Source organism: Pan troglodytes, chromosome 1, assembly GCF_028858775.2.
Source record: "Pan troglodytes isolate AG18354 chromosome 1, NHGRI_mPanTro3-v2.0_pri, whole genome shotgun sequence".
Classification (NCBI taxonomy): domain Eukaryota; kingdom Metazoa; phylum Chordata; class Mammalia; order Primates; family Hominidae; genus Pan; species Pan troglodytes.
Window position 1 is genome coordinate 194,656,864 of NC_072398.2, and position 140,056 is coordinate 194,796,919.

A 140,056-nucleotide genomic window follows, 5' to 3' on the forward strand; every position below is an offset into this window, starting at 1 on the left:
GGAGGAGTAAGCAGGCAAAGGATAAGAGTGAAGGTGAAGAAATTGGTCTCACCTGGGCTAAACTCACATAGGGCTCTTTAGAAGGTGAGATCAGTTACCCAGTTAAGGAGTGCTGTGAAGGTGGGTTGTTCTGGGTAAGAAAGAGAGTGAAGTGGCAAGACAGGGCAAAGGCAGGACATTTAGGAGGGGCAGTCACTTATTAGTGGCCTTTATTCTGCTATGAGGAGGATTATGAAGCTAGAGTTCCACCCTGGGGGTGTTACAGTATCTCTTCCTACGGCAAAGAGCAGAGTAAGTAAGGCAACTCCTATAAGGGCAGCGCAGAAAATGATTCCCATTAATGAGGGTTTCGATATTTAACAGTAAGGGGTGGTAACTTATCTGTTATGTTTCTTGGCGGAGGGGGTGGGTTGGCGTCTTCTGGGATGGGTGTAAGGCTGAGTCAGGTTGGTCCAAGGAGGGTGCTGGAGTATTTACAGGGAACAGCTGGTTACAGTATTTACAGGGAACAGTCGGTGGCAGGTCAGTTGCCGGAGCCCTTTTTAACCTGGAAAGATGGTACCAAGAGTTACGTCCTGACAGCTTGGCTGCAGTGGGGGTAGTGAGAAGAACTTGGAAAGGGCCTTCCCACTTTGGTTTAAAGTTTGTTGGAGTGACGGTTTTTAGGAAGTATACTCTCCTGGGAGGAGAGTTTGGTCGGTGGGACCTTGGTGGGGTTTTGGGAGGGCCTGGTCAGCTTGCTCGCGGAAGAGATGACGGATGAGTGAGAGTATTGGGAGGTGAGAGTTAGTGGGGGTATGTTTTGTAAGAGGAAAGGGTGTCCATACATTACTTCAAAGGGACTGAGGAAGGAGGGGGCTTTTGGACTGGCTCTGATGCGGGCCAGTGCTATGGGTAAAAGGGAGGTCCGTGGTTTTTTGACTTCAAGAGTGAGTTATTTTGGTTAACTGAGTCTTGAGAATTCCATTTGCCCTTTCGACTTTTCTGGATGACTGGGTTCGGTATGGGATATGGAGGCACCACTGGATCCCAAGGGACTGAGAGACTTGTTGGGTGATTTGGGAGATAAAGCTAGGGCCATTGTCTGATTGTATGGACCGAGAGAGACCAAGTCTAGGGATGATTTCTGTTATAAGAATTTGAGAGACTTCTGCAGCTTTTTTCGACGGGGTAGGAAATGCTTCTACCCAATCTGAGAAGGTGTCCATGAGGCTAAGAAGATATTTGGGTTTTTTTTGACGGGAGGCATGTGGGTGAAGTCCACTTGCCAGTCTTCCCCTGGAAGTGTTCCTCTGAGCTGATGTGTAGGGATGGAGGGAGAGCGGAAGGCCCCTTGGGAGGAAGTAACAGAGCATATAGGACAGTTTGAGGTTATGTCTCTTAGTGAGGTGAATATATGGGGGGAGGAGGAATAAGGGCGAAGGAGCAGGTACAGGGGGTGCGCACCAATACGGAAGGATTGGTGAAGAGATGTCAGAATTAGGCCGGGTGTGGTGGCTCACGCGTGTAATCCCAGCACTTTGGGAGGCTGAGGCGGGCGGATCACGAGGTCAGGAGATCGAGACCATCCTGGTTAACACGGTGAAACCCGGTCTCTACTAAAAATACAAAAAATTAGCCGTGTGGTGGCGGGTGCTTGTAGTCTCAGCTACTTGGCAGGCTGAGGCGGGAGAATGGCGTGAACCTGGGAGGCGGAGATTGCAGTGAGCCAAGATTGCACCACTGCACTCCAGCCTGGGCGACAGAGCGAGACTCCATCTAAAAAAAAAAAAAAAAAAGTCAGAATTTCCTTGGTCTCCTCTTGGGGGAGGACGAACTCTTGATTTTTGATCAATCCTCTTGAAGGGAGGCTCCTTGCTGTAGTAGTGAAGCCTTTTCGGTGGGAGAGTACTGGGGTTGGATTGCTGGGGTAACGAGGAGGAGGGGGGCAGGGACAGAAGAAAGGGAGTCTTCTTTTCCTGCCTTGTCGGCCTTTCTGTTATTTCTTGAGATTTCATCTGATCCTGTTTGATGTCCTCAAAAGTGCATAACTCCTGCTTTAGTTGGGAGGTGTGCGGCCTGAAGAAGTTGGTAAATAAGGGGGCCGTTAGTGATGGGGGTTCCTTGGGCAGTAAGGAATCCTCTGTCTTGCCAGATGGCGGCATGAGAATGGAGGATGTGATAGGCATATTTGGAGTCTGTGTAAATGTTGACTCATTTGCCTTTGGAGAGGGTAAGGGGTCTGGTGAGAGCTATGAGATCTGCTTTTTGGGAGGAGGTTCCTAGGGGTAGGGGCTTAGCCTCAATTACTTGGTTTAAGGTAACTACTGCATACCTAGCAATTTTGGGAGAGCCGGTGGCTCCGGAAGAGGAGCCATCTGGGAATAGTTGGTCATCTGGATTAGTGAGAGGCTCAGAGGAGATGTTAGGGAAGTGTGGTTGCAGGTGGTCTAGAATTTCAGTACAGGAGTGGGAAGGAGGCGAGGAAGATACTGGAATTAGAGATGCGGGGTTAAAGGGGGGAACTTTTGGCAGGACAGAACTCGGGGTTGTCGAGAAATAGGGCATGAAAAAGCTGGATGTGGGACGGGGGAGAATGCTTAATGCTTGGGAGGAAAGGAGGTCTTATAGATTATGTGGACTGTGGATGGTGGTATCTTGACCGAATGTTAGCTTTTTACTTTCTATGGCCAGGGTGGCAGCTGCCGCTAGAGCTCTGAGGCAGGTTGGCCATCCTCAAATGGTATTGTCTAGCTGTTTGGAAAGGTAGGCTATGGGGGCAAAAGATGGAGGACTTCGTTCTGGTTGGCCAAGTATGCCAAGGGCTATTCCTTGGCTTTCAGTTGTGTAGAGGGTGAAGGGCTGGGAAATATCAGGCAAACATAGGGCTGGAGCGATTATAAGGGCAGTTTTAAGTTTGTGGAAGCTAGGGGCTATGTTGTTGGAGGGATTTAGGTGCTCCTTTAGGGGGCCTTTGGCTGCTTCATAGAGGGGGTGAGCTAAGAGGGCAAAGTTGAGGATCCATATTCTGAAAAAGCCTGCTAGCCCTCGGAAGGAAAGAATTTCACTTTTTGAGGAACATGGAGATAGGTTGCCCATTAAGGCTGCTCATGCTGGGGTCATGGCTTGGGACCCGGTAGAGAGTTGAACTTCTAGGTAGGTCACACTAGGGGTGGAAAGCTGTGCTTTGGACGGGGAGACTCTATAGCCTTTAACAGCAAGAAAATTGAGAAAGGTGGCGGTGTGGGCATGGGAGTCTTTTAGGGAGCAGCTGCAGAGAAGGTCATCTACATACTGGAGAAGGTGGCTGGGGGATAGGTTTAAGGAGGCAAGGTCTTGGGGTAGGGCTTGCCCAAAGAAATGGGGGCTATCCTTGAAGCCTTGCTTGAAGATCATTAGCATGTGCCTGAGATGTGAGCCACACTTTTTCCTTCTCTTCTGGGAAGATAGTGGAAAAGAGGACAATATAGAGATCATGCCAAGTGAGTTCTTAAGATTGGGTAAGGTATTTGAAGTCTTTAATATAAGTGTCGGGATCGGAGGAAAATGACCCGAGACGTTTTTCAATTTGGGACAGGTCAGAGAGGGAGAAGGGAACGTGGACACGAATGATTCCTTCAACTCTGGCAACCTCTCGGAGGGGAAGTATGGAGACTGGTTGTTGGACATGCCCAGTTCGAGAGCGGGTATGAGGTGGAGAGATGGGGAGGAATCAGATTCAGAAGCTGGGTGGTTAGAGAGGGGAGGGGAAAGAGATAAGGCAGGAGCGGGAGTGTATGGTGGAGGATCGTGATGATCTGATGGAGGATTATGATGTTGCCAGGAAGGTGGAAAGCCGGCGGGGTCAAAGGAGGAGTTGTCGCTTGCTGTGAAGGGGGGGTCTGCTGAGAGTAAATTGGGCTTAGAGCGGGTGAGGAGGATTTGGAAAGCGGAGAAAGATTGGCAAAGTGAAGAGCGGTTACAGAGGGTGACGAAAGCCTGAACATAAGGAATTTCAGACCATTTTCCATCGCAATGGCAAAAACTGTCTAAGTCCCTGAGTATATTGAAATAGAAAGTACCATTTTCAAGCCACTGGGAGCCAATGTCTAATTTATATTGTGGCCAAGCCGTATTACAATAGAAAATAAGCCTCTTGGGACGAACTTTTGCACAAAAACTGAGAGTCTCAAGGTTGCACAAGTGACCCCAGGGGGGTTGCTTTAGACAGAGTAGATTGATAGGCTCCCATGGTGAATGGAGGAGATGGTTGAGGAAGGAGAGAGACTGCCGGTGGCAAGGACCGCGGGAGAGGACGTCCCCAGTCCTGTGGGCCTTGTTTAGTATACAGAAGGCAACCACCGAGTCAGGCGTCCCTGAAACAGAGGAGTCGGAGGCCTAGAGGCCGGAGGGAGCCCTTGGCCCAGCACTGGGTCTTTTGGGAAGACAGAGACGGTCAAGGGTCCCGGGTAGATGGCAAGGGTCTCTCTTACTCACCCCTTTGCAGACTATAGTGATGGATGAAGTCACCAACAATGGGAGGGTCCCAGAAGTCCTCTGGGTCTTTGGCAGGTTTGGGAAGGGGAGTTCAGCCAAGGGAAGTGGGGGTGGTGGTTAGGAAAGAGGGAGAAAGGGAGGCCGAACTCTACCACCTTCCTGGGTTTTGGCACCAAAATAAAAGGTTAGCCAAGAGAAACGACGAGTAGACCCAAAGACAGGCAAGCAATTTTTATTTGTCCTGCCAGGCTGTTCCTTGACAGGCAGAGGAGGCAGCCTCGCTTACAGACTGCAGCAGGGCTTTACAGGGCGAGGAACTGGGTCGGGGTGTGTGAACCGAGTTGGGGGTGCAGGTGTCTTGACTGCATCCTGATGATGTTTTTGCCAGCTTTGGTTAGCAGGTGTTCTGACCGCATCCTGGAACTGTTTGCCAGTTCAGCTGGAGTCTTCTGGACAAACAGTTACTGGAAGGGTCAGTGCAGGGCGGCAGTGGGGGTTGCCTTTAGCCCTGGGGGAGCTGTGCGGAGGTCACAAAGGACTGTATTGTAAGACCTATGCGAAAGGAGGGGAACTGGTCGGGGTGACCCTAACACTCTGCACTGGTTATTCTTTCTCGAAGCCTCTTCTCCCAGGTATTTCCGTGACTCCCTGCCTCATTCAGGTGTCTGCTCAGAATACCACCTCCTCAGAGAGGCCTTCCCTCACCTGTCCACCTGGACTTCTCTAACCCCTTACTCATTTTTTTTTCATTGTGTTCATCACAACCTGACATATATCCAATTATTGATCATGCCCGTCTCCCCTGTTCAAACGCTGAGCTCCATGAATAAGGGCGGGAATCTTTCCTGTTGTGGCCACTGTGGGGGAAGGGATGAGGGGACTGGTCATCACAGTGACTGGCAGTTACAAGGGTGGCGCCAGGGACTCCAGACAGCCCTGGAAGGAAGGCAGATTCTACATCCTGCACAACATAAGTGAAAGGCTTGTTTTTTCATTACCAGAGCCAAGGCTCTAACTCCATTTTGCATATAAACACAAAGAGTGTATGCATTCTACTATACATTGAATTTTCCAGGAATGCAACTACTGTGTAAAGAGAGGAAACGTGCACTTCATTGTGTTCAGAACTTTACCAAATTCATTGTTTCAGACGCTGACACCACCACACTCGAGCGTCAGTCTGTACACAGAGCTGTGACCTCCCCAGCAACTGGGCACTTCACAAACACATTATCATTACCTTTTATTTCTTATATATTAATAAGGACAAAAAAACCATTGGATGATTTTTAATTAGATGTAAAGGCTGGCATATTAGCCATAAATTTCATTTCAGGAGCATAAAGGGAGCAACAGCAAGCATTATGAAAAGGCAGCTTTGGGTCTGAGGGGTAGAGAATCATGGCCTAGAGTTGCCCCATGGAAAGCGGTGGGGAGCATGGGCTCTGCAGTCCAGTCCAGGCCACTACTTGCAGCCATTTGACTCCACAGGCACTGCTTAACCTCGCTGAGCCTCACTTCCTTCTTGGCAAATGTGAGCCACGCTACAAACTGCACAGGGTTACTGGGAAGACTGAAGGGCAGGAGTGTGCACAGCATTTGGCAGAGTGCCAGGTGCCAGAAAGGGTACTCAATGTCCCTATTACTGTTTTCTTGTTGTTGCTGTTGTTCTGTTTGTTTTGAGACAGGGTCTTCCTCTGTCATCCAGGCTGGAGTACAGTGGCACGATCACGGCTCACCATAGCCTTGATCTCCTGGGCTCAAGCGATCCTCCCACCTTAGCCTCCTGAGTAGCAGGAACTATAGGTGTGTGCCACCGTGTCCAGCTAATTTTTGTAGTTTTCTGTAGAAATGGGGTTTCGCCATGTTGCCCAGGCTGGTCTCAAACTCCTGGACTTCAGTGATCTGCACACCTTGGCCTCCCAAAGTGCTGGGATTACAGACATGAGCCACGACACTGGGCCTATTATTGTCCATTTAGCAAATTTTTGCCAGTACCCTCTTTCCAGCAGCTGTCCCAGGTGCTGGGGTCGTGGGGACACTCAAAGGACTCAGGAGGCCCCCGGTGAGTCTCCCTATTCCCTCCATCCAAGACCTATCCCCGTGGTAGGGTGAGGCCCATGTCAACGGCAGAATAGCCAGGGCAAGCCTTCAGTTTGGCCACTGGGGCCGGGAGCAGAGCTGTGCTTGGGTTTGCACTGGGTCTTGAATATGCCAGCACTCACAAGTCCCCTCCCATAGGCTCTGGATCTCTCGGCCCCCCAACCTTCCATCAAGGCCTGTCCTTCCTGTATTTCATCTTAGCAGTACTCTCCGTGCTTTCCAAGGTGACAAATCTCTAGTCTCACAGGCAGATAGGAGGGCAGAGAAGCAGTCAACAAGCAGGCAGGTGAGCAGACAGCAGATAAGTCCTGGGCAGATAGGCAGCGAGGAGGTAGGGAGGAGATGGGCAGGTGGATAGTTGGGATGAGGGCCAGAACAGCAGGTGACACACGTGCAGAGATCTGAAGCAGGTGGCTGGGCTGACCCACGGACAGGCTGGTGGGCTGGGGAGCAGCAGGCAGTCAAGCAGCTAGGCAGGGGGTGGGGAGGGCATGTGGACCATGGGGACAGCCACATTGGCCAAAGGTTTCAGGGACCTTCCCCAGGGCCTCCAGGAGCAGTGCTTCTCAAAACCCTCCAGGGCAAGGCTGCCACTTCTCCCAACTGGCCTGGCTTGGCCACGGCAAGCCCCTGGAGAAGACAGCACTCTGGTTAATGTGTGTCCCTCTCTCTGAAGCGACCAGCAACCATCATCTCAACCCTCATCCTGCTCCACTAGGGCTGAGTCATACCTGACCCACTCCAAACACATATGTCACATACCAACCAGAAACAAACATACTTTTGCCTGCAGGCAGAGATACAGAGAGCTGCGTAGCACAGAGGTGCATGGAAACAGCTTGACAGAAACAGATCCAAAATTTTAGACTGCACATAGAGGAGCACACATGTGGACTCTCACAGACACAGGTCTGTGCCACATGAACTGAGGCACTGAGGCACACAACACACGTAGTCATACAAGCACACTGTAGCACACACCGATATTCCCGTGGATGGCAGGCATTAAACATGCTCATGCACTCCCAGCAATGCTGCACATAACTAAGCTACCTGTGCAAACAGTCAGTGACATACACCCCTTGAAGAAACAGGAATACAACCCACAGAAACTCAATATTGCTGACGGTCTTCAAATCTCGGCCAAGGCAGTGGGCAAATTCTGGCCTCATCTTCACCTCTCAGCCCAATCACACATGGCTGATCATGTCCCTGTTCTGGCCTGGTTCTCCTTGCTGACTTCACCTCCAGGAGACCCCTCAATGGGCTCGAGCTTCAGACCCTTCTCTCTCTGCCCCCTTAAGCCAGATGTTCGGTCTCATCCACTTCTGGGCTGGTAAATCCATCTTATGTGGTAAGGACTCTCAAATATCATTTTCAGCCAGATTCCTGGGGGTTCTACTTGCATTGCCAACACCTGCACCTGGATATCTAATGGACATTTCAAGTCTAACCTATCTACAGTGAAACTGACTACCCCCAAACCTGCTTCCCCACATGGGCTTTCCTCAGGTGCCCCAGCCCAGTATGAAAGTGTTCTAAACTCCTCTCTCCCTCACATTCAAGTCCAGTGCAGGAACTCCCTTCAGAACACCACCTGAGTCTGAGCCCTCTCGCCTCTCCACCGGCCCTGCCCTCACTGGCTTGGACAGCTGCCAGCCTACTCACCACCCTCCCTGCTCCCCTTCTTGCCCACAGTGGCCCACCCTACACTGAGCCACCACAGGGATCTTTCCAAAAAGCAGGGACCATGACACTCCCCTGCTCAACGCTCCAGGAGCTCCCCACCACACTTACATTAAAAACCAAGCTCCTGGCCGGGCACGGTGGCTCACACCTGTAATTCCAGCACTTTGGAGGCCAAGGTGGGCAGATCACCTGAGGTCAGAAGTTCGAGACCAGCCTGACCAACATGGAGAAACCCCATCTCTACCAAAAATACAAAATTAGCAGGGTGTGGTTGTGCATGCCTGTAATCCCAGCTACTCGGGAGGCTGAGGCAGGAGAATCACTTGAATCCGGGAGACAGAGGTTGCAGTGAGCAGAGATCGTGCCTTTGTACTCCAGCCTGGGCAACAGGAGCGAAACTCTGTCTCAAAAAAAAAAAAAAAAAAAAAAAAGAAAGAAAGAAAAAGCTCATCAACAAGGCCAGCAAGTCCCTGCACGGGCAGCCCCTGCCACTCTCCCCTGCACCCACACACCATCTGCGTGGCTTTCTTCCCTTGGAGGGAGGTATCCCAAGCATGTTCTTACTCCTGCCCAGACACTCTCCCCAGATCCTGGCACAGCTGCCTCCTCCTTAGGATTCAGGTCTCACTGTGGATGTCCCTGTGAGAGCCACTCCCAGGTGTTGTCCATCGCATTACCCTAACCTGTCATGCCCCCCAGCACTTAGAAGCATCTGAGATTATCTTCTATTGTTTCTCCAATTTAGTGTCAGCTCCATGAGGGCAAGGATTTGTGTCTGTTCTGTTTATGGTTAAATCCTCATTAAAACTATTCCTCAGGGCTGGGCGCGGTGGCTCACGCCTGTAATCCCTGCACTTTGGGAGGTCAAGGCAGGTGGATCACGAGGTCAGGAGATCGAGACCATCCTGGCTAACATGGTGAAACCCCGTCTCTACTAAAAATACAAAAAATTAGCCAGGCGTGGGGGCGGGTGCCTGTAGTCCCAGCTACTTGGGAAGCTGAGGCAGGAGAATGGCATGAACCTGGGAGGCAGAGCTTGCAGTGAGCCGAGATCGCGCCACTGCACTCCAGCCTGGGTGACAGAGCGAGACTCTGTCTCAAAAACAAAAACAAACAACAACAAAAAACTGTCCCTCAGTATTCTCAGGGGATTGGCTCCATGACCTCCCTCCCATAGACACCAAAATCCAAGGATCCTCAAGTCCTTGATGTAAAATAAATTGGTTCAGTATTTGCATTTAACCTATACACATCCTCCTGTATACTTTAAATCATCTCTTGATTACTTATAATATCTAATATAATGTAACTGCTATGAAAATACACTATTGGCCGGCACGATGGCTCACACTTGTAATCCCAGCACTTTGGGAGGCTGAGGTGGGTGGATCAGTTGAGCCCAGGAGTTCAAGACCAGCCTGGGCAACATGGCAAAACCCCATCTCTACAAAAACTAGCCAGGCATGGTGGTGCACGCCTGTGGTCCCTCCCAGCTACTTGGGAGAATGAGATGGGAGGCTCACTTGAGCCCAGGAGGTAAAGGTTGTGAATGAGCTGAGATAGCACCTCTGTACTCCAGCCTAGGTGACAGAGTGAGACCCTGTCTCAAAGAAAAAAAATTAAATATATCTATTGTTTAGGAAATAATGATAAGAAAAAAAGTCTGTACATGTTCAGCACAGATGCAATTTTGGTTTTGAATATTTTTGATGCAAAGTTGGTTAAACCCACAGATGCTGTGGACTAGACTAGGAAGTGCTAGGCATACACAGTATTTGTTGACTAGTGGCTGCACAGATTTATATACAGACATACCCGCCCCCACAACAATACTCAAATATATCACATTAATAGACAAATATACAGATGTGGGCAAAAATACCTGCCCGCACATTCACAGAACACACTAAACAGTCACAAAGACACCCAGGAGTCCCTTTTCCATCCCCATAGGAGTCAGTCCTAGTCCTCCCCCATCTAGATCTGCCCTCTACTTGAACCCAGTCTCGGGACTGGGGGAGTAGGGGTCTGCAGCCCGGACAGGGAGAGGGTCGCTGGCCCACAGGCCTCAGGCAGCGCCTTCAGCTATGTCTGCAATTTCCTCTCCCCCTTTCCTCCTCCTCCTCTCTAAGGCTCCCGCCAAGGCGGCCTCCCCCTCATTCTAGCTCAAGCAAGGGAGGGGAGGCCCATGATGGGGGACCCCGTGGAGACAGGGCAGAAAGAAGCCCCCCGCCACACACACTGATCACACACCACATTGCATGCACAAGCCCAGGTGGGAAATGCGTGTGTGAGCACAGGCAGGTTTAGCCTTGGGGTGGGGGGCGGGATGGGGTGGGATCTGCCACAAGCCTCCACAAGCTGCTTGGTGCACAAGAGCGCAGGAGCTCGCAGGCACAGAGGCCCCACGCTGGGGTCTGCGAGACTGCTGGCCGGGGCCTGGCTCAAAGCTGGAGTCCAACAATCATTAACCCTGCGTGACTAGACCAGAGCTCGGCCAGGGGACACATTCAAGCCTGAGCCCTGGGAGGAGGGGTGGACAGTCCCCTCCCTTCCAGTCCGGCATGGGTCTGGGGAAGAGAAGCAGCTTTCCCTGGAAGGGGACTCCTAGGAGGGGGAGCGGTGGTTTCTAGCTCAGGCTTTAGGGTCAGAGAGCAGCAGGTTCAAATCCTGACGGTTTTGGTAAAGTCAATTCAATCTCTCCAAGACTCCGTTTATTTGATCTGCGAAGTGGGGATAATGGTATCACGTCGCAGGGTTGTCAGGCGGAGTAAGTGAAAGAACCTGTCCAAGGTTTAGCCCTTGGCCCGCAAGCAGGCAGAGCTCCAGCCTCGCTGTTGTTGTTGTTAGTGGCCTGGGGGCGGGTCCCTGCCGCGGCCTCCCCGGCGGTTTCCTGTGGGGGACGGACGGCCCGCGGGCCGGGCTCTCCCTCCTCCCGGCTGCCCGCTCCTCTCCCCTTCCTCTCCCAGCCCTTTTCCTCCCCGCCTCCCCGCCCGCCCCGCCCCGTCCCTCCTCTTTCCTCGGAGGAAACTTTCCGCCGGCTGGTCCCTCGGTCCGTGTCCCGCCCGTGCTGCCGCGGCCTGGGAGCCCAGCGGGGCCGGAGGGACGGCCGGACCCAGTGTATGCGGCCGCGGGACGCGCTGGGGCCGGGCAGCCGGGAAGCGGGGCGCTGACGGTGAGTGGGCCTGGCCCCGGGCCGGTGGGTCCCCGCGGGGCGGCCGGGCGAGGAGAGAGGCAGCTTCCCTTCCCGGAGACCGCCTGGGGCGTGGAGGCTCAGCGTCCCTATCCTCCATCCCGCCCCGGGACGGCGGAACCGGGCCTCAGCTGGGGACCTCACCAGGGGGCGGGGCGGGGCCTCCCGCGGTCCCCGGCGCTGCTCCCAGGACTGGAGGGGCGTCCGCGCCCGGGAGAGGGGTTCCCCCCGACAGGGCCCCGGGCCGCCACGAAGTTAGGGAAGCGCTCTCTCCAGGGTAGAACCTGGGCCCGCGGCTCCCGGGAGAGGAGCTGCCCGCGGAAGGGGTCGGGGTGGGCTCCAGGCTGGGAGAAGGATCTGACTTTGCTGACCTCGCAGGCTGGTGGGGGAGCTGCCCCCCAGAGCAGCATGGATGCCCCGCGAAGGGACATGGAGTTGCTCAGCAACAGCCTGGCTGCCTACGCGCACATCCGCGGTGAGGGCGGGCGCCGGAAGACTGGGGGCCTGAACCCTTCCCTGACCACCATCCCCTTCCCTCCCCAGCGCCTTGTCCGTCCCCTCCGCCCCGCTCCCCGCCCTCTTGCCCGCTGGCGGTTCCCTAATGCCCTTCGAGTAGGGGTTACAGGCCTCGCCCCCACACCTAGAACCTGGGGTCTTTCGGAAGTGGGACAACCCCCACCCGTCCGGGCCCCTCCGTGACCCCCGCCCTGTGCCCCGCAGCCAACCCCGAGAGCTTCGGCCTCTACTTCGTGCTGGGCGTCTGCTTCGGCCTGCTGCTCACCCTCTGCCTGCTCGTCATCAGCATCTCGTGGGCGCCCCGCCCGCGGCCCCGGGGCCCGGCTCAGCGCCGGGACCCCCGCAGCAGCACCCTGGAGCCCGAGGACGACGACGAGGACGAGGAGGACACGGTGACTCGGCTGGGCCCCGACGACACGCTGCCGGGCCCCGAGCTGTCCGCAGAGCCGGACGGGCCCCTCAGCGTCAACGTCTTCACGTCGGCGGAGGAGCTAGAGCGGGCGCAGCGGCTGGAGGAGCGCGAACGGATCCTGCGGGAGATCTGGCGCACCGGACAGCCGGACCTGCTGGGCACAGGCACGCTGGGGCCCAGCCCCACGGCCACGGGCGCGGGCACCCTGAGCCGCATGCACTATTACTGATGGGCCCCGGCTCCCGCTGCAAGGCGCTCGGGGTACCGGACCTGCACATGAGCTCAGAGCTGCCCCAGACCTTCGGACTGCCTCGGCCCCCACAGCTCCCAGGTGCTACTGGGCGTGGACCGCCACCCCCTGAGAGGCTCCCTTCCCCAGTCCTGCCAGAAGACCCCGGGGGCGGGGAGGGGGCAGGATGCAGGGTCCCCACTCCCTCTCTGGGGTCGATGAAGAGGTGAAGTGACCAAATGAAAGAAAGCTGCATTCTCAGTGACTCAGTCTCTCCCTCTGTTACTCCTGCCCCCAGCGACCCCCAGGCTCCTGCCACGCAGGGGCCCCAGGACTGAGGCCCAGCTTGACTCCCTTACCCTAGCTGCACCACCCCCACCCACCAACCCGACGATACAGCACACCTGCCCGCATTCACTTCACAGCCAGCAGAAAAGCAGAAGCCCACAGGCCTGCACCCAGCCTCACACACAGAGCAAGTGCGCGCGCATTCCTTATTCAAAACGCATTCCTTACCGGCAAACGCCTGGACACACGTCGCCCTGTCCCCACAGTGCCCTGGGTTCATACATTGCAATGACAAACACACCACGCCTCAGGACCCTGACCTCGAGGCTAAGGTGCTGCTAGCCCCTGTGTAAGCATGCGTGCTTGGGCTGGACAGTGGACTTCACGTCTGCGCCGAGGTGCGTTCAAGCGAGAGGGCAGGAGTCCCTCTGAGCGGACAGGGAGGCCAGCTGGGAGGGGTCCGAGCTGGCGAGAAGGCCCGCCCGGCTCCTCCCCGGCGCACAGCTGGATTCCGGAATCTAGGCCGGGCGTCAGAGCCCGACCCCGCCTGGGCCCCTCCTGCCCGCCATTTCTCCAGTGCGCGGCTGGAGTCCGAAGGAGACACCCTCCCCCGCCCCTCACCATCCGGTGGATAAAAATAGCCGCGCGCAGGCCTTGGGAACGGTAATGGGAGCCACATGTTGGCCAGATGTGCCTGGGAGGGACCGTCAGGAATGCGGAGGCCCAGGCCCTGCCCCCGCGCAGGCCCCACCCCCAGCGACCAGACCGGCGTGGCGCCGTGCTAGGCAGAGTTTACTTTCTCGCGTTTCCCAAAGTCGTGTGCAAGGACGTGGGTGGCCCCAGCCAGGTCAGGCCGCGGTCCCTTCCCAGGCCCACCCTCAGTAGGTCTGCGTCTGCGTGTGGATGATGCGCGGGGTCTGGGACTTCTGGGTCCCCTGCATCACCTGGACCTGGTCGGGAGTGAGGTGGAGACTTTGTCAGGGGGCCACCCGCTGTCAGCCCCCTCCCGCCGGGACCCGCGCCTCACCTCCAGCCGCCGGCGCTGCTCCTTCTCGCTCTTCAGCTCCTCCCAGATGTCGGTCAGCTTCCTCCTGCGGGCCGAGGCGGAGGTGAGGGGCTGGGCAGGTGAGGGCTGGAGGTGAGGGGCTGCGCAGGTGAGGGCTAGGGGGAACCCTACCTTCCACAACCCCCGCCACTGCCCACTCACTCCAGCTGCACCTCCATCAGCTCCAGCGCCCTCCTTAGAGACTCCACCTCGCCCCTCAGCGACGTTACATCAACTCCTTCATTCTTGTTTTCCGTGTAGTTTTGCGGGACCAGGGAGGGGAGCGTGAGCGTCTCTTGGAAGTCTGGAGACGGCTTGATAGGACGTGTTTTTTGGGCAAAGGCTCTTTCTATAGGGGGCACCTCCTCTTTTGGAGCCACTTCCTCTTTAGGGGGCACCTCTTTTGGGGGTAATTCCTCTTTCAGGGTCACCTCCTCTTTGGAAGCCACTCCCTCTTTGGGGAGCACCTCCTCTTTGGAAGCCACTCCCTCTTTGGGGAGCACCTCCTCTCTCAGAGGCCTCTCCTCGTTGGGGGGCGCCTCCTCTTCAGGGGTCCTCTCGTCTTTGGAAGGTGCCTCCTCTAGAAGGGTTGTAGCCTCTTCGTGGGGGTGGGGCTTCTCAAGGGCAGGCCTGGACGCTGGCCCAGACTTCAACTCAGCCTGGCGTGGGGAGCTGTCCCCTCTAACTAGGGGACATTTCATCTCTCCCAGGCACCTCTCTGAGGAAGGAGGCTGGGGTGGGGGTGCCTCTGGCGTGTGGGCCTCCTCCTGGGATGATGGATCCTTTTTGGCTACAAAGTACTTGACCTTCTGCAGGGCTTCCTCCGAAGAGAAGTGATGGAATTCAATGTCATCTCTGGTGGACACCTCTTCTTCAGAAAGCTCTGGGGTCAAGACCTTTTCTAGAGTGGGGGCCTCATCCCCCAGAGGGGCCATCTTTGGATTAGGGACTTTATCCATAGGTGGGACTTCTAGGGCAGGGGACTCTTCCACTGAAAAGACCCTCTCTGGAGTGGAGGGTTTGTCCACAGTCAGGGTCTCCTCTGGGATGATGGAGTTCTCTGGGATAGAAGCCTTGTCCTCTGGAGTCACCATCTTCTCTGGGGTGGGGACTTTGTCAGGAGCTGGGATCTTCCCCGAGGTGGAGTTCCCTGGGATAGAGGCCTTGTCCCCTAGAGTGAGGGTCTTCTCTGGGGAGGGGACTTTGTCAGGAGCCGGGATCTTCTTGGAGCTGGGGGCGTTCTCTGGAGCTGGGGGCCTCTCTGGGGTGGCAGTCTTGTCCGGCATGGGGGTTCTCTTCACAGAGGGGGCCTTTACCGGGCTGCTGTGCTCTTCCTCCTGCCGTGATGGGAGGTGAAGTCTCAGCTGAGGTTGAGTCTGGTTCCCCTTGGCCTGGGAGACTTCACCCGTGCACACCACAGCTGGGAACCAGCCTCTGCCCAGCATCCCCACTCTCCCATGTCTCCCGCCCCTCACCTGACTGGACACAGAGCGTTGCTGGGGAGTCTGGGTTTTGGATCGCTTTCGGCCAGGGTGATACGAACCCCCACTTTGGAAGCCACCATTGGGGCCTAAGAGAGCAGAACCTCAGGGACCCAAGCCTACTCTGACCCTCAGTCTCTTCCCACCTCTGTCCCTCCGCACAGCCACCCCATCCCTGTCCTCCAGTCCTCCCCGCACTGGAGGAAGGCAGCCCTTGCCTGAGTCTCGGGAGGTGAGCTTCTGACTGTCCCTGCTGGGTGTCCGAGATGTCCTGGAACATATCTTCATCAGGCCCTCAGGGTGGGGCACAGGGAGGGGCGTTGCCTCCTACCCTCCTCCTTCCCCCAACCCCATCCTGCTCCTTACTTGGCTTTGCTGGGCCCAGTGGTGGCTGTTGCTAGCTTCTTGACTGTGGGGAGGGATGTTTTGGGCATCAACTTTTTTGGTTCCTTAATAGGAGCTGGGAAGAGAGGAGTGGAGCATTCATCCATCTGACAGTCGCTAGCCCTGTCTTGTGCTGTGTGCAGGGGACTATGGGTAGGAGGTTAATCTTGTTTGACTATGCGCCACCGCACCCGGCTAATTTTTGTATTATTATTATTATTATTATTATTATTATTATTATTTGAGAGGGAGTCTTGCTTCTGTCGCCCAGTGGTGCGATCATCGGCTCACTGCAAGCTCTGCCTCCCTGGTTCATGCCATTCTCCTGCCTCAAGCCTCCCGAATAGCTGAGACTACAGGTGCCCTCCACCACACCCGGCTAATTTCTTTTTGTATTTTTAGTAGAGATGGGGTTTCACCGTGTTAGCCATGATGGTCTCGATCTCCTGATCTCGTGATCCACCTGCCTTGGCCTCCCAAAGTGCTGGGATTACAGGTGTGAGCCACTGCGCCCGGCCAATTTTTGTATTTTTAGTAGAGACGGGGTTTCACCATGTTGGCCAGGCTGGTCTCGAACTCCTGACCTCAAGTGACCCAGCCTGCCTCAGGCCTCCCAATGTGCTGGCATTACAGGCGTGAGCCATCGCGCCCAGCCCACCCTCAGAATTCTTTATATTCTCTCTCATTTACTCTCTAAAAGATCTCACCCAGTCTTATGGGTTTAATTTTCATCAATAAGTCAATGACTCCCAAATTTTCATCTCTAGCTCCTTCCTCTCTGACTCCAGACTCATATCTGACTTCCCTCTCAATATTTACACTTGGAGAGCTGATGGGCATCACACTCTTAACATATCCCAAACCAATCTCTTGCTTCCCAAACCCATGCCCCTTGAACCTACCCCTTTCCCCACAGTCCCCATCTGGCTCATTTACCCACTTGTTTGGATGACAAATGACTCCTTTTATTTCCTTATGAGACATCCAAACCATCAGCAAATCCTGTCCACACTACTGTCCCAATATTTCCTGAAGTCAATCACTTGTCACCACCTCCACCACTAAGTGCTCTAGATCAAGTCACCACCACCTTCACCTGGACATTCCAACAGCCTCCAACCTGGGATTTGGCTGTACCCATCCCACCTAGAGTGTGTTCTTCCCACAGCAGCCAGACTGAACTTGTGTTCTATTGGGGAAGCAGATATAAATACAAGGAGTAAAATACATAGTGTGTTAGAGAGTTATTAAGCGTGACTGACAAGACTAGGCAGAAGGGGCCAGGCGTGGTGGCCCACACCTGTAATCCCGGCACTTTGAGAGTCCAAGGTAGGCAGATCACTTGAGGTCAGGAGTTCAGGACCAGCCTGGTCAACATGGTGAAACCCCGTCTCTACTAAAAATACAAAAATTAGCCAGGCATGGTGGCGTGCGCCTGTAATCCCAGCTACTCCAGAGGCTGAGGCAGGAAAATTGCTTGAACCTGGGAGGGCAGAGGTTACAGTGAGCCAAGATCGCGCCACTGTACTCCAGCCTGGGCGACAAGAGTTAAACTCTGTCTCAAAAAAACAAAACAAAACAAAAAAAACACTAGGCAGAGGAAGGAACCATTTTAAATGGGGTGGCCAGAGAAGGGCACACTAAGGTGACATCAGCATCACTTACTTGAAGGCAGTTACACACAGTGACATTCAGATCTATAGAAAAACAGCCACTCTGGCATGTGCACAAGTGCTGATGTTAACTCCTACATATAATCACACGCAGATACGTATACGAATCCACAAATCTGACAGTGGTTGGGGGCATGGATCCCACAGCCAGACACCAGGCTCTGAATTTCAGCTCCACTCCTTACTAGTTGTGTGAGAACTTGCTAAGTGATCTATGCCTCAATGTCCTCATTCATAAAACATGGACAACTAACACACACCTTATAGGGTGGTTGTGAGGTCTGAGTGACTTAATACATGCGAGGTGCTCAGAAGACTGTTTGGCAGCCAGATGGTCAAAGCTCAGTAAATGTTAACTTTGACTTCTTACATTCTTACAGTATGGCTGATTAGGTGCTCTGTAGGGTGCTCCCACTAGGAAGCAATTATATCCTGCTGAGGACACAATTTTGAGGCACCATTGGACTTAAAAGAGGTAAAGGAGGTCTACAAAAGAGAGGACTGGACTGGGTGCAGTGGCTCACACCTGTAATCCCAGCACTCCCAGTGGCTCACGCCTGTAATCCCAGTGCTTTCAGTCCCAGCTACGTGGGGAGCTGAGGCAGGAGAATCACTTGAACCTGGGAGGCGGAGGTTGCAGTGAGCCAAATCACGCCATTGCACTCCAGCCTGGGTAACAAGAGCAAAACTCAGTCTCCAAAAAAAAAAAAAAAAAAAAAAAGAGAGAGAACTGAAGCCAGAAAGGCGGAGGGAGGGAGGGCAGCTCTGCTCTGTGGCTACTGAGCCTGGGCCCTGTGATGTGAAGCCAAGGGCCTTGGGCTCTGCTCCCTCACCTCACCACAGGCCCCAAGCTCAGTACCACACAGCAGTGCTACCTTTCTTCAGGAGGACCGAAGCAGCTTCTGGTGGGTGGTGTTCTCTGGCTACTGGGAGAAGTAAAAGCAAATTCTCGGCCGGGCGTGGTGGCTCACGCCTGTAATCCCAACACTTTGGGAGGCCGAGGCAAGTGGATCACCTGAGGTCAGGAGTTCGAGACCAGCCTGGCCAACATGGTGAAACCTCATCTCTACTAAAACTACAAAAATTAGCCAGGCGTGGTGGCGCGTGCCTGTAATCCCAGCTACTGGGGAGGCTGAAGCACGAGAATTGCTTGAACCTGGAAGGAGGAGGTTGCAGTGAGCTGAGATCGCATCACTGCATTCCAGCCTGGGCGACAGAGCGAGACTTCATCTCAAAACAAAACAAAACAAAAAATAAAAGCAAATTCTCACTGGAAGAAGTCTTCTTCTACTAAGGCCTGCAAGAGTCCCACAGATTAAAATCCAGCTATCAGCTCATAAATAAAGGTCATAAAACACGCTAGAGGGCAGGTCACCAAGAATGGAGTCAGCAGACACAACACACAACAGATAGTGGAACTGTCAGGTAGAGAACACTGCATAGTTACGTATAAAATATTTGAAGAAATTCAGGATGTGCATGCAACAAAGGACAATCAGGAATAACCACGCAGGTTTGGAAAGTTATCACACAGAAAATGGAATTACTAGAGATGAAAAATAGCATTCTTGAAAAAGAAATGCAACATAAATCCACTTATTTACAGGTATATTGCTTATGTTACCAGTACAGGTTACAGAGCAGAGTAAACAGAGCCAAAAGGCTAGAGAATTTGTAAACTAGAGGTGCAGTGAGACAAGGAATGAACAGCGTGACAGCAATGTTAGGAGGGAGGAATGACAGAAGCAGGATTTGGCTCTGGCTGAATGAGGTGGTGGACAAATCCTCTCTTCACAAGGCAACTATGAAGCTGGACAAAAATGATCCAACAGGCCGGGTGCGGTGGTTCACGCCTGTAATCCCAGCACTTTGGGAGGCCGAGGTGGGCGGATCACCTGAGGTCAGGAGTTCGAGACCAGCCTGGCCAACAAGGTGAAACCCCCTCTCTACAAAAATAAAAAAATTAGCCGGGCATGATGTTGGATGCCTGTAATCCCAGCTACTCAGAAGGCTAAGGCGGGAGAATCGCTTGAACCCAGGAGGCAGGGGTTGCAGTGAGCTGAGATCATGCCATTACACTCCAGCCTGGGAGGCAGGGGTTGCAGTGAACTGAGATCATGCCATTACACTCCAGCCTGGGAGACAGAGCGAGACTCCTTCCCCCCGCAAAACAAAAAGAAAAAGAAAAATCCAACAACCATTTCAATGCTCTGGAAATTATCCAAAGGCATGAGATAATTTGCAAAGGATTTTTTTTTTTTGAGACAAAGTCTCGCTCTGTCACCTAGGCTGGAGTGCAGTGGCGTGATCTTGGCTCACTACAACCTCCACCTCACAGGTTCAAGTGATTCTTGTGCCTCAGCCTCCCAGATAGTTGGGATGACAGGTGCCCGCCACCACGCCCTGCTAATTTTTGTATTTTTTGGTAGAGACAGGGTTTCGCCATGTTGGTCAGGCTGTTCTCAAACTCCTGACCTCAAGCAATCTGCCCGCCTCAGCCTCCCAAAGCGCTGGGATAATTTGCAGAGCATTTTGTATGCTTGATAATGTTCTTGAGCGCTGGGATAATTTGCAGAGCATTTTGTATGCTTGATAATGTTCTTGCCTAGGGCCGTTTTCATCCCAGGCCCCTCAGCTTGGTCCACATGGATGTTCTGCAGGGTAGGGCAAACTGTGAGGATCAGCAGCTTAACTGGCTAAGTTGAAGGCAGCTCAATTTGGAGTGTAATCTTGGGATTTGACATTGGTTCAAAAGCACAGCCAACCAAAAAAATAGATAAATGGGACTTCATCAAAATTTAAAACTTTTGTACATCAAGGGACACCATCAAGAAAGTGAAAAGACAACCTAAAGAATGAGAGAAAAACTTTGGGAGGCCGAGGTGGGTGGATCACAAGGTCAGGAGTTCAAGACCACCTGGGAAACATGGCAAAACCCCATCTCTACTAAACATACAAAAAATTAGCCGGGTGTGGTGGCGCACGCCTGTCATCCTAGCTACTTGGGAGGCTGAGGCAGGAAAATCGCTTGAACCCAGGAGGCAGAGGTTACAGTGAGCTGAGATCATGCCACTGCATTCCAGCCTGGGTGACAGAGCAAGACTAAAAAAAAAAAAAAAGAATGGGAGAAAATATTGCAAACCATATATATATATGCATATATATGATTAGGGACTTTTATCTAGAATATATAGAGAACTCTTCTAACTCAATAGTAAAAAGACAAATAATCCAATTTTTTAAATGGGCAAAGGATCCAAACAGACATTTCTCCAAAAGAAATAAGCACATGAAAATATGCTCAGCATCGGGCCGGGCGCGGTGGCTCACGCTTGTAATCCCAGCACTTTGGGAGGCCAAGGCGGGTGAATCACGAGGTCAGGAGATCGAGACCATCCTGGCTAACACAGTGAAACCCCGTCTCTACTAAAAATACAAAAAATTAGCCGGGTGTGGTGGCGGGCGCCTGTAGTCCCAGCTACTCGGAGAGGCTGAGGCAGGAGAATGGCGTGAACCCGGGAGGCGGAGCTTGCAGTGAGCCGAGATCGCACCACTGCACTCCAGCCTGGGTGACAGAGTGAGACTCCGTCTCAAAAAAAAAAAAAAAAAAAAAAAAAAAAGAAAATATGTTCAGCATCATTAGCCATCAGAGAAATGCAAATCAAAGCCACAATGAGATACCACTTCATACCCACTAGGACAGTTGTCATTAAAAAGATAACAAAAACAGCTGAGTGAAGTGCCTCACAACTGTAATCCCAGTATTTTGGGAGGCCAAGGCAGGAGGATCACTTGAGCACAGGAGTTCAATATCAGCCTGGGCAACATAGCAAGACCTTTTCTTTACAATAAACTTAAAAACTAGCCAGGTGTGGTGGTGCACACCTATAGTCCTAGCTACTCGGGAGGCTGAAGTGGGAGGATCACTTGAGGTTTGAGGCTGCTGTGAGCTCCCATTGTGCCACCACACTCCAGCCTAGGCAACACAGCAAGACCCTGTCTCTCCAAAATAAAAGAGTATACTATGAACAACTTTACGCAAATAATTAGAAAACTTACATAAAATAGATAGTTAAAAACATGTAACTCCACAATTGATTCAAGAATTTTTCCCTGACTTTAACTATTAAAGAAATTGAAGAAGTTGTTTAAAATAATCCCATAATGAAAAAAAATATGGCAAGATGAATTTACAGACAAGTTTTACCAGCTTGCAAGGAAAGATGATTCCCATCTTATTTATTTATTTATTTATTTTGAGACAGAGTCTCGCTCTGTCACCCAGGCTGGAGTGCAGTGACGCGATCTCGGCTCACTGCAACCTCTGCCTCCTGGGTGAACAAGCAATTCTCCTGTCTCAGCTTCCCGAGTAGCTGGGACTACAGGCATGTGCCACCATGCCTGGCTAATTTTTTGTATTTTTAGTAGAGACGGGGTTTCACCATGTTAGCCAAGATGGTCTCCGTCTCTTGACCCCATGATCCACCCGCCTCAGCCTCCCAAAGTGCTGGGATTACAGGCATAAGCCACCAAGCCCGGCCCATTCCCATCTTATATAAGATCCACCAGATAGGCCAGGTGTGGTGGCTCACATCTGTAATCCCAGCACTTTGGGAGGCCAAGCCGGGCAGACCACAAAGTCAGGAGTTCGAGACCAGCCTGGCCAACATAAACCCTGTCTCTACTAAAAATACAAAAAAATTTAGCTGGATGTGGTGGTGCACACCTGTAGTCCCAGCTACTTGGGAGGCTGCAGCAGGAGAATTGCTTGAACCCGGGAGATGGAGGTTGCAGTGAGCTGAGATCGCGCCACTGCACTCCAACCTAGGCGACAGAATGAGACTCTGTCTCAAAAGACAGTAAAAAGAAGAAAAGGGAAAACTAGATTCAAAATCAGGAACATGACAATGATGTTCACCATCACTACTTCTATTTAATATTGTATGAGAGATCCTAATAACTATAATAAATTCACAAAATGAAATTAAAAGGCAGGAGTGAAGAGAATGACACAAAAATTATTATTCACAAATGATATGTCTGTCTTCACAGGAAACTTGTAAGAATCTACAAATGAATTGCTGGAAATAATCAGAGTTTAGCACCATGGCTGGCTATAAAAACAATATACAAAAATCAATGCATTTCTGTATTCCTGCAATAAACAGAAGAATGTCTATTTTTTAAAAGACACAATAAAAACTCTGAGATACCTAAGAATATCTGGGAATAAATCTTATGAAAATTATAGTCTTATGGCCGTGTGCGGTGGCTCACGCCTGTAATCCCAGCACTTTGGGAGGCCAAGGCGGACAGATCATGAGGTCAGGAGATCAAGACCATCCTGGCTAACATGGTGAAACCCCGTCTCTACTAAAAATACAAAAAATTAGCTGGGCGTGGTAGTGGGCGCCTGTAGTCCCAGCAACTCGGGAGGCTGAGGCAGCAGAATGGCATGAACCCGGGAGGCGGAGCTTGCAGTGAGCCGAGATCTCACCACTGCACTCCAGCCTGGGTGACAAAGCAAGACTCTGTCTCAAAAAAATTAAAAAAAAAAAAGAAAATTATAGTTTTATGTATAAAACTAAGCCAGGCACCATGGCTGACACCTCTAATCCCAGCACTTTGGGAGGCCAAGACAGGAGAATTGCTTGAGCCCAGGAGTTTGAGACCAGCCTGGGCAACACAGTGAGACCCCATCTCTACAAAAAGATTAAAAGATTAGCTGCACATGGTGTCTTGTACCTGTAGTACCAGCTACAAGAGAGGCTGAGGTGAAAGAATCGCTTAAGCCCAGGAGGTTGAAGCCGCAATGAGCTACAATTGCCACTGTACTCCAACCAGGGCAACAAAGACCCAATGACCCTTTCTCAAAAAAAAAAGAAACCCCCCAAATTGTATAAAACTCACATGTAGAACATAATAAATGATGCTGGAACAACTCATTGTCCATAAGGAAAAAGGTATAATTGTATCACTCATTAAAATCACTACATGAATAAAAGCACTAATGTAAAAAGCAACATTTTAAAGGTTTTAGGCCGGGCGCGATGGCTCACGCCTGTAATCCCAGCACTTTGGGAGGCCAAGGCGGGCGGATCATGAGGTTAGGAGATTGAGACCATCCTGGCTAACATGGTGAAACCCCATCTCTACTAAAAATACAAAAAATTAGCTGGGCGTGATGGCAGGCGCCTGTAGTCCCAGCTACTCGGGAGGCTGAGGCAGGAGAATGGCGTGAACCCGGGAGGCAGAGCTTGCAGTGAGCCCAGATTGCGCCACTGCACTCCAGCCTGGGCGACAGTGCAGACTCTGTCTAAAAACAATCAAACAAACAAACAAACAATAACAACAAAAAACAGCAAATCTCAGCCAGGCACGGTGGCTCACGCTTGTAATCCTAGCACTTTGGGAGGCCAAGGCAGGCGGATTGCCTGAGCTCAGGAGTTCAAGACCAGCCTGGGCAACACAGTGAAACCCCGTTTCTACTAAAATACAAAATATTAGCCGGGCATGGTGGTGGGTGCCTGTAGTCCCAGCTACTTGGGAGGCGGAGGCAGGAGAATCGCTTGAACCTGGGAGGCAGAGTTTGCAGTGAGGGGAGACTGTGCCACTGCACTCCAGCCTGGGCAACAGAGAGAGACTCTGTCTCCATAAAAAAAAACAAACAAACAAACCAAAAAAAACAGCAAGTCTCAGAAGACTATAAACATGCTACCATTTTTATGAAGCTCAAAAACAAAAATGAATTTAGTGATACAGTGTTTAGACACATACTTTTGTAAGAAAACTTAAAAACTTGGGGGAACCATAAACATAAAATTGAAGATAGTGGTTACCTTTGGGGTGAGGGAAGTGGTAGAATGGGAAAGAGGAGGAGGACACAAACAACAGGCAATGTTCTAGTCCTTAGGTTTAGGTGACATACCATGGGTGTTCGTGGGTGTTAATTTTTTTTTTTTTTTTTGAGACAGAGTCTCACTCTCACCTACGCTGGCGTACAGTGGCATGATCTCAGCTCACTGCAACCTCCCCCTCCCTGGTTCAAGTGATTCTCCTGCCTCAGCCTCCCAAATAGCTGGGATTACAGGCATGCCTATCAGGCCTGGCTAATTTTTGTATTTTTATAGTAGAGACAAGGTTTTGCCATGTTGGCCAGGCTGGTCTTGAACTCCTAACCTCAGGTGATCCACTTGACTTGGCCTCCCAAAGTGCTGAGATTACAGGCATGAACCACTGTGCCTGGCCCGTGGGTGTTAAATTTTATAACATATGTGTTATATATACTTTTGACATGTACCAAATATTACATTAAAAGATAAATAAGGCTGGGCGCAATGGCTCACACTTGTAGTCCCAGCACTTTGGGAGGCTGAGGCGGGTGGATCACGAGGTCAGGAGATTGAGACCATCCTGGCTAACATGGTGAAACCCCGTCTCTATTAAAAATACAAAAAATTAGCTGAGCGTGGTGGCGGGCGCCTGTAGTCCCAGCTACTTGGGAGGCCGAGGCAGAAGAATGGTGTGAACCCAGGAGGCGGAGCTTGCAGTGAGCCGAGATTGAGCCACTGCACTCCAGTCTGGGCGACAGAGCGAGATTCCGTCTCAAAAAAATAAATAAAAAAAGATAAATAAAAAGACATCCCACAGACACACAGAGAGCTATTCACTGACACATAAGACACGTGAACATACACAGTCTTATATATGAACAGACATATTCATATGTTTCCTTACACAATGAAACAAATCTATACCCACCAATAGCCACATTCTCAAGACACACAGAGCAACACTGACATATTAACACACACACGAACTGACCCACACATTGATTCACATACATTCCTACCCAGCTTTTGACCCACAGGTGAGGGGGCTCCTATAGGGGCATACTGGACCACTGGGGTGCTGTGTGTGTTTATAAGCAACGGGACTGGTGGGTCTCCCAGAGAACACCCCCCAATCCCAGGCTCCCCGGGCGCTCACCTGATTCCCGAGATACCACTTTCCGTGGGACCAGCTTCTTGATCTATGCCGAAAAGAAGTAAAGGTTGAGCATCCTTAATCTAAAAATCAGAAATCCAAAATGCAGACCAGGCGTGGTGGCTCACACCTATAATCCCAGCACTTTGGGAGTGGATCACTTGAGGACAGAAGTTCGAGACCAGCTTGGCCAACATGGCAAAATCCCGTCTCTACTAAAAATACAAAAATTAGCTGGATATGGTAGCATGCACGTGTAATCCCAGCTACTCTGGAGGCTGAGGCAGGAGAGTCGCTTGAACCTGAGAGGGGGAGGTTGCAGTGAGTGGCGATCCTGCTGCTGCACTCCAGTCTGTGCAACAGAGCGAGACTCTGTCTTCAAGAAAAAAAAAAAAAATCTAAAATGCTCCAAAATCTGAAACTTTCTGAGTGCCAACATAACGCCTTAAGTGGAAAATTCCACACCTGATCTAACTCATGTGACAGGTCTCAGTCAAAATTTGTTTCATGCACAAAATTATTAAAAATACTGCACAAAATCACCTTCAGGCTATGGTTTAAGGTGTATATGAAACATAAATGAATTTCGTGTTTAGGTTGGGGTCTCATTCCCAAGCTATCTTTTTTTTCTTTTTTCTTTTTGAGATAGAGTCTTGCTCTTGTCGCCTAGGCTGGAGTGCAATGGCACAATTTCGGCTCACTGTAACCTCCGCCTCCCGAGTAGCTGGGATTACACATGCATGCCACCACGCCCAGCTAATTTTTGTATTTTTAGTAAAGATGGGGTTTCACCATGTTGGCCAGGCTAGTCTTGAACTCCTGACTTCGTGATCCACCCGCCTCGGCCTCCCAAAAGTGCTGGGATTACAGGCGTGAGCCACGGCACCCAGCAGCTATCTCATGTATATGCAAAAATTCCCAAATCCGAAACACTTCTGGTCCCAAGCCTTTTAGATAAGCGATACTCAACCGGTATTAGAATCCAAAAGGAGCCCCCACATGTCTAGGTCCACCCTCATTTAGTGACCCTCCAGCTAGGTCCGGAGAGTGCCCATGATCCCCACCTTTGTCCAAAATAGCCTGCCCCTGCCACCTGAGTGTCTTGGCTCTGTACTCACTGGGGGTGGTGGGAGTACAAAGTTGTCTGGAAAAACTCCTCTTCGTCCTTGACACTCTCCTTCCCACCAGCCCTTATCCTCTGTGGTCTGGAAAAGAAACACGCCAGTGGGGAGGTGAGCCAGGTCCCCCAAGGTCCTTTCCGGGGTCCCACTCCTTCTTATAGATATAATTTCAACGTTTATTTTAGATTCCGGGGGTACATGTGCAGGTCCACCCTTTCTCAACACCCGCTTCCCTGGGCCCCCCCACCCTGTTCCTCGCACACCTTGCTGAGTACTTTCACCACGTCCCCCCTCCGCAGCGCCAACTCGTCTGGGGCCTCAGGCTGGTAGTCAAACAGGACCCTGTAGACCTCAGGGTGGGAGACTGGGAAGAGGTCAGTCCACTGTCCTCTGAAACCAAGCCTCCCCCATCCATCAGCAGCCCCCACCTCCATCAGCCTAGCTGGCCCACCAAGTCACAACCTTGGGAGTGGCTGAGGGAGTGGGGGACCCTTTGGATGGGTGCTCACCTGTCTGCAGGTAGTCTGGAGGGCTGTCATAGGCCAGGCTGCTCAGCTAGTGGGGGAAGGGGCAGGGAGGAACTAGATGAGCCTCCAACCACCCCAAGAGGAACTCACCACCTCTGTGCCCACTCTGAGCCAACTTACCTTGGGAGGCCGCTGGGGACCAGGGCTGACTGAAGGCATGTCTGGGTTACCAAGGCCTAGTGGGGGACAGTGAGGTTAGGGAGGGTGCTAATTCACAGGTTAGGTCATGGGAGAGGGTCAAAGGGGTCACAGGGTCAGGATATGTGAATCACAGGCTCATGCCACTGGGAGGGTCATTGGAGATTGCGAGTCACAGGGTCACAGAGTCGAGGTCTCACTTGGGGGCCCACTGTCCAGCAATTCCACAAAGTTGGATGGGAAGGCTCCCAGCTGCCCGTTCTTCTTCCCCAGCCACCAGCCGTCCTCAATCTGGGGAGAGGGGAGGACGCAGAGGCGTCTGGTTCTGCCCCAAGAGTCCCTAGGATAATCTGCCACCCTTGGTTCTGCCCAAGCGCCCCTTCCTCCCTCCTTCCCTCCCGCGCTTCCCCATATCTGCACCGTCGCCATTCCCACCGTCCACACCCTCACTTCCCACCCCGCTCACTAGGGAGGCGTGTTCCATCATCCTCCCCCAAACGGTCCCATCACCTCACCCCTCACCTCCTTTAGCATTTCCACGATCTCCCCAGCTTGCAGCTTCAGCTCGTCCGCCTGCTCTGGGCTGTAGCTGAAGTTCACTTTGCACCATCTTTGGGGCCTCGGGTGTTTGGCAGGATGACCTAGCACCGGACAAGCGCGGCTGAACTCCAGTCGGACGCCCCAGTCAGAGGAGCTGGGGGAAGCGCAAGGCGCGCACGTAGCCCTTGGTACCTCCAGCCCCGCCCCAGGGCGGAGCATTGCACTCGAGAACCAATCACAGACCGCAGGGCGGCCCCGAGGTCCCGCCCAGAGCCGCGCCCGTCACTAAGAGCCGGAGACGCCGGGGTCGCACTGGCTCCGCGCACCCGCCCACCGGCGCCCGTCCCCGCCCTTGCGCTCACCTCGGCGGCGCGCACAGCGCGGCCTCCGCGCCTCTCCGGAGCCCTTCAGGGTCTCTGGGATCTCCTGGGAATCAGGGCACGGGGAAGGCGCTCTCAGCTCCCGGGGGACGTGCGCTGAGACCCCACAGCCCGCCCCTGGCTCGGCCTCACCTGCACCAGGCGCTCGGGGAAGAGGCCATAGCGGCCCCCAAACTCTCCGCGAAGCCAGCCCCGCGCGGGCACCCAGTGCACCTGCCGGACCACGTCCCCGGGCGCCAGACTCAGCTCGTCCTCCTTCTGCGCGCGGTATCCGGCCAGGACGAGGACTTCTGCGGGCGGAAGACGGGGCCGGCGTGCGGCTCAGAAAGGCCCAGCCGGGGCAGCCTGGCTGGGGCGGGCGTGTGCCCAAGCACCGTAGAGGGTAGCGGGGGTCGGGGGGTGGTGTGGGCTCTTGCTATGTCCACGGTTGCAGAGAGAGGCCACCTCAAAGCCTCCGCACTTACCCATGGTTTCCGGGGCGCCCTCCAGAGCCTGGCAGCTCCCTCTGACGGCCGAGTACTGGGCCCGCGCAGGGAGCGACCTGAGGCAAGACAGTAGGGTAAAGTAGGCGTAGCCGCCAGCCGATAGGTCGGGCCAGGTGCTGGGAGTGGGTGTGGAGAGGGGGCGGCCCGGCTCAGCAGGTCTGGCCCCCAACCCCGGGGTGAGGAGGACTCCAGGGTCTCTGGCCTGTGCAGCGGTCACAGCTCCGTCACAGGTTCTTCCGCCCACCTAAATTTTAGGCCAGCCGCCTCTCCCTTTCCCTCAGCTTTTGCCCGGAGGCTCCCAGCTACAATTTGCACAGAGCCTTTCCAGGCCCACCTTCCCCCAGCTCACAAGCTTTTGGCTTGAGGGGAAAAGGTGGGGAGAGGCACATACCAGGGTGGGGCTCCCCAGCAGGTAGCAACCGCTCTAAACCGGCCTTGAGTGAATGAAGTGGCTACCCTTGTACCAGCAATAGCTTTGAGTGGACACTTCCAGTCTGCTTTCCTTCAAGGCGTACTCCTCTCTGGCCCCGTACCCACTCTCTACCCCCATATAGGAAGGACACAGCAAAGACCCCTGCTTTGGGGCCAGAGGTCTAGTTTGGTTTCAGAAAACACCTCCAGGTTTTCCCTGGAAGTTAGGCCGGGAGAATGAATTTTACCAGCTTCCAAGATTTCTGCTCACAGTTGAGTCCTCAGCCGGCAGGAGTCTGAAGGTTAGGGCCCACCCTATGGCCAGTCCATGTGGGATAGGCTCTTTCAGGTAGAAGGCTGAGCCTACTAACCACATCCCTTGATCCCTGCCCCACCACCACGAAGGAAGCCAAAGTCCTTGCCTATGACACCAGTGGAAAAAATCTGTTTCTCCTGGGGTGTCCAAGGTACACAATGCTCCTCCCAGGAACGACTGTGTCTGTCTGGGACTCCAGCAGCCTGCGCAAGGTCCCACAGGCCCTTTGTCTTTCAGGTTTTCTGAAACTGCCGTGGGAAGTTATCTACCACCCTTAACACACACACATACTCAGGATGACAATGAACAGAGCCCGTTTACATCTGCCACTTCATTTATTTTATTTGCAGGAGGAGTTGAAACAAATTTTAAGGGAGATTTTCATTTTCCCCCTAAACATGAATCATTCAAGTAAAACCAACTTAACTATAGAAATGTAGCAAAGTAAGGGGAAAGCAGCACAACAACCCAAGAGGCAAAGGCTGGGGGGGAGAGGTGGGTGCAGTCCGCATATAACATATGCATAAATGCCTTATGATTCACCTGCTCAGGACCGCCTCCCCAGAAGGCAAGCACAAGGACCCATTTTAAGAGGATGTTTCCCCCCAAACATCTGAGAATGCTTCAACTTAAACAGCTTAAGGTTAAAAAGACAAAGAAAAAAAAAAAAGAAACCCAAAAAAACCCCTGAACCACCCAGCCATAACCACCTTCCTTAATCGATCATAGGAGTTTCTTTTCATTTTATAAAAAGATTAATAAAAAATATTGAAAAAATTTTCTCATCTTATATTTGTAAAGATAATAGAATTCATAAGTTTCTTAGAAAACAGACCAGACACTGCCCTCCAGTTTCCACCCCGTTGCTGAGAGGATCAGCAGGACTAGAAAGTTTGGGATACTGGAGCTGCTGGTGGAGAACGGGGAAGTCCAGCCCAGAAGAAATCAGGAAATAGGGCTCAGGGGCACGTGAGGTGTGGTAAGGAGCAACTCCACGTGATACATGGCTGCGCAGAAAAGGGGAACACAAGGTGGTCGGAAAGGCCTTAAACTCCTCCTTGACATACAAAACCGGTTTTTACAAAGATCCAAGCAGTTTGGTCCCAAACTGAGGTGAACACTTCAAAGTTTATTCACATGCTTTTGTTTTCTCTTTCAAGAATCAAAGTTTCCCAAATTAAATGTTTCTAATATTACTACATATGCCTAAAAAAAGAAAAAAAAAAAAGGAGGGGGCTTTTAAAATCAGGACAGGGGAAAAGAGATAGAAAATCATCAAATTAGTCATCTTAGCTCCAAATGAAATGAAATTAGAACAAAACTGTTGGTTTCTAATAGGAAACAAAAATCCAAGCATCGCTCTCCCGCCCTACCCCTGCCCCCACCCCACACACCAACAACAAATGAGAAAAACAGCTAAAGCCCAATGCGTTGTATTCTGCTCAAAAGCTGGGCCTGACCCCCGGGCCCCACGGCCAGCCTCCTCTGTCCAGTGGGAGACAGCGCCAGGGATGCCTTTCACGGTGGTACAATCTGCGCGGCTGGTGGGGGGTGGGGGTAGGATTTTCAGAATCTTCTTGAGGTTCCTCTGTTAAGCTCCTCACCAGCCATCTTCCCAGCGCCTCTCTCCCCTGGGCAGGAATCCCGTCAAGGGTGGCCCCTACTCGGTTGTGGGCTGTATATTGTCCTTCTCTTCTCGGTTCTCTGTCCCACTCTCGTCGTCTTCAATCTCCCCTTCCTCCCCACTGAACTTGTCATGGGCCCACTTGGGGCTGGTACTTGATTTCCGGAACATGAACCGGCCCCGACCCCGAGGAAAGGCTCCTCGGCCCCGGCCCCGGCTCACCCACTTGTCACTGCCTTCACCTTCACGGTCATCATGCTGAGGGGAAAGAAAATTGCCATCAGTGCCAGAGTGAATAAGATGTGGCCAGAGCTCTCTTCTCTGCACGCACCCAAATGTGCCTTTCCCAAAAGAACCTGTGCCCTAACCCAGCCTTTTGATCCTTTTCTGCACTTCTCCCTGTCCCCCACTCCAAAAATGCCAGTGGTTCAGATCCACGAGAATATCCGTTGGGTGATTTAGGAATTTTAAGGTAACAGCTTGGGCATTGTAACGATGATTGACAATGATGATGATTCACTGAGCAAGAACCCTTAATAGTTTAAAGAAAATAAAAACGTCACTGAGCACTGAAGTAAGACATTTATGTACTATCTCATTTAATTCTCATATCTACCCTATCATTATCACCTCCCACTCTGCAAATGTGGAAACAGCTTAGGAACTTTAAGCAACTCCATATGATTTAGTATATCCTCTCTCAAAGGATGGGTTTGAGAAAGCCAATCACACCAAAACGTGCAACTCCATGTGAACTGGGTTGTTAGGCAGCTAAGAAAGGAGGCAATGCGGCTGGGTGCAGTGGCTCATGCCTGTAATCCTAGCACTTTGGGAGGCCGAGGCAGGCAGATTGTCTGAGCTCAGAATTTCGAGACCAGCCTGGGCTATACGGTGAAAACCCCGTCTCTACTAAAATACAAAAAAAAAAAAAAAAAATTAGCCAGGCATGGGGGTGTGCGCCTGTAGTCCCAGCTACTCAGGAGGCTGACGCAGGAGAACTGCTTGAATCCAGGAGGCAGAGGCTGCAGTGAGCCAAGATCATGCCACTGCACTCCAAATGCTCAGAATCCAATGTTGGGGCTGGGGCTTTCCTGATCCTCTACCTCCACACTCTCATTTTGTATCTCCCCTGTTTTATGCAAGGAGGCAGTGTGACGGGGTATGAAAAACACTTAACCTACATTTCATTTTTTCTTTTTCACTTAGTTCAAGGAAAGGATTAACCTACATTTCAAACAATGCTTGCTCTTACCATCTCATGAGACAGAAGGAAGGATCCAATCAAACAATGAATGAGAAAGCATTTTGAAAACCAGCAGTCATTACCTTATCAGCCCCATGACTTCAGAGTCTAAACCACCCCCCACACAAGCTAGGGTCTTAGGCTGTTGGAGCTCAGCTCAGCAGGTGTCAGCTTCTTCTGACCATGGCTGCTTGTTCACACTAAATGAATCAGGCTGGCAATACTCTCTCAGGTGGCAGATAGGAGCAAGGGAGAGGGCCTTTAATCTTTTCCCTACAGCAGTCCCACTCCAGAACCTAACCCGGGCCCAGCCAACTACAATTCCCTAGAGATAAGTTCAAAGGTCCTCTAGTAGCCTCAAAGCAGCTTCCAGCAGCAGCAACCCTAGAAAAGGGATGGTGGCCACGCATAGCCATCCACACACAACCTGTTTCCTAGCTGTCCAACTGACAATACAGATCCATTCCAGCCATTTTGGCAAGTGATGGAGATTCAGCTGCTCCTTTACCTTAGTTATAACACTCACACCAGCTTGGATCTTAGTCTGCTGTTACATATCAAGGCCAAGAGAGCTCACTCAAGGCCAGGTACTTCAGCCTATTAAAAGTATTAATCTGAGGGAGGCCCAGAGTGCACAGGAATGATCAACAGCCTAGATGAGAGAAGCCCCACTGGCATTTCATTTTGGAGAGACATCCCTTTCCTCAAAGAGATCCTGAGCGGTCTTTCTTGTCATTCTTGCATGAAGGAGTGGCAGAGAGGGACAGCGGCATCAGGGAAGGGTTATGGCTGTATCCACAGAAATGAGGGAGGCTGAGGGTGGTGGTGGGTGAGCAGTAAAACAAGTTCACAGACTAAAAAGACAAGACCAATGCTTCTTGCTTATCTTGGAATCCACAAACATCTTCAGTGATAAACCCTTTGAAGACCAGGACTGCCTCTCTAGAGGACACCCATCTAGTTAGCACTATGCAAGTACACATGGCCCAGTGCAATAATCCTGCACATACATTTAATCGCAGTTTTGGACAAACTAATTAAGGCCTGGTATCAGCTACTGTGTGTGTCAAAGGCCCTCTAACCCTTCCTGGTTATCCCCAGACACATACCAAGTAATACTTCTTGCTTTTGGGTGTGTACTCTGGGTCCCACTCCTCTTCCCGGTTTCTTTTTTGAAAATCATTGTTGCTGTTGTTGTTATTGTTCCCAGAGTAGTTGCCTCTGCCCCAGCCTCTTCCTCTGGCTCGAAACTGCTATTGCAATAAATGAGGGAAAAAGAACAAAGGATCATGCCAGGAATGGGGAACAAACCCCCCTGCTTTTTGTTCAAACATTTTTCTGGTGTGGAATAGACAGCTGTCTTCCAGTCATATGCTGGTCAGCTGGTTTCCAGCCATTCCCTTTCTGCTCATCTCAAGTCTGCAGCCTACACAGAGGACAAACCTGCCCCAAGGGCCTCCCTATAAACAGCAGTAGTCAAGGTTTAGTGGGGGAAGTTCTGAGACCAGAAGCCATAAGAGGCTTTCTAGCTAAGTGATTATGAACAGAAAAGTAACAAAAAATGGAAAGGCCAGAAAATGTGGGAAGGAGAACCAAAGATTCCAGGGTCTTTGGATTGGATTACTTATGTCAAAGGCAACAAAACTGGTATTCTGATGAAACGTAATCAGAGTTGGTAGGAGCAAGGGTCTCAGAGAAAGGGGGAGAGGGGAAGGTCTTACAAAGGTTCCTCGAGCTCTGCCACCTCCTCTTTCACTTGGACCCACAAAGTCTTTGGTCCCCAGTCTTGATTTGTCAAAGCCCGTGGTGCTCTCCTCTCTTTCCTCTGTCTCTTCAGTGTACTCTTCTGCTTTGTAGGAGTGAGATGACTGGGAGGAAGAGGAGGAGGATCTGGACCTGTCTCTTGCTCTCCGATGCTTCCTGTGAAAAGAGAAGAGCCAGGGTGATCAATCATCTTTCTAGGGGACACTGCTTGGCTGGGGCCTCATGGATAAGCACAGGGCAATCAAAAGTATGCCTGTGATGGAAGAAACTGATGATGAGTAACCTTATAAAGCCAGCTCACCCCCAACCTACCCACCCAAGATACTTCCTCTCAATTCTGTCAGTCATGTTCAGTGACACATCTATGTCTGAGTCTGTGATAAACATATGACATACACAGAAGCAGGAACAAAACACAGTCCATGGCCTCCAGGAGCTCAGTCTAAGATACAGGCATGAATTAATAAGGGAGAAGGAAATTAACACTATATTGAGAGCTCCAAAGTATCTGGTACTGGGCCAGATAAATAGCTTTGTATATTATCATCTGTTAGTGCTTTCTATTACTTTTATTTCTTACAGGAATGCTACCTGTCTTACAGGGTTCTCTAAATAAACACTGTGTTTAAACACTTTACACCAACATAGCTGGCATGCAGTAAAGGACAATACAACTCAGTATTATTTCCCTCATTTTACAGGTAGGAGGCTCAGGTGAAAGAAGTGAGCAGAGCTCGGATTCTAACCTAGCTCTGACTAATTATACCACGACTCCACATATTACCTCCCACTGAGCTCAAACAGGTTGTGTGACTAAGCCTAGGATCTGGCGTAACTCTCCCAGAGTTATTTCCCTTCCCTTTCCTTCATCTAGGGGAAATTACAGACTAGGGCAAATTAGCTTAATACGATGAGTCATTATCTATGTACTAAAGTCAGTACCAGCCCTGCCATGTGATAGTGGAGGTTACTGAATACCTCTAGGGGGCAGCAAGGCCAGGATCCCAGGAGTGGAGGAGTAGCAGAGCCAGCCAAATGTCAGTAACCTATCATTGTCTTTCCCTCCCTCAGTCTTCCATTATGAAAGGCATCATGCTCCCTGCTCCTCACCCACACACACTTACTCATACAAAGGGGAAATCTAAGTTACTGTCATAGGATTCATGTAACTTCAACTCTGACCCCACTAAACATCCGTGCTATTTCAAGAGGTTTTCAAAAATAAGACTCTCTGGCCGGGCGTAGTGGCTCTCTCCTGTAATCCCAGCACTTTGGGAGGCCAAGGCAGCTGGATCACTTGAGGTCAGGAGTTCGAGACCAGCCTGGCCAACATGGCGAAACCCCATCTCTACTAAAAATACAAAAATTAGCTGGGTGTGGTGGAAAGCATCTGTAATCCCAGCTACCCAGCTACTCAGGAGGCTGAGACAGGAGAATCACTTGAACCCAGGAGGCAGAGGTTGCAGTGAGCCGAGACCATATCACTGCACTCCAGTCTGGGCGACAGAGCGAGACTCTACCTCAAAAAAAAAAAAAAAAAAAAACGACTCTCAAAAGGCCTCAAATTTGAGTCTTTGCATTGTCTTTTTTTGTTGTTGTTGAGATGGAGTCTCACTCTGTCGCCAGGCTGGAGTGCAGTCGTGCGATCTCGGCTCACTGCAACCTCCACCTCCTGGGTTTAAACGATTCTCCCGCCTCAGCCTCCTGAGCAGTGGGGATTACAGGCACCCACCACCATGCCCGGTTAATTTTTGTATTTTTAGTAGAGACAGGGTTTCACCATGTTGGCCAGGATGGTCTCAATCTTCTGACCTCATGCTCCACCCACCTCAGCCTCCCAAAGTGCTGGGATTACAGGCGTGAGCCACCGCATCTGGCCAGCATTGTCTCTTATTAGCTGTGTGACCTGGGTAAGTCATTCTTCAGTTACATAAAAAAAGTTCTGGCTGGGCACAGTGGCTCATGCCTGTAATCCCAGCACTTCAGGAGGCCAAGGCAGGCAGATTGCTTGAGCCCAGGAGTTCTAGACCATCCTGGGCAACATGGCAAAACCTCAACTCTACAAGAAATACAAAATTAGCCAGGCATGATGGTGTACACCTGTAGTCCCAGCTGACTGGGAGGCTGAGATGGGTAGATCACTTGAGCCCAGGAGGTCAAAGCCACAGTAGGCCAGTGATTGCATCACTGCGCTCCAGCCTGGGCAACACAGCAAGACCCTGTCTCAAAACGGGCCAGGTGTGGTAGCTCATGCCTGTAATCCCGTGCTTTGGGAGGCCAAGGAGGTGGGTGGGAATCACTTGAGGCCAAGAGTTCAAGACCAGCATGGGAAACATAGCAAGCCCTCGTCTCTATAAAAAATTTTTAAAAATTAGCCGGGCATCATGGTGCATACCTGTACTCCTAGCTCAGCCTAGTTGGAAGGCTGAGACAGGAGGATCACTTGAGCCCAGGAGTTCGAGGATGCCGTGAGCTATGATCGTGCCACTGCACTCCAGCCTGGGTGACAGAGCAAGATCGTGTCTCCAAAAAAATAAAAAATAAAAATAAAAATAAATAAATCACAGAATACCGGGGTTTGCAGGGGACTTGTTCAAAGTCACATCGCAAGTCAGAGGTAGGCATGTGTTCCAGGGAGAGGAAATCAGAGTTAGTTATTCAGACTCAACTCTGAAATGCTTGAGGGGTTCATGTTCCACTTCTAAGTGGCGGCCCAGGCACTACTGTACTACCACTTCCATTCCCTGCTGAGGATTCGCAGGTTCTTTATCTATGGGCGGCCCCAAAAGCTGCCAAGGCTCCTAATGCATAAGTAACACATTGGAATGGGAGACAAAGTAGAACAAAAGATCCGTGTTTGAGGTCAGCTGATACTTGTGATTTTTTTTTTTTTTTTTTTTTTTTTTGAGATGAAGTCTTACTCTGTCGCCTAGGCTGGAATGCAGTGGTGAGAACTCAGCTCACTGCAACCTCCGCCTCCCAGGTTCAAGCGATTCTCCTGCCTTAGCCTCCCGAGTAGCTGGGATTACAGGCGCACGCCACCATGCCCGGCTAATTTTTTTTTTTTTTTTTTTTAGTAGAGACAGGGTTTCACGATATTGGCCAGGCTGGTCTCGAACTCCTGACCACGTGATCTTCCTGCCTCGGCCTCCCAAACTGCTGGGATTACAGGCATGAGCCACTACACCTGGCCAATACTTGTGATCGTAAGGCACATTATTCTAAGCTTGGCTTATCTTTCAAATGGGCAAAATGGATATCACACTAACTGTTCAATTTATCTCAAGGGGTTATGAAAAATTGATATAAAAACGCGGCCAGGCATAGTGGCTCATGTCTGTAATCCTAGCACTTTGGGAGGCCGAGGTGGGTGAATCATGAGGTCAGGAGTTCAAGATCAGACTGGCCAACATGGTGAAACTCCATCTCTAAACACAAAAAATTAGCTGGGCGTGGTGGTGGGCACCTGTAATCCCAGCTACTCAGGAGGCTGAGGCAGGAGAATCACTTGAACCCGCGAGGCGGAGGTTGCAGTGAGCTGAGATTGTGCCACTGCACTCTAGCCTAGGCAACAGAGCAAAACTCCATCTCAAAAAAAAAAAAAAAAAAAAAAAGCTTGCCAGCTAAAGTTCAAAATCAGCAGAAGTGTTGCTTCTTACCAGAAGGTATGGGGCTTCAACTGTGCTACTTTTCGTGACACATGATTAAAAAGTCATGGAACATTCAAAAACGTAAACAGAAACATCAGGACATAGGCATGAATGTTGCCCCACAAAGTTCAACAATGCCACCTTTGTTTAAGGAGTACCTGGAACACCTCTCTTGGAACTGTCTGTAAAACTAGTTTAAAAGGCACTTAAGATCAACAATCATGTACTATCTAGTTCCACCCTGTTTCTTTGACTAAACAGTGTTATTACTTGACAATGACTTTGGGCCATTTCTAAAATACAACTTCCCCATGAAAATGTGTGATGAAAAAGGCACATCTAAAACTGCAAAAGGAATTCCCAAATGATCCTAATGATTCTCCACACCATCCCTGTGGTCAATGTAACAGATTAACTTCTCTTATGAAGCCTTCTTTGGACAAAGATCACACTATTTTGATGTAGAAATTGTTTTCAAACTAGGGACCCTACTTGACATTTACATGGATTAAAAGAAGAAACAGGTTGCTATAATTACTAAACCTAAACTCCTCTGATTTGAAAGCTCTGGTGTATAGCCCAAAGGGGACAGACAAGAAACTTAAGAGTCTGAAAGGGGTAACAGGGGCTTACGTACTTCTGTTTCTTTGATCCTTTATGAGTTTTCTCTGTTTTTTCAGCTGACCTTTCCCTTGAGTGGCTGGAGTCTCGGGAATCCACTGATTCTCTCGATTTACCTCGTTTAAGATCTCTCTCCTTATGTTTTTTACGACGTTCAATATCAAGGCGGAGATCAACAGGATCATCTTTGTATTTTCCCTCAGCCTATCAAAAGATAAGCCAAAATTAAGGTTTCTGGGATTCAGAGCTGTCAACTCAACCATCCCACAAACTGTGGTTTTTACTCCAATGGAGGGGTGCAGAGGAAGCACTGGGAAATGTGAGGCATCTCACCCAAGCTTGGAAGGGATGCAGGACGTCCCACAGAAGTTACTCCATAAGGATCCCTCACAGAACCCACGCCAGTTCTCCAAAACAATGATGCTGGCCTTCTGAAAATGCTATGCATTGATCTCACTTTGTTTCCTTTCTGGCCCAGTAATGACTCTGGCTAGTTTAGAAGTTGAGAAGGCTGGCCAGGTGCAGTGGCTCACGCCTGTAATCCCAGAACTTTGGGAGGCCGAGGCAGGTGGATCACTTGAGCTCAGGAGTTCAAGACCAGCATGGGCAACAACCAAAACCCTGTTCTCTACTAAAAATACAAAAATCAGCCAAGCGAGGTGGCGTGTGCCTGTAATCCCAGCTACTAGGGAGGCTAAAGCAGAAGAATCGCTTAAACCCAGGAGGTGGAGGTTGCAGTGAGCTGAGATCGCACCACTGCACTCCATCCTGGCCAATAGAACGAGACTATCTCTCAAAAAAAAAAAAAAAAAAAAAGTTGAGAAGGCTAAAATTAGCTCTGGAAAGGTAGGTGGTTGGGCTGGCTCAGGATTAGCCACCACTAAGAGTAGAAAAGCTTACCTTCCCCTACCTATACTGTAGTATCCACCCATGGCTTATTCTCCACTTGGAATTATCTCTGAGTACTGAGTCCAAAGAGAGACAATGGAAGACTTAAGCAGCCTTCAAAACCCTGAGTTATACTGAGAAATTTCTCTAGAAAGGGAATATCAAAAACTATGGGGAATTCATAAACTGGTATTATCAGGTGAAAGGAAAGGGAAGGGAAGGGGAAGGGGGAAAGAAACCAAAGAAACAGGGAGAAAGGGAGGAAGGGAGGGAAGAAGGAAGGGAGGGAGGGAGGGAGGAAGGGAGGAGGGGAGGAAGGGAGGAAGGGAGGAAGGAAGGGAGGGAGGGAGGGAGGGAGGAAGGAAGGAAGGAAGGAAGGAAGGAAGGAAGGAAGGAAGGAAGGAAGGAAGGAAGGAAAAAACTTCTCTGCTGGCTTCCTAAGCAGTTCAGCTATGAAGGTATGTTTTGCAGCAGCAACAGCACACCTGCTCAGACCACTGCAGCAAAGGCTTTCAACAATTCTTGGGAAACTCAGTGGGGCAAAGGTGCATGGTAGTTCCGGGACATCCCACATTAAGATTTGTCTCATGGAGGTAACTCAGGGAGGAAGAAATGAGCAGTTCATTCTGCATTAATAGTTTACATATGTGAACTACTAAACTTAAAAAAAAAAAAAGTTTAACAGCAGGAGTGGCAGAAACTAGGTTTATTCTTTTTTTTTTTTTCTTTTTTTTTTTTTTGAGACAGAGTTTCGCTCTTGTTGCCCTGGCTGGAGTACAATGGCGGGATCTTGGCTCATTGCAACCTCCACCTCCCAGGTTCAAGTGATTCTCCTGCCTCAGCCTCCCAGGTAGCTGGGATTACAGGCATGCACTACCACACCCGGCTAATTTTGTATTTTTAGTAGAGACGGGGTTTCACCATGTAGGTCAGGCTGGTCTCAAACTCCCGACCTCAGGTGATCCACCCACCTCGGCCTCCCAAAGTGCTGGGATTACAGGCTTGAGCCACCTTGCCCGGCCGTTTATTGTTTTATCACTTAATTTGTTTCCTAACAGAGGGAACTGGGCCTCTGCATCCTCCAAAGAGCAAAAAAAGACAAAAAGACAAATGCAACACTGCTCCCAGGGGTAACACCTCCAATGAGTTGGCTTTTTTGGGGCATGGAGGACAAGATCTCTTCTGATGTTTTAAAGAAAACCTTGGGTTTTACATGGCTAGTACCAAGCTGGAGAAGGGGTACTCGGAGGAGGAAAGACGGGTGGGAGAGAAGAGAGACTGCCCAGAAGCGCCTCTCGTCACATTCAACCAACAAAACAAGTATTTTTTAGAAAAGGTTTCAGCAGCATTGGAATAACCATCTGTTATTTTAAATTTCAACTGTATATGTGAATGAAGATCAATAAATACTAAGATTTTTTTAAAGCCCAATTTAGTTATTTCACAGTAAAAGATTGTATACAAGCTTTAACCTCTTAATAACAGTGTTTACGTGCACATCATTGCAAATATAGCTGGGCCATCAAAGTAATCTTTAGCTTTAAAGTAACAGTAATTGACAGATGATAGATATGGTACAATGTTAGGAAAAAAAACTGGACCAGCTGTTTAAAAACAGTCTACTTAAGTTAAGACATGAATATTTCACTCTTCTCTGACATGCATGTCTTTCTGAAATCATGGTTGGAAATAGTGCATGTATACAGTTGATTTGATAATACTTACAAGCAGAAAAATATCACAAAAAGTTTCTTCTCTCATCATGGGCACTTGTTCCAAAACTCCTCTCTTTTTTTTCTCAAGCTCACCTCAATAGACTTTGGGGTCATTTACCATATTCTAACCACTTCACAAAGGTTGTTGATACATTTAATAAAAATTAACCCTTTGTAGTTCATTTTTAGAATTATGCCCATCCTTAAAAGAAAAACACAAACTTAAGTAGAGAGTAATTTAAACAAACACATTTCTGTCAAGTTCATGCCCAACGCACTCATTTTGTTGGAATTACTGATCAAATCAACAGTTCACCTTGTAGCCAGGTTCCCGGGGACTTTTCATTTCATCATGAGCCAAACCATGTTTTCTGAATGTACTGGGGGAAATGTCTATTCTCCTAAAATTGAAAATACAAAACGATATAGTATTCCATTGTGTGAATATGATACTGGTAATATTCTAGCTCTTAAGTTGGCTAATAGATTCACAGGCATTATTTTTCCTTACGTTTCATGACTTATGTATTAATTTTACTCTTATATACTTATACTCTCCCATAGGCAGACACACGCAGACACACACACACACACACACACACACACACACACAGTCCCAGGTTCCCACAGTGTAACAGAAGTTAGAGGTTTTTGTTCTCTCCTGGTTTCGCTACACACAGAAAGATGGACTCACCCATAGCCTCAAAGATAAGGCCAACTTTGTTTCTAGTCCCTATCCACTGAACTGACTCCCACAACCAAATGGAATAGTCTTTAAACCTGCTGGGCTTTAAAATTCTGTGAGATAATCCTACAAGCTCCCGCCTCTAGCCCCCAGGCAAATTCTTCCAGAAGAATCCAACTACCCATGATTAAACTACCATGAAATATTAATATACAGGCTTGCCTAAAGAAACTAGCATTAGGCTGGGCGCAGTGGCTCACGCCTGTAATCCCAGCACTTTGGGAGGCTGAGGCGGGCAGGTCACCTGAGGTTGGGAGTTCGAGACCAGACTGGCCAACATGGTGAAACCCTGTCTCTACTAAAAATACAAAAATCAGCTGGGCATGGTGGCACACGTTTGTAATCCCAGGTACTTGGGAGGCTAAGGCATGAGAATTGCTTGAACCTGGGAGGCAGAGGTTGCAGTGAGCCGAGATTGCACCACTGCACTCCAGCCTGGGTGGCAGAGCAAGACTCCGTCTCAAAAAAAAAAAAAAAGACAAGAAAAGAAACTAGCATTTACTCTACCTACAGAAACTCACAATAATTTCAGGCAACATTCGCCAGCTTCCAAGAATATAGGAGTTAATCTATGTCAAGAGAGCTGTTTTCCTCAGGCCCAATGTGAGAGACTGTTGTCCCAAAGCATGTCCTGTACACTCTCAAACATAAATGCCTATAGCTCTCTTAGAGTCTGAAGGATGTTACCGTAAATTTTGTATTAAAGGTGCATTAGCAGCAGAATTTAACAAGGTGAGTTTAATGTCTGATACAAAGTCTTTTATTACAACCTCCAGTATAAGGCCATGGTCCTTACCTGTGTATCTCTGGGCTTTTCTTGTTTTTGGCTGCCTCCTGCTCAGTTCCTCTCTTTAGGTATTTAGTAAAGCGTTCATGTAATGTCATTCCTGAGGACCCAAAGTGATGCTCTGTTGGGATTAAAAGAAACACATTATGGGCCGGGCACGGTGGCTCAAGCCTATAATCCCACCACTTTCGGAGGCTGAGGTGGGCAGATCACGAGGTCAAGAGACCGAGACCATCCTGGCTAACACGGTGAAACCCCGTCTCTACTAAAAATACAAAAAACTAGCGGGCATGGTGGCGGGCGCCTGTAGTCCCAGCTACTCCGGAGGCTGAGGCAGAAGAATGTCGTGAACCCAGGAGGCCGAACTTGCAGTGAGCTGAGATCCCGCCACTGCACTCCAGCCTGGGCGACAGAGCAAGACTCCGTCTCAAAAAAAACAAAAAACAAAAAAAAACAAACAAAAAAACACATTATGTTACCAAAGGCAGACACAATGTTTTAACTCTTTTGCAGGAACCGGTAACCACAGAGATGCACCTAAAGTAGTTAAATCCACACAACAAACATACTGAGAAGAGGAAGGAAAAATGGCTGGTTCAAACACGGTCCCATATTGGGCACTAGATTTCCACTGTAGCTCCCATGTCTTAGGACAGAGAAACTTGAAGTTTATTCTCCTCAGAAGCACAGCACCAACTCTTGCTTGAGTTTATATTCAGATGGAACCTGCAACTGGCCCAACCCAGCTTCTCCATCACTTCTCTTAGCCATTCCCTAACTTGCCCAACCACATTTGCCCAGGGGGATGATAGAATACTTTGGGGAAGAAATTCACACCACAAGGTCCATAAGAGATCACTTAGAGGGGAGAAGACAGAGATGCTAGAAAAGTCATTTTGCTATTGGCTTCTCAGTTTTCAACCATTTTAAATCTTTGTGTTAAGGATTTAACCTGTTCTCTTGGTCACAGGTTACTAGCATTTCAAAATGCTAATAAGCTCTGCAATTAAAATATGGAAACTGCTTCTTGAACGGAATTTCCTTCAAGCCAGCCCCTAGCTTCAAAGGCCCTTTAGATGAGATACAAGGTCCCCCAAAACTCCTTATCCACCCATCATTCATCCTTCTTCTAAGTGTGGAACACGAGCCTGAAGCAGGCCAGGGTCTGGACTCACCTTTAACATGGTGAACAATGGTCACTATATGTTGGGCAAACAGTTCTGAGGGGCTACGCTGAGACTGAGCTGATTGTATGTGCTGGAAAATGGAACGAAACTCCTGTTCCTTTTTGTTGCTATGGACTAGATCTCGGCAAAGCTTACGTTCCTGAGCCAATAAGCCACTGGGTCTGAAAAAGAAATATGGGGAGGCCCAATTAGAACACAATACACAGGAAGAACATTAAAACCATAAAAATACTTTTTTGAAGAGTTTTAAATCTATCTATAAACTTCTTCCTACCGAAGTTGAAAGTAACCTCAGTGCACTGTAACTATGGAAAAGTATATACAAAATCTCTCTCTTCTCTTTCTTACTGGAATCTTCAAGTGGAGTGAAGTGTTAAACCTTAGTCACTGCTGGTTTTAACACACCCAACAAATGAGAAAGTATTTTAAAAGATAAACTACAGCTGGGTGCAGTGGCTCACGCTTGTAATCTCAACACTTTGGAAGGCAGAGACAGGAGCATCACTTGAGCCCAGGAGTTCAAGACTCCGTTTCAATCAATCAATCAATAAAAAGATCAGCTAGCATGACCAGCCAAGGCCATTCAGGGAGGTGATGTCATGAAGCGGGAGTGGGGTGTGGCTGGAATGCTGTTCACACAGACTTCCAGCTGCCTGAGTAGTTTACACCAAGTAAAAAACCAGTCAGCCTTGGCCTCCCAACTCTTTCCTAAAGTTCAGGGGACAAGGGGTAGATGTGTTGCCTTCCTTAACCCTAAAATTGTGGCCAAGCACGGTGGCTCATGCCTGTAATCCCAGCACTTTGGGAGGCTAAGGCAGGCAGATCACCTGAAGTCAGGGGTTCAAGATCAGCCTGGCCAACATGGTGTAACCCAGACTCTACTAACAATACAAAAATTAGCCAGGTGTGGTGGCAGGTGCGTGTAATCCCAACTACTGGGGAGGCTAAGGCAGGAGAATCGCTTGAACCTGAGAGGCAGAGGTTGCAGTGAGTTGAGAGTGCACCACTGCACACCAGCCTGGGTGACAGAGAGAGATTCTGGGCTGGGTGCGGTGCTCACGCCTGTAATCCCAGCACTTTGGGAGGCCAAGGTGGGCGGATCACGAGGTCAGGAGATCGAGACCATCCTGGCTAACACGGTGAAACCCCATCTCTACTAAAAATACAAGAAATTAGCTGGGCGTGGAGGCTTGTGGTCCCAGCTACTCGGGAGGCTGAGGCAGGAGAATGGCGTGAACCCAGGAGGCGGAGCTTGCGGTGAGTGGAGATCGCGCCACTGCACTCCAGCCTGGGTGACAGAGGGAGACCCCGTCTCAAAAAAAAAAAAAAATGGAGAGAGAGAGAGAGACTATCTCAAAAATACAATACAATACAATAAAATTGCTATGTTATTTGATGGGGAAGGGCTGTACTATAGACTTTGGCAACCCAGCTAGGAACGAAGAAGTGGATCCAGGATGGCTTCACAGGCAAAGCTATCTTAAATACAAGAAACAGTATTGGACTTGGGGGTGCAGTGATGAACAGAGAGTGAGACAGTCACTAAGGACTGAAGAGATACTTCATCACCCCAGGGATACTGCCCCCCTTCAAAAGCACACAATCACTCTGTGACACATACTCTCCAGTGAACACAGATGGACATGAAAGTATCACCACTGAAGCTTAAGACAGAAGGGGGAATACAGCAGAATGTCCCCAGGGAGAAAGGCTAGGCGACACCACTTAGGCCACTAAAGCACTGAGGATCAAGAAGGAGCACATCTCACCGTGCAAGGTCCTCATCAAAAGAGTCCATCCGGACATTGACCTGTGCCTCTCGAGTAATGGAAAAGGAAGACTTTCCTGTGGGAAAATCTCCTTTCGCTCCCAGCTTGTCTCGGCTCTCAGAGGTCTTTCTTGGGGGAGGTGAGGAGCTTTTCTCCTGGACTGCTTTATAAGCAGTCACTCGGAAATTCTTCTCAGGCACAAAGCCCCTGTGCCCACCTTCGCTTCTCTTGCCCCGATCTTCCTTTTTGGATCTCTCTGGGAAAGACTCCTCCTCCAGCTCCTCTGTTTTTCTCTGCTTTTCCTTCCCTGGAGGTGCATATACCAGGCCCTCCCATTTGCCTGACTTCTCCTCCTCCTGGTTTTTGTTTGCACCTATGACTTTAGACATAAATTTGGGTTCATCATCAAACTCAGATTCCTTCCTTCCCTTAGCTTTGTCCTTATCTTGATCATCCATCTCCTCCTTGTGGAAGTCAGCCATCTTCTTCTCAAAGTCATCTCGGAGCTTATACCTTTTGGGAGACTGACTGCCCCGAAAAGGCTTCTCAGAATCAGTTTTGGGAGCAAAAGAATCAGATTTCATTTTTCCATCACCCAAGCCTGTGTCAGAGAAGCTCCCTTTCTCTTTTATTTTTTCTTTATCGGTATTTGTTTGTTTCTGTTCCTTATCTTTTCCATTCTCTGTCTTCTGCTCTTCTAGATACCTATTTATAAAAACACAAGAGAGAGACACAAGAGGCTTCTTAACAGCTTGCTCTAAAATAGCGCCTTATTGGTTTTTGATTCTCTGAAAAAAACATGTCTTATGGATTCCTGTATTACCAAAGGACTTTCTATGCGGTTACTTCGTAATAATTTCTGAAAACTGCCATTCACAGTTCTATGAACTTGGCAATTAGGGGAAAAATATATGATCCATGGAGTTGTGTCTTACAAAAGCAACCAAAGAGAACAACAAAAGTTATTTTTAGGATACTCAAAAACAAAAACAAAAACCTACTTACCTGTAATGTGATCTAGGGCAAAAAATAACTTAAGGTCTTACCCAACCTTCACTCAGTCACTTAAAATCTGCTTTCAGCAAAGTTAACATAGAATGTTCAACCTTGGACTGTTTTGCTTTTATACAACTCACATTTGGAAATACAAGTCTAAAAAGAGACTTCAAATTTGCTTCAAGTCACCTAGAAGATCTAAATACGAAATATACTGTGAACACAAATAAAAACAAAATACATGTTAATGGGGGAGAGGGTGACAGCAGCAAAAATCATCATTCTCTTTCTTATGGAAAAGCAGAGCTCATGCTCAAGTCTTCTAAAGAGATTCACAGTCCTGGCATGGAACAAAACTTATGTTTTAAAATAGACTTACTTGGGAGCTACACTATGAGGACCCAAAGGCATAAGAATGACATAATGAACTTTGGGAACTCAAGGAGAAGGATGGGAGGGGGTAAGGGATAAAAAACTACACACTGGGTACAGTGTACACTGCTCAGGTGATGGGTGCACCAAAACCTCAGAAATCACCATTAACAAACTTATCCATGTAACCAAACACCACCTATTCGCCCAAAAACCTATTGAAATAAATAAATAAATAAATAAAATAAAACAGACTTACTGAAGGCAAGTACAGATTCAAAACATCTCATCTGTACCATTAATGCAGAAAGCTTAATCAAGTCAAAGTTGTGTTAATACAGCCAAGAAGAATCAAGGGATCAAAAAATATGCTAAATACGATAAAAGAAAAAAAAAGGGGGGAGCCACTTGCTGGGTTAGTCCCTCTTGACCACAACCTGGTCCCAATGCAACTTCCCTGTAACCTCTCTGCCATCCCAATCCATCCAACCATACAAACAAAGATTCATGTTCCAACTCACCGTGTCCCCCAGGGGAGAAAGACGGAAGCACTGTCATGTCCTCTCCTAACACGCAGCCGTGTTGGCTTCTACTGGGACATACACCCACCTTGTGATTTTAAAACAAGGCCTTCCTGGACTATGCCTTGGCCTTTCCCATTCTGCCCAGTCTCCTCAACTGGAGGGTATTGAGGGTGCAGCTCTTCACCATGATAGGCTGATGCAGATCGAACATAGTAGATGGTGGGTGCTAGAGGGTCTAAGAGCTCCAATGGCCATTCATTTTGGCAAAGACCATACTTTTTTTTGATAGCTGACCCACAAATCTCTACTGTTCTTTGGCTTACATTGGTAGAATCCAAGGCAAATTTTAAATGTGAAAACATCATTGCAGAGTAGTCTAAAGAAAGTTTATGCTGCAATACAAATTCAGGAAGGTAGGAAAGCTAGAGTTAACCTAAAGGTTTCCTTGGGTGATGCTTTTAATGTTTACTAACGAAAAGTCTAGGAAATAGGGATTACCTTTTACCATTAATCAGAGCTCTAACTTAGATCACATTACAATTAAACTGCCAGCTAGTGAGATAAAAACACAACCAGGCAGGGGAAATGAGATACTTGCCTCTTTGTATAGGCTGCTCCTCCTGAAGCAGCACTCTCCTCCTTCTGAGATGAGCCATATGTGGAGCCAGTGGATGGTGGACTCTTACCCACAGGGCTCTTTTTGGATGGACTCAGGGACCCAGAACCATGGTCGAACTGACCTTGGTGTGTCCCAGACTGATACCCAGCACCACTCGGCAGAGTTGAGCCCATCTGGGATGTGCTGGAAAGTGGAGGACTAGGTTTTGGCACGGGGCTAGGACGGGGTGACCGCCGCCTCACCACCACAGACTGGAGGGGGCTTTTGAGAGCTGGGCTTCGCTCCCGAGGACTCAGCTCAGAAACTGCTGAGGCCCGTGATGCAGAACCAGTGCCGTAGGTGGCATCTGGCCACGGCTTCGAGCTCTCAGATGCTTTTGTATCTTGAGAGGTGCCTCCAGAGAATGTCTGCTCCTTGGCCTCATCTCCCTGGTTATCCCCGGCAGCCTGAGATGGCCGGCTATCCTTAGAAGAGGACTTTTTCTCCTTTGCAGACTTGCGCTTAGAAGATTCAACTCGGCTATGGTTGGAGGAAGAACGGGAGGATGAGGAGCGCCTTGACCGGTCAGAAGACGACTTATCAGAGTTTCTAGAATGGCTCCTGGACCTTGGTGAAGGGGACCTTCTCTTTGGGGACCGGGATCTTGAACGGCCTCGACGAGGACTGTATGCTTGCCGGTAATTCTGCCAATTTGAGCGGTAGTTTCCATAGCCTCCTCGGTTATATTGGCCCCATGGATAAAAGCCTCTGTTACGCCCACGGAAATAATAGGGCCTTCTATAGCCTCTGTTGTGACCTCGGAAATCCCGATTCTGATATACTCTTGGGTGGTTTCTTTCTCTGTTATGAGCTGGAGAATATGATCTGGAACGAGACCTAGAACTGGAATGGAAAGGAAAGAGACAAATGTTTGAATTTTTGACACAAGCATTTTTATTCCAGAAAAATCTGTTCTGAAATCCCTGCCCTTATGTGTCATTCACTTTCAGTTTTGTTTTCAAAGCAAGGGCACAAATATTTAATCCCACTACGTATGGCCCTTACTAAGTACAAAAACATGGATAAGAATCATTTGAACAAGTGATGAAACACAGGTCACTTCATTCATATTGCAGCACATTTAAAATGGAGGTGTACTTCTACAGTGACTGAAAAACTATCAACATTTTCTTAAGGTAGTAAACCACACAAAGACCATTTTAATATACCATAATAATAGCTTACAGTTTCACAGGCATGGGGATTTTAACAGGGCTCCAGGTCATTGGAAACGAGAGAAAAACTGCGAGCTGTGGTACCTAGACAGGTACTCTGACCCCTATCTACACTGTGGTAACACTCCACACCCTATTCTAGTCAGCTCTCACCCCCTTGTGCGGGATGAACTTCTTAGATACCACTAAGGCTTGGGATCGTAAAAGTATGGTTACAACAGGTACACACCAAAGAAAACTTGGGAGAATGCATCTGCTCAAAGCTTAAAAGAACTTACTAAAATCACATAAGCAAAATAAAATATTGTTTTTTTAAATGGAAATGGTCTGACTACTTAGGTCATATTTCTGTGGCTGAGCTACATGATCTTAACTAGGTGCCACAAGAGGGCACTATCTGACCATAAAGTACCCAAGGACACATGAAGTTAGCAAAGAGTAACTAAAAAACACCCCCACCCCGGTGTGCACAGAAGGCTAGTGTTGTGTTCTTCTCCATTTAACAATATATAACTCTGGTAGAGCAAGATGAATTTCCAGAACCACAGAGACTTGATAGTAACCTAACTGTACACTCCTGAGTGTCAGGCTTGTCAATGATGAGAAACTTTGTTTCCATCAAAAGCCAAAAATTACATATGTTGGTGTAAAAACCCATTGGGGTTCTTGGATCCACTTTTCCTATCTACTATGATATAGATCATTGACATTAACCACTACTCCTAAGCAGCTGGCTACAAATAAGTAAAATTTACTAGAAAACTCTTTCAAATAATATTTTCTTTACATATAGAATAAAAACTCTTCAGTTAATCAGCAGGCTTTCTCGTATCTGACTGGGAACAGATGCATTTTTGTTTTTCCAAATAACTCCAGTTAGCAAATATACTAGTTTCTTTTCAGGATTTAACAACTAAACAAAACAGTATTTTTAAGAAGAAAGTACATTCAATTTAATCTAAAGATACAGTGGGATTGGTTTTCCACTATTTATTGCCCACTGTACTCAGATTTTTTTATCTACACCATGAATAAGAGCAACTGGCAAAGATATATCTTACTGCTGGTTGTTATTGTAATTAAGTACAATTAAAAAAAAACTTACCTTCCACACTTTTCATTTGAAAACAGTAACAATATAAGAAAAGAAGGGAGAGGCAGATGCAGATTGTGAAAGTGAATACAACCCGATTAAAGGGCTATGCTTGAGGGAGGTGATCCACCACCAGCACTAAGGAGGGTTTAATTCATGTTCCCATCCTCACAGGCTACTGCTGCTTCTGTTACCAATTACTAGTGAGGGCCCTGGGCATACTGCATCCAAAACTCGCAGTCATTGCACAGATGCAGGAAAATGAGTCTCTGCAGATTGCAAATGAAGTTATTTAAGAGATGTCACTTAAAAGGATACAGTCTGTGAAATACAAGGAAATAATCAATTTTCTCCAATTCTGTAGAACTCAGCAGTTAGTTAATTTAAAGGCATGGTTTCTCAAACTCTCTGGATAGATACTTTCCTTGCAGGAGAGGGAAAACAAAAGAAAAAACCATGAAACAGATAAGCCAGAAATAAAAACTGAACATCCAGTGGCAAATTTATCTGTTTCTAAAAACAGAGAAGTCAGACTACAATCAAGTATAAAAGCATACTTTCTAGTGGAGAAATTCCTCCAGAAAAGTCTCTTCTAGGTATATGATAGCATGTAAAGTGTCTCTAGACCTACCCCAGCACATACTGCCTTCCTAAAATATTTTTTCCTCGTTTGCCAAGTCAGTGAGCAAGTGCCAAATGATTTGCAGAACAAGGAGAAAAGAACTGCCCAGAATTCCAGCTGTCACAAATACTTCAGAGTTGGTTAACATTTTTCAATTCAATTTTGTCTCTCAGTTTTGGTTGCATAGCCTCTTGGTTTTGAACCAATTATTTAGTTTCTTCTAGTTACTAGATTAAATTTTAAAAAGGTATCTTTCATAACCAAATGAGCTAAAACTGAGGTTTAAACTCCCTAAATTAAGATTCTGGGTACAGGGTAGGAGTTACTAAGAGTCTTGCTGGTCCCATGGCTTTAAAAGCAATTTCCTGAGGTAAGTAAATTTAGGGTTTCCCTTTTCAGTATTTATGCATACCTACTTTTTCAGGCTGGCTTCTCATAGACTCCATTTAATATCTACCTTGTTTTTGTTAAATGGTAAAAAAACAAAACCACTAATCCTTTGTTTAATAGACCCCTTAGAAGTACTATAGGGCTCTGGAAATCATCAAGAGTAAAAGTTTAATCACTGACTTCTGAGGTTTATTTTAAATGTCGTAATCAATTCATCTAAGACAAGGATTCTAATACTCATCTGAAATAAACAGCAGGGGTTCCAAGTGTCAAACATGACAAATCATCTCCTTGCTAATATACTTGTGGGAAAAAGAATGAAAATGTACAAAGATTCCTCTTTGGCACACCAATTTAAATACACCAATATTTCCCAAACTCACATATAGAAACCTGTTATTTACTGAAAGCTTCTTATCTATCCACAAAAGAAAGTTTAAACACTTTTAAAGAATGAAAAATCCAACTCACAACACACCAAGAGAGGAAAGACGCTGGAGGTTTGGCATCCTATTCCAAGACATAATTAAAATAGGGAAATCCACCTGAAGGTGTGAAAACTGACTGAATTAGGAAATACTGGCAATAAATTCAAAAGAACTGTTCTCATTATTCAGTAAGATAAAGTGATGTTTTCAATAGCGATTTTTAAAAAGTTTTAAGATACATTTACTAAACAGATGCAGCTTGTTAGTAATTGGCACATTGTATACAAATTACTCCTGGTAAGTTTCTGTAAGTTTATTTTAGTGAGTTGAAGCTTCTTTTCCTTGCCATGTTGTTCATATTATTAATCCTCTTAGCTATCCTTTCTTTGCAGTGATGCACATAAACTTTGGTTCAAGCCTTCAAAAATAATTTGGTGAAAAATAATCAGCTATAGAGATTTGAAGCAAGCAGCTCAAATAAAAATAAAATGTTCTTTCTTCCAAAGTGGGTGGGAAATACTATGTGCTGGCAGAGGAAAGGAATCAGGCAATCAGCATGGCAGTCAAAGCTGATCTGGATTTGTAGTTTAAAGAGACCTGGAGTATCCTATAGCCCAACCCTGCACCTCAAGCCAACCCCCCAGTCCATTTGACACTCACAGGAAAAGTCTAACAAAAGATCTTCAAACATCCACATCGACTGATGCAATGATTATCTCAATATACAAAGTCACACCCCCTTACCTCAGCCTGCGCTTCCTTGAACGAGACAGAGATCGGCTTCGGGACCGAGACTTCGAAAATGAACGAGAACGAGATCTTGATGCAGATCTTGAGCGAGAAGAGCGAGATCCAGACTTGGATTTGTTTGTTTTTGACATCTCTGAAGAGAGGATCACTTTTCAATTACACCTAATGTAAGAAAATGCATTAGAACAAATGAGTGAGTTCCTTTGCAAATGTGAACCTCTTTGGACATTTTAGAAACACATTTCTTTTAATCTGGGCAACTTGAGAAGACCCCATATCTACAAAAAAAAAAAAAATTTTTTTTTTTTAATTAGCCAGTCACGGTGGTGTGTTCCTGTAGTCCTAGCTATTTGAGAGGCTAAGACAGGAGGGAGTGCAAAGTTACAGTGAGCTGTGATCACACCTCTGCACTGCAGCTCTGGAGGAAAGAGCAATACCCTATCTCCAAAAAAAAAAGAGAAAGTGGCTGAGCACGGTGGCTCATGCCTGTAATCCCAGTGCACTGGGAGGCCAAGGTAGGAGGAGGACTGCTTAAGTCCAGGTGTTCAAGACTAGCCTGGGCAACATAGCAATATCCCGTGTCTACAAAGTTAAAAAAAAAAAAATTTTTTTTTTTTGAGATAGGAGTTTTGCTTTTGTTGCCCAGGCTAGAGTGCAATGGCTTAATCTCGGCTCACCGCAACCTCCGCCTCCCGGGTTCAAGCAATTCTCCTGCCTCAGCCTCCCAAGTAGCTGGGATTACAAGCATGGGCCACCATGCCCGGCTAATTTTTTTGTATTTTCAGTAGAGACAGGGTTTCTCCTTGTTGGTAAGACTGGTCTCAAACTCCCGACCTCAGGTAATCCGCCCGGCTCGGCCTCCCAAAGTGCTGGGATTACAGGCATGAGCCACCGTGCCTGGCCTACAAAGTAAAAACTTTTAAAATTAGCTGGATGTAGTGGTAAGGGCCTGTAGTCTTAGCTACTCCAGAGGCTAAGGTGGGAATGGCCTGAGGCCAGGATTTTGAGACCAGCCTAAGCAACATAGGAAGATTCCCCCACCTCTACCAAAAAACAACTGTTTAAATAAAATAAACTTTAAAAACAGAAAGTAACATTAAAAAAAAAAAGATGAAATGACTGATTTTTAAAAACCACTCTGCTCTTTCATCAAAAGGAATTTCTTAGTAGTACAAATCCCAAAGAGACCAAGCCACAGCAGCAAATGGAAAACCTGACATGTAACCCTAACTGGGTAATACTGTAAGAGATGACCAAGAATGAGGGTGCTTATTAATTTTGGTGCATGCAGTCTTTTCTCAGTAAGCAAAGAAGCTTTGAGACTAAAGTCAGCTGTTAATAAAAGTACTGAGGAGATGTGAGACAGGTTTCCTAGTTCCAAGAGAAGAAACCCCATGCAATTTAACTTAGTTACAGAGTATGTGGCACATCTAGTCATAAAGAACCATCAATTTGTTACTCTTTATTACAAAAGAGTCAGCTGGGGGCGGTGGCTCACGCCTGTAATCCCAGCACTTTGGGAGGCTGAGGCGGGCTGATCACCTGAGGTCAGGAGTTCGAGACCAGCGTGGCCAACATGGTGAAACCCCATCTCTACTAAAAATACCACAAATTAGCCAGGCGTAGTGGCAGGTGCCTGTAATCCCAGCTACTCAGGAAGCTGAGACAGGAGAATCTCTTGAACCCAGGAGGCAGAGGTCACAGCGAGCCGAGATCGCGCCATTGCACTCTAGCCTGGACGACAAGAGCAAAACTCCGTCTCAAAAAAAAAAAAAAATAGAGTCAACTTTCTTTCAGGGTCATTTTCCCACCAAGAAACAAATAGTCTTTTTCCTTTTTTCCCCCTCCAGGAAAGAAGAGCGCCTCTAAGTTGCCCTGAGAAGTTAACGCCTGGTCTACAAGGTATACTTCTCTCCTTTATACTCTATTAGCGCCTTGGACATCTTCCCAGCAGTAAAAACTTTAAGTGCTAAAGTACATGTCTATCAAAGACAGTAAGAGTAAGGAATCTATCAAAGATCACAAAGCTAATTAATAGCCAAACCAGGCCCAAACTCCAGGGCCTATTCTATCACACTTTGCTGCCTAGCAAGATTCTGCCAAGTAATGCTGCCTCTTGTCTGTGAAGGGAAAATAATAATCAAATATTTCTCCCCTCCTGCCCCTCAGAATTTGAAGATCTCAGCTCAAAAGCTATCTCCTCAGAGGTTCACCCTGACCACCCAGTCAAAAATAGCCACCAGTCACTCTCTAGGTCCAGTATGTATCTTATTTGCTTCTTCAGAGCAAAACTCAGTATGTGAAACTATCTTGTTTACTTGTTATTCTGTCTTTAATTAGAACGTAAGCTCTATAACAACAGAAACCTCATCTTTCTTTATGTAGTGCTGTATACCCAACGCCCAGAATAGCAAATGCTTAACCAGTGTTTTTATTAATTCATTTTATCCTTGAGGAGGGCATTTTTAATCCCGTTTTACAGATAAGAATTTTGAGGCATAAAGAAGGTAATTAACTTGCCCAAGGTCATACCGCCAAAATCCAAACCACGATCGACTTGCTCATTCATTAATTCATTCAGATGGGGTCTCCCTGTGTTGCCCAGGCTGGTCTCAAACTTCTAAGATCAATGGATCCTCCTGCCCTGGCCTCCCAAAGTGCTAGGATTACAAGCGTGAGCCACCCCGCCCAGCCTCACCGTTGGCACATTTAATCACTATGTTATATTGCTTGTCTAGAGCAGTGTCTGGCATACAAGGGGTACTAACGAACTTATGGAACCAATGAATGCCAAGTGTCCACCCTTACCAAGTTTACAATCTGATAAAGGTGACAAGATATAGATAAACCGAAAGGTAGTATTTATTTTTGTTATATTCAAATAAAATACTTGAATTTCAAGAACTTTCCGAAAGACAAAAAACGCCTAGGAAGCTGCTATAGCTCCAGCTCACAGGGGAAACAAGCAAAATCTTAAGAGACATAATTTAGAGGAGAACTGAGAAACTAATAAGAAGTCAGAGACAAAAGGTGATGAATAAAAGACTGCTAGATGAGGATGCCAAGAACCCACAGTTTTAATCCTGCCAAAAAGATCACACTGTTGCAAGCTCTAGCAAGGTCAAAGATATTTCAATTTGGAGCTATTTTTGGTAGTAGTGTCACTATATGAAGTCAGAATAAAGGAGTAAGTTATTCAGGAGTGGAAGGTGGAGGTATAAACAAACAATTTACAATGAGAATATTAAAAATAAAAATACACTTTGTTTTTTTGGTTGTTCTTAAGCATTATTTTGGGGTTCTCTGGGTTCACTCTTGCCAAATGGAGACCTTTATTTCTGTCACAAGTTCAGGGATATCTATCTATGTCTGCCTAGTAATAGACTGTCTAACATTCTATTTCAACTTGGGTCAGAAATAAAAATCCATCTAGATGACTTACACAACAGGTGGATATCATCAGACTTTAAAAGAATAAAAAAGGGCAACAAGTTAGTGGAAAAGGAAACACTCATTTCAACACTCAGAAACTAGAAAACTAAGAAGCTAATTTTCATTAAGATGAAGAAAAGCTGCCATGTAAATACAAACAGAGCCAAACTTAACAATTCTGCACATACTAAGCTTACCAGAATTGACAAGTGCACTCAAGAGCTGCAATACTGTGACACCCCCCGACTCTCATTCCCGGAGCTTCCTCTTTAATGTGATTTGAAACTAATTATTTTATTTATGTATTTATTTTATTTTATTTTTATTTATTTATTTTTTTTGAGACAGAGCTTTGCTCTTGTTGCTCAGGCTAGAGTGCAATGGCATGATCTCAGCTCACTGCAACCTCTGCCACCTGGATTCAAGTGATTCTCCTGCCTCAGCTTCCCAAGTAGCTGGAATTACAGGCGCCCACCACCATGCCCAGCTAATTTTTTTTACTTTTAGTAAAGATGGGGTTTCACTGTGTTAGCCAGGATGGTCTCGATCTCCTGACTTCGTGATCCGCCCACCTCGGCCTCCCAAAATGCTGGGATTACATGCATGATCCACCGCGCCTGGCAGAAGGACAGAATTTCAAACAGCCTTTTGAATTGATTTCAGATATAATTCTGTCACTAGGAGAAAGAATTTGTTTTCAAACTGTTCTGCAGAGACACTTGAGAGGGTAGCACAAGCCCATCATCCTTTTCAGAAGCCCAAGCCTTCTTGACTCAAACTACTTGTCTAATTACCAAGCAGATCAATGGTCCTTGATCTTGAAAACAGATGCGTTTTACTTAAAACACAATTGTGTTTAAAAAAATTTATCCTTACATTTACGGTCAAAACCCGATTGAAGCCTGGTGCAGTGACTCACGCCTGTAATCTTAGTACTTTGGGAGGCCGAGGCAGGCACATCACCTGGGGTCAGCAGTTTGAGACCAGCCTGGCCAACATGGCAAAACCCCGTCTCTACTAAAAATACAAAAATTAGTCAAATGTGGTGGCAGGCACCTGTAATCCCAGCTACTCAGAAGGCTGAGGCAGGGAGAATTACTTGAACCCGGGAGGTGGAAGTTGCAGTGAGCAAAGATCACGCCAGTGCACTCCAGCCTGGGCAACAAGGCAGGACTCCGTCTTAAAAAAAAAAAAAAAAAAAAAAAAAGGGCTGGGCTCACGACTGTAACCCCACTCAGCACTTTGAGAGGCCGAGGCAGGTGGATCACCTGAGGTCAGGAGTTCAAGACCAGCCTAGCCAACATGGTTAAACCCCCTCTCTACTAAAAAAAATACTAAAATTAGCTGGGTGTGGCAGCAGGAACCTGTAATCCCAGCTACTTGGGAGGCTGAGGCAGGAGAATCGATTGAACCTGGGGGGCGGAGGTGGCAGTGAGCCTAGATTGTGCCATTGCGATCCAGCTTGGGTGATAAAAGCTGAATTCCGTCTCAAAATAATAATAATAATAATTTTTTAAAAAACCCAATTGACCACAAATCTAAAAACTCATTTGGTTTTTCACCCTTTTCAAAAACCAACTGACCATAAATTTAAGGCCAGGCATGGTGGTGCATGCCCACAGTCCCAGCTACTAGGGAGACTTGAGGCAGGAGGATTGCTTGAGCCTGGGAGGTTGAAGATGCAGTGAGCCATGTTTGTGCCACTGCACTCCAGCCTGGGTGACAAAGCACGTTATCTGTCTCCAAAATAAATAAATGTGAGCCACGCATGGTGGTTCACACTTGTAATCCCAGCACTTTGGGAGACTGAAGCGGGTGGATCACCTGAGGTCAGGAGTTCGAGACCAGCCTGACCAACATGGTGAAACCCTATCTCTACTAAATATACAAAAAGTAGCCAGGTGTGGTGGCAGCTGCCTGTACACCACTGCACTCCAGCCTGGGTGACAGAGCAAGACTCCATCTCAAAAAATAAAATAAAATAAATGTGAGGCTGGGTGCGGTGGCTGATGCCTGCAATCCCAGCACTTTGGGAGGCAGAGGTGGGCAGATCTCCTGAGGTCAGGAATTCGAGATCAGCCTGGTCAACATGGTGAAACCCTATCTCTACTAAAAATACAAAAATTAGCCAGGCGTGGTGGCAGGCGCCTGTAATCCCAGCTACTCAGGAGGCTGAGGCAGGAGAATCACTTGAACCTGGGAGGCGGAGGTTGCAGTGAGTCAAGACCGTGCCATTACACTCCAGCCTGGGCAATAAGCATGAAACTCCATCTCAAAACATAAGAATAAAATAAAAATTAAAAAAAGTGTGGATACAAGTCCCTTATTGGATGTATGACTTGCAAGTATTTTCTCCCATTTTGTAGGTTTTCTTTTCACTTTTTTTCTTTATTTATGTTTTTTGAGATGGAGTCTCCCTCTATTTCCCAGGCTGGAGTGCAGTGGCGTGATCTCGGCTCACTGCAGCCTCCACCTCCCCGGTTCAAGTGATTCTCTTGCCTCAACCTCTCGAGTAGCTGGGATTACATTGGTGCAACACCACACCCAGCTCATTTTTGTATTTTTAATAGAGACGAGGTTTCACCATGTTGATCAGGCTGGTCTCAAACTCCTGACCTCAGGTGATCTGCCTGTCTCAGCCTCCCAAAGTGCTGGGATTACAGGCATGAGCCTCCACGCCCAGCTTTACACTTTCTTGATGCTGTCCTTTGAAGCACTTTTTTTTTTTTTTTTTTTGAGGCAGAGTCTGGCTCTGTTGCCCAGGCTGGAGTGCAGTGGCACCATCTCAGCTCACTGCAACCTCCGCCTCCCGGGTTCACACCATTCTCCTGCCTCAGCCTCCCGAGTAGCTGGGACTACAGGCGCCCACCACCACGGCTGGCTAATTTTTTGTATTTTTAGTAGAAACGGGGTTTCACCGTGTTAGCCAGGATGGTCTCAATCTTCTGACCTCATGACCCACCTGCCTCGGCCTCCCAAAGTGCTGGGATTACAGGTGTGAGCCACCACACCCAGCCTTGAAGCACATTTTTTTTTTTTACTCTGCTGAACTCTGTTTTTCTTTTGTTGCTTGTACTTTGTGTGACATGTCTAAGCAGGTTTTGTCTAACCCAAGGTCACAAAGATTTACTCCCAGGTTTTCTTGTAAGGGTTTTCTAGTTTTAGCACTATGTGGGTCTATGATCCATTATTATTTAATTTTTACGAATGTTGTCAAGTAAGAGTCCAACTTTATTTATTTAGAGACAGGGTTTCACTCTGTCACTCAGGCTGGAATGCAGTAGTGCAATCTCAACTCACTGCAGCCTCAATTTCCTGGGCTCAAGTGATCCGCCCACCCCAGTCTCCTGAGTAGCAGAGACTACAGGCATGTGTCACCATGCCTGGCTAATATTTGTATTTTGTAGAGACGGGGTCTCCCCATGTTGTCCAGACTGGTCTCGAACTCCTGGGCTCAAGCAATCCACCCACCTCGGCCTCCCAAGTGTTGGGATTACAGGCATGAGCCACCACACCTAGTCCAACTTTGTTGTTTTGCATGTGGCTATCTAGATCTAGCACCATTCGTTGAAAAGACTATTCTTATCATGCTGTTGCACTCCAGCCTGGGCAATAAGAGTGAAACTCCATCTCAAAAGAGAAAAAAAAAAGAAGACTTCTTTTTTCTTTTTTTTTGAGACAGAGTCTTGCTCTGTCACCCAGGCTGGAGTGCAGTGGTGCCATCTCAGCTCACTGCAAGCTCCGCCTCCTGGGTTCACACCATTCTCCTGCCTCAGCCTCCCGAGTAGCTGGGACTACAGGTGCCCACCACCACGCCTGGCTAGTTTTTTGTATTTTTAGTAGAGACAGGGTTTCGCCATGTTAGCCAGGATGGTCTCGATCTCCTGACCTCGTGATCCACCTGCCTCGGCCTCCCAAAGTGCTAGGATTACAGGCGTGAGCCACCACACCCAGACGTTTTTTTTTTCTTTTGAGACAGACTCTCGCTTTGTCGCCCAGGCTGGAGTGCAGTGGTGCGATCTTAGCTTGCTGCAAGCTCCGCCTTGCAGGTTCATGCCATTCTCCTGCCTCAGCCTCCCAAGTAGCTGGGACTACAGGTGCCTGCCACCACGCCCAGCTAATTTTTTTTGTGTGTGTGTATTTTTTAGTAGAGATGGGATTTCACCATGTTAGCCAGGATGGTCTTGATCTCCTGACCTCGTGATCCCCCTGCCTCAGCCTCCCAAAGTGCTGGGATTACAGGTGTGAGCCACCGCGCCCAGCCAAAAAAGACTATTCTTTCCCCACTGAATTGTCCTGGCACCCTTGTCAAAAATCAATTAATTGGCCGGGCACAGTGGCTCACGCCTGTAATCCCAGCACTTTGGGAAGCCAAGGCGGGTGGATCACGAGGTCAAGAAATTGAGATCAGCCTGGCCAACATGGTGAAACCCCATCTCTACTAAAAATACAAAAATTAGCTGGGCGTGATGGCGCGTGCCTGTAATCCCAGCTACTCAGGAGGCTGAAGTAGAAGAATCACTTGAACCCGGGAGGTGGAGGTTGCAGTGAGACAAGATCGTGCCATTGCACTCCAGTCTGGGTGACAAGAGCAAAACTCCAACTCAAAAAAAAAAAAAAAAAAAAGCCCAATTAATCATAAATGTAAGGATTCATTTCCAGACTCTCAATTTTACTCTACTGACCTGTCTGTCTCTCCTTATGTCAACACCACAGTCTTAATTAGTGTAGCTATAGTACATTTTTAAATAAAAAAAGTGAGTCCTCCAACTTTTCTCTTTTTCAAAATAGTTTTGGCTATTCTAGGTACATGTCCATATGAATTTTAGAATCAGCATACCAATTTCTGCAAAAAGACCATCTGGGATTTTGACAGTGTGTGTGCTGAATCTGTCGATCAATTTGGAGAATATTGCCATCTTAACAATAGTAAGTCTTCCAAATCCATGAACATGAAATGTCTTTCCACAATGTTTCAGTTTTCTGAATATAAGTTTTACACTGGCCTTTGTTAAATTTATTCCTAAATATATTATTTTGTTGCTACTGCAAATGAAATTACTTACGATTGATTTTCACTTGTTAACAATTTCATTTTCTTATTGTTCATTGCTACTGTATAGAAATACAGCTCATTTTGTCTGTGTGTGTGTGTCACACACACACAGTCTTTTTTTTTTTGAGGTGGAGTCTTGCTGTGTTGCTCAGGCTGGAGTGCAGTGGTGTGATCTTGGCTCACTGCAGCCTCCACCTCCTGGGTTCAAGCAATTCTCCTGCCTCAGCCTCCCCAGTAGCTGGGATAATAGGCATGCGCTACCATGCCCAGCTGATTTTTTTTTATTTTTAATAGAGATGGGGTTTCGCCATGTTGGCCAGGCTGGTCTCAAACTCCTGACCTCAAATGATCTGCCACCTCGGCCTCCCAAAGTGCTGGGATTACAAGTGTGAGCCACCATGCCTGGCCTCATTTTTGTATATTGATCTTGTACCTGCAACCTTGCTAAATTCATTTATTAGCTCTAATTGGTTTTTAGTAGAATCCTTAGGTTTTTCTATTTAAGATTATACCATCTGCAAAAAGAGATGATTTTACTTTTTTACCAATTTAGATGCCTCGTGTTTCATTTTCTTGCCTAACTGCTCTGGCTGGAACGTCTAGTACACAATGGTAAATAAAATGGTGAGAGTGGACAGCCTTGTCTTGGTCTTGTTCCTCATCTTAAGGAGAAAGCATTCAGTCTTGCACCTTTAAGTATGATGTTAGCTGTAAATTTTTCATAGATGCCCTTTATCGTATTGAGGAAATTCCCTTCTACTTTGTTGACTATTTTTATAATGAGAAGGTGCTGGACTTCATTGAAATGTGTCTACTGAGATTTTCTTATCTTAAAAGAATGGGAAAAGTTCCTGAGAACTGACTCCATGTGAGCCTGTGCTCCTTATCCCTCTAACCAGGCCTCAGGACAAAGTCTCCACTCTGCTGAGAAGACAGCATGCTTTTCCAGATTAGATAATGCTACATTCGATGACTGTTAGGTAACAAAAAAGAGTTAACTAAATAAGTTTAACAATTCAGGATACCAAACCCAGGAGGCTACAAAATGAACCAGAGACCACATCTGATTTGTTCTCCATTTCATCTTCAGTGCTTTGCGTTTAGCCACAGAGTGGACACTTTGTACTTGCTAAATGAATAAACACTCTTTCACACTTCCTCTTCAATCTCCATTCTCTTCACAAGAAGGAACAATAATTTTAAAAATCAGTTTATCAAATATTAACAATACAGTCAAGGAATAAAATTATGTATGTATCACAGTTCTGCTAACCTAGAAATTGAGATCATTCTCATCCCTTCTACACCTTATTCAAAGGCACATAAGACCAAACTGATCTCGTTAGGGAGACACACCTCATTTACTAGTGCCACGTTTGAACAAAACTTCACTGCCACCAACATCCAGTCAGGAGAGCCATGCTTTCAACAGTCACTAAAGGGAAGAAGTAGGAAATTCTTGGTGAACAAGCCATCAACTGATAGAGATAAGACAGACAAAAATACCAAGAAAGAAATACCACCACCCATAAAGCGTTTTAGACAAAGCAGTGGGGTGGGCCTGACTTGTGTTCTGAATGCCTCTGGACAGTTATGGGAGGAAAGCTGAGCTCAGGTGAAATATGAAACATGTTTACTATTTTACTCTTTTCTCTGGAGATCATCATCTCCTGAGTAAAAGACACAGAAACAGAATAGAGGGCAGCTGTGATATCTCTAGAGTAACACTCTGCCAAGGCCTCATACTCCACCCCATCCCTGAATAAATCAAATCAGAGACCCCTTCATGACATGTACTCTGCTATTAAGTGGCTCTCAAGTTATTAAGTAAGGTAAATCAGTAAATACTAATTTCAATTCTAAGGTCTTCAATTTATAGAAAAGAATATCCACATGTGCATTGGGTACTCTCCTAAAAAGTGGGGGTGATGTCCCTCTGGGGAGAATGGTCATTTAATTTAACTGTTTAAAACATTTAAAGATACAGGCTGGGCGTGGTGACTCAAACCTGTAATCCCAGCACTTTGGGAGGCTAAGGAAGGAGGCTTGCTTTTCAGTCCAGAAGTTCAAGGCCAGCCTGGACAACATGGCAAGACCTTGTCTCTACAAAAAAAATAAAAAATAAAAAAATTATCCAGGGCCAGGCACAGTGGCTCAGGCCTGTAACCCCGGCACTCTGGGAAGCCAAAGGGGGTGAATTACTTGAGGTCAGGAGTTCCAGACCAGCCTGGCCAACATGGTAAAACCCCATCTCTATTAAAAATACAAAAATTAGGCCGGGTGCAGTGGCTCACGCCTGTAATCCCAGCACTTTGGGAGGCCGAGGCGGGCTGATCACCTGAGGTTGGGAGTTCAAGACCAGCCTGACCAACATGGAGAAACTCCTTCTCTACTAAAAATACAAAAATTAGCCGGGTGTGGTGGTATGCGTCTGTGATCCCAACTACTAAGGAGGCTGAGGCAGGAGAATTGCTTGAACTCGGGAGGTGGGGGTTGCGGTGAGCGAAGACTGCACTGCACTCCAGCTTGTGCGACAGAAAGAGACTGCATCTCAAAAAAAAAAAAAAAAAAAAGATAAGAAAAAGCCTGGGCACAGTGGCTCATGCCTGTAATCCCAGCACTTTGGGAAGCCAAGGTAGGCAGATCACGAGGTCAGGAGTTCGAGACTAGCCTGACCAACATGGTGAAACCCCGTCTCCACTAAAAATACAACAATTAGCCAAGTGTGTTGGCACGCACCTGTAATCCCAGCTACTCAGAAAGCTGAGGCAGGAGAATCGCTTGAACCCGGGAGGCGGAGGTTGCAGTGAGCAGAGATCGCATCACTGCACTCCAGCCTGGGCAACAGAATGAGACTCCATCTTGGGGGAAAAAAAAATTTGCCTGTGTTATGAAAACAAAATTATCCTGGAACTTGGCACTGAAATTCTTAAAACTTTAAATACTGAATTCTGTGGAATTTGGTAGAACTTACTTTAAAAACATGAAATCTGTAGTTACAGATGTACATATAAGACATATCTATATAAGGACATACAGCAAACTGTTATCAGTGATTATTTCTGCAGAGCAGAAAGAAGCTAACAGGAAGGGAACAGGAGAAGGAGGGATATGAGGCGGGAAGAAAGGGCAGGAGCACTTGCTTCTTACTTTAATTTTTTTAGGCAGAGATTTCTCCCCCATTATTCTAAAAAAAAAAGTTAACATTCCATGAGTTGTGTACATTATTTTATTTTTAATATGAAATCAAACATCTACCTGCTTTTTTCTGATATTAAAAAAACCTGGCTGGGCGCAGTGGCTCACACCTGTAATAATCTCAGCACTTTGGGAGTCCGAGGCAGGCGGATCACCTGAGGTCGGGAGTTGGAGACCGGCCTGACCAACGTGGAGAAACCTCGTCTCTACTAAAAATACAAAATTCGCTAGGCGTGGTGGGGCATGCCTGTAATCCCAGCTACTCAGGAGGCTAAGGCAGTAGAATCGCTTGAGCCCAGGAGGCAGAGGTTGCAGTGAGCCAAGATCGCGCCATTGCACTCCAGCCTGGGCAACAAGAGCGAAACTCCGTCTCAAAAAAAAAAAAAAAAAAAAACCTAAACAAATAGAACTGTATTTTTAATTATTTAGAGTCCATGTCCATTTTGGAAATCTTCTCACAGTAAATCTACTTTGCCTTTTTATGACTTTAAAGAAGGTTTAAAAGGGCCTGTCTTATAGCTGCGCGAAGTGGCGTGCGTGCGTGTGCATGTGCCTGTGTGTGTGTGTGTCAGGGTCTCACTCTGTTGTTTCAGACTGGAGTGCAGTGGCTCGATTATAGCTCACTGCAGCCTCAACCTCCCCGGCTGGCTCAACCAATCCTCCCACCTCAGCCTCCTGAGTAGCTGGGACTACCGGCACGTGCCACTACAGCTGGCTAACTTTTCGTATTTTTTGTAGAGACAAGGTCTCGCCGTGTTGCCCAAGCTGGTTTCAAACTCCTGGGTTCAAGGAGTCCTCCCTCCTCAGCCTTCCAAAGTGCTGGGATTACAGGCATGAGCCAATGTGCCCAGCCTGTTTATTTTATTATAGAAGTATTGATTCAAACATACACAAAAGTAGAAAGAACAGTATAGGGAACCCAAGTGTTTCCGTCATCCAGCTTCAAACATTATCAATACTCTGCAGGCAGACTGTATTCTTGGTCAAAATCCGAACAAGTGTGGATAAATAAAGCCAGTTTCTGCAGCTCCTTTTGTGTATTTTCCTCCTTAAAAAAGACTTTATTTTAAAAAAGAGACATGCAGCTGTAAACAGTGGCTCACACCTGTAATCCCAGCACTTTGGGAGGTTGAGGGGTAGGACTGCTTGAGCCCAGGATGTCGAATCAGCCTGGGCAACATAGTGAGACCCTGTCTCTACAGAAGATCTAAAAAAAAAAAAAATTAGCTGGGCATGATGGTGAGCTCCTGTAGTCCCAGCTACTTGGGAGGCTGAGGTAGGAGGATGGCTTGGGCCCAGGTCCAGGCTGCAGTGAGCAATGATTGCTCCACTGCACAACAGCCTGGGTTATGTGCTTTTCCACGTGTGTGCTCTGCAAATACATCTAAAAAGAGAATCAATTACAGCAAATAACATTCTAATTCAAACTCAAACACATCTAAAGTAAACTCCAAAGTACAACCTTAAACTCTCCCCCAATTACAGGACATGAAGTAGTCCAAAATGTCATTCCCAGTGGAGGCTCTTCCATCAACTTGTTTTTAGACATGAGAATACTTCATAACCACTGAGAAAAGTATCACGAGAGGGGAGAAAATACATAGTAAACTACTTTTTTTCATTAGCAACCCCAAAAGGCTGCAGCTTCTAACTCTATGGTGTCCGAAATCCACTGTAAAAAAAGTGAGCTCGCTTCAACTGTTTGTTTGGCATCTGGAGAACCAGTGGAACCAGCCTGGCAAATTTCACCACCACCACCAACAAAAATCAGCAAAAACACTCCTGTGTGTTCAGAAATTGGAGGGTTAAGGGATGCCAGTAAAGTCCATGCCCTCAGGAAAAACAATACTTGGTCCTTAGCTCTTGTCAAGGTAACTGCCAAGACAAAACACCCAATTCTGTGTATTGTTTTCTCCAGATTAAAAAACTAACTCGGCTGGGCGCGGTGGCTCATACCTATAATCCCAGCACTTTCAGAGGCCGAGGCAGGTGGATCACCTGAGGCCAGGAGTTTGAGGCCAGCCTGGCCAACATGGTGAAACCCCATCTCTACTAAAAATAGAAAAATTAGCTGGGCGTGGTGGCAGGCGCCTGTAGTCACAGCTACTCGGGAGGGTGAGGCAGGAGAATCGCTTGAACCTGGGAGGTGGAGCTTGCAGTGAGCTGAGAATGTGCCACTGCACTCCAGCCTGGGTGACAGATAGAGCGAGACTCCGTCTCAAAAAAAAAAAAAAAATTAACTCATGTTGGACACATGGATTACTTTTCTAAGCAGCCATTAAGAAGTTTCTCTCCTGGGCACAGTGGTTTGTGTCTATGGTCCCTCGTACTATGGAAGCTGAGACAGGAGTATCGCTTGAGCCCAGAAGTTCAAGGCTGCAGGTGAGCTACCACTGTGTCGTTGCACTCCAGCCTGGAGGACACAGCAAGGTGGGTCTAGCCTTAAAAACAAAACAGTTTCCCCCAAAATAACCTCTGAAGTACTTTAAAGTACAGCAATTAAGGAATGGCAAGCCTGGTATAACACTGCCAATGTAACAAATACTGGACCAGCTCTTATACATGGAGGTTCAATTCCAAGCCCTCCAAAATGTCCAAAATGTCAATCTCTGTTCTTCCTTTTCTAGTCTAGTATTTCTTTGGATGATAAAAAGCACACTGAGTCATCTGATTCTCAGAAAATTCATACTAAACTGCACAGAAAAAAAAAATGATGCTGACCTTTTTTCTGCCACCTTCAATGCAAGAAAAAGGGTAATTCCTTTCTTTTTTTTTTGAGACAGAGTCTCGCACTGTTGCCCAGGCTGGAGTACAGTGGCACATGATCTCGGCTCACTACAACCTTCACCTCTTGGGTTCAAGTGATTCTCCTGCCTCAGCCTCCCGAGTAGCTGGGATTACAGCTGCGTGCTACCACACCCAGCTAATTCTTGTATTTTCAGTAGAGATGGGGTTTCACCATATTGGCCAGGCTGGTCTTGAACTCCTGGCCTCAAGTGATCCACCTGCCTCGGCCTCCCAAAGTACTAGGATTACAGGCGTGAGTCACTGTGCCCGGCCTAGGGTAATTCCTTTCTAAAAGTACTGCTATTCACTTTGGATGTTTTGGATTCCCAGTTGTAAAACAGACCTGTTCTAACAGAACTCAGTCTCCGAAAGCCCCCGGATACCCCGTATTCTGTGAGTGGGTGCGGGGAATATGGGCTCCTATCTATCCAGCAGGGAGCCCATCCTACCTCTTCTTGACTTACCTCCTTTCAAGCCCTAGTATCAGTTAACAAATAACAAAAGAAGCTGCTCTGGCCTCCTGTTTGACTATTACTAATTGCTTTCTTCCCTCTTTCTTCTCCCCACAAAGTATCAATACCCCTGGAATTGGGTGGAACTGATCTCACTACACTAGTAGGTAAGAAGCTGAAAAACATAACCGCTGCCAAACAAGTGTTCAGGCTCCCTAAATGAGAGAAATTTACCAAAACTAAGGCTCCTACTGAATAAACCACAAACTCTTATTTGGTGCATGTGTTTTTACCTCTATTTTTTCATCAGTAAAATGATGATTTGGAACAGCTGTATTGCTGACAAAAAAACTTAAAAATTATACACGAATAGAGTGGAACATTCCTTTTTTACTACTTCACCCATGTCCTAAAAAATGGAATTAGGTGGTAAAGAAACTTTGCTTTTAAAGGAGAATCACCCTCACCCACACATACACATACACTGTGACTCTGAAATTAACTGCAGAAGAAATTATTTAAGATTCTTATTACAGGCAGGGCGCGGTGGCTCACGCCTGTAATACCAGCACTTCGGGAGGCCGAGACAGGTGGATCACCTGAGGTCAGGAGTTCAAGACCAGCCTGACCAATATGATGAAACCCCGTCTCTACTAAAAATACAAAAAAATTTAGCCGGGCGTGTTAGCATGCAAATGTAATCCCAGCTACTCAGGAGGTTGAGACAGGAGAATTGCTTGAACCCAGGAGGCGGAGGCTGCAGTGAGCCGAGATCGTGCCACTGCACTCCAGCCTGGCCAACAAGAGTAAAACTCTATCTCAAAAATAAATAAATAAATAAATAAATAAATATTCGTATTATAATCTACTCCTTTTTTACAACAAGCCAATCTGCCTGAAAATAGGTATCAACTGTCCAGGGACTTGGCCACTTACCTTCTCTGACTGTACTTAAACTTATCACTTGCATCTGAGACAATCCAAATTCAGGTAGTACCAACCTCACTTGGAAATGAGAGGTTCCAGAGCAAGTTAGAGCTCGGCTACAGAATCCTACTGGGGTGAGGGACACTGTGCTGCTGGCTTCTTTCCATCAGAACCAGCAAGAGATCACATTTCCTTCCCCCTTTTCAGCGAGTGAATTAGTTTCTGCTCATATCATATGGCAAATTCCACTCCTTCCATCATTTACTTTTTAAAGGAACAGGACCACATTACTTCTCAGTAACTTAGAGAGGTGGAGAAAATTCAATGAGAAATGTATTTTCCATGGGTTCCAAAATACAGCAGGCAGAGGGGCACTGCTTATCTCAAGGATGATTCCCACACAGGAACTGGAATTTTTCTTGTTTGTTGTTGTTGTTGTTTGTCATTTTTGAGACAGAGTCTGGCTCTGTTGCCCAGGCTGGAGTGCAGTTGCTCAATCTTACTGCAGAGGTGACTGCAACCTCTGCATCTTGGGCTCAAGCAATCCTCCCACCTCAGCCTCCTGAGTAGCTGGGACTACAGGTACGCCACAATGCTTGGCTTTTTTTTTTCTTTCTTTTTTTGAGAAGGAGTCTTACTCTGTACCCCAGGCTAGAGTGCAGTGGTGCAATCTCAGCTCACTGCAACCTCCGTCTCCCAGGTTCAAGCAATTCCCCTACCTCAGCCTCCCGAGTAGTTGGGATTACAGGTGCATGTCACCATGCCTGGCTAATCTTTGTATTTTCAGTACAGACGGGGTCTCACCATGCTGGCCAAGCTGGTCTCAAACTCCAGACCTCAAATGATCCGCCCGCCTCAGCCTCCCAAAGTGTTGGGATTACAGGTGTGAGTCAACACATCTGGACCATTTCACAATTTTAAAAATAATTTTTAGGGGGTGGGGGGCAAGGGGAGGGGGAGCATTAGATTAGGACAAACAGCTAATGCATGCGGGGCTTAAAACCTAGATGACGGGTTGATATGTACAGCAAACCACCATGGCACATGTATACCTCTGTAACAAACCTGCACTTTCTGCACATGTATCCTAGAACTTAAAATTTAAAAAATAAATAATTTTTGCTTTCTCATTAAAGCAGATTTCACAATTGCTATACTTTATAGTTATTTGGTAAAATTGGAGTTTATGCTTCAAAAATACGGCCCAACAAGTACCAAGGGCATTCTTCTGTTCATCTCATCAAGATTTACTGAACACTTACTGCGCCATGTGCACTAGATGCAGCAAAAAAAAAAAAAAAAAAAAAAAAAAAAAAAAAGTTTCCTGTCTTGTACCTAACTGTAAGTAGAAAATTATTTTTTAATCTTTTCAGGCTCATACTGTGACTTTGGAGGTTTTCGTTTGTATTGGTTAACAGTGTAAAAAGGCACCAGAGTAAAGTCAAAAAGATTACTAGTAAGACCTTTTCCAAGTTGCTTCTCTTTGAACTAAAGTTTTCTTATGTGCTCATAACAAGGATGATACTTTAGTTAATAGTAAAGTTTCATACTGGTTCATTAATTGTGACAAATGTACCATACTAATGTAAGATGTTATTTACAGTGGAAACTGGGCATGGGGTACATAGGAACTGTTATGGGTCCAGTTGTGACCCATCTACCCATCCAAATCATATATGGGAAGTCCTAACCCCTAGTACCTCAGAATGTAACCTCATTTGAAGTTAAGGGTCTTTAGTGAGGTATATGATGCTTATAAAAAGGGGAAATTTGGAACCTGATATGCGGAGACACAGGGAAGCCAAGGAGAGGGGCCTGGAACAGATCCTTCTGTCACGGCTCTCTAGAAGAACCAATCCTGCCGACACCTTGATTTTGAATTTCTAGCCTCCAGAGCTGTGAGACAATAGAACTGCTGTTGTTGAAGCCTCCATTTGTGGTACTTTATTATAGCAGCCCCAGCAAATATAAACTCTGTATATCTTCACAATTTTCAATAAATCTTCAACTATTCTCAAATAGATATTAAAAAAAAAGATAAGGGTAATGTTACCAATATTTCACAGTTAAGACCAAAAGAGATAGATAACTAGCAAATCTGCACATAATCTCAACACACAATAAGCAACTGAGACTAGACGTTCCATTCTGGGCTGTCCGTATGTCCATAATACAGTGTTACTTCAAGAGGGGCACTAAGGTGGGTGTTAGGTGAGGAAATACACTAAAGCAAATTATCAATCTAAAATGCTCAGTCCTAAATGGACAAGTCACTTTGTAATACTGGGCCAGGTTCGGCAGTAAGTAGAGGCTTTGGTAGCAAAAACGAACTGGGTTCAATCTTGGCTCTGCCACCCATTCCTAGACAAAATACTTAACTCTCTCCATCTTCCAAATGTGACCTACACCTTACAGGACTGCCAGGAGAATTAAGGAAGTACATACACAGTGCCTGACACACAAGTGAGTAAACACCTTAAACTATGTTTAGCCACAGAACCAGAGTGGTTGGAGGGAGAGATTTAGGAACTTCCCTGGGAGTAAACAGATTTCATAACTGATTCTATTTTCTTGCTATTTATTAAAACCTGCCTACAAGAAGGAGAATGGCGTGAACCCGGGAGGCAGAGCTTGCAGTGAGCTGAGACTGCGCCACTGCACTCCAGCCTGGGCGACAGAGCGAGACTCCGTCTCAAAAAAACAAACAAACAAACAAAAAATCTGCCTACAAGTAATAAGTGATCAGGTATCTTCCTACACAGCAATAAAGCATTTTATATCTTTCCTGGCTAAATTAGCATGTGTCACACTGAAGAGGTGTGCTAGAAGGAAAGGTCGTATTATCAAGAAAGACCTAAGTCAAAAGGTCACATTCACCTTTGGAAGACAAATCTCTTCGATGCTGGATGTTAGCAGCGAAAATCAACAGCAAGCTAAAAGTTCACTTAGAACTTTTTCATCACAACATCCCCAGTGTAAGCAACTTGAGATACTCCTCTGAGAATTCAGTCAATGGGTGTCTATTAAGCTCAGGATCATCTATGCAATTAATCATTGGGGAAACAAAATGAATAGCACAGCTGGCGGCTTAAAAAAAATACTCAATTCACCCCAGAGGCTCCTCTCCTATGTCTCTCAGGGACGGTAACAGTAATTTTAGTCCCCATTTTAAATGAGTATGTTACCATTGGGGAATATTTTCTTCTCAATTCTTAAGAGAAATTCTCAGCTTTCCTAACTTAATAAAGACACTATAATCTATATTAACTAACGACCTGTGGTTTCCTTCCAGCTGTCATTAAGATAAATCTTTTCTAAGCTAAATTAAGCAGCCAATCATGACACTTAACTATTTTTAAAAATGGAATTATTGTCCAGGTGCAGTAGCTCACCCCTGAAATCCTAGCACTCTGAGAGGCCAAGGCGGGTGGATCACTTGAGCCCAGGAGTTTGAGACCAGCCTGGGCAACATAGTAAGACCTCATCTCTACAACAAATACAAAAATTAACTGGGCATGGTGGTTTGTGCCTATAGTCTCAGCTACTCAGGAGGCCGAAGCAGGAGGATCATCTGAGCCTGGGAGGTCAAGGTTGCAGTGAGCCGTGATCAAGCCACTGCACTCCAGCCTTGGCCACAGAGCCTCCAAAAAATACATAAAACAGGCCGGGCGCGGTGGCTCACGCCTGTAATCCCAGCACTTTGGGAGGCCAAGGTGGGCAGATCACGAGGTCAGGAGATAGAGACCATCCTGGCTAACACAGTGAAACCCCATCTCTACTGAAAATACAAAAAAAAAAAAATTAGCCGGCCCTGGTGGCGGGCGCCTGTAGTCCCAGCTACTGGGCAGGCTGAGGCAGGAGAATGGCGTGAACCCGGGAGGTGGACTTGTAGTGAGCCGAGATCGCGCCACTGCACTCCAGCCTGGGAGACAGAGCAAGACTCCATCTCAATAATAATAATAATAATAAATAAATAAAATAAAATAAAATAAAATAGAAGCATTACTATTAAAGCCTTGGGCTAAACACTGATAAATACTGTAATCACCTACAGAACTTTAAAAAAAAGTCCATCCATCAAGATTCTAATTGAAGAAACTGAGAATGGGATTCAGAGCCAGTGGGCCATGGACATTCTTTGCAGATCACCCCCATACTGATATATAGACATCCACTGTTTACAAAGAGTTCTACATAAAGCCTGGACAGAACTACAGTAGGAGAAATAAGCTGTTTGACAGCTTTTACAGACAATGGTCTTTTTAAGATCAAATCATCTTCCCAAAGATGATCACATGGAGGTTTAGAGGAGGAAAAAAACGTGTGTGTTAGATTTATTTTGTTTTATATTACTATGTCACTGTTTTGTATTATGTTTGGAATGCGGCAGGCCATTATTCATTAACTTAATCATACTAGTTTATCTGTTCCTTCAGAAGTATGAACTCTTAGAACTGTACCATCCAATACATATGTAGACTCAGCACATGAAATGTGGCTGATCTGAACTGGGATGAGCTACAGGTATAAAATAAACATGGGATTTCTAAGGCTTGGTATAAACAGAAAGTAAAATATCTCACCATTCTTTATATCACTTATACGTTGAAATAAGAATGTACTGGATATATTTAATTATATAAAACATATCGTTCAAATTTATTTCATCTGTTTTTTAAAATGTGACTACTAAAAAATATTAAATGACATGTGGCTCACATTCTTTTTTTGAGCAGCACTGTCCTTGAGAACAACGATGATTATATCTTCAAATTGAGAACCCAATCTAGTACTGTCCAGTCACTTTTAGATTTGTCATTTATACTTGCCATTTCTAGTCTCTACCCACTAAGCCTTTCCTGTTGCAGTAACTCTCCACATGAGTTTGGGGGAGCAGGCGGAGATGTCTTAAATACAAACACAACTCTACGTAAGAGACCAAAAATGATTTAAAGATCTACTACCATTTTGGATCATACTAATCATCTAAGTTTACATAAGAAATCAAGGAGAACCCGACCGGTTGCTTCCACTTAAAATTATTTAAAATACTACTCGAAGCTATCTAGAGACACCAACTCCACCGCAGGTAGATCCACACATTCAACCAGAACTTAGTCCAGATACCTGTGATCAGTGTAGTTCGTCTCTCTGGGATTTCCTTTTGGAATAGCATATGAACTGCTTACAGAAATGGCTCTAATTTTTTATTTTATTTTTACTTTTTTTGAGATGGAGTCTCGCTCTGTCGCCCAGCCTGGATTGCAATGGCGCGATCTCAGCTCACTGCAAGCTCCGCCTCCCGGGTTCATGCCATTCTCCTGCCTCAGTCTCCCGAGTAGCTGGGACTACAAGCGCCCACCACCATGCCTGGCTAGTTTTTCTGTATTTTCAGTAGAGATGGGGTTTCACCGTGTTAGCCAGGATGGTCTCGATCTCCTGACCTCGTGATCCGCCCGCCTTGGCCTCCCAAAGTGCTGGGATTACAGGCATGAGCCACCGCGCCCAGCCTAATTTTTGTATTTTTAGTAGAGATGGGGTTTTACCATGTTGGCCAGCTGGTCTCGAACTCCTGGCCTCAAGTGATCTGCCCTCCTCGGCCTGCCAAAGTGCTTGGCTTACAGGTGTGAGCTACTGCGCTTAGCCCAAGATAAAATTTATAATATAGCCAAAATGCTTAAATGTATTGTGGAAGATTTACACTTATGGTTAGAGTTTAGGGAGAAATTACTGATAAAGACATAGAAACTAAGCAAAATAGACAAAAAGGTTATTAAAAACAGAAAACAAATAGTTGTACAAAAAAGGAAAAGTAAACACAACATGTAAAATGACTGGGCTGTGAATAAGCACTATGTAATCATAATAATGTTGTAAACCATGATACTGCCATGACTAAAATTATATTGTAAACCATGATACTGCCATGACTAAAATTATATTATAACCAGAGTGCCTTTTTTTTTTTTTTTGAGACAGAGTCTCGCTCTGTCGCCCAGGCTAGAGTGCAGTGGCACGATCTTCGCTCACTGCAAGCTCCGCCTCCTGGGTTCACACCATTTTCCTGCCTCAGCCTCCAGAGTAGCTGGGACTACAGGTGCCCGCCACCACGCCCGGCTAATTTTTTGTATTTTTAGTAGAGATGGGGTTTCACCGTGTTAGCCAGGATGGTCTCGATCTCCTGACCTCGTGATCCGCCCGCCTCGGCCTCCCAAAGTGCTGAGATTACAGGCGTGAGCCAGGTGCCCGGCCCCAGAGTGACAATTAATGTTGGCATGTGAGGTGGTCAGGTAAGCCTACCAAAAACGACCACTATCTAAGGAGTGAAGTTAATAAATAATAACAAACACTGTAAAGCAAAAGAGGCTTATTATTTAGAGAGATATACCAAAAGGAACTGAAGAGTTGAAAATGACTGCTTCTAAGGGGCTGGGAAGGACTGCTGTTTTTCATAAAAAGCCCTAGGGAGCTGATGGTCTGGTATGTCTACTATAGTGTTTTTGCAAATATATAAAGCTTTTGTTTGTTTTTGTTTTTCTGAGACAAGGTCTTGCTCTGTTGCCCAGGCTGGAGGGCAGTGGCAAGATCTCGGCTCACTGTAACCTCTACCTTCTGCATTGAAGTGATTCTCCTGCCTCAGCCTCCCAAGTAGCTGGGATTACAGGTGCCTGCCACCATGCCTGGCTAATTTTTGTATTTATAGTAGAGACGGGGTTTCACTATGTTGGCCAGGCTGGTCTCAAACTCCTGACCTCAAGTGATCACCTGCCTTGGCCTCCCAAAGTGCTGGGATTACAGGTGGGAGCCACCACGCCCGGCCCCCAATTTTAATTAAAACAGGTATATATCCAAGTAACATAAGCATGAAAAGGGACTGCTTCCCAAAATATTAACAATGATTACAGATGTCAAGTTTACAGACAGCCTTTTTCAAACGAATACTGTTTCATAAGAACCCAGAACTTCCATTAACGAATCGTCTGGATAATCAATTCTTTTTCTTTTCTTTTCTTTTTTTTTGAGACAGGGTCTTGCTGTCACCCAGGCTGGAGTGCAGTGGCATGAACATGGTTCACTGCAGTCTCCAACTACTGAGCTCAAGCTATCCTTCTGCCTCAGCCTCCCAAGTAGCTGGGACCACAGGTGTGTATCACCAGGCCTGGTTAAATTTTTTTATTTTTTGTAGAGACAGGATCTCACCATGTTGCATAGGCTGGTCTTGAAATAATCAATTCTTAACATAAGATTGGTTTTACAAATTAGTGAAGCTATTAGTTTCTTTTACCACCATGCTTTTACCTTATTTGAACAATGATTCAACTCGTACTGGATCCCAGACACTACCCCAAAAGAACACCCGCAGCACCACTGGCTTCTTCACTTTACAAGTCAGCATACACTTCTGAAATGAGAGAAAATAAGTAGTGATAAAATGGCTACCCAAATGCAGATTCTGTTACTGATGCTCAAAATCTATAAACACAAACCCTACTTTAGCCCTCAGCTTTACTCCAAAAGGACCCAAGCTTTTCTCTCAAAGTATGAGATGGTCTGCCTCTGTCTGACAGGTTTTCATTCATCTAACCTCCTACAGTATGGAAAGCAAAAGCCTTCCTTACTGTAACCTGATACTTTCACTGGCAGTATTTCAGGTGCTAAGGTTTTCATTATGCAAGACTAATTCACAAGCTCCACAAAACTCAACCTGGTGAACCTGACAAAAATCAGATGTTTAAAATAAGAAAGCAATGAACAGAGGTATATTAAAATGAATTTAACAAATGCATTTCAAGGTAAAATAACTCTCCGTACCTACCCATAAAAGCACAAAAATTCCCTTCTGCTCCAGTTGTCTATTCCCAGATCTATGAACATGGTCATACATCAAAGCTATGTCCAGCGTTTTCCAAAACAAACAGGAAAACCAAGTTCCAAGACCAGCAAGCTCATGTAGGTAATTAGATGTACTCACTCCTGCCTTATCAAAACTTTGTTGTTATTCATATTACAGGGGCAGTGGCTCACGCCTATAATCCCAGCACTTTGGGAGGCCAAGGCAGGAGGATCACGAGGTCAGGAGATCGAGACCATCCTGGCTAACATGGTGGAATCCCGTATCTACTAAAAATACAAAAACAAAATTAGCCAGGCGTGGCGGCAGGCACCTGTAGTCTCAGCTACTCAGGAGGCTGAGGTGGGAGAGTGGCATGAACCCAGGAGGTGGAGCTTGCGGTGAGCCGAGATCGCGCCACTGCACTCCAGCCTGGGGGACAGAGTGAGACTTTGCCTCAAGGAAAAAAAAAAAATTACTAACAGGATAATACTGTTTTATCCAGATGAGGCTTAGTATTCAGATCCTTTACCAAATAACAATGTCGGTATGTGTTTCTTTATTAATATAAGTACAAATATAGCACTTTAAAAAACTCATTCAAAATACTTTTTCATGTCTTCTCGCTATGTATTCTTCTAATTCAGCCTAGGTTACATCAGTCAAAACTTCTTCCCCCGATTCCTCACTCCAGAGGCACAGAGGGCTCACATCAGTCAGCTCTGCCTAGCTAGTGAGGGAAATCCCATGTCTGCTACAGGACTGCAAACTGCTCTTACGCTGTAACATGTTGAATTTAAAAAACAACCTATTCCAAGCCGGGCGTGGCGGCTCATGCCTGTAATCCCGGCACTTTGGGAGGCCGAGGCGGGCGGATCACGAGGTCCAGAGTTCAAGACCAGCCTGGACAACATGGTGAAACCATGTCTCTACTAAAAATACAAAAAGTAGCCGGGCATGGTGGCACATGACTGTAATCCCAGCTATTCAGGAGGCTGAGGCAGGAGAATCCCTTGAACTCGGGAAGCAGAGGTCGCAGTGTGCCGAGATCGTGCCATTGCACTCCAGCGTGGGTGACAGAGCGAGACTCTGTCTCAAAACAACAAAAAAAACACAATCTATTCCAATACATCCATCTTTCCCTCTAATTCTAACCAGATGGCAAAAGTACACACACATAAATCTCCCATTTTATTACTCCATCATATTTCCTATTAATTAACCTCTTCTTGGATATTGGCAAGAATTTTATCATTCCAACAAGTCTTCAATTCCCCATTGTTGCGATGAGTGAATAAGCAAATCTGAGGCTCTGGCCTTTAGTTACTCTGTGACAGCAAAGAGACACCTGAAACCCTGAGTCACCCCCTGCCACCACAGTTGCCCTCCTCCTGCCTAGCCTGTCCTGCATGTCATCTGGCCAGCCACAGGCATACTTGTCAGCCTCTATCTCCTGAACCTCCTTTGGCCAAACAGCAGTGTATTAGCAAGGAGACTCCATAATAGACCCTCTTCCCTTCTACACATTACTAATTGTCCACTTATTCAACAAATAATTTATTAAGTACTGACTACATGCCAGGCACTATTCTACACACTGGAGGTTCAATAATTTAAAAGTCCCTTCATGCCTGGAACTGACATTCTAGGGAGCAGATGGGGGCACATGGAGGAGTAAAAGTTATACAATTTTATATCACGCATTAAGGGAAGGCCTCTCTAATGAGACAGCTGAGCAGAGATGGAAGAAAAAGAGTATACTGGGCCTTATCTGAGGAAACAGCAAATGCAAAGACCCTGGGGAGGAAACATGCTTGACTGTCTGAGGAAGAGACAAAAATAAGAATGTCTGCAATGTTGGCCAAGTGCGGTGGCTCACACCTGTAATCCCACCACTTTGGGAGGCCGAGGCGGGCAGATCACCTGAGGTCGGGAGTTCAAGACCAGCCTGACCAACGTGGAGAAACCCCGTCTTTACTAAAAACACAAAAAATTAGCCAGGCGAGGTGGCTGGTGCCTGTAATCCCAGCTACTCAGGAGGCTGAGGCAGGAGAATCACTTGAACCTGGGAGGCAGAGATTGTGGTGAGCCGAGATCGCACCACTGCACTCCAGCCTGGACAACAATAGCGAAACTCTTGTCTCAAAAAAAAAGAATGTCTGCAATGCAAAAGGTTACCAATGAGCTGTTGGTAGATCAGGTCAGAAACATGGCTGAATGGACAGGGCCTTGCAATCAACGTAAGGACTTTGGTTTTCCTCTGGGTAATGAGGGCAGCCACTGGAGTGTTTAGAGCATAAAATAGGAGCATAATTATGTTTCAAAATACCACAAACTGCAATGATACATGCTCGCTGCTGCGTGGAGAACAGATTTTAATGGGTCACAAATAGAAGAAATTAGTAGATAATGCCCAAAATAATCCAGGCAGGGCTGGGCGCAGTGGCTCATGCCTGTAATCCCAGCACTTTGGGAGGCCGAGGCGGGCGGATCACGAGGTCAGGAGATGGAGACCATCCTGGCTAACATGGTGAAACCCCGTCTCTACTAAAAATACAAAAAATTAGCCAGGCGTGGTGGCGGGCGCCTGTAGTCCCAGCTACTCAGGAGGCTGAGGCAGAAGAATGGCGTGAACCCAGGAGGCGGAGGTTGCAGTGAGCCAAGATTGCGCCACTGCACTCCAGCCTGGGTGACAGAGCAAGACTCCGTCTCAAAAAAAAAATAATAATAATAATCCAGGCAGGCCAGGTGTGGTGGCTCACACCTATAATCCCAACATTATGGGAGGCTGAGGCAAGAGAACTGCCTGAGCCCAAGAGACAGAGGCTGCAATGAGCCATGTTCACACTACTGCACTCCAGCCTAGGTGACAGAGCAAGACCTTGTCTCAAAAAAGAATAAAATAATAATAATAATGATCCAGATAAAGGACAACAGTGCCTTAGACCAGCGTGTCACTCAGAACGCTCCCATGTTCCACACATTAGTAGACCTTAACGATATAGTTTCCAAATCCAAACAAAGGGTAAACGCTAACATTCTAGGACCATACCATTTGTATCTCCTATGGTACACAAGACTGAATTTTTTTTTCCTTATCTCACCTCAAGTACCCCTGGCAATCTTTCTTTCTTTTCTTTTTTTATTTTTTTTTTGAGACGGAGTCTCACTCCCTCGCCCAGGCTGGAGTGCAATGGTGCGATTTCAGCTCACTGCAACCTCCGTCTCCTGGGATCAAGCAATTCTCCTGCCTCAGCCTCCCTAGTAGCTGGGATTACAGGCATGCATAACCACACCCAGCTATTTTTTTTGTATTTTTAGTAGAGACAGGGTTTCACCATGTTACCCAGGCTGGTCTCAAGCTCCTGACCTCAAATGATCCGCCCACCTCAGCCTCCCAGATCCGCCCACCTCAGCCTCCCAAAGTGCTGGGATTACAGGCATGAGCAACCGCGCCTGGCCTGGCATTCTTTTTTTTAATTAAATAGAGACAGGGTCTCACTATGTTGCCCAGGCTGGTCTCGAACACCTGCCCTCACATGATCCGCCAGCCTCAGCCTCCCAAAGTGCTGGGATTACAGTGTGAGCCACAGTACCCGGCCCCTGGCAGTCTTTTATTGAGAACTACAGAACATAAGGAAACACTTTGCCCATTCTTGTGAACCTGAGGTCAAAGACAGTCCTTTAAACCACCAGGCGTAACAAGCAAGCTTATGTAATACTTGAGGACTAATGTGTTCTTGTTTCAAAAGCATGATGATAGCAATTAAAAGCGAAAAAAAGAAGACAGTGTCAAGTTAACCCAAAGTATCTAATGAATAACAAAATGTAATCTCAGCCATTCCCCACTGTAAAAAAAAAAAATACTAAGCATAAGATGACAGCTTAGCAAATAAACCTTTAGTTTTTACCACAGAAAACTGTGCAATGTCTGCTCCAAGTAGGTTTCATGGTATCAGTGGAAACCAAGATTGATCCAAGACTGGTGAAATTACTATAAATGGGTTTGGAGAGAAAACAGATCACTTCCAAATAAGTCATGTATACAGAGCCTTCTGTAATAGGGGATGGCAACTAAGGCACACAGACCAAATCTAGCCCATTGTCTGGTTTTGTACCATCCATGAGCTAAGAATGGTTTCTGTTTTAAAAAAATTTTTTTTATCAAAAAAATACTTCATTAGAGGTTAAAATTATACAATATTCCAACTTCTTTTTTTCCCCCATATTAGCTGCTGGGCTGGGGAAATTCCAATTTACACACCCATAAACAATTTTATAGGAACAGTCACATTCATTTACATATGGCTACTTGCACACTAAGACAGGAGATCTGAGTAGCTGCAACAGGGACTGCCTTCAGTGGTCTCACTGCTTTGCTCTGCTACAAATTGCAGTGACACAGTTATAACTCAATAGCATTTCACATACCATGCATAGGCAGTATCACATTTTATTATTATTTTTAATTACCAGTGCATATCCATCACATCAAAACAAGAAAAGCAGATGTTGATGTTACCCTTTTAAGGCACAGTGTGAAGTGTGAATCATTTTGTTACTGAATTTGATAGCAAATCATTGTGTTTATTATGAAATGACACCACAGGTATGCCAGGAATATAACATACATGGATCTTACCAAACTAAGCACTCATCACAATATTCCCAACTTACAGGAAAGCAAATGACGGTAAAAAATATCTGTGGAGAAGAAAAGGACTTAGTTGGAAAAACTGGCAAACGTTGTGAAAATGTAAGGTTATTTATCAGCAGTTTCTCTGCAGACTTTTTTTCTTGAGACATGGTCTCCGTCACCTAGGCTGGAGTGCAGTGCTGAGAAAAAGAAGGTGAATATCCTGACTTGCCCTAACACATGGCAGTTTGATGAGTTAGAAGCAGAAAAATTTTATGTTTCTTGAAAAGCTCAGGGCTGAGTATGAAATTTTTCAACAAGAACCACCCTTAACCACTATTACTGTTGCGGATACCAAATAGCTTTGAAGTTAGCTTTTGCTGCAGAGTTGATAATGTTTCTTAATGAATTCAGTTTAAAATTACAAAGACCTGGCACAGTAGCTCACATCTGTAATCCCAACACTTTGGGAGGCCAAGGTAGGAGGACAGCTTGAGGTCAGAAGTTTGAGACCTGCCTAGTGAATACAGCAAGATCCGTCTCTACAAAAACTAAAAAAAAAAAAAAAATTAGCCTGACTCAATGGTGTACGCCTGTGGTCCCAGCTATTCAGGAGGCTGGGACAGGAGGCTCGCTTAAGCCCAGGAGCTTGAAGTTGCAGTGAGCTATGATCTCATCACTGCACTCCAGACTAGCTGACGGAGGGAGATTCTGTCTCAAAGAAATAAAATAAAATTAGAAGTCAAAACAGCACTTCTATGGGAAACACATATTGTAATAAAATAATACTAATGACAATAAATGTTTCAATTTCAAGAAATGTCAAATTACTTTATTCACTTCTCATACTATCAAAAGTTGAACAAGAAGTGATATCTCCATACCCACACAAATCTGAAGCAGATCTTCTGAGCTCAAACTACAGTTCCAGCATATTTCCAACCTTAATGCATGTGTAAAGTAAATCTCCATATTTCAAAATCTGTCTGTGCAGCTAAGGAGCTTCCATCTAATCTTCAATTGGAAGCAATTTATCTGCAATGTTATGGTATGCTAAAAGACAAATATCAAGAATCTAACACATTTCTGTGCCTTCCAAAAGATAAATCTGCTCAATTAAAATCACATGCTCAGTGATTAATGTATTTGGCAGTACCCATCTGTGTGAAGACATTTTCAAAGATGACACACATAAAACTTCCTGACAGATCAGCATTAACAAATAAATATTTGCCATCAATTTTGAAAGGCAATGCTAACTTGGAAACCCAATTAAGTGAAATTGTACTCCCCAAAAGCAGAATTCCATTCTTATAGACCTGTTACTACAAAAATTATACTCACTATTTACATATATATATATATATGCCTATCTATCTATATTTTTTGAGACAGAGTCTCACTCTGTCACCTAGGCTGGCGTGCAGTGGCATGGTCTTGGCTCAGTGCAACCCCTGTCCTCCGGGTTCAAGAGATTCTTGTGCCTCAGCCTTGCAAGTAGCTGGGATTACAAGCTTGCGCCACAATGCCTGGCTAATTTTTTTGTATTTTTAGTAGAGACGGGGTTTCGTCATGTTGGCCAGGCTGGTCTCGAACTGACCTCAGGTGATCTGCCCACCTCAGCCTCCCAAAGCGCTGGGATTGCAGGTGTGAGGCACTGTGCCTAGCCTGATTATTGTATTTTGAAATAAAAACTTTGTGCAAAGTTGTTTTCTCTCTTGTCATGTAAGTACCCACAGAGTAGCCTCAACTTTGCCTCTTGGCCAGCAAAGCCTAAAGTATCTGACCCTTTGGAAAGGTTATCAACCCCTTTTCTTCATCATTTGTCTAACAAATGCATTTAGTGCAGATGGCCACTAAGAATCAACCTTGGCCAGGCATGGTGGCTCATGCCTGTAAACATATACTTTGGGAGGCCAAGGCAGGTGGATCACTTGAGGTCAGGAGTTCCAGGCCAGCCTGACCAACATGGTGAAACCCTGTCTCTACTAAAAGCACACAATTAGCGGGGCATGGTGGCAGATGCCTATAATTCCAGTTGCTTGGGCAGCTGAGGCAGGAGAATTGCTTCAACCCGGGAAGCGGAGGTTGCAGTGAGCCAAGATCGCGCCACTGCACTCCAGCCTGGGCAACAAGAGCAAAACTCCATCTCAAAAATAAATAAATAAAAATAAAAATAAACCCTAATGAATAGTAATTCTCAAAACTGTAAGACTCCCAAATGGTAGGAACTGATATTTTTTAATATTTATGCCCAGCAACTCATAGTAAAACAAATAAAAGTCAGTAATTAGTCATCCCAAAGCAATTTCCAAAGCAACTGAACTCCTCAATAAATAATAAGAGCACATCTGGCTCTGAAGCCTATGTTTGATTCCCAACTCCACCAACTACTAGTTGTGAGACCCTGGATAAGTGACTTAATTAAATCTCACTATCTGTGGTCCCTTATCTATAAAACTGTTCCTACTTCACAGTGTTGTTGAACACTGAATAAATTAATATATGTATAAAGTTCTCAGAAAAGTGCTTGGTACAAAGGAGTACTCAATACATATTGTTAATTGGGCCAGTATCAAAATGACAGTGAAAAGACACGACTTCAACAAGCTGGTTTGGGTAGTCATGTGGTCATTAAACAATTACATTCTCATGCAAATTCAGAATTTAGCTTTATGGCAAACTCCGAACGTAAGACACTAATTCCATCTTGAAAACCTGTAAAAAGAGCAGTAGGCTCTGTCAACGACAAACCCAAGCCTATGCCTAATTCCAGGTTGAATGAGTCTGCTCCTCAAATAACCCTATCATTCCGTGCCTCAAGGTCTCAATGTACAACACAGAGAGGAATCAAACATGCCAACTGATGCACCTGAACGTTTCTACCTAGACCAATGGTTTTTTAAACTCATGCTCTCGGGCTGTGCAGAGAGGTTGCGGCAAAGTAACTTTCCCATCTGAGTTATCCCGGTCCAGTAGATCAGACTGAATTGTCAAGAACTCATAATGACTACTTTCCCAGAACTTATCTTTTTATCACATTACAAAACTTTTATAAGCTACCAGCATTTCCTTATCACTTGAGCCTCTATTTCCTTGAAAACCAGTGGTCATGCACTACTACTAAAGTAAACTACTCCTTGAGGGCAGGTATCAGATCAAATTCCTTTTTATATCTCCAGTGCCATAACATACAACTGCCCATTTTAACCATTTTTATATGTACAGTTCAGTGACATTAAGAACATTCAGGCCAGGTGCGGTGACTCACCTATAATCTCAGCACTTTGGAAGGCCAAGGTGGGCGGATCACTTGAGCTGGGACTGTAGGCGTGGTGGCGCACGCCTACAGTCCCAGCCACTCAGTAGGCTGAGGCACAAGAATCGCTTGAGTCCAGGAGGTGGAGGTTGCAGTGAGCTGAGATTGCGCCAGCAGCTAGGATTACAGGCGCGCGCCACCACACCCAACTAATTTTCTGTATTTTTAGTACAGATTGGGTTTCGCCATGTTGGCCAGGCTGGTCTCGAACTCCCGCCCTCAAGTGATCCGCCCGCTTCAGCCTCCCAAAGTGCTGGGATTACAGGCGTGGGCCACTGTGCCCAGCCTCTAAGGTATATTTTTTTAATGTGTCTTATAAAGTCAGTCTTAGAAAACATTCCTAAATAATCTCACTATTAGGTGGCTAAATTGTACTCTACTAGAGAACACAGAGGATGCTAAATCTCTGATTATAAGAATATACCGCCTGTAATCCCAGAACTTTGGGAGACCAAGGCGGGCGGATCACAAGGTCAGGAGATCCAGACCATCCCGGCCAACATGGTGAAACCTGGTCTCTACTAAAAATACAAAAGTTAGCTGGGTGTGGTGGTGGGTGCCTGTAGTACCAGCTACTTGGGAGGCTGAGGCAGAAGAATTGCTTGAACCCGGGAGGTGGAGGTTGCAGTGAGCTGAGATCACGCCACTGCCCTCCAGCCTGGGCGACAGAGCAAATCTTTGTCTCAAAAAAAAAAAAAAAGTATACCTAATTCACTAAGGGCCTATTTGGAAGGAAATTTCAGTCAGTAAAAAATTATTAGAGTTGGAAATGTCAATGATATATCCAGAGTCTACCTTATGTAATTGCCGAATTTTGTAAAAATTTTCATCCAAACTTGATTAATACACCATTTAACCCAAGGCATTACACCAGGATAACCAACTTGTCTAGATTGCTTTCGTCTATAAACAAGAGACCAAATTTGATGCCAGAATAACCTGTCACAAATATGATCATGTCATTCCTCCAATTAAAGGTCCTTCCTGCTTACTGAATAAAATTCAATACAAGCACATTGCAATCCCGCTCTACTCGCTCCACCTTCTACCACTGACTCCTATGCTTCTACCCTTAATCAAACTACATTTTTAGAATGAACTTTCCTGTTCCACACCATTAGACATGCTCGTCCCACTGCCTTGAATAGCCTCGTCTCACCAAACCACCACTCCTGTCTCAACCTCCACCACACACACACTCACCACCTGCTTGGCTTATTCGAAACCTTCCAGCAACAGGTCAAATGTAAATTCTTGTAAAACCTTCCCCTAATTCTCCCCAGAAGAAGTCAGTGAGCATCTCATTCCAGGTTCTACTATTGCCCTTATCATCCTGTATTGTAATTAACTGTCTCTCCCACTAAACGTGAAGGTCCCTTAAGAATAGGGACTGTGGGGCTGGGGGCAGTGGCTCACGCCTGTAATCTCAGCACTTTGGGAGGCAGAGGCAGGTGGATCACGAGGTCAGGAGATGGAGATCATCCTGGCTAACACGGTGAAACCCTGTCTCTACTAAAAATACAAAAAATTAGCTAGGTGTGGTGGCGGGCACCTGTGGTCCCAGCTACTTGGGAGGCCAAGGCAGGAGAATGGCGTGAACCTGGGAGGCAGAGTTTGCAGTGAGCGGAGCTTGCACCACTGCACTCCAGCCTGGGCGAGAGCGAGACTCCATCAAAAAAAAAAAAAAAAGAGACTGTGCTGGCTGGGTGCGGTGGCTTGCGCCTGTATCCCAGCACTTTGGGAGGCCCAGGTGGACAGCCTGTGGTCTGGAGTTTGAGAGCAGCCTGGCTAACATGGTGAAACCCCATCTCTACTAAAAATACAAAAACTAGCCAGACGTGGTGGTGCATGCCTGCAGTCCCAGCTACTCAGGAGAATCATTTGAACCCAGGAGAAAGAGGCTGCAGTGAGCTGAGGATCACGCCACTGCACTCCAGCCTGGGAAACAGAGCAAGACACTGTCTCCAAAAAAAAAAAAAAAAAAAAGAAAGAAAAAGAATAGGGACTGTGCCTTATATTTATCTTGTATCTCCTCCAACACCTAACGCAATGCCTGGTACATAGTAGATTTCATCATGTTTGCTCAATAGGTAAGTTTGAGCCCCAAGATAATAAACATCTAAGCAAGCATGGCAACAGTGAAGACACAAGTATAAATCAAGTGAGCCCTCACATACATAAGAATTTACTGAAACTAGCACGACTACAGAGGATACAAAGAAATACAAAACGCTGGAAGCCAGGAGTTCAAGACCAGCCTGGGCCATAAAATGAGTCTCTACAAAAAAATAAAGCATGCCTGTAGTCCTAGCTACTCGGGAGGCTGAGAATCGCTTGGGCCCAGGAGGTCAAGGCTGCAGTGAGTCATGATTGCACCACTGTACTCCAGACTAGGTGACAAAGCAAAACTGTCTCACAAAAAAAAAAAAAAAAAAAAAAGAGGCTGAGGCTGGGTGCAATGGTTCAGGCCTGCAATCCAACACTTAGGAAGGCCAAGGTAGAAGGATCACTTGAGGCTAGGAGTTCGAGACTAGCCTGGACAACAAACCAAGACCCCCATCTCTACAATAAAAGTATTCAAAACTCAGTCAAAGCCACCAACAAATAAAGATATGGCAGGGTCAGACCAGTTAACAACTGAGGAGATGAACAAAAATGAAGGCCTGAAAGAAAAGAATAATTTTTTTAAATATTAAAAGATGAAGGAGGCTGGGCACCGTGGCTCATGCCTGTAATCCCAGCACTTTGGTAGGCCAAAGTGGGCGGATCACCTGAGGTCTGGAGTTCGAGACCAGCTTGGCCAACATGGTGAAACCCTGTCTCTACTAAAAATACAACAATTAGCCGTGCATGGTGGCGTGTGCCTGTAATCCCAGCTACCTGGGGGGCTGAGGCAGGAAAATCGCTTGAACCTGGGAGGTGGAGGTTGCAGTGAGCCAAGACCGTGCCACTGCACTCCAGCCTCGGCGGGGCGACAGAGCAAGACTCCATCTCCCAAAAAAAAAAAAAAAAAAAAAAAAGATGAAGATGGGAGATGTGGTCAAAAGATACAAAATTTCAGTTAAGAGGAATAAGTTGGGCAACATGGTAAGTGCAGTAAATAATAATGTACTGTATATTCAAAGATCGCCAAGAGAGATTTTAAGTGTTCTCACCACACAAAAAAAATGAGGCAATACATATGTTGATTAGCTAGATTTAACCATTCCACAATGTACACATATTTCTTGTATATCATACTTGACAATTAAAAGTTAATTTTTAAGGCTGGGTGTGGTGGCTCACACCTGTAATCCCAACACTTTGGGAGGCTGAGGCGGGTGGATCACTTGAGGTCAGGAGTTCAAAACCAGCTTGGCCAACATGGTAAAACCCCATCTCTACTAAAAATACAAAAAATTAGTGGGGTATGGTGGCACACGCCTGTAATCCCAGTCACTGAGGAGGCTGAGGTGGGAGAATAGCTTGAACCTACGAGGCAGAGGTTGCAGTGAGCCAAGATCACGCCACTGCACTCCAATCTGGACGACAGAGCTAGACTCCAACTCAAAAAAAAAAAAAAAAAAGTTAATTTGTCTTTTTGAGATGGAGTCTCGCTCTGTCGCCCAGCCTGGAGTGCAGTGACTCCATCTCAGCTCACTGCAACCTGTGCCTTCCAGGTTCAAGAGCTTCTCCTGCCTCAGTCTCCCGAGTAGCTGGGATTACAGGCGCCCACCACCACACACAGCTAATTTTTGTATCTTTAGTAGAAACAGGGTTTCACCATGTTGACCAGGCTGGTCTGGAACTCCTGACCTCGTGATCCGCCCGCCTCAGCCTCCCAAAGTGCTGGGATTACAGGCGTGAGCCACTGCACCCGGCCAAAAAAGTAATTTTTTAAAAAAGACTAAGAAAGGCCCTTGAGAAAACTGAGGCCCTCAATATTTTTGCAAAAGTTATAATGTGAACAATGTATATTATCAATTTTTTCAGAGAATTAGAAAAAGAACCGTTGATACAATTTTGATAAATATGCAGTTATGCCTGTAATTTAATGTATTTATTTATTTGAGACAGAGTGTCACTCTGTCGCCCAGGCTGGAGTGCAGTGGCACGATCTCCACTCACTGCAAGCTCCGCCTCCTGGGTTCACGCCATTCTCCTGCCTCAGCCTCCCGAGCAGCTGGGACTACAAGTGCCCGCCACCACTCCCGGCTAATTTTTTGTATTTTTAGTAGAGACAGGGTTTCACCATGTTAGCCAGGATGGTCTCGATTTCCTGACCTCGTGATCTGCCTGCTTCAGCCTCCCAAAGTGCTGGGATTACAGGTGTGAGCCACCGCACCTGGCCCATGTTATTTATTTTTTAAAAAGAAAAAGGCTGGGCACAGTCGCTCACACCTGTAATCCCAGCACCTTGGGACGCCAAGGCAGAGAGATAACTTGAGATCAGGAGTTCGGGACCAGTCTGGCCAACATGGTGAAACCCCGTCTCTACTAAAGATACAAAAATTAGCTTGGCATGGTGGTGTGCACCTGAAGTCCCAGCTACTTAGGAGGCTGAGGCAGGAGAATTGCTTGAACCCAGGAGGCAGAGGTTGCAGTGAGCCAAGATCGCTCCACTTTTCTCCAATGACAAGGCCTTACTCTATACATATTCCTATATACTGTGCTTGAAATTCTCACAGATATAATACTGTTTATCCTCTCATGCACCAGTCTGCCAGTCCCAGGTGCCTTGGAGTTCCATGAAAAAATGGACAAAGATTTACATGCTCTACGACCAGACTCTGGGATTGAATCCAGCTCTATCCCCTTTACTAGCTGTGCAATCCTGGATCTGTTTCATCTTTCCTTGCCTCACTTACATCTGTAAAATGCAGATTATAATCATACCTCCCCCTAGGATTGTAGGGAATAATTAAATGGTTAATACATGGAATGTACTTAGAACGACTGTAAGCACAGATATGCATTCAGGTCACCTCTTATTATCAGATGTACTATAATCTTAAATTTATTCAAAATTGCTACTGACTGAAAGATACGTGATTTTGGTGGGTGTGGGGAGGAAATAGCGAAAAATAAAAAGTCCTAGCTGGAAAAGCAAATATAACTGTTCAAGGGCTATTAAAATGCAATGATCAAGAGACAAGGAATGAGAGACACATTTACCCAGGGGAAGAACCAAAACATAGCTAGCCTCAAATGCCAAGTAAAAAGAAAAGTGAACTTTATCTCTGCAAATGGGAAGCCACTGCATGTTTCTAAGCAGGCAAACTGTTGGGATAAGGGGATGGATCAGGATGGGCAAGATAAAGTTAGGAAGCTATCACATTTGAGGTGAACAGACCCTGGAACAGAATCATTCAGTCAGCAAGACATGCACCTATCATATTTAAGGTTTGTTTACCTGTAGGATTGGGGAAAGGACCCAGGCGTGGTGGCTCACGTCTAAAATCCCAGCACTTTGGGAGGCTGAGGTGGGGAGATCACCTGAGGTCAGGAGTTCGAGACCAGCCTGGCCAAAATGGTGAAACCCCATCTCTACTAAAAATACAAAAAAATTAGCGGGGCGTGATGGGGCAGGCCTGTAATCCCAGTTACTCAGGAGGTTGAGGCAGGAGAATCGCTTGAACCTGGGATATGGAGGTTGCAGTGAACCAAGATTGTGCCAGTGCACTCCAGCCCGGGCAACAGAGTGAGATTCTGTCTCAAAAAAAAAAAAAAAGATTGGGATAGGGGGTGTCACATGCAGAGATCTATATAATACATGTCAGAACTCAGCACCACCAGAGTGGTACAATGGCAAAGGCCACTTATAACTAGAGGAACAAAGTAAGGTTTTCAGGAGGAAGACTTAGTAGTTAACCTGGCTCTGGCCAGGCGTGGTGGCTCACGCCTGTAATCCCAGCACTTTGGGAGGCCAAGGCGGGTGGATCACGAGGTCAGGAGTTTGAGACGATCCTGGCCAACATCATGAAACCCCATCTCTACTAAAAATACAAAACAAAATTAGCTGGGCGTGGTGGCGTGTGCCTGTAATCCCAGCTACTCAGGAGGCTGAGGCAGGAAAATCGCTTGAACCAGGGAGTCGGAGGTTGCAGTGAGCTGAGATCGCGCCACTGCACTCCAGCCTGGCGACACAGCGAGACTCCATCTCAAAAAAAAAAAAAAACCCCACAAGTAAAATTGTACAGGTAGATATGAGAAAAGGAGCTTTCCTCACTAGGCATCCAATAGCAATGGAAATAGAACTCACAGGAGTGAAATCTGAAACTGCTTTACACATACATGGCATTCAACAAATAACTGACTAGACGTAGAAGTGACGAAGAGGAAAGGAATCAAGGTTTCAAAACTAAGTGACTACGAAATCTAAGAAATCAGTTTGTCACTAAGTATAGTAAAGCTATGAAGAAGGTATAATTTAGATGAAATTTTTAATTCAGTTTTGGATACTTTAGTTTGCTCATGCTGGAGAATCCATGAAGGCCCATTCAACCTTTGAAGACTTTTTCTTTTTTTAATTATAAATTGGAAGTAGCTACTAGATTTGACACAGAGTTCAGAAACTTATTTTCAATCAAACTTCCTAATTAGAAATAACATTACCAATTTTGGAAATCTTTAGAAAATTAAAAAGATGCCTATCCAAAATGTCCATATTATGATTCTCCTAGTTAAAGAAAATAAATTAGTAGCTGCTTTGCAGCTTATACTAATCCAACAGCAATTTATAAACACCATTAACAAATGGCAACCCTCTTCCTTCCCACAAGGCCACTTGGTCATTCTTAAGTAGAAAGTTCCTCACAAAATGCATCTTATTCCCAAACCACTTATAAAGCAACATTAGCAGCTTACCACAATCAGCATTCTATTTTTGTTTTTAGAGATGGGGTCTTACTGTCACCCAGGCTGGAATGCAGTGGCATGATCATAGCAATCCTCCTGCCTCAGCCTCCCAAAGCGGTGGGATTACATGTGCAAGCCACCATGCCCAGTCTGTCTTAAAATAAAATAAAATAAGCAATTAAAAAAAAACACTAACTGTGAAAAGCTTTAAAATTTTTAGAACAAAACAGAAGAGAATATCTGTATGAATTCAGGGTGAGGAAGGATTTCAAACAAAATTCTATAAGTATAAACCATAAAGGTAAAGACTGACAAATCTATCTATATGCCTTAGAAAATCAAAACAGAGGATGGGCATGATGGCTCACGCCTGTAATCCCAGCACTTTGGGAGGCTGAAGCAGGCGGATCACAGGTCAGGAGATCCAGACCATCCTGGCTAACACAGTGAAACCTTGTCTCTACTAAAAATACAAAAAATTAGCCGGGCGTGGTGGCTGACGCCTGTAGTCCCAGCTACTCGGGAGGCCGAGGCAGGAGAATGGCGTGAACCCGGGAGGCAGAGCTTGCAGTGAGCGGAGATCGCACCTCTGCACTCCAGCCTGGGCGACACAGCAAGACTCCATCTCAAAAAAAAAAAAAAAAAAAAAAAATCAAAACAGACGGCTCGCACCTGTAAGCCCAGCACTTTGAGAGGCTAAGCTGGGAAGCTCACTTCAGCCCAGGAGTTCAAGATCAACCTGGGCAATATGGCAAGACCTGGTCTCTACAAAATATAAAGAAAATTAGCCAGGCATCGTGGCACACACCTGTGGTCCCAGCTACTCCGGAGGCTGAGGCAGGAGGATCATTTGGGCCCAGGAGTTCGTATGTTCGTGCCACTGTACTCCAGCCTGTGGGACAGTGAGACCTTGTCTCAAAAAACAAATAAATGAACAAACAAAAAAATGAAAGCAGAATATATAACCTGAAAGTAGAATGTAGACCTAAATACCCAGAAGCTCCATCAGTTAGGTTTATAACAAAAATTATTATGAATGGAAAAATTAATTCCAGCGGGACTGTGGATGCATGGAGCATACCAGTGTTAGCAAAATGGCAAAATCCATACAGCATTAAAGTTGTACTTACTTCAAGAGCTAAGACATCTAATGACATCCAAAGAAAATAAGTAGCTTCCACAGCCACCAGAAGTAAAACCATGACAATTAATTTTAGCAGATCTTGGCCGGGCATGGTGGCTCACACCTGTAATCCCAACACTTTGGGAGGCCGAGGTGGGTGGATCACCTGAGGTCAGGAGTTCGAGGCCAGCCTGACTAACGTGGTGAAACCCCATCTCTACGAAAAATACAAAAATTAGCCAGGCATGGTGGTGGGTGCCTGTAGTCCTAGCTACTCTGGAGGCTGAGGCAAGAGAATTGCTTGAACCCAGGAAGTGGAGATTGCAGTAAGCCAAGATCACGCCACTGCACTCCAGCCTGGGCAACAGAGCAAGACTCTGTCTGAAAAAAAAAAAAAAAAAAATTTTAGCGGATCTTAAACTTAAGTCAACCTTCTACTCATGTTAATGTCTTAATTAAATATCACAATGCAAAATACCCACACATTAAGAATTTCTGCTGGTAAACATGACCTGGACATTTGTAAGAATATATATTTATTTATATATGTATATATATATATATATATATATACCCATTATCATTTCAGATAATGGGAAGAAAAATACAGCACAATTTTTTTTTCTCTTGTTAGGGCACTGTCATTTAAACATAAACCTGAAGTACTCTAAAGAGAATTCAGGTTTACAAAACAAAAGCGTGGTGAGAGGTGTCAGGTGTCAGTGGCACGTATTTCTGAAAAGTAAAAATCTTTTTTTTTTTTTTTTTTTTGAGACGGAGTCTCACACTGTCGCCCAGGCCCAATCTCGGCTCACTGCAAGCTCCGCCTCCTGGGTTCACGTCATTCTCCTGCCTCAGCCTCCCAAGTAGCTGGGACTACAGGCGCCCGCCACCACACCCGGATAATTTTTTTGTATTTTTAGTAGAGACAGGGTTTCACCATGTTAGCCGGGATGGTCCCGATCTCCTGACCTTGTGATCCGCCCGCCTCAGCCTCCCAAAGTGCTGGGATTACAGGCATGAGCCACTGTGCCCGGCCGAAAAGTAAAAATCTTAAGAAGGAAAAAACAGAAATGGCACACTTTACCTATTTTGCTTAGTGAAAAACTGCAGCCAAAATTGTTTAAAGTAGCAGGTAAAATAAATATTATCACAAATTATGTTAATTTTTGAAGTGGTGCAGGTGCTGACTTCTAGTAGTATCCAAAATACGCACAAGAAAAAAAAATCCAAAATATGTCCAGGATTATTTTGATACCTATATTTACACCAAAAAAAATGGTAAGGGCTGTGATGGTTAATATTAGGTGTCAACTTGACTGGACAGAGGGATAGCTATATGGCTGAGGCAATGCTCCTGGGTATGTCTGTGAGGGTGTTGCCAGAGAAGACTGACATGTGAGTGAGTGGACTGTGAGAGGAACCAGCCCACATGTCCAGCTGGACCCTCAATGTGGGTAGGACACCATTCAATCAGCTTTAAGCACAGCTAAACAAGGGGGATAAGCAGATTGCTTGCCGAGTCTGCTCTCTCTCTCATGCTGTGACAGATGCCTGGCTTCCTCTCCTCCTGCCCTTAGACATCAGACTCTAGGTTCTTCAGCCTTTGGACTCTAGGACTTGCACTAGAAGCCTCCCAGGGGCTCTTGGGCCCTTTCACCTCAAACTAAGGGCTGCACTGTTGGCTTCCCTGGTTTTGAGGCTTTTGGACTTGGACTGAGCCACGTGACCAGCTTCTCTCTTTCCCCAGCTTGCAGACAGCCTATCATGGAACTTCACCCTGTAACTGTGAGAGCCAATTCTTCCTAATAAACTCGCTTTTATTTATACATATATCCTTTGGTTCTGTACCTCTGGAGAACCTTAATGTAGGGGGGTTGATGAATTTCTGTTACAAGCTGTTCTTATGTGTTACATGTAACAGACATGGTAAATATTTATATTCTTTGTGTAACAAACCATGCCTTTATGTGAAGTCAACTAAAAAACAAACACATAGGGATATGTCATTCTGAGCTCAAGGTTTGTCTTAAAATGTAAATAAATTGTGAAATGTATCCACAAAAACAAATGATTAAGATGATAAAATTTTATGTTATACATATTTTACCATGAAAAAAGTAAAATGAGTTGATTAGTGGAAAGAAGTGACAAAGCAATTAAGCAAATGCTAACAAATGTAAAATCTAGGTGATGGACATATAGGTCTCACTGTACTGTACAATTGTTTCAACTTTTTTGTATGCTCGAAATCTTTCATAATAAAATGTTGGAGGAAAACAGAAATCAAAGATATTGCCATCCCTGCTAGAATACACTTGATACAGAGTGATTAACCTACCCAGAACCAGGGAAACAAAGGCCTTACAGGGATGATGAAATGTAAAAGCCAGTTTGGCCAGGTAAGGTGGCTCATGCCTGTAACCCCAGCAGTTTAGGAGGCCGAGGTGGGAGGATTACCTGAGCACAGGCATTAAAGACCAGTCTGGGCAACATGGTGAAACCTCGTCTCTACTAAAAACACAAAAATTAGCTGGCCATGGTGGCGCAAACCTGTAATCCAATCTACTTAGGAGGCTGAGGCAGGAGAATCACATAAACCCGGTGCAGGGGCGGTGGAGGTTGTAGTAAGCTGACATCGAGCCACTGCACTCCAGCCCGGGTAATAGAGCGAGAAGCTGACTCAAAAAAAAAAAAAAAAAAAAAAAAAAAAAAAGACCAGCCTAGGCAACACAGGGAGACCCCGTCTCTACAAAAAATAAAAAACAGGGCCGGGCATGGTGGCTCACACCTGTAATCCCAGAACTTTGGGAGGCCGAGGCGGGCGGATCACCAGCTCAGGAGATCGAGACCATCCTGGCTAATAAAAAAATTAGCCGGGTGTGGTTGTGGGCACCTGTACTCCCAGCTACTTGGGAGGCTGAGGCAGGAGAACGGCGTGAACCCAGGAGGCGGAGCTTGCAGTGAGCCGAGATCGTGCCACTGCACTCCAGCCTAGGCGACAGAGCAAGACTGCATCTCAAAAAATAATAATAATAATTAAACAATAAAGAAAGAAAGAAAGAAGGAACAGCCGGGCATGGTGGCATGCACCTACAGTCCCAGCTACTTACTTGTGAAGCTGAGGTGGAAGGATCACTCGATCCTCTCAGGATCAGGAGTCACCTTTCAAGCCCAGGAGTTTGAGGGGCTGTAGTAAGCTATGATTGCACCACTGCACTCCCGCCTGGGCAATGAAATAAGACCTTGTCTCCAAAAAAACGAAACAAAACAAAAGCCCGAAAAGCTCGCTCATTACACTAAATCTTCTAAAAGTGTTGCTGACTAAAAGTCCATTTTAGCTACATTCAATGAGATCATCACAACAGCTGTAATAACACTAACCAGTGGGAAGAGATCTGCCTACCATAGCCCCAAAATAGACATTAAACAAGCTTTAGCTCACTCATCATAAATATCCAGTATCCTGAAGATAACACTTGAAGCCCCAATCTAAGCAATAAATTAGTCTACCCCTAAAAAAATAATCTGGATAGGAATTAAATCTGAATATGATACGAATCAAAAAAGATTTTTCATATCACATATTTCCATTCCAATAAATGCCTAGCACTCATAGGCAAGTACTTAATGCCTAATTTCCAAATTTCCCACAAACAGAAAAATCAAGTAACATCAAATGTGGTACTTAATCTAAATTCTAGTTCAGGCTGAGCACGATGTTTTACCCATATAATCCTAGCACTCTGAGGAAGCTGAGGTGGGCAGATGGCTGGAGGTCAGGAGTTTAAGACTACCCTGGGCAACAAAATGAGACCCTGTCTCTACAAAAAATTTGCTAAATCGCCGGGCGCGGCGGCTCACACCTGTAATCCCAGCACTTTGGGAGGCCGAGGCGAGTGGATCACGAGGTCAGGAGATCCAGACCATCCTGGCTAACACAGTGAAACCCGTCTCTACTAAAAAAAAGAAAAAAAAAATTTTTGCTACATCACCAGGCATGGTGGTACACACCTGCAGTCCCAGTTACTCAGGAGTCTGATGTAGGAAGATCACTTAAGCTCAGGAGTTTGAGGCTACAGTCAGCTATGTTCATGCCACTGTACTGAGGCCTGGGTGACAAAGCAAGGTTGTCTCCAAAAAAACACAAAAAGAAAAAAAAAACCTATTTCCTACCTAGTTTTTTTGTTGTTGTTGTTTTGTTTTCAGACAGTCTCACTTTGTCACCCAGGCTGAAGTGCAGTGGCATGATCTTGGGTCACTGCAACCTCTGCCTCCCAGGTTCAAGCAATTCTCCTGCCTCAGACTCCCAAGTAGCTGGGATTACAGGCGCTCGCCACAATGCCTGGCTAACTTGTGTATTTTTAGTAGAGAGGGGGTTTCACCATGTTGGCCAGGCTGATCTCGAACTCCTGACCTCAAGTGATCTGCCTGCCTTGGCCTCCCAAAGTGCTGGGATTACAGGCATGAGCCATCGCGCCCAGCCTTTTTTTTTTTTTTTTTTTTTGAGATGAAGTTTCACTCCTGCCACCCATCCTGGAGTGCAGTGGAGCAATTTTGGCTAACTGTAACCTCTGCCTCCTGGGTTCAAGCGATTCTCCTGCCTCAGCCTTCCAAGCAGCTGCGATTACAGGTGCTTGCCAACACGCCCAGCTAATTTTTGTATTTTACGTAGAGACAGGATTTCACCATGTTGGCTAGGATGGTCTTGAACTCCTGATCTCAGATGATCCACCTGCCTCAGCCTCCTGAAGTGTTGGAATTACAGGTATGAGCCACCATGCCCGGCCCCTACCTAGCTGCTTTTTGTTTTGAGATGGAGTTTCACTCTTATTGCCCAAGCTGGAGTGCAATGGCACGCAACCTCCACCTCCCAGGTTCAAGCGATTCTCCTGCCTCAGCCTCCCCAGTATCTGGGATTACAGGGATGCGCCACCACACCCAGCTAATTTTGTATTTTTAATAGAGACAGGGTTTCTCCATGTTGGTCAGGCTGGTCTTGGTCTCCTAACCTCAGGTGATTTACCCGCCTCGGCCTCCCAAAGTGCTGGGATTACAGCTGTGAGCCACCACACCCAGCATTGTTTTTAAAGAACAGAAACTCAAAGTTATATATATGCATACTCCAGAGCTAAGAGGTTCAGTAAAATTGTCCCCAAATTGTTTACTTTCAGCATAGAGGTAACAGCATTCTCTCTGCCTTCTGAACATGTCCATTGTGGGCTGAGAGGTAGAGTTTAATTAGTTAATATGAAAATGGTGATACATAAATGACAAAGGAAATTCGGAAACTCTTCTGTGAAATCTAAGGATGGAAAACTGCATGTACTAGCAGGCCCCGGCAGAAGATGCTGACAAAGATATGAAGAGGCAAGGTAGACTGGTGCAGTGGTGGCTTAAGCCTGTAATCCCAGCACTTTGGGAGGGGGAAGTGGGAGGATCAGTTAAGCTCAGGGGAAGGGAGGGGAAGGAAGACTGGAGTGGGGAGAAGGAAGGAGGAAAAGGAAAGGGGGAAGAAGGAAGGGAAGAAAGGAAGAAAGAAAGGGCAATGTATACCAGCACTGTCTCTCTACTAGAACTTTCTGAGAATGAAATGTCCTATATCTATGTAGTTCTATATAGCTAGTATGACTGAGGAACTAAATTTTTAGAGCTCAACATATACTTAATAGACACTGATCAAGGAGGAAATGGAGAGACATAAAGGTTTGGTTTTTGCGCCCAGTCTGTCATGAAGGCTTTTTTTTTTTTTTTTTCTTTTGAGACAGATTCTCGCTGTGTCACCCAGGCTGGAGTGCAGGGGCGCGATCTCGGCTCACTGCAACCTCTGCCTCCCAAGTAGCTGGGACTACAGGCACCTGCCACAATGCCCAGCTAATTTTTTTTTTTATTTTTAGTAGAGACGGGGTTTCACTATGTTGGCCAGGCTGGTCTTGAACTCCTGACCTCGCGATCCGCCCACCTCGGCCTCCCAAAGTGCTGGGATTACAGGTGGGAGCAACCACGCCCAGTCCGACATAAAGGTTTTTAAACCAAACAAAAGCATTAATTCTGGACTTTTTTTAAACTCACTGTATTATGTCAATAAACATGACTTTCCTGTCTCCATCTCTTTTCTACCTAGCATTCCACTATATGAATGTACCATAAGCAGTCCCATGGTGGCATATATTTAGGTTGCTATCAGTTTTTCACTTACATAAATAATACCGTAATGATTATTCTTATCTTTAAGGACCTGTCCAATAGGAAATCCTTAAGGTGTGTTCCTTGAGGTACACAGTGTTGTCCTCTAGAAAAGGCTACAGCAATTTATACTGCTACCAGCAGTGTTGAGAATTTCCCCAAACCTTCACCAACAATAATCATCATATTTTTTTGTCACGGTGGATATCTCAGGAAGAAAATGGTATCTCAATTTCATCTGTATCTCTCTGGTTTTCATGAGACTTATTTTGTCAGTATTAATAATCTAATTTTCAAAATGGTCAACCAATTTTTCTAGAACCATTTACTGAATAATTACACCATCCTTCACTATCTTAAAATATTGCCTTTTTGGTATCCTTTGTTCTTTCCAACTGCTGTGGGGTTGAGGGTTCTGAGTGTTTCTCATTGTCTTTTCAGATTTAACTTCTTATGACTACTTTCCTTTTCCAGATAGCTACCAAACAACCTATCTTCTTGTTTCCATATACAATATTATTATCTATGGTGTCAAAATCTTCACAGAAAAAAGAAAATTATAATGATATTCATGTGCTGAATACCTACCACGTGCCTGTCATTGGGTTAATCATCTAACCATCACAATAACCCCCCCTGCAGCTAGACAGAGATTTCTACCTCCATTTAAAATTGAACAGGCTGGTCATAGTGCCTCACGCCTGTAATCCCAGAACTTTGGGAGGCCAAGGCGGGTGGATCACCTGAGGTCAGGAGTTCGAAACCTACCTGGCCAACATGGCGAAACCCCGAATCTACTAAAAATACAAAAATTAGCCAGGCGCGGTAGTGGATGCCTGTAATCCCAGCTACTCTGGAGGCTGAGGCAGGAGAATTGCTTGAACCGGGAGGCAGAGGTTGCAGTAAGCCAAGATCGTGCCACTGCACGCCAACCTAGGCGACAGAGCAAGACTCTATCTCAAAAAAAAAAAAAGACTGAAACAGAAATAAAGGAAGAGAAGAGGCAAGCTAGGTTCTACACTACGAATAAGACAAAGCATTCACCATTAACCCAAGAATTAATGTCACCTTCTAAATTTCCAAGGAAAAGATGAATTATCAAAACAGGCTTTTACAATTTAAGTTCTTCTGAAGCAAGATGCTAAATATTAAGCTTTCATAATAAACAAACCCAAGAAATGCATCCCTATTTCTCCTCCACGGTTCCCATCTTTACTATTCAGAAATACCTTCATCTAGTACCAAAGGAAAAAATATATATACATATGACATACCATAACAGTAAAAATCTCTTCTATATATCCAAACACTGGCCTGAAGAATGACATTATGAGAAACTTTTACTTTCTACATTACCTATTTCTGTAATGTCTGAATTTTTTCAACCACCATCTGTCTGTGAGCAGGGGGGAAGAAATGAAGACACCTCCCTGCCCCACCAGGGCTTTCACAAAATGTGTGCTCTGCTTGAATAAACCCTGGGGTAGGGTAGAAGGGTATTAGGGGACTTATCAGTTTTATCTTTTTAAAAATAAAATGTTAGCCGGGTGTGGTGGCTCACATCTGTAATCACAGGACTTTGGGAAGCTGAGGAAGGAGTTCGAGACCAGCCTGGGCAACATGGTGAAACCCTGTCTCTATAAAACTACAAAAATTAGCCAGGCATGGTGGTGGGCACCTATAGTCCTAGCTACTCAGGAGGCTGAGGTGGGAGGACTCCCTAGGCCCAAGAGGTCCAGGCTGAGGTTAGCCGTGATCACGCCACCATACTCCAGCCTGGGTGACAAAACAAGACCCTATCTCAAAATAAAAAGAAAAAGAAAAAATGAAATGTTAAGCAGAGCCTCAAAGTATAAAATATAAATGCACAACTGTTCTGATTGAAGGAGGAGGACAACTCAGAAAACTATCATTATCACAACCTACTTACTATAGTTACCTGCAGTTCTGCAGAATAGCCTTGATAGAATGGGTTTTGATACAAATTTTTATTTTATTTTTTATTTTTTTGAGACAGGGTCTCACTTTGTCACCCAGGCTAGAGTGCAGTGGTGCAATCTTGGCTCACCACAGCCTCAACCTCCTGGGTTTAAGCAATCCTCCTGCCTCAGCCCCCTAAGTAGCTGGGACTACAGGCTCACGTCACCACACCGGCTAACTTTTTATTTTATTTTATTTTGTAGAGGTGGGGTTTCATCATGTTGCCCATGCCCAGGCTATGAGCCACTGTGCCCAGCCTTAAATCAACTTTTTTTTTTTTTGAGATGGAGTCTCACTCTGTCACCCAGGCTGGAATGCAGTCGCACGATCTCCGCTCACTGCAAGCTCCCCCTCCCAGGTTCATGCCATTCTCTTGCCTCAGCCTCCCAAGTAGCTGGGACTACAGGCACCCACCAGCATGCCTGGCTAATTTTTTTATTTTTAGTAGAGACGAGGTTTCACCATGTTAGCCAGGATGGTCTCGATCTCCTGACCTCGTGATCCGCCTATCTCAGCCTCCCAAAGTGCTGGGATTACAGGCGTGAGCCACCACGCCAGGCCAAATCAACTTTTTAATTCACACACAATAAATGTACACATCTTAAGAATACAGTTCGATGGCCAGGTGCAGTGGCTCACGCCTGTAATCCCAACACTTTGGGAGGCCGAGGGGGCAGATCACCTGAGGTCAGGAGTTCAAGACCATCCCGGCCAACATGGTGAAACCCTGTCTCTATTAAAAACACAAAAATTAGCTGGGCGTGGTGGTATGTGCCTATAATCCCAGCTTCTCAGGAGGCTCAGGCAGTAGAATTGCTTGAATCTGGGAGGCAGAGGTTGCAGTGAGCCGAGACCGCGCCACAGCACTCCAGCTTGGGCAACAGAGTGAGACTGTCTCAAAAAAAAAAAAAAGATACAGTTCGATGAGTTTTGACAAAACATACTGTGTAACCACCACCACGACCAAAACAGAATATTTCTATCACTCCAGAAAGTACCCTTTTGCCCCTTGGCAATCTACTCACCTACCACTGTACAAATTATTTTCAACTGCTAACTTAACAGAACCTGAGTGAACTAGGACTTGACAATGGGAGCACTTCAGAGAATGCCACCAAGCCAGTTATTTACTTATTCCCATATTAACTCATCCTTTTTTCAATATTTACTATGCCTCTTCTACGTAACTCAATGTCCTAGGTAGTGACTAGATTCAACATTGAATAAAACAAATCCCTCTTACTCTCTAAAGACGTGAAGGATGAAACACGATAGATTAAAAATAAATATCATGTCATAGTAATAATGTAGGGTTGGGGAGGGAAACAGCAACAGTTTTTGAAGAGGAGTACTATTATAGAGGAGTCAAGAAAGGCCTCTTTCAGGACATTTCCCAATGTAATAGATACATGTGTACAAAGATACATCAAAACTGCCAAAGCCAAGGTGATACAGCAACTCTTTAACACTTAAGTAATAAGAACTTATGAGTATACAAAGCAAGGCCCTATGTAAAGGGTCATCTTATGCCTGAAACAAGAATTTCTTATATTTAAAAATTTAACTTTTTCTTTTTGAGACAGGGTCTCCTCTGTTGCCCAGGCTGGAGTATAGTGGTACAATCTCAGCTCACTGCAACCTTTGCCTCCCGGGTTCAAGTAATTCTCCTGCCTCAGCCTCCCAAGTAGCTGAGATTACAGGCGCACACCACCACACCTGCCTAATTTTTCTATTTTTAGTAGAGATGGGTTTCGCCATGTTGGTCAAGCTAGTCTCAAACTCCTGACCTCAAGCGATCCACCCACCTCAGCCTCCCAAAGTGCTGGGATTACAGGCGTGAACCACCACACCCAGCCACTAAATCTTTTTCTCTATTGGGCAACCCAACACCGGAATCTGACCAATTCCTCAATCACTTTCATATTAAAAGTTTTTTTCTGATAGCCGATAGTCTTTCAAGCCAAAGGAATTAGTCAAGACTCTAGGACATAGTCTTTAGATAAACTGGGACCATCTTCTGTGAAGCCCTGCTATAAAGGAAAGCCCTTGAGTAAAGAAACTTCCTCGTTAACTTTACAATACAGTCTCACCTCTATGCATTCCTCTATCAATCCTTTATTCATGCCATCCTTTTTACTAAAATCAAGAAAAAGGAAATTGAGTTAACCTCACATACACACAAAAAAATCACATGGCACTACTGAAAACAATACAATGGACTTCATAGTAGTATATTATTTTAAAAAACAATAGAATAACCTTAGTTGTTATGTCTCGGGACAAGAGCCAAAAGTCTTATTAATGAGACATTCAACAACTCTGCTTGGCCTTCTATCTTCTGAGACAGGCCAAGCTATGCAGTAACAACATTCCAGATGCTATAAAGCAAACCAAGCGGAACAAAAGTGAGGACACTGAACACATACCAGCTAAACAAGGCACCGACAGGGGTGAGACCAATGCTTCTATGCTCTCCAAAAGTCTGTTTTTCTTCAGTTTGGAAACAAAGTAATTCAGTGTTTTGGGGGTTCCCCCTGCATTGCTTCAACTCCATCTTTCAAAGCTGCCTAAAATCTTTTTTTTTTTAAGAAGAAACAAACGAAGGATATAAGGTACCAAGACAGAAAAAAAAGGTCAATGATAATGTAAGACAGCAAAGTGACTATGAATGGGAGTACCAGAGACCTCTATGATATATCCAGAACAGGTAATAAAAGATGGAAAATAGACAAGTAATAGAAAGGTATAAAATAGTAAATACCAACTAACACTCTGTCCAGGTCAGGGCTACATGTCAGACTGTTGGCAGGGTCTAGGGCAAATTGGAAATGACATGCCCCAACTATAAAAGATGGTTGCTGCAAAACAGAAAAGCATATCCATGGCTGCCAGATCTGCTTTTTGAAAAGCAGCCTGAATCCACATTTTTATACAAAATCTCCTTTTTAAATGTTGACAACTAATTCAAATTTACAACACTGTATGAGCCAAAGAAAATATATCTGCAGATTGGATTTAGTCCATAAAACTTTTTTAGGCAGAGGTTGAAAACATCTGCCTAAATACATGTACTTTCAGTGGTATAACTCAACTCTGTGGCAGAAAGCACATCCTACACTTCCAAAGAAACACTATTACCTGAAAAATACACTACAAAAGATATGAGTACACATCTGACAAAATAAACCACTGAAGGAAAGCACACTTAAAATGCTCCTTTTCTAGGCCGGGCGCGGTGGCTCAAGCCTGTAATCCCAGCACTTTGGGAGGACGAGGCAGGTGGATCACCTGAGGTCAGGAGTTCAAGACCAACCTGGCCAACTTGGCGAAACCTCATCTCTACTAAAAAATACAAAAAAAATTAGCCAGGGCTGGGCGCAGTGGCTCATGCCTGTAATCCTAGCACTTTGGGAGGCCGAAGCGGGCGGATCACCTGAGGTCAGGAGTTTGAGACCAGCCTGACCAACATGGAGAAACCCCATCTCTACTAAAAATACAAAATTAGCCGGGCATGGTGGCCCATGCCTGTAATCCCAGCTACTCGGGAGGCTGAGGCAGGAGAATCGCTTGAACCCGGGAGGTGGAGGTTGCGGTCAGCTGAGATCGAGCCATTGCACTCCAGCCTGGACAAGAACAAAACTCCGTCTAAAAAAAAAGGAAAAAAATTAACCAGGTGTGGTGATGGGCACCTGTAATCCCAGCGACTCGGGAGGCTGACGCAGGACACTCGCTTGAACCTAGGAGGCGGAGGTTGCAGTGAGCCGAGATGGCACCACTGCACTCCAGCCTAGGCAATAGAGACAGACTGTCTCAAAAAAAAAAAAAAAAAAAAAAAAGGCTGGGCGCGATGGCTCACGCCTATAATCCCAGCACTTTGGGAGGCCAAGGCAGGCGGATGACCTGAGGTCAGAACTTTGAGACCAGCCTGACCAACATGGAGAAACCTCATCTCTACTAAAAATACAAAATTAGCGGGGCGTGGTGGTACATGCCTGTAATCCCAGCTTCTCGGGAGGCTGAGGCAGGAGAATCACTTGAACCCAGGAGGCAGAGGTTGCGGTGAGCTGAGATTGCGCCACTGCACTCCAGCCTGGGCAACAAGAGCGAAACTCCATCTCAAAACAAACAAACGAACAAACAAACAAAAAGCTCCATTTCTGGAACACTTAAAATATGTACTGTAAACAAAATTCAATGAAAGAAAACATTAGAAAATGAATTTTTGTCAAATTGGACTCACCAAATTTCAGCTTCCTCACTATGAGCAAAACCAGCCCCTATCTTCTAGACAAAAAGAAACTAAGACTTCTACAGCACATCATTAAAACATACTACTTATCCTCAAAAAAAAACAAAAAACAAAAAACTGTAGGCCAGACACGGTGGCTCACCACTATAATCCCAGCACTTTGGGAGGCTGAGGCGGGCAGATCACGAGGTCAGGAGATGGAGACCCTCTTGGCTAACACGGTGAAACCCCGTCTCTACTAAAAATACAAAAATTAGCCGGGTGTGGTGGCGGGCGCCTGTAGTCCAAGCTACCTGGGAAGCTGAGGCAGGAGAATCACTTGAACCTGGGAGGCTGAGGTTGCAGCAAGCCGAGATCGCACCATTGCACTCCAACCTGGGCAACAGAGCGAGGCTCCATCTCAAAAAAAAAAAAAAAAATTAGTTCCCTTGAAAAATTAATAAAGTCAATCTTTTAGAAAGGGTACCCGTGTCTCTTACTGCCTTGGTAAGCCTTGAGCAATTACCTTTTTCTTCCTTAGAGACAGGGTCTGGTTCTGTCGCCCAGGCTGGAGTGCAGTGCTGCAATCATAGCTCACTAATACCTTGAACTCCTGGGGTCAAGAGATCCTCCCACCTTAGCCTCCCAAAGTGCTGGGATTATAAGCATGAGCCACCATGCCCAGCCTACATTTTTATGGATTATAAAGCTGCATTATACGGTCTAGAACATTGTTTCTTAACTTTTTTGAAACTCTAATGAATATGATAGAAGGAGAACACATTTTCCTTGAGAAAATGCACCCCTACTCAAAAATATTTTACAGAGTTCATGGGCTCCCTGGAGTCCACAGGCCATAGATTAAGAATGTAATGTCCTGCTGCAGGCTGGGCGTGGTGGCTCACGCCCGTAATCCCAGCACTTTAGAAGGCTGAGCCCGTTGGATCACCTGAGTTCAGGAGTTCAAGGCCAACCTGGCCAACATGGCAAAACCCCGTCTCTACTAAAAATACAAAAATTAGGCCAGGTGCGGTGGCTCACACCTTTCCCGACACTTTGGGAGGCCAAAACGGGCGGATCAATTGAGGTCAGGAGTTTGAGACCAGCCTGGCCAGCATGGTGAAACCCTGTCTGTCTCTACTAAAAATACAAAAATTAGCTGGACATAGTGGCGGATGCCTATAATTCCAGCTATTTGGGATGCTGAGGCTGGAGAATCGCTTGAACCCTGGAGGCAGAGGTGGCAGTGAGCCGAGACCATGCCATTGCACTCCAGCCTGGGTGACAAGAGAGAAACTCTGTCTCAGGAAAAAAAAAAAAATACAAAAATTAGCCAGGCGTGGTGGCAGGCGCCTGTAATCCCAGCTACTCAGGAGGCTAAGGCAGGGAGAACTGCTTGAACCTGGAAGACAGAGGTTGCAGTGAGCCAAGATAGTGCCACTGCATTCCAGCCTGGGCAACAGAGGAAGACTCCACCTCCAGAAAAAAAAAAAAAAAAAAAAAAAGAGGCCACGTGTGGTGGCGGGTGCCTGTAACCCCAGCTACTTGGGAGGCTGAGGCAGGAGAATCGCTTGAACCCAGGAGGCGGTGGATGCAGTGAGTCGAGATCGCACCACCACACTCCAGCCTGGGCAACAGAGCGAGATTTCGTCTCAAAAAAAAAAAAAAAGAATGTCCTACCATGCAGAATATGTTTACTTGTTTTGAATCCAGGTATCGCTCTGTTGCCCAGGCTGGCATGCAGTGGCATGATCATGGCTCACTGCAGCCTACAGAGACTATTAAACCTACTTACCCTCCAATCTCTGCTTCTTGCTCTTCCATCTCTATTTTCTTGCTCTGTCAGGTAACTACCATCTTCGGTCTCTTAACTAACATACCTCACAATCCATTTTCCATACTTCTGTGAAATGATTTTAAAACATAAATCACCCCTGAAACCCCTTCCTTCCTCCCTCCTTCATCTGTTGTAGGCTGGGCGCAGTGGCTTATGCCTGTAATCCCAGCACTTTCGGGAGGCCGAGGAAGGCGGATCACCTAAGGGCGGGAGTTTGAGACCAGCCTGACCAACATGGAGAAACACTGTCTCTACTAAAAATACAAAATTAGCCAGGCGTGGTGGCACATCCCTGTAATCCCAGCTACTTGGGAGGCTGAGGCAGGAGAATCGCTTGAACTGGGAGGCGGAGGTTGCAGTGAGCCAAGATTGCGCCATTGCACTCCAGCCTGGGCAACAAGAGCGAAAAACCATCTCAAAAAAAAAAAAAAAAAAGAGTTGTAAATAATGTTATATATGTATGTGTCTATACATATTAGAGAAAGAGAGAGACGGCAATCCTTCCTACCATCAGAAGGCTTCAATGGCTTCCCTAATAACCTTCTCTCTCCAACTCATCTGTAATCACTCTCCAAAGTGTCAAACACAATTGGCCTCCTTTCAGTTCTAAAAGCACACTAAATTCTTCCCATCTTCCAGTTTGTGCACTTACTGTTTCCTCTACCTGGATACCCTCTCCTTGACATCCTACAAATTGGTTCCTCACTCTCCCCAAAAAGAACTTCACTGACCACCCTTAGGTCTCCCCCTTTTCAGTGTCTATCAGAGTCCTGAACTGGACACCTCTATGTTACTTTTCTCAATTTGTAGTTTATTTGCTTACCTTTTGTGTTCCCCGCCCCCAACAATCCTGTTAAGCTTCCAAAAGACAAGACCTCATCTGTCATCACACCCTAATATATTCACAGGCCCACAACAGAAGCTGGTAAATGACAGGCTCTCAAGTACTATTTGTTGAATAAATTACCCAATCAACCAGAGTCAAACAGTGAACAGATCTTAGATGTTTATAGAATATGTGTGAAAAAATCCACCAAAACCCTGTATTTGAGAGAATAGCATTAACCAGACTTCCTTCCATTCAGGATGTCAATATGCCCTACAGAAACAGGGTAGCGCCCTAAAATGCTTAGTGGTTAGGACTATCCATTCTAAAAGCTTAATAAATCGTGGCCGGGCGCGGTGGCTTACGCCTGTAATCTCAGCACTTTGGGAGGCCGAGGCAGATGATCCCCTGAAGTCAGGAGTTCAAGACTAGCCTGGCCAACATGGTGAAACCCCGTCTCTACTAAAAATACAAAAATGAGCCAGGCGTGGTGACACACACCTGTAATCCCAGCTACTCAGGAGGCAGAAGCAGGAGAATCGCTTGAACCCAGGAGGCGGAGGTTGCAGTGAGCCGAGATTGTGCCGCTGCACTCCAGCCTGGGTGACAGCGCGAGACTTTGTCTCAAAAAAAAAAATAATAATAATAATAAATCGTATGTCTGTGTACCCTCCCAGTCATCAACATTTCCCATCTCCGTGCTAATCTCAGAAATATTCCAAGCTTCCTCCCTCCAATTCCTCGGAACAAAATAGATCACTCTTTTTGTAATCCATATTTTGCAGGCTAAACCAAATTCAAAAGTACCTATATACTTGGTATTAAATAAATACACTAAGGTGGTACTACTACTACCATCACCACTGCTAAAATTGAACTGTACCTAGTCTACAAAACTAAAAACATCAATCTCCAAAACTGGAGATCTTTCTCTGGTGCTAAAACGTTTAAAAAACAAAGAGATGGAATTACACTGGATATAGAAGTTTTTAATCAAATCACTTCTTACAGAAACCTCAACACAACTCTCTTACAAAATGCAATTAAGCCCAAATGGCTGCAGTAAAACTTATCATTAACGTATGAACATTGGTTCACAAAATACATCTCCCGGCAAAGAACAAACTGAGCCCGATTTGCTCCACAAGTTGTTCATGACAGGAGCCGGTTTTGGCTATTTAACAAGCTTCTAAATCATAATACACACGTCAGACTGTCTAGAATAACAGAACAGACTACAACAGTACTTCCACAAACGAAAAAAGTCAGGGTCATCTGAAACAGAAGAAAAATATCGGGGTGATACACGCCTTACCTCTCTCGGCGCACACTCTAAAAAAAAACCTATAAATGATGATATTACTTTTTAACAGTGGCTAAGTGATTTTTATTTTATCTCATTTAGTCTCCACAATAACCCTGTAAAGGGGTCACTGTTACTTGCTGCTGTTTTAGTGATAAGAAAACTGAGGCACCTGGAGATGAAGACTCTTGACCTAAGATCAAAAGATAGCAGGGCCAAGATTTAAACCCAAGCCAACTGGTTCAGGATACTTCTGTTATGCTCCCAACAGAAGCTTCACTGCCTCTCTCTTGCCAGGTCCTTCTATACTCTCAGAGGCTTTCCCTTCAACCCAATTAACAAATTCCCCATAAACACTGTACTGCCACTGATGGCTTCCAACTTCTGTGCACCATTGCTGCTCCCCAGCTTCTGCTGCCATGTTCCACCCCTAAGATTTGTAAAGTCAAAGACAACAGTTGATAAAAGTTGCTTAGGTGCTAAGAGAAGCAAAATAATTCACCTCATATAAGCAGAACTCACGCCGATTGCCACTGGAATGCAAGCCGGCCTCAGCTCCAGCCCAAGAAAAAAGTGAGAACTCTAATATTCCCGTAGGAGACAAATTTGGACTATCCCGTTTTTGGCCACCAGGCTGGAAAGAACGGAAGCGGTACTAACATTTACTGAGTGGCAGCCACATGCGCCCTAGGAGAAGACCGAACCAGGCCAATGGGGACTGGGTGGGGGGAAGGGCACTCAGGAGTTCCGGGAAAAGAAATCCAAATAACGGGGTTCATACGACCAAAACGGGACGAGTAGGGAGTGGCCGCCCCCAGGCCGACTGCAAGATAAAGCGGCGTAGGAGCTGCTCTGCAGAGAAGGCGACCAAGAGCCTCGGGAGCTAGGCCGGGGCCAGGGGAAGCCCTAAAGGGCGGGGAAGGGGAGGAGCCGGAGGGAACGGAGCCCGCTCAGAAGAGGCCAGGGTGTAAGCTGGGGGGAGCGACTCCACGCCAGGCCTTCCCCGAGCCCCTGACCAGCAGCTGGGGAAAAAAGATAAGAGACGAAACCACTAGAGCCGGTTAAGCTGCCCTAACTTCCATCAGAGGCGCTCACTCACCTGGGCCTACCACAGCGATCGCAGCTGCAGCTCGCAACGGCACAACCAGCCCGAACCTCGCCCCCGCCCCACAGCGCGCCCAGCGTCTCCGCTCTCCGACGGCGGCGACGGCGTAGACCCGCTGCCTCCTGGGAAATGTAGTCCTACGCCCTCCTCTCCTGGCCGACTTCGCTGCCATCAGAACTACGTTTCCCAAAAGACAAGGCGAGCGTTGGGCCCGCCTCTTTGCGTCACGCGCTCGGTTGTCGGCGGTCACGTGGGTTGCTCGGGGCCGTCCCCTCCCCCCGCCTGGGTGGCCTGGAGATGGAGGAGGGCGGTGGACGGAAGGGGCGGGGGCGTTGCTGACGCCACTGCCCCCACCATTTTGGAACCAGCCTGGAGGGAGAGTCTGAGCCCCACCCACTCCGGGCCAGCTTGCCTTGTTGAAAAGCTTCCGAGTTGGGAGTCGAGTCTCCCGGTTTTTGGTCTCTTCTGCGCTCCCTTCCGCTTTGTGACCTTGAGCAAATTCATCCCTCCTCTCTAAACTTGTTTCCTCCCCTGTGAAATGAGACTTGTAATTTCTACCCCACAGCGTTGTTGCGAGGCTCCGACAAAGTAAGGCACAGGAAAGCCTCAAGCACCCTGAAAGCGCAACGCAAATGGAGGGGTTGGTTTGGTTTCGTTTTTTTAATTTTAATTGTGTGACCTCATTCGGAGACCCAGAAGCCGCCTCTCCCCAGCCTGCCTTCTGTAACTATGATTTTCTGACTGTCGTCCTGGGAAGTTTGTTAAAATGGGTGCTACTGGGGTATTGAACCAAAAGTTTACCGGGGAGTGTCTCCCTGCAGTCTACATTTTAAACCGACCTCTCGGGTGATTCTTACCCACCTACAAGTTTTGCACGGGCTGGTTTCCTCCGGAATTTCTGCTCTAGTGCCTCTGAACATTTAAGACCCATCTCATAGGTCATCTGTGATGCTTTCAAAGTTGACTAGCTCCTCCCTATGCCTGTGTTCCCACAGTAAGTTTGCATCTTACTCTGTAAGTATCGGGGCCTTCCCCGACAAGACTGTGAGCTCTTTGAGAGCCGAGATCAGTTTTGATGGATTTCTGCACCTCCAGAGAAAAGTAGACACAGTACACATCAATTAATAAAGAAATCTAATGCTCTTCCTAAGAGAAAAGCTGCAAGGCTCAACTCAAGTAGCAGACCACGTCACATCAGCCCTTGCCCTTAGTGGCTTCGGCAGCATTCCTTGCACACGGCTTACTCTTTCTTCCTTCTTTGAGCACTTCTTGTGGTCGACGTACTGCGTAGTGCTTCTTAAAACGTTCTAATTTAATTGATTTTATTTTTATTTATTTATTTTTTGAGATTCTCCCTATGTCGCCCAGGCTGGAGGGCAGTGGTGCGATTTGGGGTCACTGCAACATCTGCCTCCCGGGTTCAAGCGATTCTCCTGCCTAAGCCTCCTGAGTAGCTGATTTTACGGGCATATGCCACCACCCGGCTAATTTTTCTAGTTTTTTGTGGAGACGGGGTTTCGCCACGTTGGCCAAGCTGGTATCAGACTCCTGACCTCAAGTGATCCACCTGCCTCGGCCTTCCAAAGTGCTGGGATTACAGGTGTGAGCCACGGGGCTGAACCAATGTAATTTTAAATTCAAAGATTTTCTGGGTGTCTACTGTATACAATGCCCAGTGTAAAATACTGGGAACACGGTAGTAAACTAGATGGATACCAAAATACATAATTTTGGCTCCACTTTTAAGAAATACAGGCATAGGCCGGGCCCGGTGGCTCACGCCGGTAATCCCAACGCTTTGGGAGGACCGAGGCGGGCAGCTCACCTGAGGTCAGGAGTTCGTGATCAGCCCAGCCAACATGGCGAAACCCGTTCTCTACTAAAAATACTACAGATTAGCCGGGCGTGGTGGCGGGCGCCTGTAATCCCAGCTACTCAGGAGGCTGAGACAGGAGAATTGCTTGAACCCAGGAGGTGGAGGTTGCAGTGAGCCGAGATCATGCCACTGCACTCCAGCCTGGGCGACAGAGCAAGACTCCGTCTCAAAAAAAAAGAAAAGAAAAAAAGAGCTCCCTCTCCCTCTCCCCCTCCCCCTCCCCCTCGTTTCCCCTTTCCACGGTCTCCCTCTCATGCCGAACCGAAGCTGGACTGTGCTGCTGCCATCTCGGCTCACTGCAACCTCCCTGCCTGATTCTCCTGCCTCAGCCTGCCGAGTGCCTGCGATTGCAGGCGCGCGCCGCCACACCTGACTGGTTTTTGTATTTTTTTGGTGGAGACGGGGTTTCACTGTGTTGGCCGGGCTGGTCTCCAGCTCCTAACCGCGAGTGATCCGCCAGCCTCGGCCTCCCGAGGTGCCGGGATTGCCGACGGAGTCTCGTTCACTCAGTGCTCAATGGTGCCCAGGCTGGAGTGCAGTGGCGTGATCTCAGCTCGCTACAACTTCCACCTCCCAGCTGCCTGCCTTGGCCCCCCAAAGTGCCGAGATTGCAGCCTCTGCCCGGCTGCCACCCCGTCTGGGAAGTGAGGAGCGTCTCTGCCTGGCCGCCCATTGTCTGGGATGTGAGGAGCCCCTCTGCCTGGCTGCCCAGTCTGGAAAGTGAGGAGCGTCTCTGCCCGGCCGCCATCCCACCTAGGAAGTGAGGAGCACCTCTTCCCGGCCGCCATCCCATCTAGGAAGTGAGGAGCATCTCTGCCCGGCCGCCCATCGTCTGAGATGTGGGGAGCGCCTCTGCCCCGCCGCCCCGTCTGGGATGTGAGGAGCGCCTCGGCCCGGCCGCAACCCCGTCTGGGAGGTGAGGAGCGTCTCTGCCCGGCCACCCCATCTGAGAAGTGAGGAGACCCTCCGCCTGGCAACCGCCCCCTCTGAGAAGTGAGGAGCCCCTCCGCCCGGCTGCCACCCCGTCTGGGAAGTCAGGAGCGTCTCCGCCCAGCAGCCACCCCGTCCGGGAGGGAGGTGGGGGTCAGCCCCCGCCAGGCCAGCTGCCCCGTCCGGGAGGGAGGTGGGGGGGTCAGCCCCCCGCCCGGCGAGCTGCCCCGTGCGGGAGGGAGGTGGGGGGGTCAGCCCCCCGCCCGGCCAGCCGCCCCGTCCGGCCAGCCGCCCCGTCCGGGAGGTGAGGGGCGCCTCTGCCCGGCCGCCCCTACTGGGAAGTGAGGAGCCCCTCTGCCCGGCCAGCCGCCCCTTCCGGGAGGGAGGTGGGGGGGTCAGCCCCCCACCCGGCCAGCCGCCCCGTCCGGGAGGGAGGTAGGGGGTCAGCCCCCCGCCTGGCCAGCCACCCCGTCTGGGAGGTGAGGGGCGCCTCTGCCCGGCCGCCCCTACTGGGAAGTGAGGAGCCCCTCTGCCCGGCCAGCCGCCCCTTCCGGGAGGGAGGTGGGGGGGTCAGCCCCCCGCCCGGCCAGCCGCCCCTTCCGGGAGGGAGGTGGGGGGGTCAGCCCCCCGCCCGGCGAGCTGCCCCGTGCGGGAGGGAGGTGGGGGGGTCAGCCCCCCGCCCGGCCAGCCGCCCCGTCCGGGAGGTGAGGGGCGCCTCTGCCTGGCCGCCCCTACTGGGAAGTGAGGAGCCCCTCTGCCTGGCCAGCTGCCCCGTCCGGGAGGGAGGTGGGGGAGTCAGCCCCCGCCCGGCCAGCCACCCTGTCCGAGAGGGAGGTAGGGGGGTCAGCCCCCCGCCCGGCCAGCCGCCCCGTCCGGGAGGTGAGGGGCGCCTCTGCCCGGCCACCACCCCGTCTGGGAGGTGTACCCAACAGCTCATTGAGAACGGGCCATCATGACAATGGCGGTTTTGTGGAATAGAAAGGGGGGAAAGGTGGGGAAAAGATTGAGAAATCGGATGGTTGCTGTGTCTGTGTAGAGGGAGGTAGACTGGGAGACTTTTCATTTTGTTCTGTACTGAGAAAGATTCTTCTGCCTTGGGATCCTGTTGATCTGTGACCTTGCCCTCAACCCTGTGCTCTCTGAAACATGTGCTGTGTCCACTCAGGGTTAAATGGATTAAGGGCGGTGCAAGATGTGCTTTGTTAAACAGATGCTTGAGGGCAGCATGCTCGTTAAGAGTCATCACCACTCCCTAATCTCAAGTACCCAGGGACACAAACACTCTACCTAGGAAAACCAGAGACCTTTGTTCACTTGTTTATCTGCTGACCTTCCTTCCACTATTGTCCTATGACCCTGCCGAATCCCCCTCTGCGAGAAACACCCAAGAATGATCAATAAAAAATAAAATTAAAAAAAAAAAGAAAAAAAGAAAAAAAGAAATACAGGCATATCTCAAATATTGCAGGTTCAGTTCCAGAACACCACAATAAAGCAAAGATTGCAGTAAAGTTAGTCCAAGTTTCCCAGTGCATATTAAAGTTATATAGTATGTTTACATCATACTGTAGTCTATTGTGTGCACTAGTGTTATGACCTAAAATATATATACTTTAATAAAGAATATTACTTAAAAATGCTGTCAGCCTGGCGTGGTGGCTCACACCTGTAATCCCAACACTGGGAGGCCAAGGCGGGTGGATAACCTGAGGTCAGAAGTTTGAGAGCAAGGCCAGGCGCAGTGGCTCACGCCTGTAATCCCTGCACTTGGGGAGGGCGAGGCTGGTGAATCACCTGAGGTCAGGAGTTCAAGACCAGCCTGGCCAACATGATGAAACCCTGGTCTCTACTAAAAATACAAAAAATTAGCCGGGCATGCTGGCGGGCACCTATAATCCCAGCTATTCAGAAAGCTGAGGCAGGAGAATCGCTTGAATCCAGAAGGCAGAGGTTGCGGTGAGCCGAGATCGTGCCACTGCATTCCAGCCTGAGTAACAAGAGCAAAACTCCGTCTCAAAAAAAAAAAAAAAAAAGTTCAAGACCAGCCTGACCAACACGGTGAAACTCCGTCGCTACTAAAAATACAAAAGAATTAGCTGGGCGTGGTGGCACATGCCTGTAATCCCAGCTACTCGGGATGTTGAGGCACGAGAATCGCTTGAACCCAAGAGGCGGAGGTTGCAGTGAGCTTAGATCGCGCCATTGCACTCCAGCCTGGGCAACAAGAGCAAAACTGTCTCAATAAAAATGCTAACTGTCATCTGAGCCTTCAGCAAGTGGTCACTTTTTGCTGGTGGAGGGTCTTGCTTTTATGCTGATGGCTGTTGACTGACTAGGGTGGTAGTTGCTGAAGGTTGGGGTGGATGTGGCAGTTTCTGATAATAAGAGAGCAATGAAGTTTGCCCCATCCATTTACTCTTCCTTTCTTTTTTTTTTCCCTTTTCATCCACTGAGAAAATGAAAAGTTGACTCTTTCTTTCATGAAAGATTTCTCTGTAGCTTGCAGTGCTCTGATAGCATTTTAACAGCAGAACTTCTTTCAAAATTGGACTCACTCATCTCACATACTGCTGGTGTCTTATCAACCAACTTTACATAATATTCTAAATCCTGTGTTGTCACTTCAACAATGTTCGCAGCTTTTTTTTTTTTTTTTTTTTTTGAGATAGGGTCTCACTCTGTCACCCAGATTGCAGTGCAGTGGCCCACAATATGTGCACACTGCAACCGCCATCTCCCAGGCTCAAAGGATCCTCTCGCCTCAGCCTCCCAAGTAGCTGGGACTACAAGTGCATACCACCATGCTGAGCTAAAATTGTAAAAATTATTTTGTAGAGATGAGGTCTCACTATATATATATATATATATATTTTTTTTTTTTTTTTTTTTTTTTTTTTTTTTTTTTTGAGACAGTCTCACTCTGTTGCCTGGGCTAGAGTGCAGTAGTGCGATCTCTGCTCACTGCAGTCTCTGCGCCCCCAGGTTCAAGCGATCCTCCTGTCTCAGTCTCCCGAGTAGCTGAGATTACAGGTACCCGCCACCTCACCCAGCTAATTTTTTGTGTTTTTAGTAGAGACAGGGTTTCGCCATGTTAGTCAGGCTGGTCCCAAACTCCTCACCTCAGGTGATCCACCCGCCTCAGCCTCCCAAAGTGCTGGGATTACAGGCGTGAGCCACTGTGCCCAGCCGAGGTCTCAGTATATTGCCCATTCTGGTCTCAAACTCCTGGGCTCAAGTGATTTTCCTGCACTGGGTTTCTAAAGTGCTGGGTTCATTTATTCATTCTTGTCATTCATTTACAGATATGAGCCACTGCACCCAGCCTTCACAACATTTTCAACAAGAGTTGGTTGTATCGTAAACCATTTTTTGACCAGGCTGGTGTCGAACTCCTGACCTCAAGTAATCAGTCCACCTCAGCCTCCCAAAGTGCTGGGATTATGGGTATGAGCCACCACACCTGGCCACAAAATGTATTTCTTAAATAAGACTTGAAAGTCAAAATTACTCTTTTATCCATGGGCTATAGAACGGACATCATGTTAGCAGGCATAAAAACAACATTAGGGCTGGGCACAGAGGCTCACACCTGTAATCCCAACATTTTGGCAGGCCGAGATGGGCAGATCACTTGAGGTCAGGACTTTGACACCAGCCTGGCCAACACAGTGAAACCCCATCTGTACAAAAATACAAAAAATAACTGGGCGTGGTGGTGTGCACCTGTAATCCCAGCTGCTCAGGAGGCTGAGGCAGGAGAATCACTTAAACCCAGAGGTGAAGGTTGCAGTGAGCCAAGGTCACGCCATTGCACTCCAGCCTGGGTGACAGAGTGGGACTCCATCCCAAAAAAGAAAAAAGTTCTGTCATCCAGGCTTTGTTGTTCCATTTGTAGAGTATAGGCAGATTAGATTTAGCATAATTCTTAAGGGCCTTGGGATTTTCAGAATGGTAAATGAGCATCGCCTTCAATTTAAAATCACCAGCTGCATTAGCCTGAAAAAAGAGAATCAGTCTGTCTTTTGAAGCCTTGAAGCCAGGCATTGACTTCTGCTCTCTAGCTATGAAAGTCCTAGATGCCATCTGCTTCCAATGGAAGGCTATTTCATCTACATTGACAATCTGTCAGGGGCCGGGCACGGAGGCTCACGCCTGTAATCCCAGCACTTTGGGAGGCCGAGGCAGGCAGATCACCAAAGGTCAGGAGTTTGAGACCAACCTCGCCAATGTGGTGAAACCCCGTCTCTACTTTAAAAAAAAAAAAAAGTTAGCTGGGCATGGTGGTGGGTGACTGTAATCCCAACCTCTTGAGAGGCTGAGGCAGGAGAATCGCTTGAACCCAGGAAGCAGAGGTTACAGTGAGCCGAGATTGCTCCACTGCACTCCAGTCTAGGCAACAGAGTGAGATCCCATCTAAAATAAAATAAAAAAGAGAAAATTTGTTGTTTAGTTTAGCCACCTTCATCAATTATTTTAGCTAGATCTCCTGCAAAATTTGATTCAGTTTCTACATCAGCACTTGCTGTTTCACCTAGTACTTTTATGTAATGGTGATGGCATCTTTCCTTAAACCTCACGAACCAAACTCTGGTAGCTTGAAACTTTTTTTCTGCAGCTTCCTCAATTCTTTCAATCTTCACAGAATTGACAAGAGTTGGAGCCTTGCTCTAGATTAGGCTTTTGTTTATGGGAATGCTGTGACTGATCTGATCTTCTTTGTAGGTCACTAAAACTTTCTCTGTATCAGCAATAAGGCTGTTTTGCCTTCTTATCAAATTCATTTATTCCCTGGAGTTGCACTTTTTTTTTTTTTTTTTTTTGAGATGGAGCCTTGCTCTGTTGCCTAGGCTAGAGTGCAGTGGCGTGATCTCAGCTCACTGCCACCTCCACCTCCTGGGTTCAAGCAATTATTCTGCTTCAGCCTCCCAAGTAGCTGGGATTGCAGGCGCCCGCCACTGCACTTGGCTAGTTTTAGTATTTTTAGTAGAGACAGGGTTTCACCATCTTGGCCAGGCTGGTCTCGAACTCCTGACCTCGTGATCCACCCGCCCCTGCCTCCCGAAATGCTGGGATTACAGGCGTGAGCCACCACGCCTGGCCTGGAGTTGCACTTTTAATTTCCTTTTTTTTGAAACAGAGTCTGGCTCTGTCGCCCAGGCTGGAGTGCAGTGGCATAATCTCGGCTCACTGCAAGCTCTGCCTCCCGGGTTCATGCCATTCTCCTGCCTCAGCCTCCCGAGTAGCTGGGACTATAGGCGCCTGCCACCACGCCTGGCTAATTTTTTCTTTTGTATTTTTTAGTAGAGACAGGGTTTCACTGTGTTAGCCAGGATGGTCTCGATCCCCTGACCTTGTGATCCACCCACCTCGGCCTCCCAAAGTGCTGGGATTACAGGCGTGAGCAACCGCGCCTGGCTTTTTTTTTTTTTTTTTTTTTTTTTTGAGACAGAGTCTGGCTGTGTTTGCCCAGGCTGGAGTGCAGTGACGCGATCTCTGCTCACTGAGTGATGCAATCTCTGCTCACTGCAGGCTCTGCCTCCTGATTTCAAGCGATTCTCCTGCCTCAGCCTCCCGAGTAGCTGGGACTACAGGTGCCTGCCACCACGCCTGGCTAATTTTTATATTATTTTTTAAGCAGAGACAGGGTTTCACCATGTTGGCCAGGCTGGTCTCGAACTCCTGATCTCAAGTGATCCACCCACTTCGGCCTCCCAAAGTGCTGGGATTACAGGCGTGAGCCACTGTGCCTGGCCTAATTTCCTTCAAGAACTTTTTCTCTGCGTTCACAACTTGGCTAATTGACACAACAGGTCTAGCTTTCTGCCTGTCTAGGCTTTTGACATCCCTTCCTCATTAAGCTTAATCATTTCTAGCTTTTGATTTAAAATGAGAGACATGAACACTTAGAGGCCATTGTAGGGTTTTGTAGGGTTATTAATTGGCCTAATGTCAATGTTGTTGTGTCTCAGGGAACAGGGAACAGGGAGACTGGAGGAGAAGGAGAGAAACAGGGAATGGCCAGTTGGTGGAGCAGTCAGTACACACACAACACTTACTAAGTTCACCACTTATATGGGTGCAGTATGTGGCACTGCCAAACAATTACAATAGTAACATAACTGATGTTAATTGATAGGAATATCACTGATCACCATAACAGATATAATAATAATGAAAAAGTTTGAAATATTGCAAGAATTACCAAAATGTGACAGGGACACAAAGTGAGCACATGCCTTTGGAAAAATTGTGTCAATAGACTTGCTTGACACAGGGTTGCCACAAACTCGCAGTTTATAAAAAAAAAAAATGCCATATCTACAAAGCACAATAAAACAAGATCTATCTTGGATCTCTTCCAACCTTTCTACCAACCGCTGCCCCTTCCCTGGCCCAGAAACTTACCCCAAGGTTCCAGTCTCTGCCCTCTCCTCTCCTCATTCAGCCTCTCTCCCTGAGTGACCTCTCTCCTTGAGTGACCTGGCATACTCAGGTAGCTTTACATCTCTTTTAAGCATCTTATTCCCTTATCTACATCTTAGAGTCAACTCACTTAGTTCCAGATATATAGGAGCCACCATACCCTGATTTCCCACTGGTATCTCAAATTCACCCTGCCAGAAACCGAACTCTTCTTCCCTCCAGTACAGCATTACCTAGTTAAGTGTGTAGTTAATTGTTTGTATGTCTGCATTCTCCATGAGGCTTTGAGTTCCTCTCAAAGCAGAGAAAACTGTATCACTTCATTCATTTGGTGGGCACATACCATGGGTCAGGCCCTGTACTATGATGATCAGGAAAAAAAAGAGTAAACAAAACAGATGTGGTCCCTTCCCTCACAGAGCTTACCTCCAACTGGGGAGATAGCATTAAGAAGTCTATCACATGCATAATTAATTACTAATGGATGAGTGCAATGCAGGAAGAGTATATGGTATATGCTATGATAGCACAGAACAGAGGTCAGCAAACTACAACCTGTGGGCCAATTCTGGCCCATCTCCTGTTTTCATATGGCCAGAAACTAGGATTATTTTTACATTTTTATTTACTTATTTGTTTTTGAGACAGAGTCTGGCTCTGTCCCGCAGACTGGAGTGCAGTGGCGTGATCACAGCTCACTGCAGCCTCCTGGGCTCAAGCAGTCCTCCCACCTTAGCCCCCAAGTAGCTGGGACCACAGGCATGCACCACCATGCTCAGCTATTTTTTTGTTGTTGTTGTTGTTTTTGGCCAGGCTGGTCTTGAACTCCTGACCTTGTAATCCACCCGCCTCGGCCTCCCAAAGTACTAGGATTATAGGTGTGAGCCACCACACCCGGCATTTTTTTTTTTTTTTTGAGACGGAGTCTCACTCTTTCACCCAGGCTGGAGTGCAGTGGTGCGATCTCCGTATCCCAGTTCAAGCGATTCTCCTGCCTCTGCCTCCCGAGTAGCTGGGATTACACGCCACCAAACACAGCTAATTTTTGTATTTTTAGTACAGACGGGGTTTCACCATGTTGGCCAGTCTGGTCTTGAACTCTTGACCTCAGGTGATCCACCCACCTCAGCCTTTCAAAATGTTGGGATTACAGGCGTGAGCTACGGCGCCCAGCTGTTTTTTTCTTTTTAATTTTTTGTAGAGACACGGTCTCACTGTATTGCCCAGGCTGGTCTCAAACTCCTGGGCTAAAGCAATCCTCCTGCTTAGGCCTTCCAAAGTGCTAGGATTTCAGATGTGAGCCACTGTGCCCAGCCTATTTTTACATTTTTTAATGGTTGGGAAAAAAGAAAATTTTATTGGCTGGGCGCTGTGGCTTATGCCTGTAATCCCAGCACTTTGTGAGACTGAGGCGGGCAGATCACCTGAGGTCGGGAGTTTGAGACCAGTCTGACCAACATGGAGAAACCCTGTCTCTACTAAAAATACAAAATTAGCCGGGCGTGATGGCACACACCTGTAATCCCAGCTACTCAGGAGGCTGAGACAGGAGAATCACTTGAACCTGGGAGGCAGAGGTTGCGTTGAGCCGAGATCGTGCCGTTGCACTCCAGCCTGGTCAACAAGAACAAAACTCCGTCTCAAAAAAAAAAAAAAGAAAATTTTCTTTTTGTGACATGCAAAAAGTATATGAAATTCAAAGTTCAGCATCCATAAATGCATTCATGTTATTGCCTATGGCTGCTCTGACTGCAGAGTAGAGTGGTTGCAACAGAGACTCTGTGGTCTGCAAAGCCTACAACATGTACGATTTACCCCTTAAGAAAAGGCTTGCTGACTTGGTATAGAATCCGGAGGTCCTGTTCTAGGCTAGAAGTTTAGGAGATGCTTCCTTAAGGGAATGACCCATAAACAATATAGTTAGCCAGGCCAAGAATTGGGGAAGAGCATTCCAGACAGAAGGAAAAACACAGGGAAAAGCGCTGTGGCCTGAAGGAACGTGGCACATCCTAAATGTTGTTAGGTCTGCCATTGACTCTGGAGTGTAATAGGAGGAGAAGCACAATAATGTCAATGAGGTCCTAAGGAGCCGGATCCCACTGGGTCTGACAGTCCAGATTGAGGAGATTGGATTTTATTGAGACCAATGGGAAACCATTAAAAGGTTTTTTTTGTTTTGTTTTTGTTTTTTTTTGAGTCTCGCTCTGTCGCCCAGGCTGGAGTGCAGTGGCGCAGTCTCAGCTCACTGCAAGCCCCGCCTCCCGGGTTCATGCCATTCTCCTGCCTCAGCCTCCCAAGTAGCTGGGACTACAGGCGCCTGCCACCATGCTCGGCTAATTTTTTTTTGTATTCTTAGTAGAGACGGGGTTTCATCGTGTTAGCCAGGATGGTCTCTATCTCCTGACCTCATAATCCGCCCGCCTCGGCCTCCCAAAGTGCTGGGATTACAGGCATGAGCCACCGCGCCCAGGCCATTGAAAGGTTTATAAGCAGGGGAGGGACGTGATTCTCATTTCCTTTTTTATTTTTATTTTATTTATTTATTTTTTTTTTGAGACAGAGTTTTGCTTTGTTGCCCAGGCTGGAGTGCAATGGCGTGATCTCGGCTCATTGCAATCTCCACCTCCCGGGTTCAAGCGATTCTCCTGCCTCAGTTTCCTGAGTAGCTGGGGTTACAGGCATGTGCCACCACGCTCGGCTAATTTTTTTGCATTTTTAGTAGGATGGAGTTCACCATGTTGGTGAGTCTGGTCTTGAACTCTTGACCTCAGGTGATCCACCCACCTCGGCCTTCCAGAGTGCTGGGATTACAGGCATAAGCCAATGAGCCTGGCCCACATTTCCTTTTTTAAAGGATTACTATGGTACAGTGTGAGAACGGATTAGGGCAAACCAGAGTGAAAGTGGGGAGACCAGTGAGGAAGTTATATCACAGTATTCCAGATGAGACGAGACAATGGCATGGTCTAGTGTATTCTCAGTGGGGATGAAGAAAAGTGGGAAGATTCAGAAAACAGAGGACATTTAGGAGATGATATCTACTGGTCTTGGTGACTGGCTGGCTGAGAAAGGGCAGGAGTCAAAGTTGACCCCCAGGTTTCTGGCTTGAGCAGCTAGGTACTACCTCCCTAGCCCATGCTGCTTATACAGGTCTCACCACACTCATCACAAGGTGTTGAAATCACCCATCTGTGCCACCTACAGAGAGCCAACTCCTGAAAGGCAACAACTAGTTTGTTCTTTGTCTTCCTAGAACCCAGCAGTTGGCTAAGCACGGAATTGACAGCAGTAGGTGTGTCATGTATGGACTTTCCTTAGTTTTTTCCTGTTTCTGTTAGGAGTTGTCTTTCTTTCTTTCTTTCTTTCTTTCTTTCTTTCTTTCCTTTCTTTCTTTCTTTCTTTCTCTTTCTTTCTTTCCTTCTTTCCTTTCCTTCTTTCTTTTTCTTTCTTTCTTTTCTTTCACAGAGTTTGGCTCTTGTTGCCCAGGCTGGAGTGCAATGGGGCAATCTCAGCTCACTGCAACTTCCACCTTCTGGGTTCAAGCGATTCTCCTGCCTCAGCCTCCTGAGCAGCTAGGATTACAGGCGCATGCCACCATGCCCGGCTAATTTTTTGTATTTTTAGTAGAGACGGGGTTTCACTATGTTGGCCAGGCTGGTCTCGAACTCCTGACCTCAGGCGAACCACCTGCCTCAGCCTCCCAAAGTGCTGGGATTACAGACGTGAGCCACAGCGCCCAGCCAGGAGTTCTTCTGTCTTTCTGATCACCCAGCTTCAAAATCTCAGAGGAATCTTGGCTTCCTCCTTCTATCTTATCTGCCATATTGCATCAGTCACAACATCCACTGTATTCTGCCCCCAGAACATCTACTGAATCTTCTACCATCCTGTTTTAGGCCTTTACATGTCTCAAAGAACAGAACATGTCTTAGAACAGTGCCTGGGCCAAAGTTAGGAATATGAAGTGTTGGCTATGATAAGATCTCCCAGGCCTCTCTCTCCATCCAAGCAGAGAGGCATCCTACAAAAGGTAGTCAGAGGGTTGTTCCTCAAGTACAACTCTGATCCTATCAACCCCTGTCTCCAGTGCCTTCAGGATCAAACCCTAAACCCTCAGTGTAATCTACAAGGCCCTGCATGGTATAACCTCTGATGATCTCACCAGCTTCACCATCACCTTCCAAGGCCCTCCATTGCCATCAGAATGAAGGACAAGCTCTAAACCTCTAGCATCTGGCCTCCATGTCGTACCAGCCTTAGCTTCTTCACACACAATGTTCCAGTCATGTGTTCTTGTCTTGACCATACTCTGGACTTCCTGCTTCCTCATTCCTGCTCATGCCCTTCCTCCCCAGCAGCCCCACCTATCAAAGGCCTATCTCATCAGTTCAGAATCTGCTTCTTTTAGGAGTACTCCAACACCAACTGCGTTTGTCAGACTCTGCCTTGCATTGTTGTAATTTCTGCACATGGTATCCCTCTGCTGACCTAGGAGCAGAGTGGCATCTGTTGCTCTGCCAGTTCAGCACCTTCCACTCCTCTTCTTCTGGTAGCAGCACTCTGATAATCCATTGTAAAGTTGTCCCTGCTGGGTGTGGTGGCTCATGCTTGTAATCCCAGCACTTTGGGAGGCCAAGGTTGGTGGATCACTTGAGGCCAGAAATTCGAGACCAGTGTGGCCAACATGGTGAACCCCATATCTACTAAAAATACAAAAACTGGCCGAGCATGGTGGCACGCACCTGTAATCCCAGCTACTCGGGAGGCTGAGGCAGGAGAATCGCTCGAACTCAGGAGGTGGAGGTTGCATTGAGCCGAGATCGCGCAACTGCACTTCAGCCTGGGCGAAACAGCGACTCAGTCTCAAAAAAAAAAAAAAAAAAGAAAGAAAGAAAAGAAAAAAAGAAAAGCTATCGCTCCCCTACTCTCACTTCAAGGTGAGCAGGTGACTGGCTGATAAGTACATTTCATTTCCTTGGCCCCCAGTGATTGGCAGGTGGCTTAAACTGGGATAGCAGATGGAATGAGCATTAGCCTGAGACCTTGGCTGAACCACTGAGGAAAGGGCCCTCTCTTTCTCCTGGCATTGCTAAACTGGAAAAGCACCAACCTGGACTTGTTAATGGTCATCTCTGCCACCATTTAGAGGCAGCCATCCTGAGAATGAAGCCAACACAGCTGGAGAGCAGAGCATGAGTTGAGAAACACATAATCCCAGCTATACCAGTTAAGCTCTTAGATTCAGCCACGCCTGACATTAGCAGCACCTATGGACTTTTCCATGCCATGAGCCAATAAATGAGTTGGTTTGGGTTGGGTTTCTTCTACACTGAAGTCATGACTAAGAGAGGAGTTGTTAGAGCTATCTCTTGTGTACAAGAGGCTCTCAGGACAGAAAGGAAGCTGGAAAGGGAAATCAATAGAGACTGGAACCGGCAGCATTGTCTGACCCTCTATGCTTGAAAGGCCACCTATGGAAGAGAGGAGCAGTTAACTTTGCCATTGCTCAGACTGACCAAGGGGGCGTCACCTCCATCTCTGCTTTCCAGAAGCAAACCAAACACTCTAGTCAGGGGAACAGTGGCTTGTTTGCTACTGATCATTGGCAAGAAGCAGCCCCTCATTGCTGAGCTTGAGCAGAAAATGGTTACTCCCTCACCAGTCAGTGGGTATCCACCCTCAGGAATACCCTAGTCTAGCGGTTACTAAGCTTGTTTTGATATTGGAGTAATCTCAGGATGTTTGCTTTTTTGTTGTTTGTTTTGAGACAGGGTCTGGCTCTGTTGCCCCAGCTTTAATGAAGTGGTAGAATATGGCTCACTGCAGCCGCCACTTCCTGGGCCCAAGTGATCCTCCCACCTTAGCCTCCCAAGTAGCTGGGACTACAGGCATGCACCACAAAGCTCTGCTAATTTTTTAATTTTTTTTTTTTCTTTTTGAGACCTGGTCTCACTCTGTCTCCCAGGCTGGAGTACAGTGGTGTGATCACAACTGACTGCAGCCTTGACCTCTTAGGTTCAAGCAATCTTCCCACCTCAGCCTGCCTAGTAGCTGGGAACACAGGCGCGTGCCACCAGGCACAGTTACTTTTTTTTTTTTTTTTTTTTTAAATAGAGACAGAGTCTCTCTATGCTTCCCAGGCTGGTCTCGAACCCCTGGGCTCAATCCTGGGCTCAAGTGATCCTCCTACTTTGGCCTCCCAATGTGTTGGGATTACAGGAGCGTACCACTATGCCCGGGTTTTTAATTTTTTTTTTATGTGGAGAGAGGGTCTCACTTTGTTGCCCAGGCTGGTTTCGAACTCCTGGGCTCAAGCAATCCTCCCTCCTCGGCCCCCCAGAGTGCCAGGATTACATCATGAACCACCACACCTGGCCCATCTCAAGATGTTTTTAAAATTCCAACACTTACACCACATCTCAAACTAAGCAAATCACAGTCTCTGGATGGATCACAGGCATCACTATTTTTTTGAAGTTGATTCAGGTGATTCCAGTGCACAGATAAATTTGGGAACCACTGCCAAAGGCTCCCATCTTTTTGTTTCCAAAGCTGACACTTTATATATATGATGTATACATACATATATATATATACCTTTTTTTTTTTTTGAGACAGAGTCTTGCTCTGTCACCCAGGCTAGAGTGCAGTGGAGCAATCTGGGCTCACTGCAACCTCCACCTCCTTGGTTCAAGCAATTTCCCTGCCTCAGCTCCCGAGTAGCTGGGATTACAGGCGCACGACACCACATCCAGCTAATTGTTTTGTATTTTTAGTAGAGACAGGGTTTCACCATGTTGGCCAGACTGGTCTCGAACTTCTGACCTCAGGCAATCTGCCCACCTCGGCCTCCCAAAGTGCTAGGATTACAGATGTGAGCCACCGTGCCCAGCCTATAATTTTAAAATAATTTTTTTCTTTTTTTTTTTTTTTTTGAGATGGAGTCTTGCTCTGTCGCCCAAGCTGGAGTGCAGTGGCGCGATCTCCGCTCACTGCAAGCTCCGCCTCCCGGGTTCAAGTGATTCTCCTGCCTCAGCCTCCCGAGCAGCTGGGACTACAGGTGCCTGCCACCATGCCCAGCTAATTTTTTGTGTTTTTAGTACAGACGGGATTTCACTGTGTTAGCCAGGATGGTCTCGATCTTCTGACCTTGTGATCCTCCCGCCTCGGCCTTCCAAAGTGCTGGGATTACAGGCGTGAGCCACTGCGCCCGGCCAAAAAGAAGTTTTTAAACACTCTCAATTCACTGGGGACCAGAAAAAAACCAGTATATGGACCACACTTTGTTTTGAGTAGCACTGTTCTAGAAGATACTTGCAGCCCTTCCCACTTCCCTCTCTACCTCCACCTGTGGAAAAGCAGGATGTGGCATCCACTAACTGTTGCCACTCTTTTTCCACGCTTGACTCCAAGCAAGTTCCTTTTGCAGTTGGGATGTCCCCTTTGGGGTGGCAGTGAATGTAACATCACTGACTCCTCTCAGAATTAAATTGGATAGTGGTAGGCCCCTGCAAAGCCAGTTATTCCCAGGAAAGTCAAAGGTCAGTCCTCAGAGGATCCATCCAGGCCCTGCTGAGGACTAGGATTCAGATTTTAGAAGCTGCTTCCCCAGCCCCTCTTGCATCAGAAGCAAGAGCCTGGACCTCACTGATCTGTCTCCTCCAAGCTACTTGCTGGCACGTTTTATTTACTCCTAAGACCTGCTTTGTTGAAACAGGCACTTTATTATCTGGTCTAATTCAGTGTTTCCCAACCAGGGACAATTCTATCCCCCAGAGGATATTTGGCAATGTCTGGAGACATTTGTGGTTGTCACAACCCCGAGCATGGGGGAGTAATGCTGACATCTACTGGGTATTGAGGCCAGGGATGCTGCTAGACATCCTACAATGTGCAAGACAAATCCCTCACAACAAAGAATAATCCTGCTCAAAATAGCAGTAGTGCCAAGGTTGAGAAACTCTTTATCTTGCTTAGAGAGGAAAAGTTCAGTAACACTAAGCTTTAAAATATGATTATATTAGGCCAGATGCAGTGGCTCACTCCGGTAATCCCAGTGCTTTGGCAGGTCAAGGTGGGAGGATCACTTGAGACCAGGAGTTTGAGACCAGGAGTTTGAGACCAGCCTGGGCAATATAGCAAGATCCCATCTCTACAGAAAATTTTAAAATAAGCCAGGCATGGTATCAGTGTGCCTGTAGTTCCAGCTACTTGAGAGGCTGAGGTGGGAGGATCACTTGAGCCCAGGAGTTCGAGGCTGCAGTGACCCACGATTCCATCACTGCACTCCAGCCTGGGCAACAGAGCAAGACTGTCTCTGAAAAAAAAAAAAAAAAAAAAAAGGCTGGACGTGGTGGCTCACGTCTATAATCCCAGCATTTTGGGAGGCCAAGGCGGGCAGATCACTTGCACTCAGGAGTTCAAGACCAGCCTGGCCAACATGGCGAAACCCCGTCTCTACAAAAAGTACAAAAATTAGCTGGGCATGGTGGTGCATGCCTGTAGTCCCAGCTATTCAGGAGGCTGAGGCGGGAGAATTGCTTGAAACCGGGAGGTGGAGGTTTCAGTGAGGCGAGATCGTGCCACTGCATACCAGCCTGGAGTAACAGAGCGAGACTCCATCTCAAAACAAAAAAAAAATTATTATGTTAGTTACATGGACATGCCAAAAAGAAAACTACACAATAAAAAGAGTATATTACTATGGTTTATTCAGTAATAACTAACATAATTTTGTTGTTTTGCAGTTCATCAATAAATTCGTGCTTTCCTTCCCCCACCTTCTTTACACCGGGGGGCAGAGGGGTGATGGAGATAGTGGTGGGGGAGGCTGCAAAAGGTAGATTGGGGTGAGATGGAGATGAGAGGTGAGGTCAAACAGCCGGAAAAGCACACAGATTTTGATGCCAGATCTGACTTCACATTCCCACCCTTGACTACTGCTTTAGCTGTGTGCCTTCAGGCAAGTGACTTATCCTCTCTGAGCCTTAGTTTTCTCATCCATATGACAACTCTTACCTTACAGGGAAGGTCCAGTCACTCAGCCACTAACAGGACTTCATCCTGAGGCAGTGGGAACTATGAGAGGAAGCTCAGTGAGCGTGGGGGAGGCTGTCAGCTTTGGGTGCTCACATGGGCAGCCTGGAGGGGAGCCGACTTACCCTCACAGTGCCTGTGTTTAGTCTCCTTCCAGGTAGGCTAAGAAGTCTTTCTTGGCTGGCTGCGGTGGCTCATGCCTATAATCCCAGCACTTTGGTAGGCTGAGGCGGGTGGCTCACCTGAGGTCAGGAGTTCAAGACTAGCCGGGCCAACATGGTGAAACCCAGTCTCTATTAAAATTACAAAAATTAGCCAGGCATAGTAGTGGGTGCCTGTAGTCCCAGCTAGTCAGGAGGCTGAGGCAGGAGAATCGCTTGAACCCGGGAGGCTGAGGTTGCAGTGAGCCAAGATGGTGCCACGGCACTCCAACCTGGGCGACAGAGTGAGACTCTGTCTCAAAAAAATAAAAATAAAAAAAGTCTTCAGTCTTTCTTGAAGTCTAGCCAGAATCTCTCCTTTCCTAGCCTGAACTCTTCTTTTTGTTTAGTTCAGAGCCTCAGGTGGTTGTTGCTACTAGCCTGGTCTGTCAATGCAGCAGAGAAACGTCCTGAGGTTGTAATTTGCATTTTGGTCTCCTTGCTGCGAGTGTTTACTCCTTCCTGCCTGGGGGTGGGGACTGCGGTTGTTACAGGCTTTGGGATTGCCAGGCCAAAAGCAGAGGTTGCCAGGCACCAAAAGACATCCCCCAGCCAGGGCTCTTGTTTACCAAGGCCCAGCTCCAGGAGCCGGTTACTATGCTGGGTTACTCCACAGCACAGGGCTCCCAGCTTGGGAGGGGCGGAAGCAGGACCTATCAGGAAGCCTTGATGAGTCTTCCCAAGCCAGAGAAAGTGAACATGGGTCTGGGTGTCTTTGCTGCTGCTGTTGTCTTTTCTTGAATAATAGCAACTTTGCACCACTCCCATTCAGATCTCCCAGGACCTCTGCTAGGCATGAAGTTGCTGTTTGTGGGGAGGGGACGGATGTGGGAGCACGAAGTGGTCTTGGGAGTCACAGCAACAGGCCTCTATGGCTAAGCCAAGCCGATCCAAAAGGATAGAATTGACTGAAGACCAGCGAGTCTTTCTCTAAATATTCAAGACTGGATAACTCCCCAGGAATTATACTCAGGGCTTCAAAGGGGTGGGGGCAATATAAAAAATTTAATTATGGCCAGGTGCAGTGGCTCATGCCTGTAATCCCAGCACTTTGGGAGGCTGAGGAGGGCAGATCACTTGAGGTCAGGAGTTCGAGACCAGCCTGGCCAACATGGTGAAACCCCATCTCTATTAAAAATACAAAAAAAATCAGCTGGGCATAGTGGCGGACACCTGTAATCCCAGCTACTCGGGAAGTTGTGGCAGGAAAATCACTTGAAATTGGGAGGCAGGGATTGCAGTGAGCCCAAATCGCACTGTTACCGGTTGGAGGTGTCTAGGTTCTTGGCGTCTTGAACAAAGAATTGGATAAAACACACAAACAAAGCAAGGAAAGGATGAAGCAACAAAAAAAGAGATTTATTGAAAATGAAAGTACACTCCACAGTGTGGGGGCAGGCTGACAAAGGGGCTCAAGAGCCCTATTACAGAATTTTCTGGGGTTTCAGTACTCTCTAGAGGTTTCCATTGGTTACTTGGTGTACCCCTATGTAAATGGAAAGGATATTTCCTGTCATAGCTGAAGTGTTTCCATTTGATTTAGCTCTAGGAAGTCAGTGTGAATCAGCCTTAGGTTTCCTGCCTCTAGACCCTATTCTCCTGCCTCAGCACCACTGCACTCCAGCCTGGGAAACAGAACAAGACTCCACCTAAAAAAAAAAAAAATTTAATTATAAACTTAAAATTTAATATAGCATATTCAAGGCCACTAACACTCAAAGTGCATCATGTCCTAATTACTTTCCTACATTTTACTTTTTTTTTTGAGACGGAGTCTTGCTCTGTTCCCAAGCTGGAGTACAGTGGCGCCATCTCAGCTCACTGCAACCTCTGCCTCCTGGGTTCAAGCGATTCTCCTGCCTCAGCCTCCCGAGTAGCTGGGAATACAGGTGCACACCACCACACGCAGCTAATTTTTGTATTTTCAGTAGAGATAGGGTTTCACTATGTTGCCCAAGATGGTGTCGATCTCTTGACCTCGTGATCCACCCGCCTCGGCCTCCCAAAGTGCTGGGATTACAGGCGTGAGCCACCAAGCCTGGCCTTTTTTTTTTTTTTTTTTTTTGAGACAGAGTCTCGCTCTGTTGTCCCGGCTGGAGTGCAGTGGCGCCATCTCAGCCCAGTGCAACCTCTGCCTCCCAGGTTCAAGCAATTCTGCCTCAGCCTCTCGAGTAAGTGGGATTACAGGCATGTGCCACCACATCTGGCTAATTTTTTTTTTTTTTTTTTTTTGAGACAGAGTCTTACTCTGTCGCCCAGGATGGAGTGCAGTGGTACCATCTGGGCTCACTGCAACCTCCGTCTCCCAGGTTCAAGCAATTCTTCAGCCTCAGCCTCCTGAGTAGCTGAAATTACAGGCGTGTGCCACCACACCCAGCTAATTTTTGTATTTTTAGTAGAGACGGGGTTTTGCCATGTTGGCCAGGCTGGTCTTGAACTCCTGACCTCAGATGATCTACCCACCTCAGCCTCCCAGTGCTGGGATTACAGGCATGAGCCACCACACCTGGCCCAGTTTACTATTATCAATCCTTTTAAAGTTGTTGGCATCTGCCGGGTGAATACCCTGTGTGACAGTGTGCCATTGCTCACTCCTCCCTGCTCCACCTGCACTGACATTATGTTGGCAGCTTGAAATTGGCCATGGTGGGAGTGTTTACATCATGGAAGTCGGCAAATGTGACAAATCAAGTCCCTCCCTAATGCACCCCAAGCCATTTGTAAACATTCACCAGCACACCACTGGGTAGAGATTCCCAAAACATGACTGTGATTGAATTTCTCACCAGCCAGCCTGGCAGGGGGTTTTTGGAGCAGATCATCTGGTTTAGAGAATTAAATATATGGGACAATTCTTTTTTTTTTTTTGAGACAGAGTCTTGCTCTGTTGCCCAGGCTGGAGTGCAGTGGCGCGATCTCGGCTCACTGCAAGCACCGCCTCCCGGGTTCATGCCATTCTCCTGCCTCAGCCTCCCGAGTAGCTGGGACTACAGGTGCCCGCCACCACGCCTGGCTAATTTCTTGGCATTTTTAGTAGAGACGGAGTTTCACCATGTTGGCCAGGATGGGCTCAATCTCCTGACCTCGTGATCCGCCCGCTTCAGCCTCCCAAAGTGCTGGGATTACAGGTGTGAGCCACCATGCCTGGATAAACAGGACATTTCTTACATCTAAGCATCATGGAATAAAATGCATACTTGTTACCTGTATCTTGTCCAGACATACTTGGGGGCCCATCTCTTCTTCCTCCCTTAGAGACGAGAGTGCACACCCACTCATGAAACACCCCTAGCACATCCCAAAACACACCTGGGATGCCTTTTGGGTGGAATAAGAACAAAAGCTCCAGGCCGGGCGCGGTGGCTCACGCCTGTAATCCCAGCACTTTGGGAGGCCGAGGCGGGCGGATCACGAGGTCAGGAGATCGAGACCATCCCGGCTAAAACGGTGAAACCCCGTCTCTACTAAAAATACAAAAAATTAGCCGGGCGTAGTGGCGGGCGCCTGTAGTCCCAGCTACTCGGGAGGCTGAGGCAGGAGAATGGCGTGAACCCGGGAGGCGGAGCTTGCAGTGAGCCGAGATCCCGCCACTGCACTCCAGCCTGGGCGACAGAGCGAGACTCCGTCTCAAAAAAAAAAAAAAAAAAAGAACAAAAGCTCCATGAGGGCAGGGACTTCGTTACTGCTGTACCTAGACTGCTCTTCAGTCTCAGTGGCTCTCCTAGTTTCCCCGGCTTCTGACTTAGGGCAACTTAAGCCATGCTAGAGCCAGGGGGCCCTGTGCACACGGGCCGAAGGGAGAACCAGCCAGACACCCTGGGGTAGCCTCTTCTCAAGAACATGAACCTACCTGGGGGACAGTTCTCAGTCAGGAGCAATCCCTTCCCAGGAAACATCCGGCAATGTCTGGAGGCAGTTTGGATTGTCACAAGAGCAGAGGAGTTGGGGGAGTGCCAATGGCATGTGGTGGATAAGGGCCAAGGAGGCTGCTAAACATCCTACAGGGCACAGAACACCCCCCACCCACCCACCCCCACCATCCAAGATTATCCTGCCCCAAATGTCAATAGTGCTGAGGTTGAGAAAGCCTGGGATAGGGACACAGCGGGGAGGAACTCAGACAGGACAGGGTCAGAGAAGAGACAGGAAAAGGTCAGCCTGCCCTGTAGCTACTGATCCCTCCCTCCCCACAACCCCCTTGCTCTGTGTGGGCCTTTGGTCTCTTCTTTTGTCTCCCACCCTGCTTCTCTGCTCTATCTCTTTGGTGTTGTCCCTGATTATTTCTGTTTATCTCTTGGTCTCCATTTCTCACTCAGTTGTGCCATCCACTCTGGCTGGATCCCTGTGTTCTGAGACGTGAGACAAGCCTTTGGCATTCGTACTCCTTCACCCACACTAATCACTCCAGCTGCCTCGGCCTGGGAGCGGAGCCAGGAGGTTGACAAAGGGGGAGGGTACAAAGAGGGGGGTTGGGGGTAGGGGGTAGCACACACTCCCTGCTATCCTCACCACTCTTCTTGCCCTAGTTCCTGGGGCCCCACTGTCTGCCAATGAGAGCCCTAGAGATCCAGCCACTGTCTTTCTCTCGCCCTCCAGGGCCTGGGACCAATCAAGCATGCCCGAGTGGCCTTGCCCTGCCCACTGACCTCTTCCTCCTTACCTCACCCCCTGGTTCCTTAAATTTCCCCTCCAGCCCAGTCCAGCAGCTGTTACAAAACAACTGGGGGCTGGGCATCTCCTTACCCTCGGCCCTGCCCTGGGTGACTGCCACTTAGCCCAGCACCCTCCGCCCAGAGATAAGGGACCTATGGTCTCTGCTCTGGTCCTAGTTTTTAGGACCCAGAGATCACTGCCCTGAGCCAGGAAATGATTTCTTGTGTTAGGACCCAGTGCTCAGTGTCCAGATTCAATTGCCAGTGCCTGTCCCCAGGACCCAGGACTCAGCCCTTTGTGCCTGAGGCCAGAGCTGCCTGCCCTGTTCCTACCACACACCTCGCCTGGCAGAACGTGGTGGCCTAGGCTGCTGTGTTTTAGGGGTGGGCATTGTGTGAGACCAGGAACCCTTCAGGTGACATTGCAGAAAAGTCTGGTGGCAAGTTTTAAAACAGAAAGTTGAGGGACTTTTGGCCAGGCATGGTGGCTCATACCTGTAATCCCAGCAGTTTGGGAGGTTCAGTCAGGAGGACCACTTGAGGCCAGGAGTTCAAGACCAGCCTGGGCAACATAGTGAGATCCTGTTCCCATCACTGTTTTTTTTTTTTTTAAGATTCCATTCCTTTTGGGAGGCTGAGGTGGGCAGACCACTTGAGGTCAGGAATTCCATATCAGCCTGACCAATCATGTTGGTTTTAGTCTCTACTAAAAATACAAAAATTAGCAGACATGGTGGCAGGCGCTTGTAATCCCAGCTACTTGGGAAGCGATTCAAGGAGAATCACTTGAACCCAGGAGGAGCAGGTTGCAGTGAGCCAAGATCGCACCACTGCACTCTAGCCTAGGCGACAGAGTGAGACTCCGTCTCAAAAAAAAAAAAAAAAAAAGTGTTGTAATCCCAGCACTTTGGGAGGCCGAGGCAGGCAGATCTCCTGGGGTCAGGAGTTCGAGACCAGCCTGGCTAGCATGGTGAAAACCCATCTCTACTAAAAAATACAAAAATTACCTGGGCATGCCCGGGCGCAGTGGCTTACACCTGTAATCCCAGCACTTTGGGAGGCCAGGGCTGGCGGATCACGAGGTTAGGAGATCAAGACCATCCTGGCCAACATGGTGAAACCCCTTCTCTACTAAAAATACAAAAATTAGCTGAGCGTGGTGGCATGTGCCTATAATCCTAGTTACTCTGGAGGCTGAGGCAGAAGAATTGCTTGAACCAGGGAGCCGGAGGTTGCAGTGAGCCGAGATCGCGCCACTGCACTCCAGCCTGGCGACAGAGCAAGACTCTGTCTCAAAATAATAATAATAATAATTAAATTGAGGGACTTTTTTTTTTGATCCTGTCCCCCAGGCTGGAGTGCAATGGCACGATCTCAGCTCACTGCAACCTCCACCTCCCACCTTCAAGCGATTTTCCTGCCTCAGCCTCCCGAGTAGCTGGGACTACAGGCGCCCACCACCAAACCTAGCTAATTTTTGCATTTTTAGTAGAGACAGGGTTTCACCATGTTGGCCAGGCTGGTCTCGAACTCCTGACCCCGGGTGATCTGCCTGCCTTGGCCTCCCAAAGTGCTGGGATTACAGGCATAAGCCACCACACCCGGCCTTTTTTTTTTTTTTTTTTTTTTTAATGGAGTCTTGCTCTGTCACCCAGGCTGGAGTGCAATGGCATGATCTTGGGCTCACTGCAACCTCTGCCTCCCAGGTTCAAGTGATTCTCCTGCCTCAGCCTCCCGAGTAGCTAGGATTAAAGGCCTGTGCCACCAGGCCTGTCTAATTTTTGTATTTCTACTAGAGATGGGGTTTCACCTTATTGGCCAAGCTGGTCTCGAACTCCTGACCTCAAGTGATCTGCCTGCCTTGGCCTCCCAAAGTGGAGAAATTTTTAAAGTAATATAAACCATTCTCCAGCCTGGCCAACATGGTGAATCCCCGTCTCTACTAAAAATACAAAAATCAGCCGGGCATGGTGGCACATGCCTGTAATCTCAGCTACTCAGGAGGCTGAGGCAGGAGAATTGCTTGAACCTGGGAGGTGGAGGGTGCAGTGACCCGAGATCATGCCATTGCCCTCCAGCCTGGGTGACAGAGTGAGACTCCATCTCAAAAAAAAAAAAAAAAAAAGGCGTGGTGGTGCATGCCTGTAATCCCAGCTACTCCAAAGGCTGAGTGAGCCAGGAGAATTGATTGAATCCAGGAGGTGGAGGTTGCAGTGAGTCGAAATCATACTACTGCACTCCAGCCTGGTGACAGAGCGAGACTCCGTCTCAAAATAAATAAATAAATAAAAGAAAAGAAATCATTCAAGATAAAATTTGGGGAAGAGACTAGCAGTATAGTCAGAAGAAGAAAAGTCAGTGGGTATAGTTGCCAGATAAAATACAGAATGCCCAATGCAAGGTGAATTTCAGGTAAACAATAAATAATTGTTTAATATAAGTATGTCCAATGCCATATTTGGGACATACTAAAAAATTATTTATTGGTTTTCTGAAATCCTCCTTTATAACAGGGACCTGTGTTTTGATGTTTGCAATCCAGCAGCACTGTCCAGATATATCTTCCAGGTTATTTTCCAGTAGCTTTAAGTGGGGAATTGGAGTGTTTCTCTTTTTTCCCCCTTTTTCTGTTGAGACAGGGTCTTGCTCTGTCCCCCAGGCTGGAGTGTAGTGGCAAGATCTTGGCCCACTGCAGCCTCGACCTCCTGGGTTCAAGTGGCTCAAGTGATCCTCCCACCTCAGCCTCCTAAGTAGTTGGGACTACAGGTGCGTGCCACGATGCTGGGCTAATTTCCTGATTTTTTTGCAGAAACAGGGATTAGCTATGTTGCCCAGGCTGGTCTCGAACTCCTGGGCTCAAGCGATGCTCTCGCCTCAACCTCCCAAATTGCTGGAATTACAGGTGTGAGCCACTGCGCTCAGCCCCCAGTTCTCAGTGTTTCCTTCCAGGCACTTTTTACTGCCACAGCTTCTTAACTGGCTCCCTGTCTCCAATCTTGCCCACCTGCCGCCACACTCTGGCTGGCTGGTGCTTCACCTGCAGTCATATTACCTCCCGACTGAAAACCCTTCTGTGGTTTTCCATTCCACAGGAGGAAGAACAAGCATCCCAGCCTATCAGGATACAAAGCCCTCAGTGCCTGATTCCTGCCCAGCTTCCGGGACATTTGGCAACATCCCTGCCTGCCTCACACTGCACCAGAAAAATGCTTCTTCCCTGTTAGTCTCCCCAACTCCTGCGATAATTCTGGCTCCCACGTCTTGCATTTCTCTCCATCAGCTATGTATTATACACAGACAGCACCTACTGCATGCCAGGCACTGGGCTAGGGAAGGACACAGTGGAGAACACGACAAATATTCCTGTTCTTCTGACTCATATTTTGGCAGAGGCGCATTTAATAGATAAACAGTTACAATGAGGTGTTTGTTGTGCTAGGGTAGGTAAAGAACACGGGGGTTTAAGAAGGTCTCCTGGAAAACATGATATTTAAGATTTGAACAGTCATTAGCCAACTAAAGTCGGACAGCAGGAGAGAGCGTTCCAGGCAGAAGGAACAGCTTGTGCAATGGCCCTGAGGCTCGGAGAGGAGGTGAGGAGGCAAGTCCAGGAGGGTGGGAATACAGAGAAGAGAGGAAGAGAGCGACAGGGTGAGGAAGCCCCCAGGAAGCCGCCAGACAGAATGTGCCTTTTATTCTAAGAGCAATGAGAAGGCCCCGGGAGGAATTTAGGCAGGGGAGTGTCCTGAACAGGCTTGTGGCTACTGTACGGAGACTAGATTGAAGACCTTGTTTCTCTTTTCAGGATGGCAGAAATGATAGCAGCCTGGGTTAGGGTGAGGGCACTGGGGACGGAGTCATAGATATGTCAGAGATGTCAGTTTTGGACTTGTTGAGTTGGTGACACTAGCAAGACATCCAGTTGATATGCTGTCAACCTCAGGAAAGAAGTCTGGACCTGAGAGATTCTTTTTTTTTGAGACAGAATTTCGCTCTTTTTGCCCAGGATGGAGTGCAATGGCGTGATCTTGGCTCACTGCAACCTCTACCTCCTGGATTCAAGGATTCTCCTGCTTCAGCCTCCGAAGTATCTGGGATTACAGGCATGCGTCATCACACCCAGCTAATTTTTTGTATTTTTAGTAGAGACAGGTTTTCACCATGTGGGTCAGGCTGGTCTCGAACTCCTGGCCTCAGGTAATCCACCCCCACCGCCCCACCACCTCAGTCTCCCAAAGTGCTGGGATTATAGGCGTGAGCCACCGTGCCTGGCCTGGACTGGATGGATTCTTATTTGAAAGCCTAAGATGACATCAGCTTAAAGATGACAATGAGGCTGGGTGCGGTGGCGCATGCCTGTAATCTCAGCACCTTGGGAGGCCGAGGCGGGTGGGTCAGGAGTTCGAGACCAGCCTGGCCAACATGGTGAAACCCAGTCTCTACTAAAAATACAAAAATTAGCCAGGTATGGTGGCGCATGCCTGTAATCCCAGCTACCTGGCAGGCTGAGACAGGAGAATTGCCTGAACCCTGGAGGTGGAGGTTGCAGTGAGCCAAGACCATGCCATTGCACCCCAGCCTGGGTAAGAAGAGTGAAACTCCATCTCAAAAAAAAAAAAAGACAATGAATGCTATTTACCACTTATTGAGAACTTACTGTTGGATCTTTATATATATTTACTTATTGATTCCTCACAACAACCTTATGAGGTATGTGCCTTCACTCTTGCCATTTTACAGATGAGGGAACAAAAGGTTGTGTGCAGGTCGGGTGCAGTGGCTAATGCCTGTAATCCCAGGCAGTGCCTTGGACAACATAAGACCAAAAAACAGTTGTGTACAGTAATCAAAGTTACACAGTTACTAAGTGCCAGAGCTAAGGTTCCAACTCCAGTAGTCCAGCTCCGGATCTATGCTCTTAACCACACCATACAGCCTCTCACCAAGGCAGTAATTTAAGTCCTCAGAATTGATGTGATTAATTTCAGAACTGTGAGTAAAAAGAGAAAATGATCAACCCTGAGGAATACCAGCATCTAGCCGCGTGCGGTGGCTCGCACCTGTAATCCCAACACTTTGGGTGGCCGAGGCAGGTGGATCACTTGAGGTCGAGAGTCTGTGACCAGCCTGGCCAACATGGTGGAAACCCAGTCTCTACTAAAAATACAAAAACTAGCCGGGACTGGTGGTGTGAACCTATAATCCCAGCTACTTGGGAGGCTGAGGCAGGAAAATTGCTTGAACCCAGGAGGCAGAGGCTGCAGTGAGCCGAGATTGCCCCACTGCACACCAGCCTGGGGGACAGAGCGAGACTCCATCTCAGACCAAAAAAAAAAAAAAAAAAAAAAGCATCTAAAGCCAAGGTGGCAAACAGGTGGCTCAGGGGTTGAATTCTGCTCTCTTTGTTTTGAGATGGAGTCTCACTCTGTCACACAGTCTGGAGCACAGTGGCGTGATCTCAGCTCACTGCAACCTCTGCCTCTGGGGTTCAAATGATTCTCCTGCCTCAGCCTCCAGAGTAGCTGGGATTATAGGTATGTGCCACCATGCCTGGCTAATTTTTGTATTTTTTAGTAGTGACTGGGTCTCACCATGTTGGCCAGGCTGGTCTCGAACTCCTGACCTCAAGTGATCTGCCCACCTTGGCCTCCCAAAGTGCTAGGATGAATCCTGCTCTTGAACAAGTTTTCACAGAAGTGAATTTTTAAAAATCAATTGCCATACAAAAATGAACCCAAAATGATCAAAGACCTAAACTTAAGAGTTAAAACAATAAAACTCTTAGAAGAAAACAGGGGAAGGCCAGGCATGGTGACTCGTGCCTGTAATTCTAACGTGTCCGGAATTGGTGGGTTCTTGGTCTCACTGACTTCAAGAATGTAGCCGCGGACCCTCACGGTGAGTGTTACAGTTCTTAAAGGCGGCGTGTCCGGAGTTTGTTCCTTCTGATGTTCAGATGTGTTCGGAGTTTCTTCCTTCTGGTGGGTTCGTGGTCTCACTGGCTCAGGAGTGAAGCTGCAGACCTTGGCGGTGAGTGTTACAGCTCTTAAGGCTGTGCGTCTGGAGTTGTTCGTTCCTGCCGGTGGGCTCGTGGTCTCGCTGGCTTCAGGAGTGAAGCTGCAGACCTTCCCGGTGAGTGTTACAGCTCATAAAGGCAGTGTGGACCCAAAGAGTGAGCAGTAGCAGGATTTATTGCAAAGACTGAAAGAACAAAGCTTCCACAGTGTAGAAGGGGACCCCAGCGGGTTGCCACTGATGGCTGGGGCAGCCTGCTGTTATTGTCTTATCTGGCCCCCACCCACATCCTGCTGATTGGTAGAGCTGAGTGGTCTGTTTTGACAGGGCGGTGATTGGTGCGTTTACAATCCCTGAGCTAGACACAAAGGTTCTCCAAGTCCCCACCAGATTAACTATATACAGAGTGTCCACACAAAGGTTCTCTAAGGCCCCACCAGATTAGCTATATACAGAGTGTCGACTGGTGCATTCACAAACCCTGAGCTAGACACAGGGTGCTGATTGGTGTATTTACAATCCCTGAGCTAGACATAAAGGTTCTCCACGTCCCCACCAGGCTCAGGAGCCCAGCTGGCTTCACCCAGTGGATCCCACGCCAGGGCTGCAGGTGGAGCTGCCTGCCAGTCCCACGCCATGCCTGAGCCTCCCACCCCCTCTGTGGGCTCCTGTGTGGCCCGAGCCTCCCTGATGAGTGCCACCCCCTGCTCCACGGTGCCCAGTTCCATCGACCACCCAAGGGCTGAGGAGTGCGGGCGCACAGTCTTGGCCAGCCCAGAAAGGGGCTCCCACAGTGCAGCCGTGGGCTGAAGGGCTCCTCAAGTGCTGCCAAAGTGGGAGCCCAGGCAGAGGAGGCGCCGAGAGTGAGCGAGGGCTGTGAGGACTGCCAGCACGCTGTCACCTCTCACTAACACTTTGGGAGGCTGAGGCGTGAGGATCACTTGAGCCCAGGAATTCGAGACAAGCCAGGGTAACATGGTGAAACACCATCTGTACAAAAAATACAAAAATTAGCCAGGCATGGTGGTGCATGCCTGTAGTCCCAGCTACTCGGGAGGCTGAGGCAGGAGGATCACTTGAGCCTGAGAGGTTGAGGCTAACGTGAGCTGTGATCACACCACTGTACTCCAGCATGGGCGACAGAGTGCGACCCCATCTCCAGGAAAAAAAAAAAAAAGGACTATCAAGAGAGTGAAAAGACAGCCGGGCACGGTGGCTCATGCCTGTAATCCCAGCACTTTGGGAGGCCAAGGCGGGTGGATCACGAGGTCAGGAGATCGAGACCATCCTGGCTAACACGGTGAAACTCTGTCTCTACTAAAAATACAAAAAATTAGCCAAGTGAGGTGGCAGGTGCCTGTAGTCCCAGCTGCTTGGGAGGCTGAGGCTGGAGAATGGCATGAACCTGAGAGGCGGAGCCTGCAGTGAGCTGCGATCGTGCCACTGCACTCCAGCCTGGGCGACAGAGCAAGACTCCGTCTCAAAAAA

General features: G+C 47.0%; 3 protein-coding genes across 17 annotated transcripts; 1 reads left to right on the forward strand and 2 right to left on the reverse strand.

Moving 5' to 3' along the window:
• Nucleotides 1-11,157: 11,157 nt before the first annotated feature.
• Nucleotides 11,158-12,862, forward strand: EVA1B (eva-1 homolog B). The gene is made up of 3 exons (XM_513094.9): nucleotides 11,158-11,422; nucleotides 11,819-11,915; nucleotides 12,161-12,862. The coding sequence occupies exons 2-3, from the start codon at nucleotides 11,849-11,851 to the stop codon at nucleotides 12,595-12,597; spliced, it is 504 nt and encodes a 167-aa protein (XP_513094.2). The 5' UTR covers nucleotides 11,158-11,422; nucleotides 11,819-11,848; the 3' UTR covers nucleotides 12,598-12,862.
• Nucleotides 12,863-13,659: 797 nt separating this feature from the next.
• Nucleotides 13,660-28,876, reverse strand: SH3D21 (SH3 domain containing 21). Of its 2 annotated transcripts, XM_016924789.4 has the most exons (16): nucleotides 28,625-28,876; nucleotides 28,293-28,450; nucleotides 28,143-28,206; nucleotides 27,763-27,881; nucleotides 27,441-27,531; nucleotides 27,223-27,278; nucleotides 27,085-27,130; nucleotides 26,839-26,939; nucleotides 26,573-26,659; nucleotides 25,458-25,500; nucleotides 15,778-15,871; nucleotides 15,630-15,682; nucleotides 15,406-15,500; nucleotides 14,093-15,267; nucleotides 13,913-13,976; nucleotides 13,660-13,835 (listed from the first exon to the last, which is right to left on the reverse strand). In XM_016924789.4, the coding sequence occupies exons 1-16, from the start codon at nucleotides 28,626-28,628 to the stop codon at nucleotides 13,764-13,766; spliced, it is 2,322 nt and encodes a 773-aa protein (XP_016780278.2). In that variant the 5' UTR covers nucleotides 28,629-28,876; the 3' UTR covers nucleotides 13,660-13,763.
• An 812-nt stretch (nucleotides 28,877-29,688) lies between these two features.
• Nucleotides 29,689-109,693, reverse strand: THRAP3 (thyroid hormone receptor associated protein 3). 14 transcript variants are annotated; one of them, XM_016959240.4, is made up of 13 exons: nucleotides 109,431-109,677; nucleotides 75,525-75,627; nucleotides 62,218-62,296; nucleotides 52,368-52,535; nucleotides 47,856-48,758; nucleotides 45,366-46,070; nucleotides 43,585-43,757; nucleotides 42,419-42,530; nucleotides 41,194-41,278; nucleotides 38,291-38,478; nucleotides 33,961-34,159; nucleotides 33,349-33,492; nucleotides 29,689-31,254 (listed from the first exon to the last, which is right to left on the reverse strand). In XM_016959240.4, exons 4-13 carry the CDS (start codon nucleotides 52,502-52,504, stop codon nucleotides 31,033-31,035), a joined length of 2,868 nt encoding a protein of 955 aa, XP_016814729.1. In that variant the 5' UTR covers nucleotides 52,505-52,535; nucleotides 62,218-62,296; nucleotides 75,525-75,627; nucleotides 109,431-109,677; the 3' UTR covers nucleotides 29,689-31,032. The 14 variants fall into 14 exon arrangements, with proteins under 14 accessions (XP_016814729.1, XP_063638667.1, XP_063638654.1 ...); XM_063782597.1 differs by having other exon boundaries at nucleotides 33,349-33,489; nucleotides 109,431-109,662; XM_063782584.1 differs by lacking the exon at nucleotides 109,431-109,677 and adding an exon at nucleotides 108,834-109,227.
• Between the last annotated feature and the right edge of the window lie 30,363 nt (nucleotides 109,694-140,056).

Bases quoted from the DNA above. Each gene is read 5' to 3' on its own strand.
- EVA1B (XM_513094.9), top strand. From the start codon at position 11,849: ATGGATGCCCCGCGAAGGGACATGGAGTTGCTCAGCAACAGCCTGGCT. The intron at 11,916-12,160 runs GTGAGGGCGGGC...TGTGCCCCGCAG, and splicing joins TGCCTACGCGCACATCCGCG to CCAACCCCGAGAGCTTCGGC.
- SH3D21 (XM_016924789.4), bottom strand. The intron at 26,940-27,084 runs GTGAGCACCCAT...ACCTCTTCCCAG, and splicing joins TCCAGACTACCTGCAGACAG to TCTCCCACCCTGAGGTCTAC. The intron at 26,660-26,838 runs GTGTGCGAGGAA...TTTCTTTTCCAG, and splicing joins TGGTGAAAGTACTCAGCAAG to ACCACAGAGGATAAGGGCTG.
- THRAP3 (XM_016959238.4), bottom strand. From the start codon at position 52,504: ATGTCAAAAACAAACAAATCCAAGTCTGGATCTCGCTCTTCTCGCTCA. The intron at 34,160-38,290 runs GTACGTAAGCCC...CTCTTTTCACAG, and splicing joins AAAGGATCAAAGAAACAGAA to GAAGCATCGGAGAGCAAGAG. The intron at 33,493-33,960 runs GTAAGACCTTCC...TTATTGCAATAG, and splicing joins GCAGAGCTCGAGGAACCTTT to CAGTTTCGAGCCAGAGGAAG.